This window comes from Amblyraja radiata, chromosome 7 (assembly GCF_010909765.2).
Source record: "Amblyraja radiata isolate CabotCenter1 chromosome 7, sAmbRad1.1.pri, whole genome shotgun sequence".
NCBI classification, from domain to species: Eukaryota; Metazoa; Chordata; class Chondrichthyes; order Rajiformes; family Rajidae; genus Amblyraja; species Amblyraja radiata.
This window is the reverse complement of record NC_045962.1, coordinates 43,782,353-43,926,531: the sequence shown is the minus strand read 5'-3', so window position 1 is coordinate 43,926,531 and position 144,179 is coordinate 43,782,353. Positions and strand designations below refer to the sequence as shown.

The following is a 144,179-nucleotide window of genomic DNA, read 5'->3' as shown; positions in this document are numbered from 1 at the left end:
TGTCATTTCAGATTGATGCCTGATCTGCTGAGTATTTCTGGCTTTCCCTGTTTTTATTTATTTTTTAAATCTATTCATCACAGTTGTAACAGACTCCCTGTTTTTGTTCATTTTAGTTTTAGTTTAGAGATACAGCGTGGAAACAGGCTCTTCAGCCCACCAAATCCACACTGACTAACGATCCCCACACATTAACATTATCCTACACGCACTAGAGACAATTTGCACATACACCAAGCCAATTGACCTACAAACCTGTACGTCTTTGGAGTGTGGGAGGAAACCGAAGATCTCGGAGAAAACCCACGCGGTTACGGGGAGAATGTACAAACTCCGTACAGACAGCACCCGTAGTTAGGATCGAACCCGGGTCTCTGGCACCGCAAGTGCTGTATGGCAACAACTCTCCTGCTGCAATGCCATGCCGCCCCCGCTGCGCCACCGTGCCGCCTCGATGCCGTTGTGAAAGAAAATTGATATTTTCTGGCTTGAGAGTTTTCTGGGGTGAACAATATTTTTCCTCTTCCTGTGTGAAGCTATGACTTTGCTTTTAACGTTTCTGTTCATCTATTGCTTTAACTCTTTAAATTATCTCAAATACCTTCATTACCAATCATCACTGCTCAAGGGACTATAGATCTAGTCCCTAGAGTTTGACCTCATAACTTCCCCTTTAGCTCTGATGAGTCTAAACTGTACACCCTCAAGACTAAGGCCACAAGTCCCAGCATCCAGAGCTGAAGGCAAGACTATCCATCTGGCCACTGTTCAGTGCACTGCTCAGCTCGAACACAACTCCCTCTCCTTTTCAGTCCAGTCCTCCGAGTTGAAGCACTCTGGTCAGGGGAAGCAGCACTTCATATGGTTGGGAGAGAGGTGAAATTATCCTTGATCCAAATCGTGCGGGAGCACTGACCATAGATTGTCCGCATCTCATGGACGTTGGCTTCATTGACATCAGTGGAAGTGAGCGAACAGCAGCTGAAACTATGTTTAGTGCTAGATAAATTCCTCCTTTGTATTGTTGTAAAATATATTAACGCAGCAGTCTGTAAGTGCATTTAATAACTGCCCAGGTTTCCTTCCTCTCACTATCTCCTGGAGTTATTTTCATATCCTTTGTAACTATCACTCAGCTGTGAGTTCCCCCCAGTGTGGCCTCCATGTTAATTACTGCGTCTGTCCTCAACACCAGAGACCAACTCATTGCATGAATAGTTATGATTCACATCTCACTCATCCAAGCAGAGAGTGTCTCCCACATATAAGCTGCCCTTGCCTCTATGAACATGATATTTTCCCTCCTTCTACAAGAGACTAACTTTAGCTGAGATCCAGTTTCACCACTTCTCTTGTTGGCTTTCAGCTGAGCCACAACTTGATTAACGATCCCATGTCAAAGGGCCTGGAGGAGTTCTCCTGGTGTCTTGTTCAATATTTATCCAGAAATAGATTGCGGAAGTAGGCCCTTTGGCCCACTGAGTCTACATCTTTGGTCAATCACACATCTACACTGATCCTACACTAATCTCATTTATTATTCCCCCACATTCTCACCAACGACACCCAGATGCTACCCCTCACCTACACAGTGGAGACAATTTACAGCGGCCAAATAACCTACCTGCCTGTACATCTTTGGGATGTGGGAGGAAACCTTGGTGGTCATAGGTAGACCATGCAAACTCCTATGTGGCACAATGGTGCAGGGGGCGGCACAGTGGCAAGGCGGTAGAGTTGTTGAGAAAACTATCCAGGTTTGTACAATCTCTCCATATAGCCAATACCCTCTAATAGAAGCATAGAAACATAGAAAATAGGTACAGGAGGCCATTCGGCCCCAAGCCAGCACGGCCATACTGGGGAGATTTTCGGGTAAACCCCTTCTGCACCGTCTCCAAAGCCTCCACATCCCTCCTGTAATGGGGTGACCAGAACTGCACATAATACTCCAAATGCAGCCTAACCAAATACTCAGTCTCCTGACTGATGAAGGCAAGCATACCATACACCTGCTTTACCATTCTATCTACTCCCACTTTCTGGGAGTTATGGACTTGGACCCAGATCACACTGTACATCAATATTGTTGAGCTTCTTGCTATTAACTGTAGACTTATCCCTTATATTCAACCTACCAAAGTGCAAGACCTCACACTTGTTCGGATTAAACTTAATTGCTATATCTATGCCCATTTCTGTAGCTAATCTATATCCCGTTGTTTAAACTAATCTCCTCTGTTTGACCGTGTTCCTCACAGACCGTAACTCCAGCAGCTACTTTTTACAACCATCAGGTTCTTGAACCGACCTGCATGACCCTAATCGTACCTCTGCAACAGAACTCATCATGGGAGTTTGCATGGTCTACCTATGACCACCAAGGTTTCCTCCCACATTCCAAAGATGTACAGGCAGGTAGGTTATTTGGCCGCTGTAAATTGTCTCCAGTGTGTAGGTGAGGGGTAGCATCTGGGTGTCGTTGGATGTGGCGGCGCTGGTGAACGGCTGCGGCTCGCCTGCAGTCCGTTTGTTTTTACTTTTTTGTGTTGTTTTTTTTCGTCTTGTTAACTAAACAAGACGAAAAAAAGTTTTTGTTTTTTAGGTTTGTGTTATGTGTGGGGGGGGGGGGGGGGGGGGTGGGGGGTTGAAACAGGGCTTTCTGTCTCTCCCTTTGGGGGAATGCGACTTTCTTGTCGTATCCCCCTTCTCTGCCTCCGTCTGCACTGAGGCCTAATGGCGGAGCTGGCGACCTCGAGGCTCCGGAGGCAGAGCCTGTCAGGACTCGCCATGGGCTCGCTCCCGTGAGGGCGGCCCGGCTCGGGGCTGGAACGGTGCTCCCGGGAGGGGCTGAGACGCTCCCGTGAGGGCGACCCGGCTCGAGGGTAACGGCGCTCCCGTGAGGGCGGCCTGGCTCGAGGGTAACGGCGCTCCCGTGAGGGCGGCCCAGCTCGAGGGTAACGGCGTTCCCGTGAGGGGCTGAGACGCTCCCGTGAGGGCAGCCTGGCTCGAGGGTAACGGCGCTCCCGTGAGGGCGGCCCAGCTCGAGGGTAACGGCGTTCCCGTGTGGGCGGCCCAGCTCGAGGGTAACAGCACTCCCGTGAGGGCGGCCTGGTGCGGGGCTGAGACGCTCCCGTGAGGGCGGCCTGGCTCGAGGGTGGAACGGCGCTCACGTGAGGGTGACCCGGCTCGGGGCTGGAACGGTGCTCCGGTGGCTGAGACGGCGTTCTGGCGGTGGCGGCCTGAGTCCGGGGTTCGGCTGCGGGCCAGTGGACGACATCGTCAACAGCTGCGTCCGCTGGACTGGAGGGCGGCAGCTTCGACCACCCCCGGGCCGTGGAGTTTGAACCGGCCCATTCGTGGAGCTCGGTGAGCCGCGGGACTGACTTACCATCGCCCGGTGGGGTATCGCCTCAGCGCAGAGGGAGAGGAGGAGGGAAGAGACTGCAGCCCTAAGATATTTGCCTCCATCACAGTGATGAGGTGCTTGGTGGACTCACTGTGGTGGATGTTAATTTGTGTTTACTGTCTGTTCTGTTGTTTATTATTGTATGTATGGCTGCAGGTAACGACATTTCGTTCAGACCGTAAGGTCTGAATGACAAATAAAGGATCTAATTCTAATTCTAAAAAAGCCCACTGTGGATCACCGCTTACACTATCAAGGACTTGTTTTCTAATTCTGTTTTTGCACTTGTCTTGTTTTTTTCACACTCTTTTTCTTTTCACTGTCTTTGAAAATGTATGTGTAATTTATGTTTTTGCGTGTGGTCTGAGTCCGTTTGCCTGTGATGCTGCTGCAAGCAAGGTTTTCATTGTACCTGTGCCTCACTGTACTAGTGCATATGACAATAAACTAAACTTGACTTGGCTTGACTTGACCCAAGTGGGCCATAGACTCGTGCTGTGTGTCTGCTTTGCAACAATGTTGTATTGTCACAGACAATCGGTTTGTTGCAACTCAGAACATGTAATTAGTTTTCAAAGTGCTGTATTGTAAATTAATGTTTACCTATTTGTATATGGATTTGCTGTGTCCCTGCAAACATTACATGTCATATTTGAATACATCCCTGTGCATTTCGGGGCCTTGGTCAGTCTATCTGTCTCTGACGTGCCTGTGGTCTCTTACATACACTTTCTCAATCTCTTTCACTGCCCTTCTCACCACGACCTTCTCACTGTGTGTTCCTCATTATCTTTCTATGCCCACTATGTAAGAGAGTGGGGGGGTCGAGCAGGATGCCAGGGGATTGCTCGACAAGTAGGCTATAAAATGGGGCTTCCAGGAGTAGATAAGGCAATCGCAAGCATTTTGCATTCTGTGTTAATCTGTCGCAGGCAAAGCAAGTGTGCTTCAAATGCAAGTGTCTCGCACCTTTGTCAGTTTATGACATCACCCGTGTGGATTACACAGGGCAATCCCATTGTTCATTCAGCCATGCTCCCCTCTTACATCTCTGGTGGTAGCTAAACTCAGAGGCAGATTGCCTTTGTGTAGGGAGGAACTGCAGATCCTGGTTTTAAACCGAAGATGGACACAAAAAACTGGAGTGACTCATCGGGACAGGCAGCATCTGTGGAGAGAAGGAATGGGCGACGTTTCGGGTCGAGACCCTTCTTCAGCCTTTGGCTGGCTTGTGAGTTTCGATCTACTCCTGAGGCACTGGCTCCAAAACCGAGGCTGACCTTCCCGTGCAGGATTGAGGGAGCACAACTTGTTGGAGGTGCCATTTTCTGGAGGCACTGTTACATAGATTAAATATTAAATGTTGAAGTATTTTGAAGAAGAAGACTCTGACTCATGATTAACTTCCATTTAATCCTCAATCAACAAAACATTTTAACATATTTGTATGTTATTTGTATTTGACACATTTTTTAAAATTCATTTTCAGATCCAGATGATCATTTGAGAGTTTTTTTTAAATTCATTTTCAGATCTAGACCAGCATTCAATACCCCTACCCATTTGCCCTTGAGAAGGCGGTGGTGAGCTGCCTTCTTGAATTACCACAGATTTCCCGCAGTGCCATTGGGAAGGGAGTTTCAGCATTTAGATCCAGTGACAATGAAGGATTGGCATTAATATTTCCAAGTCAGCATGGTGTATGATTTGGAGGGGGCTGCAGATGGTTGCATTGGGAGATGCTTGCTGCCTTTGTCCTTCTTGCTGGTAGAGGTGGTTGACTGAGCCAGGGCAGCACGGTGGCGCAGCGGTGGAGTTGCTACCTTCCAGCGCCAGAGACACAGGTTCAATCCGGCCTCTGTCTGATGTGTTTTTTTTTTAAAATTCCGAGATACAGCGTGGAAACAGGGTCTTCAGCCTACCGAGTCCGTGCCGACCAGTGATTACCCATACACTAGTTCTATGCTACACACTAGGCACAATTTACAGAAGCCAATTAACCTGCAAACCTGCACGTCTTTTGAATGTGAGAGGAAACTGGAGCATCCAGAGAAAGCCCATGTGGCCACATGGAGAAAGTACATACTCTGTACTGACAGCACCCATAGTCAGGATCGAACCTGGGTCTCTGGTGCTGGAAGGCAGTAACTCTACCACTGCGCCACGGTGCTTCATAACTGTGTCTCAGCAAGTACAGGATAACTCGCCTCTGACCTGCTCTGTAGTTAGGTGTGGGGTGGGGGAGGGGGGGGGGGGGGGGGGGGGGGGGGAGAGGAATACTATGGCTTTGAATCTGAAGTTGTGCAGCCCCAGGAAGAGAAGCTAAGATTGGGATTGAGCCAAGAAAGCAGAATTACATGAATACTGAGACTTTGAACTGTTGTAGGGTTGGAGGGGGTTATGATATAGGGCAGGATGGTGTGATTGGAGGATGTTACAATAAGGGGGTAGAGTCTTGAGAAGATTGCACAGATAGGGAGGGCTGTAGAAGCTGAAGGATAGTTTCAGAGATAGGGGGAGGCATGTAGGAGCTGAAGGAGATTACAGAGATAGTGAGTGATGCAGGGGTTGGAGGAGGTTACAGATATACCAAGGGATGTGGAAGTTATAGGAGGTTACAGAAAAACAGAGTGTAGTGGCTTGACCAGGTAACAGGAATAGGGAGGGGTGTAGGGGATGGAGGGGCTTACAAAGATAAGGAGGGGTGTAGGGGATGAAGGGGGTTACAGACATAGAGAGGAGTGTAGGGGTTGGAAGGGTGACAAGGATCGGGAGGGATTAGAAGGGGTTACACAGGTAGGGAGGGATGTTTAGGCTTCAAGGGTAACAGATAGGGCAGATTTTCAAGGGAAATACATTAATCCTGTAAAACCGGGAAAGCGAGAGGTGGGAAACTGCAGAGGGATGGTTGAGCATTATCAGCAGGCAGCTGACAGCACAGAATGCTTCCGGCTTAGTTCACTTTGTGAAATTCATGCTTTAATATTAATTTATAACTGGGCAAATACAATGGAGAGGGAAAAATAGCATCTAAATTCAACAATCCATGGAGGCATGCTTCAAATCCGATTAGAACCTCTGTAAAAGCAAAGACAAAGAAATCCAATCTGAATTTGTCAATCATGTTAATATTTAAAGAGCTTTATTTTTGACTGCTGCTCTATTATGTCTAACAGGAAAGTCGACTCGTGCTGAACGCTCTCCCTCACACATTTACTTTGTGAATTATCCGTTCAGTCACAGGCTTGGGAGCAGGGTCTGTGTAATGGCTCACTGTCAGATAGACTAGTTTGCATGCAGCCTAGGATAAATATATGAAGAAGCAACTGTCTGTTCTGTAGATGCTCTGCTCATACATCTCAGTCACACCGATCTGATACCTACACAAACAAATAACCAATAAATAAACATTTCAAAGCCTTTTTAAACGTGTTAATCTTCCTCACACACTGCAGTTTATTGTTGCCCATCTCAAATTAGAACAATTTGTACAGGACAATAAATAATGCAATGGGCAGAATATAAAGCACCATTTAACATATGAAACAACAGGCAATATACGACATCAGAGTACATCTGAAGATGGTTAGAATGCCATGTAGCAAATAGAATCATGGATTGAGTTATGGCTAGAATTTAATCGCATGATGCAGCTAGCTTATGCCTGGAGTTATCAATACCTGGGAATGAATTAAGGAGTCTGGAATTTAATTGAGGAATACAAATAATTGTGCATAGAATAATGGACCTCTGGGAATGAATTTGAGTCTGGATTTTAAACCGGGTTGCAGATGGTTTGTACATAGAATAATGGAAACCAGGAGTGAGTTGGTGTATATAATTTAATTAACATATTCATATAGCTTATATATAGAATAATGGTTGATCAGGTATGAGTTACAAGGAGATTTTTCTCTGATTGTTGAATTGGGTGATTTGTATTAAGAATAATGGATATCTGGGAGTGAGTTCGAGTTTAGGCATGATGTTCATAGACTTCAGATGGTAGACTTCAGATGATGTTCAGATTGGGCGGCACGGTGGTGCAGCGGTAGAGCAGCTGCCTTACAGCACCAGAAACCCGGGTTCAATCCTGATTAGGGGTGCTGTCTGTACGGAGTTTGTACGTTCTCCCTGTGACCGTGTGGGTTTTCTTCGGGTGCTCCGGTTTCCTCCCAAACTCCAAAGACGTGCAGATTTGTAGGTTAATTGCTTCAGTAAAAATGTAAATTGTCCTTAGTGTGTAGGATAGTGTTAGTGTACAGGGTGATCCCTGGTTGACGGGGACTCGGTGGGCCAAAGGGCCTGTTTCTGCACTGTATCTCTTCATACAAACTAAAATCACCTAGGGTGAGTTATAAGGTGGAAACTAATTGTGGGGTTCAAGTAATTTAGGTTTAGAATGAATGATACCTGCGGGTGAGTTAGTGCCTCGACTTTTATCTAAGTATTCGGATGAATTATGAGAAATAGCCACTACCTGGGAAGAGAAAGTAGTTGTGGGATTCAAGTGATTTATATTCAGAATAAAGGATACCCATACGGGCTAGAATCTACTTGAAGGGTTCACAGGGTTTACATAAAGACCAATGGATGGCTGGGAGTGAGTTGCAGGTTGGAATTTAATGCGGAAGCTCAGATTTTCTCTGTGAGAGTGGCTTGGGGCACAGGATATAATTCATCAGAGTGAAGAAAGAGTTTAGTATTTCGAATGTCTCAGCAGTGTGTTTAACAGGAATTGACTGGATGGTCTTATCTATCTTCTTGGCCTCAGGTAAATGTCACTGTCATGTAAGCTGACTATGCCTGATGTTCTGTAATTATCACAAATAAGATGGCAACAGCAGGGCACTCTGGCACTTAAGCACACTTAAAATGCTCCTTGAGTGTAGACGTGCCAAAGTTAATTTGACTGAACGAGGTGTAAATGTCTGGTGTGCATGAGCTATCTCTCCTTCTCTTTGTCTTGTACCATTTTTCAAGAAGACCCCATGTGGCTTGTGAAATAGAACAGGCTGATCTTGTGTCGCTGGGGGAGAACATGGTGAGTTCAACAACAACTGGGAAAACGACTGACTTCCCGCAGACTGAGCTTCCCTGTTTGGAGATCAGAATCCTCCGATTGGCAAAGCTTGGAGATAGAACCGCCTCGATACATGGGGCAGCAGCCAATCCCCATTTTAGAACAGCCCCATAATGATCACCATAATGAATGCCCCGTCATATTCTTCATTGCAGTTAGTCAACCATCTTGGCTCAACAATATGGTGCTGAAATAGAATCAGTTTGGGCAGAAGCAAGAATTGGAGGAAGTTACAACTTCAGTGGGAGTGATTTATAGACCTCTAAATCATGACTGCGGTGGAGAGCACAGCATAGATACACATGAAATGGGGTAATACAGTAATCACGAGAGATGTTAATCTACATACAGTTAAAGCAGATCAAATTAGCACAAACAATATAGAGAATTCATTCCTGAAATGCATATGAGGCAGACTTCTAGATTGATTGCTCAAATGTGTAGAGTTTACATGTTCTTCTGTGACCGTGTGGGACATCTCCCCAGTTCTGGTTTCCTCCCACATTACTTGCCATTGGTAGGTTAATGAAAATTCTCCCTGTCTGTGGTGATAGGAGAGAGAACAAAGGCAGGACAATGGGACTGAAGGAATTGGAGGGCCATCATGGTCTCAATGGGTGAATGGTGTCCTATGTAGTGAGAAATATGTGAATATATGAAATAATTAGAGAATAGGACATTTTAGATCCAGCACGGTGTAATGAAAGAGTGTTAATTAAGAACACACTGGGAAAGAATATTTCTGCTGTAAGGGAATTTTACATTAAGTTCACAATCCTAAGTTCTCGACCCAAAACGTCACCCATTTCTTCTTTCCAGAGATGCTGCCTGTCCCGCTGAGTTACTCCAGCAGTTTGTGTTTACCTAACATGTAATATATATCTGATCAGGCCCGGGAGATTTATCTACCTTTAAAATGCTTCAATGAGTTTAAGATATTTTGTAACTTCTGGAGGTGCTAAATTAATGCAAATATTTCTCACGTTGGAATTTCCGCAGCAGCAGTGGCCGATCAGCTCACAGCAAGATCAGACCATCAGTAAAGTGATAATGACCAGATGATCTGGTCAAGTGATGTCGCTGGAGAGGTAATTATTATCCAGGAGACTCCACGTCAAAATAATGTTTTATATCCACTTTAAGAGGTCAGCCACGGTCTTGATGAAGAAACAAAAAACTGCAGATGCTGGTCAATGCACAAAATGACACAGAATGCTGGAGTAACTCAACAGGTCAGGCAGCATCTCTGGAGAACATGGGTAGGTGATGTTTTGAGTAGATCCCATTTGAAAGACATGCTGCCCCTCAATGCTTTAACAGCTCCTGAACCTATAACCTCACTCAATGACGAGTATAAACGCTGGCCGTCTCCCTCCTGCCACTAAACCAACCCTGAATCCCCTCCCCCCCCTCCCCCCCTTGCTGGCATCCTTTCACCTTTGTTAAATATTCTGAGGTGACACTCCTCATGTGAAGTGCAGCCAATGAATCCAATTTAATCCAAGGGTTGTACTTCAACTACCACAATCCGTGGTATAACTTATTAACGCTTATATCTCCACTGATTCCTTTATGTGAATAGTGAGAAACTGATTAGCAACTGGCAAGAGACCAAATGGAATCCAATGAAAGAAAGATAAGGCAGATGTATATTTTTTATAGCACCTTTTGGGATGGCCCAGTGTGCTTGACAACCAGTGAAATGCTTTGGAACTTTAGTCACTGCAGCAATGTTGGAACAAACACAATTGTTCCCATAAAGAACCTTAACCAGACGTAGACACAAAATGCTGGAGTAACTCAAAGAATGGGTCGAGCAGCAACTCTGGAGAAAAAAAGTGGATGACATTTTGGGTCGGGACCCTTCTTTGGATCCTGGACCCTGGGGAGAACTCCTCCAGTCATCATGGGATTAGTTACCAACATTAGGGTAGTGGATGTGGCTTGGGTTAAAATTCCCTCTCAAAGATAACACCTCCAACAGTACTAGACAGGATTGGAGCATCAACTTAGATTTCTGGGCTTAAGCCTCCAACGTAAGACTTGAAGTTATAACCTTCAGGCTCAGAAACCGCAGCTGACGTAAAATAAATTATGGTTGAACAGTTTAACAGTCACACGGCAATAGCAAGAATATTTACAGTCAGATAAAATGTTATTCCTGCCAAGTGGGAGGCACACTGGGGCGGCACGGTGGCTCAGCGGTAGAGTTGCTGCCTTCCAGCACCAGAGACCTGGGTGCAATCCTGACTATGGGTGCTATCTGTAGGGAGTTTGTATGTTCTTCCCTGTGACCGCGTGGGTTTTGTCCGGGTGCTCTGGTTTCCTCCCACATTCCAAAGACGTTTAATTGGCTTCTGTAAATTGTCTGGGTGATTGTTGGTTGGTGTGGTCTCGGTGGGCTATAGGGCCTGTTTCCATGCTGTAATCCTAATTCCATCTCTAAACTAAACTGTTTGTAAGGATATCGAGGAGCTACAGCTAGTACATTTTTCAGATACAGATAAGGCCCGATTTAATTTGCACAGCAGGGTCAAGAAGATAAATGATCAAGTTGTCCATTGGAAAGACAAGGGACTGATGCATTCTTTGCATTTGTAAGATTCCATAACTTCATTTGCTCACATGCGCCCATCTCCTTGAGAGCATCGCCTTCCTTATCAAACCATCTGGAATGAAGATTGTAAATCAATAGATCAATACAGAATTTCCATGCCTTTATCAGAGTGTTTTATCAATGCTTTGTCACTGAGGGCTCATGTTAGGTGATATCCTTGGATCAATAGTGTGCCTTTACAGGAAAATAAATCCCAATGAAACCAGGCCTTGTTTACTAATCAATATCTGATATGTGGGATCAAAACAACCAGTTAACTGATTTTATTCCCAATCCCCCTATTTATGTTCTTGTTCATCAATTCACTGTAAAACAATAGAATTGGAAGGGCTAGGGTTCAGTAAATCCATCCAGAATGTTGAAATAGGCAGATGTCTTGCTCCATTGCTCATAATGGGAATTGATATTAGGATTTGGTCCATTTATCTAAAGATTTACAGTAAAGTAGAATGTGTCTACTTGTTCAGCAATGAAACGAGCCAGAGTTTGTACGTTCTCCCCGTGACCTGCGTGGGTTTTCTCCGAGATCATCGGTTTCCTCCCACACTTCAAAGCTGTACAGGTTTGTGGGTTAATTGGCTTGGTTTAAAGGTAAAATTGTCCCTAGTGTGTGTTGGGTAGTGTTAATGTGTGGGGATCGCTGGTCAGTTCGGACTTGGTGGGCCGAAAGGCCTGTTTCCACATTGTATCTCTAGACTAAACTAAACTAAAATCAGAAATGTTGAATGTAAGTTAATCTTAGCATAAGGTCATGCGCTATATTATCCCTTTTACTAAAACCCCTGTAGGAGATTCTACACAGCCTAAAGGGGGCCTAATTTTAATTTTACCCATTGAAAATTGATGAGATACGTTCAGATCTATTTTTGAGGCATTAAATATTTGGGTGGACCTGACCTACTTTTGATCTACCTGAACCACAATAAGAAATGGAATATTAATGCACCAAGTTTCTGTAAGAGACCAGCAATTTCTAAACACTTTTTTCGCTTTTTTATTATGGGGTATTGTGTGTAGATTGATGATAAATACAAATGAATTAAATCCATTTTAGAATAAGGCTGTAACGTAACAAAATGTGGAAAAAGTGAAGGGGTCTGAATACTTTCTGAATGCAGTGTATATCTATTGGCAGTGTGACAGATATGGACGGGGCTGTACAAGCTGACTCTCTGTAACATCTTGTGTTCCATCACCTAAACTAAAAGAACCACCAATCATGCCACGAATTAATTTGGATCTACCAATACTGAGCATTGCCACAAGATTGTCAGTTCAAAAATTACTATCACATGGAGTTGAGGCTAAAACAATGACTGGTAATGCTGTTGGGAAAATATCTTCATCCTGATACCAATTATTCCATCTGATTTATCTTTTCAATACAAGCAACTTCAGTTCCCGTTCAACCTAGTTTTTCTAGGACAATCATTAAAAGTCTGAAGAAGGGTCCTAGCTCAAAATGTCATCTGTCCATTTCCTTGCACTGACGCTGCCTGACCCACTGAGTTCCTCCCACAGTTTGTTCTTTGCTCAAGATTCCAGCATCTGCAGTTTCTTGTGCCTCCGATCATGAAAAGTTCGCCTTGTTCTCATAACTCAATGTTTTTCCCACGGTGAGCGACAAATTGGTTGCTCCAGTGTTGGAGATAAAAATAATTTAAATATTGTTCTACCAGATTCAAAAGAAAGAAATATAATCTATATGAAATACTTCAACATTGAAAACAAGGAAATGTACAGATTGTGCAGTAGAACATATCTACTTAAAGAAAACCACATTTAATGTTACTTTTTTGAAACATGTTTATTTTCACTGTGTTTTTATTGGTAACTTCATTTAAACGACATAATTTTACAATACTTCTAATTAGTCTATCTGTTAGATTTTATTTTGTTTACAAATTTTATCAACCCTGATTGCATGGGAATAAACGCAAATGTCAATGCTGCCAGTAGAATAACATGAGCATCAGCAGACTCAGTGGCTAGTATTCCAGGTTTTTTAAATGGATGGACAATTTTAGTTCATTTACGCTCTCACAGTGGGAAAGGATGGATGGAATATAGATTACTAACTACTTCTGCCTCAGTCCTATTTTATTGTGTTTTAAAATATGTCCAATCATCTAACTTATTAAAGTGTACAAAGAACTGCTGCCTCAAAAAGGCTGGCAGTATCATCAAAGACCCACACCATCCTGGCCACACACTCATCTCCCTGCTACCTTCAGGTAGAAGGTACAGGAGCCTGAAGACTGCAACAACCAGGTTCAGGAATAGCTACTTCCCCACAGCCATCAGGCTATTAAACCTGGCTCGGACAAAACTCTGATTATTAATAACCACTTTCTGTTATTTGCACTTTACCAGTTTATTTATTCATGTGTGTATATATTTATATCATGGTATATGGACACATTTATCTGTTTTGTAGTAAATGCCTACTATTTTTCTGTGTGCTTAGGCAAAGCAAGAATTTAATTGTCCTATACAGGGACACATGACAATAAACTCACTTGAACTTGAACTTGAACAGAAATGCCATTTGCAGGTTGGGTGATCAGAATATAATTAAAAGGAATCAAATATTTTGCCTGAAGAAGGCTGTATTATCTAATAGAACATAGAACAGTACAGTACAGGAGTAGGCCCTTAAGCCTACCATATCCATGCTCACCATGAAGCCAATCAAACGTATTCAGCACATTGTCCACATCCCTCCATTACTATTCTGTTCACTTTAATGGCTAAATGCCTCTTAAACATCGCTACCCATTCTGCTTTTACCACCTTCCTTGACCACACATTCCAGGCACCTCCTACTCTCTATGTGGAAGAGAGATGAAGCAGACTGGATCCATTTTCAAGATCGCCAGAATGAGGGGTACTTCATGAAATGTACAACATTTTTGCAGATCTTAGTAGAAACATAGTTTTTTCCTCAGCTGAGACGTGTGGAACAAATGGTTGTAATCTCAAGACGAGAGAGCTGGCTGAGTAACAAATATGTTTTTTCAGGGCAGCACAGTGACACACTGGCAGAGCTGGTGCCTCGCAGCAGCAGAGACCCGGGTTCAATCCCAACCTCGATTACTGCCTGCGTGGAGTTTTCACATTCTCCCCGTGACCATGTGGGATTCCTCGAGTGCTCCAGTTTCCTCCCCTATACTAAAGATGTGCAGGTTTGTAATTTAATTGGCTGTAGTAAATTTCCGCTAATGTGTAGGGAGTGGATGCGAAAGTGGGATAACATAGAACTAGGCTAAAGGGCCTATTTCCGTGCTGTATTAATCAATTCAATCTATTACATTTCTTTACCCAGTGGATAGTGAATCTTTGCGATAGTCTACCATTAACCTAACTTTGAATTTTTCGTATTAATCTTTCTCAAACAAAGAATCTTTAGCTACCTAGACATTAGAGACTCTGTCCTGTCACAACCTATCTGTGCCCTTGACTCCTTCAAAATACTGCAAATATCCCCGTCAGTAGTGAGTGCTTAATTTGTAAATGGATGGAGTTGCTGAGGGTGACAGTTTGGATTGCTGGAAGTAGTCTGACATTTACAATTAGAAGTACTGCCTGCCAACACCATCACAGCTTCCCAGCAGTGGGCTGATTATAAGCTCAGACCAATTACAGAAACTGGTGGATTCAGAAGCAGTTTTCCCAGACACTGTTCTGCATGCATTCATCATTTAAAAAAAAAGACTTTGATCACCAGTGAAAGCTGAATGAGAGGACGAACAATTTCAAGGGAGCAACACGTCTTTGGCCAGACCAGACCGAGGATATTCAACCCTAACGCACTGTTAGGGTCTGGCAGCAAAATTGAAAGGAAGAAGTTTCTGAATCTCTCATTCCCCTTATTCCTAACCAGTCTGAAGAAAGGTCTCAACCCAAAACATCACACACTCCTTCTCTCCAGAGATGCTGCCTGTCCCGCTGAGTTACTCCAGCTTTTTGTGTCTACATTCGGAAGAAGTTTCAATTGATTAGCTCCTCAAAGGCTCTGTAACCATCAATGTACTAATGTAAAGGACGGCTTACAGCAGCCAATTTGCAGATAACAAGGTCTCACACATAGCAATGATCTGATCATTTGACTTTTACTGAGATGGCACTAGGGTTAAATTCAGGGCAAGATACCAGAATGTCTCTGCTTTTCTTTGCAACAGGGTCAAAGGATCTTTTACTGCTATCTGAGAGATTTGAGTAACCGCTTACCTGAGAGCAGGCACAGCCTGTGTCATCCTGAGGTTAACATATGTGTGTTGATTGTACAAACATTCAGCTGGATGTGGTTCTAGAAGTTTCATTGCTGGACTTCCTTTAATCCACGACTGCCCCACACTCACCAGGGGGTGTAGCGAGTTGCTTCCCAGAACCATTGAGCTCTGTATTCTGTAATTAGATGGTTCTTGACTCTCTGGCCTATTTTTCCCTCTCCCTCAGTTCCATAACTGAGAGCCAAAACAAGCCTGCAGATGCTGGAAGTCTGAAATAAAATCGCCAAATGCTGGAAAAAGGTCAGCAGGTCAGGCTGCATTTGAGGAGAGGGAAACAACTAATGTTTTAGGCTGAAGACCTTTCTTTAGAACTAGGAAAGTGAGAAAGTAAGACAGTTTTAGATTGAGGTGACAGTGGGGGGAAAATGTATAGAAAACCATCAGAAACCTGAGTTAGACCCTGACCTTGGGTCCGGTCCATGTGGAGTTTGCACGTTCTCCCTGTGTTTAGTTTAATTTAGAGATACAGTGTGGAAACAGGCCTTTCGGCCCAGCAGGTCCAGCAATCACCCTTACACTACTATTGTACTGATGGGAAGATTTGCATGCAGAGGATGGTCAATTCTCTACCATGAGCAGGTCCGATCATTGATGACATTTGAACTATAGGTGCATAGATTTTAGTAAAATCAAAGGATATGAGGATAAGGCAAGAAAAGGAAACTGAAGAGTAATAATGATCTTGGTGAAGGCTGGAGCAGGCTTGATTGGCAGAATGACCTGTTGCTGTTTCTTTTATGTTCTTTTGTCAGTTTAGACTTTTTACTTTTAGACTTTTAGAGATACAGCATTGAAACAGGCCCTTCAGCCCACTGAGTCCGTGCCGACCAGCGATCACCCATACACTAGTTCTATCCTACACACTAGACACAAAATGTTGGAATAACTCAGCGGGAAAGGCAGCATCTCTGGAGAGACGGAATGGATGACATTTCGGGTCGAGACCCTTCTTCAGTCACGGGAAAGGGAAACAAGAGATATAGAAGATGATGTAGAGCGATAAAGATGAATGAAAGATATGCAAAAAAGTAACAAAGATAGATGGAACAGGCCATTGTTGTTTGTTAGCTGTTTGTTGGGTGAAAATGAGAAGCTAGTGCAACTTGTACGGAGGAGGGATAGAAAGAGAGGGAATGTCGGGGTTACTTGAAGTTAGAGAAATCAATATTCATATCACTGGGCTGTAAGCTGCCCAAGCGAAATATGAGATGCTGTTCCTCTAATTTGCGTTTAGCCTCACTCTGATAATGGAGGAGACCCAGGACAGAAAATTCAGTTTGGAAGTGGGAAGGAGAATTAATGTATTTAGCCACCTATAAACCTGAACATCTTTGGACTGTGGGTTAATACTGGGGCACCCAGAGCAAATCCACAGGGAGAATGTACAAACTCTGTACACACAGCATCCGTAGTCAGGATTTAACCTGGGTTTGTATCATGATATCACCAGCCATTACTGTATTTCCCTGTTGTTTCCTTCCCCTGAGGGTCCTGGTGACTCCAGTTGGATACCCAGATGGGCATTGGGAGTCTTCCATGATATCATCTAAGTTGCTACTAAATGCCTGGGGGATTAACCCCTCCCTGAACATGTATCTGCACAAATCCTACAACATTTGTTGGATCTCTCTGTTCCTCTAATCAGTGTGGTGGGTCTACATTTTCCTGTTGCACATTGTCAGATATATACTCTTTCCAGAGGCTGCACCTGAATGCTTGTTTGGCAGTGATACAAGGAAGAATTACTGCCAGAAATCTGAGTTCAATCCTGACCTCGGGTGTTGTCTTCGTGGAAACATAGAAACATAGAAAATAGGTGCAGGACTAGGCCGTTTGGCCCTTTGAGCCAGCACCACCATTCAATGTGATCATGGCTGATCATCCACAATCAGTACCCTGTCCCTGCCTTCTCCCCATATCCATTGATTCCTCTAGCCCAAAGAGCTCTATCTAACTCTCTTTTGAATGCATCCAGTGAATCGGCCTCCACTGCCTTCTGAGGCAGAGAATTCCACAAATTCACAACTATCTGGAAGAAAAAGTTTTTCCTCATCTCAGTTTTAAGTGGCCTACTTCTTATTTTTAAACTGTGGCCCCTGGTTCTGGACTCCCCCAACATCGGGAACATGTTTCTTTCATCCAACTTGTCCATTCCCTTAATAATTTTATATGTGGGGTTTGCACATTCTCCCTGTGACCAGGTTTCCACTGGGTGCTCCGAGTTAAACGTTAGCCTTTAGACTTTAAACTTTAGAGATACAGAGTGGAAATCAGGACCTTCGGCCCACCGAGCTCGCTTCGACCAGCAATCACCTCGTACACCAGCACTATCCTACACACTAGGGACAATTTGCCATTGTTTTTACAGAAGTCAATTAACTTACAAACCTCTTCGCCTTTGGAGTGTGGGAGGAAACCGGAGCACTCAGAGAAAACCCACGCGGTCACAGGGAGAACATGCAAACTCCATACAGATAGCACCCATAGTCAGGATCAAACCCAGGTCTCTGGCGCTGTAAGGCAGCAACTCTACCACTGTGCCACTGTGCCACCCTAGATTTCTTTCCACATCCCGAAGACTTGCGGGATGGTAGACCTATTGGGTCATTGTATATTGGCCCAGTGTGTTGGTAAGTGGTCGGATATTGAGGGAGTTGATGGGGAATGTGGGAAAAATAAAATGGGGTTAATGCTGGATTAATATTAATGGGTTCTTTATGGTCAGCATGGGCTCTGTGGGCCAAAGGGCCTCTTTCCATGCTGTGTGATGCTGAAATAATTCTGAACTCATGTGCATAATGCAGTTCCACACCATCACTGGTGGTCTAGCCTTCTGCTGTCTCCAATCTAAGCAGTGAGAATCCTTGCCAAAACCTCTCTGTGTCTTTACTGCTTGATGTCAGATCCTCTGGTGCAATTCTCCACTGAGGCAACATTTGTGGAGAGAGAAATGGAGGTAATATATCAGGTTGAAGTCTCTTTGCCCTTTGATGCCTACACAACATTGCCATAGTGGCTTTGCCAGAACTACACACCGAACTGTTACTAATGAAACTACAACATGAATTGGTGGGACTTGTTTTCATTACTGGCTGGGCCTCTGTCAGAGATTGAGGTTGGCAATAGTTGGATGGCCTGTGCTGCTTGATCTGTCCTCCAACAAGGTGGGCAGGGTGTTAGGGAAGAGGAACACAGTATCTCTTTTTTTGGGTGAAAATGCAGAAATTGTGCAAATATAGCAAGATCAAACACTTTATAGACAGATTTATTCAGTCATAGGGTCATAGAGTAATTCAGCATGGAAACAGGCCCTTTATCCATGCTGACCAAGATGTCCCATCTAAGCTGCCCCCATTTGCCCTTGTTTGGTTCACATCCCTTCAAACCTTTCTTATCTGTGTACCTGTCCAAGTGTCTTTTAAATGCTGTTATATATCTGCTTCACCTACCTCCTCTGGCAGCTCGTTCCATATACCCACAACCTTTACTTCAAGCCACTGCTACTTTAGACCATGGAGATGGGCAATTAGGTCAAAAGATTGTATCCTAATTAAACCAACATCAAAGGCAAACCCTCGCCCTAATCACCCTTCCAGAGCAGAGATGACCCTGAGTTCGGCCCCCTCCCTGGAGAGGTGGAGGAGGACCGAGACTGTTGGAGGACCTAGGTTGGTGCCGGGACGGTGTTGATTGAGGAGCGGGTTGAACGCCGCTCACGGAGTTTGGCTGTCGATTGAGTGCAGCTGCAGGGAGGGACCGCGCCGGTCCGGAGGTTGGGAGAGAGCGAGAGGAGACACTGAGTAGTAATAGTAGGGAGATATTGTATTGGGGCATCTGCCGACGGCCTGTATAGGTCCGGTAAACGGTGCTCTGGCAATATTCCCTGCTGTTACAAAATGACAGGAGAGAGTGGGTCTAGTGGTATGGAGGCCAGTGGAGGAGAGGATAATGAAGGAAATGTTGAGAAGGAGTGGGAAACCGTGGGAACACGGGGTAGCCCCAGGAAGAGCAGCCGTAAAAGAAGGAAAAGCAATATTGGTGGATCGGAGAGTGAAGACAAGGAACCAGAAAAGGAACCAGAAAAGGAAATTTCGTTAAATGTAGTGGTGAGGTTTGAAGGAGAAGGAGGAGTAAAGAAGATAGAGCCAATGAAGCTGACAAAAATAATCAGAGCCCAGGTTGGGGAAGTAAAGTATGCAAGAGTGCTGGAAGATGGAAACATGCTAATAGGGTGCAACAGTGAGGCTCAAGTTGAAAAGGCAATGAAAATGAACAAGATTGACAAAATCAAAATAATCAAAGTAGTGAGAGTGGGAGAACGGAGGAGGGCAGGGTGTAAAGGGGTTATCTATGGAATCCCTCTCAATGTCAATATGAGTGAACTGGTTCAGGAACTCAGAAAGAAATGTGAATTAATTATGAATGCCAAAAGAATGACCAAAGGAGCAAAGAAAGAGGAAACTGAGTCAGTCCTGCTTGAATTCAAGACAGAATCCCTTCCAAAAGTGGTCCATTTTGGATTCATGCGATATAGTGTAAGAGAGTACATACCCAAACCAATGAGGTGCTTCAAATGTCAGAAATTTGGGCATATAGCTAAAATGTGCAAGGGGGCGAGGAAATGCGCAAGGTGTAGTGGGGACCATGAATATGGTCAGTGTGCAGAGGGGGTCAGACCAAAGTGCTGTAATTGTGGAGGAGAGCATAGTGTGGCTTACTGGGGCTGTGAGGTGATGAAACGTGAAGCTGAAGTACAAAACATAAGAGTGAAGGAAAAGGTCTCCTATGCAGAGGCAGCAAAAAAGGCTGACCCTACAAAACAGATGAATGAAAGAAGGATCAGGAGGGAGCAAGATATGGGCATAATGGAAACAATAAAAGAAAAAGAAAAGAGTATATGGAAAGAAAAGAAAAACCTGGTTATATTTATAGCAGGAGTAATAAATGCGACAGCAGAAGTAAAATCCAAAACAGAAAGGATCCAAATCATTGTAAAGGCTGCAGTCCACCACTTGGGCATGGCAGGATTGAAGTGGGAGGAAATACATGATGGTCTCAGTATCCAGGCGAGCCAAGAGTCAACATGTGTGGGTTAATAATATTAATGTTAATCCTACAATGGAATGCAAGAAGCTTGTTAGCCAATGGGCAAGACTTTAAGCAATTCATAGACAGTAGGAAGGAAAAACCAGATGTCGTATGTATCCAGGAAACCTGGTTGAAACCAAGTTTAGATTTTGTTCTATATGATTATGTTGCAGTGAGATGTGATAGGGGAAATGGGGGAGGAGGGGGTTGTGCCACTTTCATTAAAAAAGGGATACCATACAAGGTATTAGGAATTGGGCAGGAACAGGAATATGTGGTAATAGAAGTGTGGTCTGAGAGGAGGAAAATAGTGGTAATAAATTACTATAATCCATGTAAGCGATTAGAGGTCAATAAGTTACAGGAAGTAGAAGGCCAGAGCAAATCTAATGTTATTTGGTGTGGGGACTTTAACGCACATAATACATTATGGGGCAGTGGAAAGTCAGATAATAATGAGGTAATTGAGGAATTATTAAATGATGGTAATCTAGTATGTCTAAATTATGGAAAGAAGACCAGGGTAGATGTTAGGACAGGGAAGGAGTCTGTGTTGGACCTTACACTTGTTTCTAATAGGATTGCTGCTAAATGTAACTGGGAAGTATATGAAAAGGGTACCATAGGAAGTGATCATCATCCTGTGCTATGCAAAATAAATATTACTTTAACTATGAGTAAAGAAAACAGAAGTGGACGATGGGTGTTTGGAAAGGCTAATTGGGAGAAATTTAAGGAGGAAAGTGATAGATATGTAAAACCGATACAAGAAGAGACAGATATAGAAAACTTTGAGAATAAATTGTCAGAAGGTATCAAAAGAGCAGCATTAGTTTCCATACCTAAAAGTAAAGGAAGATCAAAAAGGAAAGCTGTGCCATGGTGGGACAATAAATGTAAAGAGGCAGTGGTGAATAGAAACAGAGCATTCAGATTATTAAAAAGAACTCATAACTACCAACACATGATTAATTACAAACAGGCTCAGGCAATTGTAAGGAGGACTATAAGACAAACAAAAAGAGCATATTGGAGGAAGTATTGTGATTCAATTGGAAACACAACACAGGTAGGGGAGATATGGGGGATGATTAAAAAAATGGAAGGTGATAAAAGGGAGTGGAGTTATCCTATCCTAACAAATGGAGATCAAACTGTAGTCTCAAATAAAGACAAAGCAGAACTAATGGTTAACACTTTTAGTAGGGTTCACAGCTCCCACAACTTATCAGATGAAGGAAGAAGAGGTAGGGAAAGAACAAGAGAGGAAAATGTTGAGGCCTTACAAAGGAAAGGTATCACAGAGGACAAGTACAATATTCCATTTAATTTGGGGGAGCTAAAGAGAGCTCTGGCCAAGTGTAAGAACTCAGCCCCAGGGAAGGATGATATTTGCTACATAATGATAAAGCATCTAAGTGAGGAGGGACTCCAAAAGATACTTGCACTATATAACAAGGTGTGGGAAGAAGGGCGAATACCGGAGAGGTGGAAGGAAGCAATCATTGTGCCTATTAGGAAACCAGGGAAAGATGCAAGTAATCCAGTAAATTATAGACCTATAGCTTTAACAGCACACATGTGTAAACTGATGGAAAGAATGGTAAATGAAAGATTAATGCATCTAATGGAAGAAAACGGTATAGTGGCTAATTATCAGAGTGGCTTTAGAAAAGGGAGAGGTACTAATGATCCAGTTCTGTGCTTGGAAGATGATATAAGGAAAGCACAAGTTAAAAAAGAATCTGTAGTTACTGTATTTTTTGATGTAGAGAAGGCTTATGATATGTTGTGGAGAGAAGGTCTTCTAATAAAGCTGCATTTAATGGGAGTAGGAGGAAATATTTTTAACTGGATAATGGATTTTCTTAACGGTAGAAGTATCCAAGTTAAAATAGGGTCAGACATCTCTAGTAAATGTGTAGTCGAGAATGGAACTCCCCAAGGAAGTGCGATAAGCCCGATCCTATTCTCAATCATGATCAATGATATATTTGCAAACATTCAACCAGAGATGGGGCGATCGCTCTTTGCAGATGATGGCAGCCTATGGAGAAAGGGGAAGAATATAGATTTTATCGTGGGAAAAATGCAGCAAGGGATAGCCCAGGTGGAAGAGTGGGGAGTGAAATGGGGTTTTAAATTCTCTATAGAGAAGACAAAGACAATGGTTTTCACAAGGAAGGAAATTAAAGAGGATGTCCAGTTAAAACTATACGGCAACAATTTGGAAAGAGTAAAAGATTTCCGTTTCCTGGGAGTCCATTTTGACTCCAGATTAACATGGAGGGTCCACATTACAAAAATAATTGGAAAATGCAAAAAAGCCATCAATGTAATGAGATGCTTAGCAGGTTTAGAGTGGGGAGCAGATATATTATCTCTTAAACATATCTATGTATCACTGATCAGATCCAGACTAGAGTATGGCAGTATAGCTTATGGATCAGCATCTAAGTCAGTGTTGTCCGAGTTGGACAAAGTCCAAGCGGAAGCTCTAAGAATCTGTATAGGAGGTGTGCGGACGTCACCTGTATGTGCACTACAGGTGGAAACTGGGGAGATGCCGTTGAGACTGCGCCGCAGACAACTAATGGCTAATTACTGGCTAAGCCTTAAGGGTCATGGAGAGAACCACCCAACAAAACAGGTAGTACAGGAGTGCTGGGAGAGAGGGGTGGCTCAGTCTGGAAGCTTCGGCTGGGTTGGAGGAGGTGTGGCAAGGGACATGGAAGTAGAGGACAAAGAGTTCTGCCCTGCAGTATTGTGGCCATCTGTCCCAATATGGTTACTGAACATCCCAAAAGTTGATCTGGAGATATGGGAGGCAAAAAGGAGGGAAAAAAATTCGGACCTAAAAACAGAATACCATAACCATATATATAATAGATACAGGGAACACCTCTTAATCTTCACAGATGGATCAAATGACCCAGTAGCTGAAACAACAGGGGCAGCTGTGGTAGTGCAAGGGATGAATGTTGAGATTTGCAAAAGAACAAATAACTATTTGGCAGTGTATACAGTGGAACTGTACGCTATTTTGATGGCAGTTCGGTGGATAGAACAGGTGCAACCATGCAAAGTATTAATATGTAGCGACTCATTGTCTGCAATCCAGAGTATTGGGTCTGGTGCATCCCATAGGCGGCCTGACCTAGTGTATGAAATTCTACTACTATTAAGCCAAGTAACAAGGAAGGGCAGTGACGTGACTTTGTTGTGGGTCCCAGCACACATTGGTGTGCTAGGAAATGAAAAAGTGGATAAATTAGCAAAAGAGGCCGTTAAAAAAGAGAACATAGAGGTAAACTTACAATTATCCAAATCTGAAGGAAAACACATTGTGTGGAAGAAAATAAATCAGGAATGGCAACAATACTGGGAACAGGAGACAAAGGGGGGACACCTCTATTCGCTACAAAATAGAGTGGGCATTACAGCAAGAAGAGGGGGGAACAGGAGAGAACAGGTAGTATTAGCAAGATTGAGGATAGGACACACTCACCTGAACAGCACATTAAAAATGTTGGGAAAACACCCTACTGGGCTGTGTGAGGAATGCCATCAGCTGGAAACAGTTCAGCATGCTCTAGTTGCATGTAGAAGATATGAAACAGAAAGAAGAGTTTTGATCAATGAATTGAAGAAAATTGGAATGACAGACATATCAGAAAAGAACATTCTAGAGTATGGAGGGGAAGGAAAAGGAGTAAAGGTGTTGTTTAATTTCTTGAGGGCCTCTGGCCTTATAAAAAGGATATAATGTAAAGACATGAGGACTGTGGAGTGAAGCCAGAAGGTGGCAGCAATGCAACATTGTGGATGCCGGCTGCCGTAAAACTCCAAACAAGAAGAAGAAGAAGAAGAATAATCACCCTTCCAAATTCCTCCACTAACTGGTGGTGCAGGTGTTAATATGAAAGGGAAAATTGATAGAAATGTGTTCCTACAGAAGAGAGTCTGATAGGCCTAGACTATGGGAGCACACAAGGATTATAAGGAACAGGCCATCCATCCCTCATCCCTGTTCCATCATTCAGGAAGATCATGACGGCTCTTTTAGCAGCCCACCTCAAATCCCTGAGTAAGAGGGTTTAGACAGGCTGAAGTGGGAGTAGGGCGGAGGTTACTGTTGCAAGGATCACCCTTCAGGACTGGACGGAGATGGCACTACACTTTGGCTCATCATTTCCTCCTTCAAGTCTAGAATCATGGCACGATCTGCCACGTATCATTGCAGGTGTCCTCATAGAGTCATAAAATCTTACAGCGTGGAAACAGGCCATTCAGCCTAATTTGCCCACACCAGCCAACATGTCCCATCTACACTAATCCCACCTACCGGTGTTTGACCCATATCCCTCTAAACCTGTCCTATCCATGTAGGTCAATGATTCTTCTCCAAAACACCTTTATTATCATCCAGACTGCGGTGTGTTTTATAAGAAGCATCAAGCCCTGACACGCAGCTTGGATAACTGCCCTCCCCACAGCTGAGGAACCCAAGCATTCTTCCCATACGTCCAATACATCAGTAGATTAACCTTCTGTTGTCACCCAGAACAGCTGGACCAATCACATCATTTACTCTTACAGCTGGTCGAAAGGAATGAAAACAGAAGTAAACTGGAGGCTAAAAATCTGGCATTTCTCTCATTCCCATCTCGACACCTACAGTGAGAAGATTAATCTTTTATTCATCGAATGTCAGGCTTAATTAACCTCGGGAAACAGAATTAATTATCCCAAATTAATGGTTTCCTGCCCAGCTTGAAACATGAAAAGGGATTTCTTTATTGCCAATAGAATCATACAATGAGGCTATTTGGCTGATGGAGTTTGTGCTGCCTCTTTTGGAGACTATCCCAAGTCGTCTGCCATTTGTTTTTCATTTGAGGGATGTGGGCTTCGCAGTCAGGGATTGTGTTTAATTGCCTATTGTAAGTTGCCTGAGAAGGTGATGGTGAGTTGACTTCTTGAACTGCTTCAGTCCTTTAGGCACAGACACATCCACAATGCTGTTAGGGCGTTCCAGGATTTTGACACAGTGACGGTGAAGGAACGACGATATATTTCCAAGTCAGGATAGCTTGTGGCTTGAATGCAGCTTCCAGGTGGTGTGGTTCCAGTGTCTTTGCTGCATTATTCCATTGAGCTGGTGAACAGCATGAAGCTGGGAGGTGATTGCAAAGGTCTTGGTGAGACTGCCTCATTCTTTCCTAATGTGTAGGAAAGAAATGCAGATGCTGGTTTACACCAAAGATCGACACAAAATGCTGGAGTAACTCAGCGTGACAGGCAGCATCTCTGGAGAGAAGGAATGGGTGACATTTCGAGTCGAGTGCCTTCTTCAGACTGTCAGGGGAGAGGGAAACTAGAGGTAAGAAAAGGTTCAGAACAAATCACAACCAGCACCGATAACTCAAGAAAGCCCAGAATGGTCCATTGTTGGCCGTGGAAGTAGTGTTATCACCTCTTCCACAGCCCACAATGGACCATTGTGGGCTCCACCTTTATGAGTCATCAGTGCTGGTTGTGATGTGTTCTGCACAATTTCTCTCTAATTCATATGGATTATTAAAATTACAAGGGCCTTTAATATCCAGGAAGTAGAAATTGTTGGTACATTACTGATGCAGCTGATGTTAAATCCAGTTCAGAAAACTAGTCAAATGCAATTGTCTGGTGTTGCCTTGATACACCTCCCTAGTTCCAGAAACAGGCAGGAACCTGGTCTGTTGCAGGTCCATGTGTGGTTGTAGTCAGCAGTTGCTATGATGGTCACTCTGGGGGGTTTGGAGCAATGATCTTTGCCTTTGACACAGTGGGATTGTAGCCATGACCTTTGGCCTTGCAATCAAGTTCAAGTTCAAGTTTGCGGTTATTGTCACTTAACCAACTAAAGTACAGTGAAATTTGAGTTACCATACACCCATACTAAGTGAAAAGCAACAATACACAGAGCCACATCAAATAAAATTTAACATAAACATCCACCACAGTGGAATCAACATTCCTCACTGTGATGGAAGGCAATAAAGTTCAGTCATCTTCCTCCTTTGTTCAACCATGGTCGGGGCCTTTGTACGGGGCCGTTGCCCATGATCCGCTGTTCAAGCCCTCTTGTTGGGATGATCGAAACTCCAGCGTCGGGATGGATCGTAACACTCCGTGGCATGGAGTTCCCGAGTCGGCTTCTTCTTACCGGAGACTGTGGCTTCACGCTGTTAAAGTCCACAGGCCCCGCCGTCGGAGCTCCACTAGCGACCCTTGGCAAAGGATCGCAGCTCCCGATGTTAACGTTCGTGCCACGCCTGCGCTTGAAGCAGCGGGCCGGTCTCCAGGAAAGGCCGCACCACTCCACGTTGTAGGCCGCAGGGGGGGACGGAGATGCGACAAAATTGCATCTCCGTCGAAGTAAGTGACAAAAAGGTTTCCCTCGATTCCCTCCCACCACCCCCCACATAAAACAAACCAAGAAACACTAAATGTTTAAGAAGGAACTGCAGATGCTGGAAAAATCGAAGGTAGATACAAATGCTGGAGAAACTCAGCGGGTGAGGCAGCATCTATGGAGCGAAGGAATAGGTGACGTTTCGGGTCGAGACCCTTCTTCAGACTAAATCATACCTTTAAAACATGCATAAAATAATAAAAACAGAGGGGACTGACAGACTGTTGGCGAGGCAGCCACCGCGGTGGTGCCACCCAATGGACCTTTGCCCTTGACACAGTGGGATTGCAATCATGACCTGTGCCCCAGCCACAAATATCACTGTAGAGAAAATAGGGCTCTCAGCATAATGATATTTGCAGAGGGGGACAATAGTTATGACAGGAGCTAGGTTAAGAGGCAACCCGTGGAAATGCCTCACAATCAGAATTCAGTGGGAACTATAATCCCTATGAACTGGAGAGAAGTTGTTCAAGAAAGGTGGAGCCAACAATGGTCCATTGTTGATAAGAGGTGATAAGATCTCCTCCACAGCCAACAATGGGCCATTGTGGGCCCCACCTTTCTTGAGTCATCGGTGCCGGCTGTGATTTGGTCTGAACCTTTTCATACCTCTAGTTTCCCTCTCTCCTGACAGTCTGAAGAAAGGTCTCCACCCGAAACATCACCTATTCCTTTTCTCCAGAGACACTGCCTGACCCGCTGAGTTACTCCAGCATTTTGTGTCTATCTTAAGTGGTTCCTTCCTACACTCCTCTGTCTTCCTCAGCTTCTCTAGTCCATCTGCATAACAAGAATAGCTCAACTCTGCAACTGTACCAGAACAACGTATAATGATAATGTTACTGGACTAACAGCCAGATCAGGAAACTTTGACCTGCAAGCCTGACTCTAATCCCTGAAGTGATGAGATCATGAGACCTCCAGATTGTTGGTAGAATGCATCAGGTTCACCACCTTAGCTTGTGGGAGAGGGAAGGAGATCTGCCCTCCTTATCCAGCCTGGACAATGTCTGACTCTATGTCCACCAGGGTAGGTGAGTCTTGCCTGCCTCCCTTGCTCAAGGGCAATTATGGATGGATGATCAATGTCAGAAAACTCCACTCCCCAGAAATGAATGGAAGATCCCAATTGTGGATCATGTAAGTTGTTTGCATCCTTACTAATAGAACGGGTGCAAAAAAGATTTACAAGCATGTTGTAAGCAAAAAAGATTTACAAGCACGTTACTGGGACTGGAGGGGTTGACTTACAAGGAAAACCTGGAAATGCTAGGATCTTCCTCACTGGAACGTGGGAGACTGTGGGGTCATCATATCGAGATACTTAAAACCATATTTCAGATCTCAGATTAAGTTATTGTCATGTACACCAAGGTGCAAGGAAGTTCCATGTTTGCATGAAGCTCACAGGGTAGACAGTTTACATGGTAATGCTCGATACAACAATAAATAAACCAGGGCACCAGAATAGTGCAAAGATTGTAGTGCAATCTGAAGTAGTGCAAGAACAAATGGTAAAATTTCACAATGAGATAAAGTTAAGAGTAAGAGTACGGTACATGGCAGGAGTGAACAAAATAATTGGTTATTTATTATTAAATAATAATATGTTGTAATATTATAACATTTTAATATTAATTAATAATAATAATAATAATAATAATAATAATATATAGCAGTGAGGAAGAAGTTGTTCTTAAGTCTGGATGTCCAAACTTTAAAGTATCTTTTTATCCCAAAAGGTAGAAAAGAGAAAAGGGAATGGCCAAAGTAGCAGACATTCTGATATTGACCATGAGGGGTGAAGATAAGGTTAATAGCCACAATCTTCTCTTCAAGGGAATAGGTTTAAGGTAGAAACATAGAACATTGAAAAATAGGTGCAGGAGTGGGTCATTCGGCCCTTTGAGCCAACACCACCATTCAATATGATCATGGCTGATCATCTAAAATCAGTACACCGTTCCTACTTTTCCCCCATATCCCTTAATTCCTTTAGCCCGAAGAGCTAAATCTAACTCTCTCTTGAAAACATCCAGTGAATTGTTCCTCCACTGTCTTCTGTGGCAGAAAATTCCACAGATTCACAACTCTGGGTGAAGAGGTTTTTCCTCATCTCAATCCTAAATGGCCTTCCGCTTATTCCTAAACATGAGGGGGAACTTCTTTACTCAGAGAGTGGTAGCTGTGTGGAATGAGCTTCCAGTGAAGGTGGTGGAGGCAGGTTCATTTTTATCATTTAAAAATAAATTGGATAGTTATATGGATGGGAAAGGAATGGAGGGTTATGGTCTGAGCGCAGGTATATGGGACTAGGGGAGATTATGTGTTCGGCACGGACTAGAAGGGTCGAGATGGCCTGTTTCCGTGCTGTAATTGTTATATGGTTATATGGTTAAACTGTGACCCCTGGTTCTGGACTCCCCCAACATCGGGAACATTTTTCCTACATCTAGCCTGTATGGGAAGAGGGGAAAGATTTAAATGGGATTTCAGTGGCAACTTCTTCACACAGACGGTGGTGCATATGTGGAACAAGCTGCCAGAGGAAATGCTAGAAATGGGTCCAATTATGACATTTAAAAGGCACTTGGACAGATACATGGATTGGAAAGGTTTGGAGGGATATCAGCCAACCACAGGCATGTGGGACTAGCTTTGTTAGGCAACTTAATCAACATGGATGATTTGGGCCGAGTACCCTGTGTTCATGCTGTTTATGAATCTAAATTGTTGTCACCTGAATGGACACAGTACTCAAACTGAGTCCAAATTAATCTTCAATATAAACTCGACATAATATCCTGCCTGGCACTCTGTACTTGGTGTTTACAAAGCTGAAGGTCCAATATAGAAATAAAGAATCATTTAGTATAGAAACAGGTCCTTTGGCCTTTTGAGCATCATGAAGTGGTGCCACTGTGAATTGCCCCTGGTGTGTGGATGAGGGCTAGAATGTGGGGGAAGATGATGGAAATATGGGAAAAATGAAAAATGAGATTAGTGTAGGATTAGCATTGATGGTCAATGGTGGCCTGAAGGGCTGTTTGGGTGCTATATTTCTCTATGACTCAATTTACATTGAGTACATTTCTTATTATCCCCACATTCTTCACAAATCTCCCCACAGATTCTCTCCCTCTCTCCCACACCGTGACATCACTTTAGAGAAGGTGCAGCTGGTGGTGTTGCTATGCACAACTCCAGAGACCCAGGTTCAATCCTGTCCTCGGGCGCTGTCTGTGTGGCGTTTGCACAATTTTCTTGTGACTGTGTGGGTTTCCTCCGGGTGCTTCAGTTTCTAAATCCACCGTGGCAAGGGCAAAGGCCATGAATGCAAACCTACTGTGTCAAGGACTAGGTTCACAACTCCAAACCTACCAGAATGACCAGCACAGCAACTGCTGGATATGTCCATGAAAGGACACACAACAGACCAGGTTCTAGCATGTTCCCGGAACTAGCGGGGTGTCTCAAGGTAACACCAAACAACTGATTTTGACCCGTTTTCTGGACGGTGGATTTAATATCAACTAATATCAATCCAACAATTTCACTCCCTGGAGTCTTTAAAGGCCCTTGTAATTTTCCTGGGACTTTAGCGAATGGCAACATGCAGACAATGAAGTGGTTTTGATGTGCTGTTGAAGTGCAGGAAACACAGCTATTACATGTGCACAGAGTAACAAGTAGCAATGCAGTAGTGAGCAGCGGTGTTGTTGGCTAATGTGCACAGCTCCCCTTGTCTTCTCCAGTCACATTCTGGGAACTTTGCAATCCACCTGATAGGGCAGCGAGGGCTTTGGTTTCTCCCCCTTTGGATTGCCAGCACTTCCGACAGCGCAGCACACCCACCGTACTGCATATTCAACGTAGCTCTTAATAATAGTGATCCAATCATTTGGCAAACAGGGTGGGGTGGAGGGGGGTTTGAAGTACATCAAAGAAGGATGGAGAGATAATAAGAAGGGAGTAAACCAGAGGTGTGGTTACTACTGGTGGGAAGGAATTGAGGATGTTGAGGGGCTGTTAGCCAATATAGGTGTAGGAAGGAGGCAAGGCGGATGGTACCCAATACAATCCCAACCTCCATCTGCCCGTGTGGAGTTTACATGTTTTCACTGTGACCACGTGGGTTTCCCATGGGATGCTCCCGTTTCCTCCCACATTCCTAATACATGTGGATTCATAAATTAATTGGCTGCTGTAAATTGAACCTCGTGTATGTTGCTGGGGGGAGTTGATGGGAATGCAAAGGGAATAAAATAGAATTAATGTAGGATTAGCGTAAATGATGGTTGATAGTTGGTGCGGACTTGATTGGCTGAAGGGCCTGTTTCCATGCTGTATCTCTCTATGACTCTGCGTACCATCAATTGTTAATTTTCACTAATCCCGTTTTATACTCCGTACATTTCCATCATCTACCCACCAGATTCTACCACTCTGCTACATACTAGAGGCAGTTTCCAGCAACCAAGAAACTTATCAACCTACAGGTCTTTGGGACATGGATGGAAATCGGAGCATCAGGGGCAAATCCATGTGGCCACAGGGAGACAGTGCAAACTCCACCCAGAGGGCACCAGAGGTCAGGATCAAAGCAGATCAGTGGTGCTGTGAGGCAGCTGGTCTACTATCTGCACCATGATGACAAACCTTACGCAAATAAACCCACCAAACCATGCTTTGAAATTTTGGCTTTAGGTCAGAGTGGGTCACCTATGTAGGGTGTCCCAGGAAGACAACATTGGGATCGCTGTGCACTCCTCTCGGATGAAGGGCATCGCAGTGAGTAGCAGAAGGGAGAGGATGGGTGGAGAATCCTGTGAAGGGTGTCGAGCAAGCTGTGCTTACAGTGGTGTTACAGTTTGCCAGCTGGGTGCCTTTGCTAGTGACAGATCTCAGTGGGGAGCTGACTGTAGTTAAGCAAGCCTGCCTGACAGCATTCCAGACAGACACGTCAGCATGCCGATCGTGGCGGCTGGTGGCGGAGCGGTGAGCTGTGGCAGCGCTTCCATCCCAAGCCGCTCCAAACAGATGGTGCCTGGCATCACAACAAGCTCCCTGGCAGAGCCGCCAGGTCTGGGAGATGCCTGTCCCCACGAGAGAAGGATAGAGCGGGTCGTACAACAATTAAGTTGTTTGTCTATGCAAGTCACTTAAATGGAGGAGAGGGGGGTACATGGGGGGGGGGTATGTGGGAGGGTATGTGGGGGGAGGGGGTTATGTGGGGGGGGGGTTATATGGGGGGTATGTGGAGGGGGTTATGTGATGGGGTTATGTGGAGGGGGTTATGTGGGGTGGGGTTTTGTGGGGGGGGCATGTGGAGGGGGTATGTGGGGGGGGGGTTATGTGGGGTGGGGTTATGTGGGAAGTTATGTGGGGGGGGGTTATGTGGGGGGGGGGTTATGTGGGGTGGGGTTATGTGGGGGGGTATGTGGGGTGGGGTTATGTGGGGTGGGGTTATGTGGGGTGGGATATGTGGGGTGGGGTTATGTGGGGTGGGGTTATGTGGAGGGGGTTATGTGAGAGTGACGGTTATGTGGGGTGGTGTCTCATTGTTCATGTCTGAGTGTGAATTTTTAAAAGAAGGCTAAGGTACTGTTCACAAGTGTGAAGCACTAGTTCGAGGACTTGCGACTGCTTTAATGCCAGGAATGCATCAAGGCAATGTACATAGCATGATCCCGTTAAAGGTTAAAGTGTAATTGAGGCAAAGAGCGACACAACATTCCAGTGGTCCATCAAGTCGGCATGAACCATCAATCACCCGTTTACACTAATATTATATGAATCCTAATTTATTCCACACACACATTCTCACCAACTCCCCCAGATTCCACTGCTCACCTACACTTTATGGGCAATTTTCAGCGGCCAATTAACCTGCTAGCCTTTGCATCTTTAGGATGTGGGAGGTAATCGGAGCACCCAGGGGAAATCCTTGTGGTCAGAGGGAGAACATGCAAACTCCACATAGACGTCGCCCAAGATTCAAAGTTGCTGACAGGGGCTTTGCTGTGGGAGGGAAAGTTTTAAACAGGCACTCCGCCATCTTTAATATATTTCATATGATCTGAAGTAAACCAGTGTCCTTGTTGGACTGTTTGGACCATCCAGGATCAAGAGAGGCCTTCAAATTCAATGGGTCTCTGGGGCACCACAAGGTCAAATAGATTGTCCCGGGTGTCAGCTCTTGCCTTGACCATCGGCATCAGCCAGTCTCACAATATACCAGAGCAGCTCAGGGCAGCATGTGTACATGTTGAGGAGTGCACGAGGAAATTCGGCATGTCTCCAATGTCTACAGATGCACCGTGGAAGGTGTCCTATCCAGATATATCACGCTTGCTATGGCAATTGCTCTACCCAAGACCATAAGAAATTGCTGTGGACTTCGCCCAATCCATCATTCCCCCCCCCCATCCCCCTATCAATTCCATCCATACTAAAGGCTGCCTCGGGAAAGCAGACAACATAATCTAGGACCTCAAGGACAAAGCTTTCACCGTAACTCGGTACACGTGACAATAAACTAAACTAACTATCCTACCCTGGGCATTCTCCCTACTCCAATCTCCTATCCGGCATACTTCATCTGTATATGACAATAATAATAACTTTATTTATAAATAATAACTTTATTTATAAAGCACTTTAAATAACCGCAGTTGCCACAAAGTGCTGTACATGAGAACTCATGTACAAAAAGTTATTACAAACCATTAAAAACCGTAAAACGAAGGACTAAAAAACAGTAAAAATTAAAAGACATTAAAAGCACTAAGAACAGGAGCAATGTCTCAGCCAGTGTCGAAAGCCAGAGAATAAAAATGAGTTTTTAGGGAGGATTTGAAGATGGACAGTGAGGGGGCCTGTCTGATGTGCAACGGCAAGGTGTTCCAGAGTGCCGGAGCAGCAACAGAAAAGGCTCTATCCCCTCTGAGCTTCCGCTTAGACCTTGGTACCTCAAGGAGCAGCTGATCAGCTGACCTGAGGCACCGGGCAGGAGCATATAGGTGGAGCAGCTCAGAGAGGTAAGGCGGGGCGAGCCCATTCAACGATTTGAAAACAAATAACAGAATTTTAAAATGAACTCGAAAGTGCACTGGGAGCCAGTGAAGGGAGGCCAAAATTGGCGTAATGTGCTCCCTCTTTCGAGTTCCGGTTAAAAGGCGAGCGGCAGCATTTTGAACCAGCTGGAGACGAACCAATGAAGCTCGTGCGACTCCAGAGTAGAGTGCGTTACAGTAATCCAGCCTAGATGTAATAAAGGCATGGATTACTGTTTCAAAATGCTGCCGCTCGAGAATGGGCTTCACCTTTGCCAGCTTCCTTAGGTGAAAGAAGCTGGACTTAACCACTGCACCTATTTGTTTATCTAGTTTAAAATCACCGTCCATCCTAAAACCCAGGTTTAAAACTGTTGGCTTTACGGACAATGCCAGTGGACCCAAGTCAACAAAGGGAGGTTCACGGCAGCCATTGGGGCCAAACAAAATCACCTCTGTCTTTTTTTCATTAAGTCCCAGAAAGTTTAAGGCCATCCAGGACTTAATGTCCTCAAGACAAGACAGAAGTAATTTTAGAGAATAGTCGTCTTCTTTCCTGAGTGGCATATATAACTGGCTATCATCTGCGTAAAAGTGAAAGGAGATGCCATGCCTTCGTAAAATTGAGCCCAGAGGAAGTAGGTATAGAGAGAAGAGCAGGGGCCCTAAAATTGAGCCCTATGGAACCCCATATGCCAAGGGAGTGGAGGAGGATTCAAAGCCAGCAAGGCTTACATGCATGGTTCTGTCTGCCTGATAGGACCTGAACCATCCCAGGGCACTGCCACAAATGCCCACTTGGCGCTGTAATCGGGAAATTAAAATTCCATGGTCCACTGTATCGAAGGCGGCAGATAGGTCCAGCAAGACAAGAACCACATAATTACCGGATTCGTTTGCCAGGAGGATGTCGTTAAAAACCCTTAGCAGAGCCGACTCTGTGCTATGCATAGCTTTGAATCCAGACTGGAAAACCTCCCGAATATTGTGCTCATCCAGGAAGAGTTTCAGCTGAGCATAAACTACTTTCTCCATGATTTTAGAGATAAATGGCAACTTGGAGATCGGCCTAAAATTGGCCAGAACAGTTTGGTCTAGGCCGGGTTTCTTAAGTAGTGGTTGCACTACAGCATGTTTAAAATTTACGAGGACAGCCCCAGAACACAAGCTACTGTTTATGATGGCGAGAACCGACTGCCCTATACTCGGGAAAACCTCTTTAAAAAGAAGAGGAGGGACAGCATCACAAGGGGAACCCGACGGCTTAATATGGCTAACCACATCCTCTAGACCCGACAATGTCAGAGGCACAAACTTATCGAATGCCACCAGGCATGGAGCCGGATCAGAGGGGTCAGAGGCAGGAGCTGAGATGAGAGCCCTTATAGAAACAACCTTATTGATAAAGAAGTGCAGGAAGTCATTACACAATTCGGACGATGCTTCCAGGCAGACAGGCTGTGGGGCATTTAAAACAGAATCAATGGTTTTGAATAACACACGTGTGTCGTGACGCTTAGACACTATTATATTAGACAGGTAATATCTTTTGGCCTCTTTAACAGTATTTTGGTAATTTCGCCAGCTGTCCTTTAGAATTTGCGATGAAACCTGCAGCCTGACCTTCTTCCACTTTCGTTCAGCTCTGCGACACTCCCGTCGAGCTGTACGAGTTGCATCACTGAACCAGGGCTCGGGTTTAGCTCTGGGCTGCAAAGTTTTTAACGGAGCCACAGAGTCCAGTATAGTTCTGCAGGAGGAGTGGAACCAAGAACTAATTTCCTCCGTACCAAGGAAAGTGGACGCAGAGGGGGCACAGAGCTGATCGAAAGCAGCAGAGAATTGGCCAGCAGCAGAAGGGTTAAAGGTTGACTTGAATTGACATCCATAACAACTCCAGTAGATTACTCATACACATTTTCTCTTAAGAAATCCATGTTGACTCTTAATACCACTATCCTTTTCATGGTGTTCTGTGAAAACATCTCAGTGACTCCCTGCACTTACGTAAGATGAACATGTCAGTTTTCCCTCTCTCCCTTTTTGAAATAAGGGCTCACACTAGTTCACCTATAAGCTGCAGGAATCGTTCCTGAATCTGGGCAGTGCTGCCTTCAGAGTTAGGAGGTGAGTTTGAGCCAAACCCGAGAGACTGGAGCATTTAATCCAACCCGCCATCTTGCAGTCGTGCTGTGGGGAGCTGGCGTTGTTAGAGGTGCCATCTCGCGAATGGGTCGTTCAACTGACACCCTGTCTGCACCTTCATGGTGATGAAGAATGGGAGAAGTTCTGACCAATGTTAGACCAACTCATAAATGCATAAATTCGTAATTTATAGGAGCAGAATTAGGCAATTTGGCCCATCAGGTCTACTCCGCCATTCAATCACAGCTGATCTATCTTTTTCTCTCAACCCCATTCTCCTGCCTTCTCCCCAAAACCCCTGACACATTTACTAATCTAGAATGTGTCAATTTCCACCTTAAAAATATCCATTGACTTGGCCTCCACAACCTTCTGCGGCAATCAAGTGACCTTGGGGTTGGTCCCCATTTCCCTGCACAGATGTTGCCGCCTCATTGACTTCCCCCAGCATTTTGTTTTTTTGTTCAAGATTCCAACATCTGAAATCTCTTGTGTCTCTGTGAATCATATTGTTTGGTCGGAGTATCAACATATAGTTTGTGGGGCAGGAGTGAGTGGAACCCGGGTTTGATCTTAATATCCAGGGCTCGCCATGTTCTCCCTGTGACCATGTCTGGTTCCCCTGAATGCTTCGGATTCCTTCCACATCTCAACCAATCCCAGCTGATCAAATACTCTTGAAGTGTGGTTGTTGTTGTACAGGGTAATAGGAAACCCGGCACCCAATGTGTGTTCAGTAAGGTGACACGCACAGCAATAAGATAATGAGGTGTTGTTAATTGAACTATAAAGATTATCGTGGACAACTGAGAGAACCACGCTGCCAGCATTCAGCGTGACACCATGAGACCACCTCCAGAGACAACAGACGGCTTATTGGAAGGATGCAATATTGGTTGTGGCAACGTTCCAATAGACAAGACAATAGACAATAGGTTCAGGAGTAGGCCATTCGGCCCTTCGAGCCAGCACCACCATTCAATATGATCATGGCTGATCATCCCCAATCAGTAACCCGTTCCTGTCTTCTCCCCATATCCCCTGACTCTGCTATCTTTAAGAGCCCAATCTAGCTCTCTCTTGAAAGTATCCAGAGAACCGGCCTCCACTGCCCTCTGAGGCAGAGAATTCCACAGACTCACAACTCTGAATGAAAAAGTGATTCCTCATCTCCGTTCTAAATGGCTTACCCCTTATTCTTAAACTGTGGCCTCTGGTTCTGGACTCCCCCAACATCGGGAACATGTTTCCTGCCTCTAGCATGTCCAAACCTTTAATAATCTTATATGTTTCAATAAGAACCCATCTCATCCTTCGAAATTCCAGAGCATACAAGCACAGCCGCTCCATTCTCTCAGCATATGACAGTCCCGCCATCCCGGGAATTAACCTTGTAAACCTATGCTGCACTCCCTCAATAGCAAGAATGTCCTTCCTCAAATTAGGGGACCAAAACTGCACACAGTACTCCAGGTGTGGTCTCACGAGGGCTCTGTACAACTGCAGAAGGACCTCTTTGCTCCTATTCTCAACTCCTCTTGTTATGAAGGCCAACATGCCAATCGCTTTCTTCACTGCCTGCTGCACGTGCATGCTTACTTTCATTGACTGATGTACAAGGACCCCCAGATCCAGTTGTACTTCCCCTTTTCCCAACTTTACACCATTTAGATAATAATCTACCCTCCTGTTTTTGTTACCAAAGTGGATAACCTCACATTTATCCACATTTAACTGCATCTGCCATGCATCTGCCCACTCACCCAACCTGTCCAAGTCACCCTACATTCTCATAGCATCCTCCTCACAGTTCACACTGTCACTAAGCTTTGTGTCATCTGCAAATTTGCTAATGTTACTTTGAATCCCTTCATCTAAATCATTGATGTATATTGTAAATAGCTGCCATTCCCAGCACCGAGCCTTGCGGTACCCCACTAGTCACTGCCTGCCATCCCGAAAGGGATCCGTTGATCCCTACTCTTTGTTTCCTGTCTGCCAACTAATTTTCTATCCATGTCAGCTTTCTACCCCCAATACCATGTGCCCTAATTTTGACCACTAATCTCCTATGTGGGACCTTATCTAATGCTTTCTGAAAGTCCAGATACACTACATCCACTGGCTCTCCCTTGTCCATCAGCACGGCATTGGGAATGGCTGCAGTCTTGGCATCTCCATCTGTAGCTTCACCCCAAAGAGATTGTCATGGGGAAGTTTGGGATGTCCTGTGGTTGCCAAGGGCATCACATGTTACTGCATTTCTCTCTTATATTGAACCTGTAATATAAAGGAGCCTCAACAGCAGCTCAGCGCCAATCCGAAGCATGCGCCCTTGGCATCACCCTGCTGCAGACTTCTGCTGCCTCAAATGCAAGAAGAAGAACAACAGCAGATATGGGTTGCAATGGTACATCTCCCAAAGCAGCCTGAGCTCACTCATAATCAGACAATGGTGGAAATCCAGACGGCCATTAAACCCATTCCACTCTCCTCTCGTTGGATCGAATTCAACGTAGGCTGCAGTTCCCAAGGGAATTGCCACTGGGAACTGCAGGATGTCACTCCATCATTAAGCATGACTTCCACTATTGTGTCTGTGCACAGCGATCAAGTGTCATCCCTGGACCATCAGCTTAATGCCAACCACTGCTGACTCACAACTCTGAATGGGCCACTGACCTTCAATAAAGGGTAAGATTTTTGTTTTCTTTTCTTTTCTTGCATACATTTACATTTTCAATGATAGCAGTGCGGTTTTAACTTTTAATCCAAGTTAATGGTTTCTAAAAGCCTCACAATGTCATAAACATTTTAAAATCCCTTTGGTGGCAGCAAGCTGTGAAGGGTCGTGCAGGCGAGGGGGAGAGGGGTGAGGTCTTCATGTTCCAGCACCTGAGATCTAGTCCCACCTGGGGCAGTTCGTTCTGTGAAAGGTCGTGGGGCATAGTTCCTAGCACAGCCCATCCTATGGGTGAAACAGCCCTGGGATTATTGCAGTGAAGTGGTGGCATAGTGGCACAGCTGGTAGAGCCACTGCCTCACAGTGTAGATATCCAGGTTTGATCCTGAACTCGGTTAATGTCTGTGTGGAGTTTGCCCGTTCTCCCTGTGACTGCTTGGGTTTCCTTCGGGTGATCTGGTTTCCTCCTACATCCCAAAGTTGTGCGGGTTTGTAGGTTAACTGGTCTCTGTAAATTGCCCCTAGTCTGTGGGGAGTGCATACGAAAGTGGGAAAACATAAAATAGGTGTGAATGGGTGATCGATGATCGGTGTAGGCTCCAAGGGCCTTAGGAATTGTCTCCATGCTGTATCTCTAAACTAAACAAAATACTGCAGGCAGGCAGAAGGATTAGATCGAACCCGGCTCACTCTCCAGTTCTCTCACCTTGGGATATCCTGGGCTACATCCCCATCAAACTGTGATGGATATCTCTGCCTCCACAGGTGGTCCAGGCGGTGAGGCCTAGACCCATCGCGCTTTCATCATCATCGGCGGTCACACGAAACGAGTATGACTATCCTCTCCACTCGGTAGGGTCGTCTACTTGTGGGTCTGCTGATGTCTGTGGAGGCCGATCCGCGATCTTCACACTTTGGTGCAACGTGGGCAGTGGAGACTGGCGGTGGTTGGTAGTCGTCGGGCCCTCTTCTCTCTCTCTTTCCTACGGTGCTGTCGCTTTGTCTCTGTGACACGGCGTAGCTCTGTTTCATGATGCGCAGCTCCTTCCTGCACAGATTTCCTCCGGGAACACCTGTTCAGAGCAACGTGCTCCCAGTTGCTCGATGTGATGTGGAATTTCTTCAGACTGTTCTTGATGTTGTCCTTGAAGCGTTTCTTTGTCCCATCAGGGGCTCGCCGACCTTCCTTCAGTTGAGAGTGCAGGATCTGTTTAGGGAGACGTGTGTTGGACATGCAGATGACATGGCCAGTCCATCGAAGGTGGTGCTGCATTATTGTGGTGGTGATGCTGGTCATGTTGGCTTCCTCCAAAACGCTGATGTTGATGCGTTTGTCCTCCCAGCTGATCCTCAGAATCTTTCGTAAGGATCTTTGATGGTATTGTTCCAGGGCTCTCAGGTGCCTGCTGTAGGTGGTCCATGAATCGGCTCCATACAACAGGGTGGAGAGGACAACGGCTCTGTAGACCAGCGGTTTTGTTTGAGCCTTTAGGTTTCAGTTTTCAAAGACTCTTTTCCTGAGTCTGGCATAGACTCCACTGGCACAACTCAGGCGATGGTCGACCTCAGAGTCGATGTCAGCTTTTGAGGAAAGAATGTTGCCAAGGTAGGGGAAGTGGTCAATGTTTTCAAAAGTGGTGTCGTCCACTTTTATAGTGGGCTGGGTAGATGGCTGGTTGGGTGGAGGTTGATGTAGGACCTGGGTCTTCTTGATGTTTAAGGCTAGGCCCATGGCTCTGTATGCCTTGGCAAAGACATTCAGGATGCCCTGGAGGGTCTACTGCAGAGTGTGCTGCAATGGCGCAGTCGTCCGCATACTGAAGCTCCATGATGGTGGTGTTACTGACTTTGCTCTTGGCCTTCAACCTATTAAGGTTGAAGAGCCCACCGTCAGTTCTGTAGAGGGTTGGGATCCCCTGTGGCAGCTCTTCACCAATGAGGTGAAGTATGGCAGCAATGAAGCCGACAAACAGGGTGGGTGCGATGATGCGTCTCTGTTTGATCCCCGTTTCCACAGTGAAGGACTCGGACTCAGAACCACATTTGCTGAGCACTGTGACCGACATGCCATCATGGTAGAAGCCTCAATATTATGATGTACTTGCCGTGGCAACCGTACCTTGATAGTGTGCTCCAAAGAACCCGGCAGTCTACCGAGTTAAAAGCCTTTGTCAGGTCTGTGTAGGCCATGTACAAAGGCTGCCTTTGTTCACGGCATTTTTCCTGGAGTTGGCATGCTGCGAATATCTTGTCCGCTGTACCTCTGGATGGGCAGAAGCCACACTGTGATTCTGGGAGTACCTCCTCAGACAGTGGTAGAAGTCGGTTTGCGAGGACACGAGCAAGGATTTTGCCTGTTGTTGACAAGATATCCTGGGCTGCATCCACATCAAACTGTGATGGATATCTCTGCCTCCACTGGTGGTCCAGGCGGTGAGGCCCAGACCCATCATGCTTCACAGAGGGCAGGGTAATCTCCTCTAATCATTCTATAAATGTTCCCTAGTTTTTTACCTTTCTCCCAAGGAAAATAGTCCCTTCTTTTTGCTCCTGAAACGACAAGTTATAACTTTAAATTTGGTCATGGACACAAGCACTTCAGCGCAGAGTCAATGCCTGCCTCACTATTCATACACACTAATCTCCCATTAATTCCATTTATCATTCTCCCCAGCTCCCCGCAGTTTCTATCACTCACCTGCACACCAGGGGCAATTTACAGTGGCCAATTCACCTGTCAATCTGAACATCTTTGGGATGTGGAAGGAAACCAGAGCACCCAGAGGAAACCCACACTCTCACAGAGAGAACATGAGCATCACCAGAGGTTGGAATTGATCCTGGGTTCCTGGTGTTGTGTGGAGATCGCAACTAATTCGTCCCCCACCCTCCTTTGCTCCAAACAACAACAGGCTCGACAATCTCTCACCATCTGGGCAGCACGGTGGTGCGGCGGGTGGTGCCGCTGACTCATACATCCTGGTTAACAGCTTTGCTCCTGACCTTGGCTGTTGTTTGAGAGGATTTTGCACAATCTTCCGCTTTTGATTCCTCCAGGTGCTACTGATTCCTCCCACATCCCAAAGACATGCTGGTTGGTGGGTATAATTATTCCGAGTACAGGTCGATGTCATTAGAATCAGGCTGAAGTTGATGGGCTCGTGAAAGAGAATACATAAACTTTTCACTGTACCTTGGTACACGTGATAATACAAAACTAAGCTAAACTAAACTAAACAAAACATGGGAATGGGAATGATCTGAGAGCTAGCATACTCAATGGGCCAAATGGCCTCTTTCTACATCATTAGGAATTGTGAAAAATAACAAATATTGACAACATCCTGACAAATCCCCTCAGCCCCATTTCTAGTGTTACCACATCCTTTCTATGAATCATGGATAGACTGTTCATGCTTGTGGTCTAGCTATCACTTCATACAGTTCTGGCATTGACTCTGCTCTTATGCTCTATGAAGTGGCCATAAGAGAAGTCTGTGCGCCTCACTTAACTTCTCTGCCTGCCCTGCTACTTTGAGGGAGGCTTACATCCCTACACCTCTTAACACTCTCGCACTTACCATGCATTCGCTTGCCTTATTTGCTCTTCCAGAATGCATCACTTCACATTTTTCCAAAATGAATTCCATTTGTCATTTGTTTGGAGCAGACCTTTAATGTCTTCCTGCATTAAATCCATGGCCTATTCCCTTCTCTCGCTTGTCAGCGCCATGTCTGAGATGTTCTGTCAAGAGAGGCAGGGGACCTTGCAACATGGCTCAAAATGGAGCTCCAGATAGGGTTGTAGCTATATACGTAGCTCTGGACAAGGGCAGCCTTGGTAGACTGGTTGGCCTTTGCTGTCAAATCACTCTCCCTCAACCCGCCATCTGAAGGATGACACCACTGTTTACTGGAGTTATGGCAACTAGGTTGAAAAGAATAAGTTGATGAGAAAGTCGCTGAAGAGACCATGTTTCTGAAATGCAAAGCTAATGGCAAACTGACTGCAGGCTATTCTCGCATAACATACAGATTCCATTTTTACGTATGTCCATGTTGATCTTATCCATGTTGGAAATTATACAAAGAAGTCACTCTATATGATAACCATATCTCCACTCCATGGAATTGTAATGAATGGCATCAAAAGCACATAATGTTGATAAGGAAGAATAATTACTCAAGGTGGAGAGAGAGCGGAAAGCAGTGATGCCATCCGTAGGAACAAATTTAGTAGGACTTTTGAATTAAATAATGTTATGGCAGCTCATTCTTATGTAGGATGTAATGTTATGTAACTTGGAGATAGACTGCATTATCAGCTTTCTATGCACAAAGAAAATAGGAGCAGGTGTAAGCCACTTGGCCTCTCAAGCCCACCCCCCCATTCAATATGATCATGGCTGATCTGTCCCAGCCTCAACATCTCCCCTGTGCCAATTGCCCCCAGACCTCAATTTCCCAATCCTCTGAAAAGCTACCTCTAAAACTATCCAGGCTATATTGCAGAGATTCACCATTCTCAGCACTAACATGTCAGTTTTAAATGGCTGTACTCCTATTTTCATTAGTTTAGTTTAGTTTAGTTTAGTTGATACAGTGCAGAAACGGGCACTTTGGCCTTCCGAGTCCTTGCCGACCAGCAATACCCATACACTAGCCCTATCCTCCACAATGGGGACAATTTATAATTTTTTTAAACCGAAGCAAATTAACCTACAAACTAGTACGTACATCTTTGGAGTGTGGGGGCAAACTGGAGCACTCGGGGAAAACCCATGTGGTCACGGGGAGAATGTACAAACTCTTTACAGACAGGACCCATGGTCAGGATCGAACCCAGGTCTCTTGCGCTGTAAGGCTGCAACTCTACCGTGGCGCCACCATGCCGCCCCTTGTGTGCAATATCTCCCCCCCCCCCCCCCCGCCCAACCTCCACCCCTCCAATAGCTCTGTACCAGGAATGCTACTTAATGAGAGTTTCCCTGCTCATTGTAGATTCTCCTCGTGCATTGTTGAACTGTTGCAACATGGTGTTCAGGTAGTTTCAGAATGACAAGGGCTCTGCTCAGACAGGTGATTTGGAGACAGGCTGGTCCCACATTCTGCTCCCTCTCATCTTCAAGTTGCATTTCATTCACCACCGATGTCATAGAAACCACACCAGTTACTCGGCAACATCTGGCACTAAAACTGCTGTTTCCCCCGGGACAATGTTCCCGACAACAAACCTTCCTGCAGCTTCCAAAAACTGCAACCTATTTGTGATGCACTTGTCATCTTTGTCAACGCATCCTTGCCACATCTTGGTTTGGCAATAGCTCTGCTGAAAGGTAGCAATAAATTGCAGAGATTTGTGAACACAGCCACACCAACAACCCCTCCTCCCCTCCCCTCCCCACCCCGTTGACTCCATCTACACTTCACACTGCCTTGGGAAAGTAGTCCACATGATCAAAAAACACTCGCACCACACGCCATTCTCTCTTCTCCCTTATCTCATCAGAGACAAAAAAGAACGTTTGAAAGAACACACCGCCAGATTTAAGAACGGCTTCTTCCCCGTTGTTAACAAATGGTAGGACGGACCTCTCTCAGGTTAAAGATAAATACCCAATCTTCCAATCTATCTCATTGTGGTCCTTGCACTTCTTTTATATCTGCACTTTCTCAGCAGCTGTGACACCATATTCTGCAGTCTGTTTCCTTTCTCTTTTGAACCACCTGATGTACTCATGTGTGACATGATCTGCCTGGAAAGCATGCAAAATAAAGTTTTTCACTGTATCAGGGTGACACGGTGATGCAGCAGTAGAGTTGTTGTCTTACAGCACCAGAGTTCGATCCTAACTATGGGTGCTGTCTGTACTGAGTTTGTACGTTCTCACGGTGACCGTATGGGTTTTCACCAGGTGCTCCAGTTTGCTCCCACACTCCAACGCGTACAGATTTGTAGGTTAATTGGTTTCGGTAAAATTGTAAATTGCCCCTAGTGTGTAGGATAGCGCTGACTCGGTGGGTTGAAGATCTTGTTTCTGCATTGTATCTCTAAACTAAACTAAACTAAATCTCAGTACATGTAACAATAATAAACCAATACCAATGCCAGTACCAAAAGAGATTCAGTTTTATCATGCCATTCTAGCCCTTGTGATGCCACTTTGTTTATTGCAATGCAGCAGCAAATAAGTACAGTGCAAAATGTGACGGGTACCATAAAAGAAACATCAAAAGGATGGAATTGTAATGCTATTGAAGGAGGGCGAGGATCCCATTGAGTCCATGCAGGTTCCTAGTGGAGCAAACACTTTTCCCATGCTCCTGCTCTCTTGCGGTGCTCCTTTAGATTACTTTCCCTCCGATCAGTTCCCATTGAATATTCATACATCCTCTACAGGCACTGAGTTCCAGGGCTGTCTCCACCCTCTGCATCGAGAGCTTTTCCCTGTGTCCTCCACATCGTTTCCCTTCCTTTTAAAACCGCCTCTCCTTGCCCGTGAAGTGGCTGCTGGGTATGGTGAACTGCCTTCAGTGGCATGGCTGAGAACCAGCCGTTGGACCAGACACAGAGGACAACTGCTGGCCTTAAAGCCAAGAGGCCCCAGAGGAACTGTTGAGGACAGCTGAGGCTTCTGTTTCTCATCTCACACCAAGGCAAACAGGGTCGCACTCGTCCAAAATGTCACTGGTGTGTCAGAACAGGTTAGACGTGCTCTACTCTCTCAGATGGGACATGCACTCCTGACCTTCACAGTGTGAAGTAAAGTGATTCCTCACAGAGCCACAGCTTAACCTCACCCTGAGCGCAAATCATCATTTCATTCTCACTAATTGCAACTTAAAAAGGAGGTTGAAACAGTGGCCTTTTTATATATAACGCACACAATGGTGATAATTTTAACCAACCCTGCAGCAGGAAACACTAGGGATTAGTTGAAAAGCACACTTTATATTTCACCCCTTATTACTCATCATTTCCTTCAGCTAAGGGATGATTACTTGGCAACGATGAGATAATCAGTGAGTGGAAGGGAATTAATCAGGTGATGGAAGGATAATTGAGAATTATGCAGAATATAATAGTTCAGCAAAGGAATGAGATATTCAGAGTTGATATCTAGAAAAGAGGGCATCGCTTATGTAGAATGTAGTCGGAGTGAGGGTATTGATTATACCCTCAGGGGTATCTGTACACGTTGGAGTGTGGGAGCAGGGGACGGGTATGATATAGAATACAGCAGGAGAAACGGCATCAGTTATATAGAACACAGCAGGAGTAATGGCATTGTATGGAATATAGTAGAAGAGAGGGTAATGATATATACGTAGCAATGGAGAAGGTATTGATTAAGTAGAATGTAGCAGGATAGAAGATATTGATTATACGGAGCACAGCAGGAGAGGGTGTTATATAGAGTATAGCAGAAAAGAGTGTATTGATTATGTAGAATGTAACCAGGGCGAGGTTACATGTAATATAACAGGAGAGATACATATTTTATGTTACAATGTCTTAATTCTGAATTACATTCCTGGTGGTCAAACACAATTTAAATTGCTACAATTGAATTACAATTGATAAAGTTTCAAAGGCGAAGTCAGTATCAATGGAAATACAAATTCGCAACAATGTGCATTTAAGGTGAGGAAACAATGAAAATTACCAAACTCATGTGCTCTGCTTCTATACACAGCTTAAATACAATATTTTTGTAATCATTGAAGTACTCTTGCTGAGGGATTTTATTCCCCGGTAGGGATACAGACTATGTAGGTAGACGGGATTAGTCTAGATTGGCATCATGGTCAATGCAGACATGTTGGTCCGAAGGTCCTGTTCCTGTGCTGTGCTGTCCTGCATTCTATGTTCCACACCTACCGCAAAGGTAGCTTTATGAGCTGGAGGGTGGCTAGTTGGAGATCTGCAGGATGTCCAAGGCCCGTCCAGTCATAACAACCTTCAGCTTGCAAAGCAACAGGTTATGTTGGGCAGCCAATATCTCAGCATCCATTACACCAGGAGCCTTATACCTGCCCAGTACTCTCTACCCTATCTACCCACTTCATCATTTTGTCTGCCGTTATCAATCACCGCTCGGCCACCTTGGCTCGAGGTGTAGAAAACTCTGTAGATCTCTTCATTACATTGGACGATGAAAAGCTGCTATGAAATGAACCAAACTGAATTAACTCATTCAACTGTGTTGAATTGGATTCCCATATCCCTTAATGTTCCAAACTGGAATGATTAAAAATCCATCAGGGACAGGAAAAGGCAAGAACTGTAGTTGCAACCACCTAAACCAACAATCAAAAGTGGATTGGAATTCCAGGCTGGCTTCTCATATTGTGACTCAGAAGCACATCATGATCTAGTTAATATTTGTGATAATAACATTAGGTCATCCTTCCTTCCAAGAATTGTATATATTTCTCCAGCTAGTTACCCAGCAATGTTGAAGCCACTTTTGTCAGTGTAGGGAAGAACTGCAGATGCTTGTTTACACTGAAGATAGGCACAAAATGCTGGAGTAACTCAGCAGGTCAGGCACCATCTCTAGAGAAAAGGAATGTTGACCTTTCAGATCGAGACCCTTCTTCAGACTCTGAAGAAGGGTCTCGACTTAAACCACGGAGATGCTGGCTGACTCGTTGAGTTACTCTAGCATGTTGTGTCTATCTCCACTTTTATCAGTCACAGTGACCATGCCGCCAACCTTCCAGTGTCTCGGAAAATGTGCAAGGCACACCTTTAAAAGAGACGGAATTTGTTTTTGAACTGGATATGCTGCAAGATCTGTGGAATAGGAAGGTACAGCTAATAGAGCTACCACCTTACAGGTCTGTGACCCTGGGTCCAGTCCTGATCTTGGGTGCTGACTTTGTGGAGTTTGTGCATTCCTCCTGTGCACACTTGGGTGTCATTCAGGTGTTCCAGTTTCCTCCCATGGTCCAAAGATATGCAGTTGGTAGGTTAACTGACCATTGTAAATTGTTCCCAATGTAGTTGTGCTGTAATGTGGGAAATATGGGGAAATTTACTGGGGGAAAGGATTGTTCAGTGAACCAGCAGAGACTTAATGGACTGAAGTGACCTCTTCCTGTGTTTATTTTTGTTTTAATTTTAGAGATACAGCATGGCAACAGATTCTTTGGCACACCGTCTACACCGACCATCGATCGGTAAATTTTGTGGTGAATTGGTTTTCAAATGGATGAAGGTCTGCGCTGATTAGGTGAAACCTATAGGATACTCACACTGGCGTTGAAGGTCATGGATCCAGCTTTATAAACCAATTTTCTGAAAGATTGGTCAGACCTCAGCTGGAGTACTGAATGCAGTTCTTGTCGCCACATTATAGGAAGGATATGATGTTACTGGAGAGGGTACAAAAGTAATTAACCATGATATTGCCTGGGATGGAGGGCTTCTGTTGAGGCTAGACCTACTCTCCCTGGAGTAGGTATGTTGCAAAGCCTACCTGAAGCGTCATTGAAAATCTGCCGTTGTGGGTGTGCGCGATTTTGGCGCCGTTTAGAGGGGGCGGGTTTAAAACGCGATTTTCTCTAAGCTGTTCCAATCGAAAATGTTCAGCCTAGTTAATTATTAACGAAAAATCGCTGGAAGACCCCGTCGCAAAAGCTATTATTAGTTTTAAAGGCCTTGAATAATAGTTATAGTAGTTTAAAAATCAATCTTTAAACCCGCGACAGCCAGCAACCGCAGGGTCCCATAAAGCAAACCACAGAAGTTAGGTTGTATATTTTTACATTAAAAAGGGCTTTTAAAGAACCCTTTATACAAAGTTTAATATTGCGAGTAGCTCAATTTGGCCCCATTATATCGCGCAGTATTTTTCTCGGCATTTGGGGCACAAATCTACCGCAATGTGAACGTTCTAAACCAGCGCGTTCCACAGGGACCCACTGGAAAGCTGATTTAAAATGGACTTTAATTTGCAGCAATTGAACACTTTAAATTCCTTCCATTTGGCCTATAAATTAATGTAAATGAGATTTAAAAATCATGTTTTATTGTGAATTATTTGTGAATATTATTTGGACATTTAGGCTATTTAAAAATGTTAATCATTTATTAAGAAATGGATAGATGTTTAGATCTAGTAATTGAAGTCTGAAATTAGCTACAATTAGGTAACTAACTAATTATATGCTTTAATTTCAGGTCATCCAAGTAAGATTATTTTATATTTGTTTCAGAATGCTTCAATCTATGATAACTGAAAATTTCATTCAGTTCTCTTAATTTTTAAGAAAGTTATGGGCTTTTGACTGTTCACGATCACAGCTTTTTTGTTATGTCCATAGAAAATCAATAGGGAACAAGATGCTCATTTCCCAGTATGAAAATGGCCATAACTTTTTAAATACTTGAGATATGAAAGTGAATTAGGTGTCAAATTAAACTTATTTTTATGCTTTATCTGATGGGATAAATTACAGACTTGATTTTTAAAATCTCAAAATTTTGTAACATTGCTACCTGGAGCGGGAAGAGGATAAGAGGGACATAATTGAGGGGATAATTTAATGCGATGAACTCAGTTTGAGAAATCTGTTTCCCATATCAGAGATAGATTAAACTAGGGGACATAGAATTAGGGTAAGGTGGAAGAGATTTTGAAAGGATTTTGAGGGGAACCTTTTCACCCAGAGAATGGTGAGTACCTGGAATACACTGCCTGAGAGAGTGGGGGAAACACCCTCGCTAACAGCATTGAAGAAACGGTTAAACAAATACTTGAATCATACAGGCAGAAAATGGTGCGGGGCAAGTGCTGGACGGTGAGATGGGTGTTCACTGTTCAGTATGGACATTTTAGTTTAGTTTAGTTCAGAGATACAGCGCGGAATAAGGCCCTTTATCCCACGCCGACCAGCGATCCAGGCACACTAACACTATCCTACAGACACTAGGGACAATTTTATTTTTACATTTACCAAGCCAATTAACCTACATACCTGTACAACTTTGGAGTGTGGAATGAAACCGAAGATCTCGGAGAAAACGCACGCGGTCACGGGGAGAACGTACAAACTCCGTACAGGCAGCACCTATGGTCAAGATCAAACCTGGGCAACTATACCGCTGCACCACAGTGCTGCCCATGACATGGTGGGCCAAATGGCCTGATTCCTCACTCGACAGTCAAAGGTGTTATAAAATTTCCATTGAATCTCCCTTTAATGCAGTTCCCTTCAAGATAAGAGTTCACCAGGGGATCTCTTGCATCTGCCACAATGTGTTACAAGTGCAAGCTCCACTCTGGACTTGGGGGGCCCAAAGTCTAAGCCCCTGGTGTTGATGTCCCAGAAGCCCTCCCTTTTGGATTAAATGTTAACCCAACCAGGTGAGTGGATTGGTAGAGGGGTGATGAAAACGTAGTTGATGATAGGTGAGGTGTGATGCCCTGGAGCCCCGGACAAGATTTATCCTTCACCTAGCATATGTGGGGTAACCTACTGACCCATTACCACAGTGTTATTTCTGGGATATTGTTGCGCACAAATTAGCTGTCCTATTTCCATTACAGCACCAACTACACCACAAAGGTAATTCGTTGACTGAAAGGATTTGAGCAATTCCAAGGTCACAAAAGAGTGCTTTAGAAAGACAACTTCTTCTCGTGGGAGAATTTGCCCAAGCAAATTATTTAAAGATTGAAAGCAGGAGGTTAAGAAGGAATCAGGAAACAGCGAAGTTGATAGAGGGGAAAATTTGTATTAAATACAGTATCAATTGTGTTTATTATCTACACTCACCAAGGTGGGGGATGTCACTGCGGAAGAACATCCATATCAGGCAACCATTCCTAGCACCAGGCTCAGCCCGATGCAATGTAATGCTTCTTCTTTTTTAGCCCAACTACCAAAGCTCAGAAGACCACCAATGAATTAGTTTAGTTTAGTTTAGAGATACAGCATGGAAACAGGCCTTTCACCCCATCGAGTCCATGCCGACCAGCGATCCCCGCACACTCATGCTATCCTACACACACTAGTGACAATTTACAATTTTACCAAGCCAATTAACCTACACACCTGTACTTTCTTGGAAGGTGGCAGAAAACCGGAGAAAACCCATCCAGGTCACGGGGAGAACATACAAACTCTGTATAGACAAGCACCCATAGTCAGGAACGAACCCAGGTCGCTGATGCTGAAAGGCAGCAACTCTACCACTGTGGTCTGTGCCATGAATTGTCCATCAAAGAGGAAGGCCATTTGACGCATCATGTTTATCCCTGAAAGAATAATATAACCGGCTCCACTCCTTTGCACCTTTCCATAGGTGTGTGACCCCCTTGGGTATTGACTCATGGATGAGCGAATCAACTTCTTGGCATTTACTCTGTGAAAATGCCATACAGTCTTGAACACCTCCCACAACCTTCCTCGCTGTGGGTGAACAGCCCTGGCTCCTCAAGCTGCTCTCCTGGAGGAAGTCCATGATTCTCATCACCATTCCAGTCCTGATTCAGGGTCTTGATCCGAAACATCGACAATTCCACAGATGCTGCTCGATCCAATGAGTTCCTCCAGCTGATTGTTTGTTGTCAACATTACAGCCAATTTGCCTCAATAGTTTGCAATACACAGGCACATGCAATACACATGGTTTACAATCGGCCAACTTACAGATATCTAGAAATATGAACATGCTTGTAAAATTATATTAGATTGTGAAATCTGACAGATACTTGTTCCTATAAACAGCAGAACCAATATCCCTTCTCTCCACTCCTAGTAACTGTCTGTCTAATGTGGGTTTGACACTAGTCATTACTGTGAACATATGGTTACCATAGTGGGAAATTTTTGTGTTTTTTCAGACTTATGGGCAAGACATCTATAAAAATGGAACAGATTTATTACCCAAGGACGGCCTGCATATAAACAACTTGGATGAAAGCACAAAGGTAAGGTTGCTAAATTTGGTGATGACACGAAAATGGGTAACAAAAATGGAAATCTGATGAAGAATCTTGTCACCCAGAGGATAGTTGGAATGTGGAAGGTACTGTCTGAGAAGGTGTTGGGGGCAGATACGCTCACACCTGGATAGGCACTTGACCCGCCGAAGCTAGGTAGATTAATGAATTAGAAAAATGGGATTATGACAGATGGGTACTTGATGGTTAGCATAGACATGGTGGGCTGAAGGACCTCTTTCTGCGCTATATGACTCGATGACCAGCTGTGTCTTTCCCTACTCAATCGTCAGTGAGATATTTGGGTTCAGTTTATTCCACCGGCGGGCAGCAGCACGGTGGCGTGGTGGTAGAGGTGCAGCCTTACAGCGCTTACAATGCCAGACCCGGGTTTGATCCTGACTACGGGTGCTGTCTATACGGAGTTTGTACGATCTCCCCATGACCATGAGGGTTTTCTCTGAGATCTTTGTTCTTCCCATACTCCAAAGACGTACAGGTTTGCAGGTTAATTAGCTTGGCATAAATGTAAATTGTCCTTAGTGTGTGTAGAATAGCGTTAGTGTGCAGTGATCAATGGTTGGTGCGGACACGGTGGGCCAAAGGGCCTGTTTCCGCACTGTATCACTAAACTAAACTAAACTACCCTTTGTCACATTTGAATGACATTGATGTTCAGTGCCAAATCAAGGGCTGTTTTGCACAATAGACCTGAGCTTGATGGGTGCTGGGCTGTGGCAGCCAGTATTCCTTCTATTAGCTTTCTGAGAAAACTCATCCCCTCAGTCGGTTCTGGGAGTTACTCGTCTTTTTACAAAAGCGACAAATAATCAGAAAGCTCTCAGTCAATAATTTCCCATATAATAGGAGCAGGAAGGAAGATTCAATTCATTGAGGACTGAAGATTCAATTCATTGAACACTGGGAAGCTGCTCACACCCATTGCAATTCCCAACAGCGGGACTGAATACACAATACTTTGATCAATTGTGATCCTGGATAATGACAAACAATCTTCAAACAATGAAAGGGGCAATTTACAGAAAGTGTGAGTCAGAGGCCATGCCTTCAAGGTGGAGACTGCACATTGTCATTGAGAAAGAAGAAGCTTTGAATTTCCAACCCATTCATCAGCTGTAAATGGTTATTTGTGTACGAAAGTGGTAATCAGCAGTGAGGAAGAAAAAAATGAGGCTGCTCTCTATAGTGGAAAACCTACAGATCAGATAGAAATCTAGAATGGTGATGGTCACAGTAATCCTCCAACAACCCACTATCCAACTATGCTGAGATTCCAATGGTTCAACAACTGACTGGGACCCAGGTTCCAATGCTCTCTTCCACTCACTGGGCCCAATTTCCCACGATCTCTTCTGACTCAATCCTGCCCCATGCATTTATAACAACCAAAGGAAGAAAAATCTATGCCAACAGGAATCGGGCACTGGCTCAGATTTACATTAAACTTCACGTTCTATGTCTTGCACCATTCCCACATCTACTTTTATTCTTTACCACGTCCCTGATCGATCAGAACATATTTCACACAAATGTGATCGCACAGTATACCACTCAAGCTATTTGAAAGCCCAATGCAAAACAAAATAAACAAAAATATAAATACTGTATGGCTGACATTTATGGCAAATGCAGAATTGATAAAAAGGAGAGTTTTCCACGTAAACGTTGGGGAAATTTTTCAGTTTTAAGCGTTGTCTGTTGTCTAAAAGTTCAGACATCTCAATGTTTCAGCATAGACACAAAAGGCTGGAGTAACTCAGCGGGAAAGGCAGCATCTCTGGAAAGAAGGAATGGATGCCTTTTCGGGTTGAGACCCTTCTTCAGACTAGTCACAGGAAAGGGAAACAAGAGATATAGATGATGATGTAGAGCGATAAAGAACAATGAATGAAAGATATGCAAAAAAGTAACAATGATAAAGGAAACTTGCCATTGTTAGCTGTTTGTTGGGTGAAAATGAGAAGCTGGTGCGACTTGGGTGGGGAGGGATGGAGAGAGAGGGATTGCCGAAGTTAGGGAAATCAATATTCATACCACTGGGCTGTAAGCTGCCCAAGCAAGATATGAGATGCTGTTGCTCTAATTTGTGTTTAGCCTCACTCTGATGATGGAGGAGCCCTAGGACAGAATGGTCAGTGTGGGAGTGGGAAGGAGAATTAAAGTGTTTAGCTACCGAGAGATCAGGTAGGTTCAGGTGGACTGAACGAAGGTGTTCAACGAAATGATCGCCCAGTTTCAATGTTTCAGCATCTGGGCAACTGGAGAGTTTCTGGGGATCTCACACTGGACCTGACAAGTTGCAGTTTCTTAAAGAACTTCTGCACGAGTTGTGGGTGTTGCTGGCAAGAACAGCATTTATTGCTAAGGGCCCTTACTGCTCTGGTAGATGTGATGGGTGCCCCATGTTGGAAATAACTCCCCCAGCCCCCTCCACATGGAGCAGAACTTCGCCTTAATGACAATGGAATAAGGGTTGTCAATCCCAGGATAGGATGATTTAGAGCTGATAGTTTCCTCATGCGCCTGTTGCCCCTAGGTTAGGGAACAAACCCACACAAGTAAGTAAGTAAGTAAGTTTATTGGCCAAGTATTCACATACAAGGAATTTGCCTTGGTGCTCCGCCCACAAGTAACAACATGACATAGTGACAGTTACGAAAGACTCAGAAAACACTAAACATTAATAGTAATAAAACATTAATGGACAACACAATGCTAACCCTCCCTCAAAATAGACCATCACGGGCAACCTCTTGCACCAATATGGACTTATTTTTTTTAGTCCAATTGAGTTTTGCAATAATGTCTTCTGGTTTTTTTCTGCAATGTCTTTTCTTTAATTTTTACTGTCTTGCAGAACTCATCTGTAATTTAAGTATAATCTATGTTTGTGTGTGTGTGCCTACAATGCTGTATCTGTACCTGTATCTCGCTGTACATGACAATAAACTTGCATTGACTTGACCTTTTGTGAAATTAAAGCATCTTTTCTCCGGCCACCACTAGCTCATAGTGTGTTTTGAGGGGCACAAACCATATATCACTTTGTGGGTCTTTTGCGAAATGGTTGCAAAAACAGTGCCCCATCCTGAGCAACATTGGCAAGAGAAATAACAGGCAGTTCAAAGTTCAAAAATCCCAAACCATTTTCCATCTCAGGATTCAGAGATAACCTGGTGGAGAGAAGACTAAACCAACTAAACTAAAGTCTGTTTCAATATTGGTGTTCCGGTGCCATGTTGAAATTGCTTGCATGCACATCACATGCATGTCATGCTGATACCTACCGTAGGCAGTTGGACTGGCTCAGAACATAGAACATAGACCAGCCCAGCACAGGAACAGGTCCCTCGGCCCACAATCTTCATGCCGATCATGATGACAAGTTAAAATGATCTCCACTGCTTGCACTTGGAAAGGTACATGGATAGGAAAGGTTTTGGGGGATATTGGCCAAATGTGGACAAATAGGGCTAGCTTGGTGGGGGCATCATGGTGGATATGAACGTATTGGATCAAAGGGCCTGTTTCTGTGCTGTATGACTCCATGAAATGGTCCACATCCCTACATTCCTGGTTTATCCATGTGGTAATCAAAAGCCTCTTAAATACTCCTGCCCGTATCGTATCTACCCCCAGCACCAACCCTAGTAGTGCATTCCAAATACCCACCATCCTCTATGCAAAAGATTCGCCTGGCAGATTTCTCCTTTTAACTTCCCCCTCTGACCTTAAAGCTATGCCCTCTAGACTTTGACATTTCCATCCTGGGAAAAAAGGTTCTGCGTTTCATAATTCTATATGCTCCTCTCAGGTCTTCCCTCAGTCCCCGACACTCCAGAGGAAACAATCAAAGTTTGTCCAACCTCTCATTATAGCTAATTTCCTCTAATCCAGGAAACATTCCGGTAAACCTTGTCTGCACCCTCTCCAAAGCCTCCACATCCTTCCTGCAATGAGGCAACCAGAACTGCACGCAACACTACAAATGCGGCATAACTAATGTACTATAAAGCTGAAACTTGATTTACTGACTCTTCTATTCAATGCCGTGACAGATGAAGGCAAGCATACCAAACGCTTTATTTGCCACTCTATTTACAAGCGTTCCCATTTTCAGGGAGCTATGGACTTGGACCACAAGATTCTTCTGTACATTAACGTTGTTAAGGGTCTCGCCGTTAACTATATTTTCCCCTTACATTCGACCTCCCAAGGAGCAATTCTCTAATTTGCTCAGATCAAATGCTTGTTTAAGCCATCCAATGCTATCACCAGGATGATTAAGAACATCATGAATGTGGAAGCATTATCGCTTCTGTGTGGTATTGTAAAGGAACATTACAAAATAAATGAGGGCCATAGAGAGATAGCAGGCCCTTCAGCCCATTGAGCCTGCATCAACCGTTTACACAAACTTGTTTATTTTTTCATTCTCCCCACACACTCATCACCACTCACCTATGTTTAAAGGGAAATTTACAGTGGTCAATTAACTCGCTAACAGGCACATCTTTGGGAAGTGGGAGGAAACCAGAGAATACCCATGTGGTTACAGGGAGAACACGCACGAGCCTGGAGGTCAGGACTGAATGAACCCAGGGCTCTGGTGCTGTGAGGCAGTGCCTTAACCCACATGATGTGGGGAGATATGGAAGGAGCAGAATGTGAGGGAAGTGGGAATGGCAGACAAGCATGATGCATTGGATGCTAGAACAACATGAGAGGGTTGAATAGCCCCCTTTTCCTTTCTCAGTATTCCCGGTTCCTGTGGCACACCGAATGGGAATATACTTGGCCCTTGGAATGCACCAACATTCCACAGGCCTAAAGAAAGGGAATCAATTCAACAAAAACCTATACTTATGCAGGAGCCTCATCATAAGAGTAAGTCATGAGGATATTCACAAAGCTGCAATCAAACCAGTGGAAGCAGATGGAAGGTACACTGGCACAGGTAGTAGAGTTGTTGCCTCAGTTCCAGCAGGCCAAGTTCAATCCTGAAATAATTAAAATCATGTTTTAAGTTATTCTAAATATATTACACAATCAAATAAAATAAGTTTACATAAAAATACACAGTCATAAACACAGCGGGGCAGCTGGCAGAGATGCTGCCTCGCAGCTCCAGTGACCTGGGTTCAATCCTGGTTTCAGATGCTGTCTGTGTGGAGTTTGCGCATTGTCCTTGTAACTGCGTAGGTTTCCACCAGATGCTTCAGTTTACTAAACCGCCCCAAGTAAGTTGCCCCCCTGGTATCGGTGAGAGTTAGAACAAGGAGTGGAATTAAAGGGAATGTGGGGAGAATACAAAAAGATGTGATTGCTGTTGGATTAGTACAAGTGAGTGGTTGATGGGCGACATGGATTTGGTGAGCTGAAGGGTCTGTTTCTGTGCTGTTATCCTTCTGTGACTATGACTTACATTGATGAAAAGCATTAATATTACGTAAACCTAAACAGAAACAGAACCAAGCATTAATTTGCAACCATTTTTAGAAAGAATGAGCATTGCACGGTGTAAAACAAACCTCAAGGTCCAGGAGCTCAGTGCTTCCAGTTCCTAGGCTCAGCTATGCTTTGTCCCAGACTCCATTTGAGTCCAGCATCCGAGCAGGATATCAGTCCCACCAGTGTCCAATCTCCAGCTCATTCTGCTGTTCAATGCTGCGTCCTGAAACTGTATAGTCAGGAACATGTTGATGGTTCTCTACAGGGTCACCAACTACAATCCATATCGATCGGGGTATTTGCATGTGGCTGCAGCAATCATGGGTAGGTAACATCCTGACCAGGAGAACCGCAAGATATCCCTCCCCCACCAACACAACCTCACCCCCTGCCCCCATCTTCCCATCAGGTCAAGCTCAAGGTTTCTGCATCGATCTCTGCTGCCCTGCCATTTTCCAGTCATGTGAACAGAATTGCCATCAATTCGACGATCTTTAATCTTCTGTAAAACCTTTAGAATTGGAACTTTGTCAAATCAAAGTAAATTATATCTATTGGATTGCCTTTCTTCACTAATGCAATTACTCACTCTATAAATTACAGCAGATTAGTGAGGGGTGGCTGACTTTGAAATCCACAATGCGTCACTTTGGCTGGCTCGTTTGCTAGCATATTTGTGAAGGGGAAATCACCCTGTGGCCAGACTATCCAATTAGAGGATGATGGGTTAATTTAGGCATGTGCTCGCTCGTTTAGAAAGGGAAAGAGGAAATGCAACAGAAATGACAACAGGAACAGAGTTTTGCAAACTGAAACTACTTGGAATTGGACTTAAAATAAATGTAAGAAAAATACTTTACCAGGTATTGTAGAATGAATTTATTCCAAACAGGCAGCATATAGTGAAGGGTCCTGACATGAACCAAACCTGAGTCTCTGGTGCTGTGAAGCAGCAGCCCTACTAACTCCTCCACTGTGCCAACCTGATATATCCTTTCTAATAAAATGGGATCCATTGGTGTGCAGTTATAATGTGCTTGGTGGTTTTAGATCAGAAATTACTACGTAATTCAGACACCAGTATGTACTTGTAGCATAAAATACTGAAAATTCTCTTCCACATTCTTACGAGAACCCAGCTGAACATTATTTAATAAATTAAGCAACAGTTTGAAGGGGCTATAAATCCTTCGTTCAAATTCTCTATATCATTCACAGCTTGAAATTCAGTGTAATTACCCTTACTAAAGAAATTAGACATGCAAGTATAGAAGGTACAGAGACCTGGAGAGAGAGAAGGGTCTGCATGATGGAACACTTGGTGCTTTGGCAGGTCTGCTGGAACTTCCGTGGAAAGTCAAGGGGCATAGAAACTCCAACTGCGACCTGCAGGGAGTTAGAACATAACTTATCGTCCTTTCCATGTGGAAATGGGGACAAATCCAACTGCACATGTATTGGTATTGGTTTATTAATGTCAAGTGTACTGACAGTATTTTGCATGCTATACAGTCTGATCTTACCATACATAAGTCAATCAAACCACATATAAGAAGGGTCCTGACTAAAAATGTCACCTATTTCTTGTCTCCAGACATGCTGCCTGATCCATTGAGCTATTCCAGCTTTTCGTGTCTATCTTCGGTGTAAACCAGCATATGCACTTCCTTCCTGCACATGCATGAGTACAACAGGTAGCAAAAAGGGAAATGATGCAGAGTGTAGATTAAGGTGTTGCAACTCCAGGGAATGTCCAAATAAAAAAAGTACAAGGGCACCAATGAAGTTGATCAGGAATTAATCCTTATCGTGTTGATGCAACCATCGTATACTATCTGGTGGCAAACTTATCACCTTCAATTGCCATACCAGAAGAAGTTAGCCAAAGTATAAATACTGCAGTGAAAGCTGAGAGCCACTCTGTTTCCAAGGTCCACCCAGAGGTCAACCAGTTATTGAGACAACATTGCATGGCAGCATTACTGTTGGTAAATGTGCATGAAAGACAAGCACTATGGGAACACATGAGGGTGAACGTTTAGTGCTTGATTGCAATTCAGTATCTTATGGTTTGGTTTAAAATGTTTATTTTATGCTTGTTTTTAGCTTGGTATAATGGTCGTGGTCTGCTTTGTCTTAGATGATGGTGAAACCTTTGAGCATTGCACTTGCATTCATCGAGACAATTGGAGAGTACTTTATCCCACTCCTGACCAGTGTGTTATTAGAGTGAAAAGTGGAATCACATGCTAAAGAGATGCCCAGCTTCTAATTATTATTTAAATTGAATTAATGTCAGGATCTCCGGTAGAAGAGGAGGGAGATGAAATAGGTGGTGATAATGCCATTGACTGCCAAAACAGTATGGACAAGTAGTTCAACTACTTGCAGTTGTACAGGGCCCTGGTAAGACCACACCTGGAGTATTGTGTGCAATTTTAGTCTCCTAATTTGAGGAAGGACATTATTGCTCTTGAGGGAGTTCAGCGTAGGTTCACCAGGTTAATTTCCAGGATGGCGGGACTGACATATGATGAAGGAATAGGTCGACTGGGCTTGTATTCACTGGAATTTATAAGGATGAGAGGGTATCTTGAATTGAATTGAATTGAATTGAATTGAATACCTTTATTGTCATTCAGACCTTACGGTCTGAACGAAATTTCGTGCCTGCAGTCATACATACAATCATACAATAATAAACAACAATAAACACAAATTAACACCACCACAGTGTATCCTCCAAGCACCTCCTCACTGTGGTGGAGGCAAAAATCTTAGGGTTGCTGTCTCTTCCCTCCTCTTAGTAATGCCTACTATTTTCTGTGTGCTTAAGCAAAGCAAGAATTTCATTGTCCTATACAGGGACACATGACAATAAACTCACTTGAACTTGAACTTCTCCCTCTGCGCTGAGGCGATTCCCCACCGGGCGATGGCACAACAGTCCCGCGGCTCACCGAACCCCACAAACGGGCCGGTTCAAACACCGCGGCCCGGGGGTGGTCGAAGCTGCCGCACTCCAGTCCAGCATACGCAGCCGCTGGCCCGCGGCTGAACCCAGGACTCAGGTCACCGCCTCCAGAATGCCGTCCCAGCCACCGGAGCACCGTTCCAGCCCCGAGCCGGATCGCCCTCACGTGAGTGCCGTTCTCCCTCGGGCTGGGCCACTCCGACGGGAGTGCCGTTCCACCCTCGGGCTGGGCCACTCCGACGTGAGTGCCGTTCTCCCTCGGACTGGGCCACTCCGACGGGAGTGCCGTTCCACCCTCGGGCTGGGCCACTCCGACGGGAGTGCCGTTCTCCCTCGGGCTGGGCCACTCCGACGGGAGTGCCGTTCTCCCTCGGGCTGGGCCACTCCGACGGGAGTGCCGTTCTCCCTCGGGCTGGGCCACTCCGACGGGAGTGCCGTTCCACCCTCGGGCTGGGCCACTCCGACGGGAGTGCCGTTCTTCCTCGGGCTGGGCCACTCCGACGGGCCACAGCCCCTCACGGGAGAGTCTCTCAGCCCCTCGCCAGGCCGCTCTGTAGAGAAACATTTAAAATTTTTAAAGGATTGGACAGGCTAGAAACTGGAAAAACAGGGGCACACTGGTGGAACGGGGCGCCTGCCACGCAATCCACCAGTAGCGAAAAGGCCGGGAGGAAATCAGCGCCCAGCAACAGTTGGGCCACGTCCACGATGGTAAAAGTCCAGGAATACGGGCGGGAGTCAAAGATGAGGGAAAGAGTCCGCGTGCCGTACGTGCGGATGATGCTACTGTTGATGGTGGTCAGGACGGGGCCTCGCTTACCGGCTCGGGTGTCCAGTCCAGTCGGAGGAAGGATGCTCACGAAGGCCCCGGAGTCCACGAGGAAACAAAGTCCGGAACGGCGGTCCCAAACATAGAGGCGGTGATTCTGGTCGATCGCGATAGCCTCTACTGGCGATTGGCCAAGGCATTTCCTGCAAATGAGCAGGGGGTACGGCATCATCGGGCCTCGGTACCCAGCGTTGGTGGTAGTAGCACCACTGGCGCTTACCTCGGTCTCCGGCGGGCGGCTGCGGAGCGGCGATGGCATCGGAGGGTTGGACATCTCTGCGAGGCTGCTGGTGCACGGGTGCGGACACCTGATTGATGGACCCACTGTCCTGCTGCTCGGCGAGCCATAGTTCGTCCCCCGTTCGGTGAGCAGCGAGGTAGGCGAAGTCCGACCCAGCGAGGAGCAGGCGGATGTCATCGGACATATGTTCCAGGAAGGCCTGCTCGAACAGCAGGCAGGATCGGTGGCCGTCCATCAGAGCGAACATCTCGCTCATGAGCGCGGATGGTTTCCGATCGCCGAGGCCGTCCATATGGAGCAGGCTGGCGGCGCGATGGCAGCAGCTGAGCCCAAAAGTGCGGAGCAGCAGGGGCTTGAGGCTCTCATACTTGCCGATTGCTGGAGGATTCTGCAGGTAGGGCAGCAATCGAGTGGCCATCTCTTGGCTAAGCGCGCCAACCACGTAGAAATATCGGGTGGCATACGCGACGATATTTCTGAGGTGGAATTGGGCCTCAATGTGGGTGACCCACACTTGCGACTGCTCCGCCCAGAAAACGGGCAAGTTTTCAGACCCACGTTTCAGGCCCACGGCGTTTTGCTGGGGAAGCTGGGCGTCGAAGTAACCGGCAGCTTGCATGATCAAAGTCAGACTGACGGGGTCACCACTTTGGCGAGTTGAGCGATTGAGTAAAGTGAAATTCTTTATTTTGAACGACAATAAAGTGATTTAGTTAAAACGCGTTTCGAACAGCCAAAAATACGAAGCTCCTTCTAACAGGGTAGAGCTTGAATGAATGCTATACAAAAACCCGCGAAAACACTCCCGCGATCACGTGACCGCTCCAGCCAATAGCGAGGGTTTGTGATTCCCCAGGCCAGCACTAAGTGCCGCTACAACATATTCACTAATGAGTTGACTTTGACTTGGGCTAGCTATTCCATTCGAGAGCCAATGAGTGGATAATAAATCCCACCCAGTCGTCCATTAATATTCACCCCAATCAAGGAATAATTTGAAAATTTACTTCACCTAAAGGGAGAACATGTTGCAAATATATTAGGTCAAGCATCAAACAGAGATAACATTACACCTCGATAGCCTTTCTTCAGAACCTTCCTTCTTCAATTTTCAGGATCTCAGCAATTTTCAGGATCTCAGCCTTTACTGAAATCTCTTCAGTAAAGGCTGTGCTGTTGGGAATTGAGATCCGGGATATAGAATCAGCAATGTTGAAGGATCTACATCAGGATGAGGTACAACTTGGAGGGGAGCCTGCAATGGTAGTGTTACCATGTGTCTGCTACCAGGGTTAAGTTTCTGTTTATTGAACCTGCAGTAGGACTCGTTCAGGTCATTGGTCAGCTGACGATTGCCCAAAGAGCAGGGGGTTTTCCTCTTGTAGCTTGTGATTTCTTGCAAGCCTTTCCACACTGAAGACGAATCATTTGCTGAGAACTTGCTCCTCAACTTCTCTGAGTACCTTTCTTTGGCAGCTCTGATTCCTCTTCTCAGCTTGTACTTGGCCTGCCTGTAGAGGTCTGCATCCCCACTCCTGTAGAATCTACTCCATGCAAGCTTCAAAATGCCTAAAGTCAAGTCAACGCCTTGTAGAAAATGGAACGATTTGGTGAGAGTGTACGGGAGTGATATATTCTCTACAGCCAACTGTGTGCAGTTTTGCAAAGCATGTGAGAAAGCAGTGAATCATGAGAAGAAATATTTTGTCTCCCAGCATGTAGACAGCTAAACACAAGTCGGCGGCAGAGAAACTGAAGGTAGGAAATATGCAAGCTTGTCTCCTCACGACATTTACTGCTGGCTCCAGTCGCAAATCTGAGTTTTCTAGTGATCTGTGCAAAGCATTCATTGATGCTGGAATTCCATTGTGGAAATTGGAAAACAAATTTCTCAGAGGTTTTTTAGGGAAATACACAAAGGAACCTATACCGAGCGAGTCATCATTACAGAAAAATTATGTTGACAGCAACTTCAACATTGTTGTGCAGAAAATTAGAGATGAAGTTGCATGCATCAAAATATGGATCTCAATAGACGAGACAACCAATGCTGTGGGGAGATATGTTGCCAATGTGATCATCGGTAAACTGGAGGCAGGTCAACCATCAAAGGAGTATTTCTTGACATTGGAAGTATTGGAGAAGTCAAAAAGCACAACTATTGCTCAGTTGTTTACATCTTCACTAGTTGTACTTTGTACTTAAAGTTCCTGGCGATGTAGGTAAAGACATACAAGGAAAATGTGAGAGGGTTTTTTAGCTAGCAAAGATCTTGAAGAAGTACAAAACATAGCTACATTTCTCAAATGTAGTTGTAATGCACAAGATATCAACATAAATGTAGTGTTTGTAGCTTGTTTCAGGAATGCACCAGTGACCTCAGCTGGGGTAGAAAGAAGTTTTTCACAATTGAAGCATATTCTGTCTGACAGACGGCATAGTTTAACAGCAGATAATTTGAAAAAAATGCTAGTAGTTATGTGCAACCAGGCATTAATGTAGTATACCTTTATAATTATCATTTTAAACCTTATTTTGGTAGTGGAAATACATGCCCTTTTATGCCTTTTTTGTCACTAAATGCCTTTTTCGTGCCTTTTTTGTAATTTTTGCCTTTTTGCCTGCATATTTCAGAGATTTTTTGTGCCTAAACATCCTGGCTCTAGTCAGCATAAATAGCAAGATTAAACGAGAACTTACCAGTTCGAAGTTTGATCATTATTTAATGAGGTGTACGTTGAGAGAACACATGAAGAACCCCGCTAGGACGCATGCGTGTCATTCTTCAAAGCAGCGGTGTGAAATCACAGATAACTGTAATGACTAAACATAGTAAGATTAGAGAAGAAATACCAGTTGTGTATATGATCATGGGTGGGAGCGGAGGGCACGTATTCCCTCAACGTACTCCTCATAAAACAATGATCAAACTTCGAACTGGTAAGTTCTCGTTTAATCTTACTATTTTACTTCGGAGTCACGTGAGTGACTACGTGAAGATTTCAAAGCTCTGTGATTTCATGCCGTGGAAACGAGTCCATGCATCACATCTGCCTTAGTGACTGTAGGAGGAATTGTGTCAACATAATTTAGACATGAATCTGACATTGAAATTCATGAAATTGATTAACACAAAATTATAGCCCCTATTTATGGGGTAAATTAAATTACAGAACTTAAAATTGTTTCTGCAAACGTTCCAGGTTTAATGACTGGTTTATGAAAAAACAAAAATAGTTGGAATGTTTTTTCCCCTGACCATCCTGCTGTCTTGAGGATTTGGTCCATTGGTACATCCAACTGCATAGCTGCCGATGTAGCTGCAGCCCTGGTGGAATGAGATTTAAAAATATTAGTATCCACCCCAGCCTGTATTAGCACCTGGTTCAGCCATCTTGAGATGGTCTGGACCGTTACGTTTTGTGTGGTTGCTTATGGCTGACTAAAAGTGCCTTCTCATAGGCTCTGATGATTTTTGTGTTCTCCATGTATAACAACAAATGTCTTACTATACAGAGACGATCATCTGTTGGGTAAGACCTAAATTCTATATTGAGGCCTGCTGATCCCTGTCTGTTCTGCTTGACCGATTCATAATTATGAAACGTAATATTTCCAGATGAAGAAGTCATGTTGTCCAGTCTTAATTTATGTAATGACTGTACCCTTTGTGCCGTGACCAATGCCATTAGCATGACTGTATTAATGTCAGTCTATGTAGGGACAGAGCTGTTGCTGGAGACCAATTCCTGAGCATCTTCAGGACAATACTCACATCCCATATTTGGGAGTACCTGGTTCTTGGGGGATTGGTATTAAAAATTCCCCTCATAAGTTTTGTTACCAGTGGGTGAGTCCCAACAGAGTGACGCTCTGTTCATTGTCATTGATAAGTTGATAGGGCACTTCTGGCGCAGTTGATGGCACTATAACTGAGCCCCTCATCTTAATGGAGGCCTGCCAGGTATTCCAGAACAGACGGGATGTTCATATCTCTGTAGGTGATGCTGTTTTTGTGACAATACATCTCCCACTTCCTGATATAGACCAGATACTGTTTCTTGGTGGACTGTCTGTGGCCCGCCGAAATCATGTTCACTATTCGGTCCGTCAGTCCCAGCTGTAGTAGTGGTATTTTTAAACTCTACAAATTAATAAATTCAAATAGTTATAGCATGTGTGGCTATCCCTTGTTACGGGATGAACCAATAAGTCTGGTCTATTCGGGATGGTGATACATGGTTCTAATACCATGTTCAGTATCACTGGGAACCATGGTTGAGTAGGCCAATCAGGTACTACCAAAATACCAGACGCAGAGTCTTGCTGTATTTTCCTTAATACCCGACTGATGAGGCAGAAAGGAGGGAATGCATGAATAAACAATTCCCCCCCCCCCCCCCGCCCCCAATGCAGCGAAATGCATCTGTCGCCGCTGCCCCAGGGTCTGGTTCCCACGAAACATAGTTTGATAACTGGTGATTAAGCCTGGATGCGAATAGATCGATATCTGGTGTTCCATACCGTGCTGTAATATCAGCAAATACTATTTTATTCAACATCCATTCAGTGTTTTCATTAATTTTACGTGACCTAGTGTCTGCCACTAAATTTAGTTTACCTGGTAGGTAAGTAGCTGATATCCAAATATCTTTCTGGATACACCACTGCCAAATTGTATTAGCCAGATTGTCACATGATGTCGATTTGTTTCCACCCATGTGGTTGATATATGCTACCACGGTGGTATTGTCAATCTGTAGTCTAACATGCTGGTGATATGACCCAGTACAATATGACTTTAGGCCATAGAATGCACCCAACATTTCCAGTTAGTTTATGCCCAGTGTTAGTAATAATGATGCCTCCTGAGCAGTCCATCTGCCTCCACAGCTGGAGATGGAATTGGTGGCACCCCAACCAAGTGCACAGGCATCAGTTTGTAGCACCATAGAAGGGTTGCTGATAATGATTGGATTGAAACAAAGCCAAATGTTATCTATCCACCATTTTAGTTCCATTATAGCTTTGATTGGTAGCTTCATTGGTCTGTCAAAATGACCAGCATTGATTTTGAGTGCTTGTATTTTTGCTCTCTGTAAATTTTTTTTGGTAATGTAAAGGTCCAAATTGTGTGGCTGGAAAAGCAGCCACCATGCCAATTACTTTTGCGACCAATCTGATGGACGGTTACTGATGTCAATGAGGTTATTGCAAGCCTCTATTAAGTCTATAGCCTTTCCCTTTGGCAAAGTCACCGACATGTGAACTGAGTCAATGGTGAACCCCAAATAGTCCATAGTAGTGGAAGGCGTTAATTTAGACTTAACTGGATGGATAATAAACCCCAGTTTATTAAAATAACTGTTTTGTGGCTGTTGCAGTTTGTTTGGCCAATTCCAAAGTTTACCCACAATAAGTATGTGTTTTCGTTTCCGTAGAAACGCTAGGGCTGGTTTCAAAATTTTGGTGAACAGCCTGGGGCTGATGTCAACCCATTTGGCAGCGCTCTATACTGCCAGAGCTGTCCCATCCAGTTGAATTTTAAGTAACATCTGTGGTCACCTCGTATAGGCACTGAACAGTAAGCATTTTTTAATCGATGCTAGCCATGAAGTAACCTTTGGAAATCAATTGTTTAGCAGTAACAAAGGTTTCCATTTTAAAATGAATATATTGTACAAATGTATTCAATTTAGTCAGATCTATGATGATGCGACAACCACCATCTTTTTTGTTTTTGGTAAAGATATTGGACACGAATTCTAGCGGTTCGTGTTGGGATTTTCCAATTGCCCCTTTTGCGTAACGCCGCTCCAGTTCAGCATGCGCTTTCTTTACCGGAAAGTACGAACATTCGGTTCGGTATATGTTGAACTGGAGGGCTGTACTTGTGTATAAATTCTATTGTATATCCCTGGATACTGCTTAAAATATAAGTATCGGTAGTTAACATACTCCATGCATCCAGAAAGGAGTGTAATCTCCCCCCAACCTCCATGCTCCCTGCAATTTGTAGGGAACCAGACCCACCTACCTCCATAGTTACCAGTGGCAGGTTTACTTCTTTTTGTAAATCCTTCGTTGATATGAGGCGTCGGTGTCTGGGTTTGTGGTTTGGTTGATGTTGGAGGTTCGCGTATCTTCCAAGAAGGCCGGCCTGGGCCATGGCCTAAAAGACTCATGTTTGGTGTACCGGACCTTCGAGCTTTCACCAGTCGGTCTTGTTCTACTGGTGGGTGCGTAAGGGTGCTGTCTATGGCCGTGTGTTGCAAAGCAGTGCCAGTGCATCCTGTTGGTCCTGCGACATGTCCTTCTCATCCACTGTGCGGGTAAATGCTGTTATCCCCGCTGTTAGGAGTTTTGATACCTTTTGGAGTTTGATATCCATGCGTCTAACTCCTACTCCAATATGTTTCCATATACAATTATTTACTACAGGAACATTCAGGGATATACAGTTACCCGCTGTCAGGTGTCCTCCAGGCTTTGGCCAGTCTGGTCTGGCTGTATGAAGTTGGACACCATGTCCAGTAGATTTTCACGTTCCTGCACCCCCTGCACACTTGATTTCTGTTCTGCAAACCCCTCTTCAGGATCAGCCCAGAACTGACCCCCAGTACTCCCCTCTGACGAGGAAGAAGCACTGTGCAGCCCTACAAGAGGTGCTGCTGTGGGTTTTACATAGAGCCCACAGTGACTCGACTCCATCTCCCAGAGCCTGTCATGTTGGAGCAAATGCTCCGCACACCGCTCCATCCGGCTCCAGACCTCACGGTCGCTGGCCGCCCACTGCTGCTTAAAGTCGGACTCCTCCGAGTCGACGGCCCCATTCTGATAGTCTCCCGCCCGGCCGTGGTATTCTGGCCGGCGCGGGACCAAAAGTCGGCACAGCTGATCCCACTTACGGGGCTAGTGCCTTCAGCTGCTGCTGGCTCCCGCAACTTCGCGGTCCTCCCCAGCCAGCTTTACTCGCAGCACTTGTGGACACTATTGTCCAGCTTCCCCCCTTTGAAAAACAGCGCGGGGAACAAAACTACCGCAGTGTAAATTTCTTACCTGCAGGTCGCGGTTTCAAACTTACCGCTGTGGGGGAACGCTCCACCCCACCTGTCGTTTCGCAAGCGTGAAAGCGATATGACACGCATGCGTCCTAGCGGGGTTCTTCACGTAGTCACTCACGTGACTCCGAAGTAAAATGCTGGGATACTTAGGCACAGTGAAGGCATTGAATGTGAAGGGCTAGTGATCACACTGCCACTTGTTAGCACTGGTCATTGCTGGGAACCATTCTGGCCTAGATACAACTTACCAACCCATGCTTGAATACAGTCCCCAAAGTTGCTGCTGGCAGGCATTGCCAGGGAGTTGCAAATGGAATTGAACATTATGCAAATACACACCAATGTTCCTCCTCTGATGTAATAAAACAAAGACTAGTGATGGAGGATGCTGAAGATGGTTGAGTTTTGAACAGTGCCTTCAGGAACTTCCTGCAGTGATGTCCTGAGACTGGGGCATGGAACCTCCATACAACTACAACCACCTTAAGCAATAAAACAGTTACTGCAGGAAATCAGTGGTCTGGTAGCATCTGTGGAGGGAAATGAACAATCAACATTTTGGGTCGGTACCATTTGTCAGACTGACAAAGGGTCCTGACCCAAACACCATCTATCCGTTGGCATTTGGATAGGCATATGGATATGCAGAGAATGGAGGGAGATGGATTATCCCATCTCCAGGTAGATAAGCGATAGTCTTCACATCATGTTCGGCACAGACATCATGAGCTGAAAGGCCTGTTCTTGTGATGTAATGTTCTAGCTCTATTTCCATCCACAGATGCTGCCTGGCCTACTGAGTGTTTATCCAGCACTTTGTTTTTTTGCTCAAGATTCCAGCAACTGCAGTCTTGTGGGTCACCACAATACCCTTCCTTTGCATGAGGGATGACTTCAACCATTGGAGCATTGTTGCACATTAACCTATTTTATCAGTGTGCCTTAATATCACAGTCAAATGATATCTGGATGTCAAGGCAATCACATTCACTAAATCTCAGGAATTCAACTCTTTAGGGTCTGAAGCCAAGTGGTCCTGTGAAAGCCAAACAGGACCCCACACATCTGGTGAAACAAGGAACTGTAAATGCTGGAACATTGAGTAAAACACAAAGTGCTGAAGCAACTCAATGGGTCAGGCAGCACCTCTGAAAGGAAAGCTCAAGCACCGTTTTGAGTCAGGACCCTTCTCCAGACTCAGAAGGGGAGAGAAAGCTGGAAAACAGATGGGGGCGGGACAAAGTTTGGAATGTGATAGGGGGTTTGGATTTGCAGATGGGCAGACAATTTCTAGAGATAAAAAGATAATAAATGGGGTCAAATAAGGAGAGAAGATCAGTCATTGGTGAGAAAACGGTGGCTAGTCACATAAATGTTGTTGGTTTAAGAAGCTAAAAAGGTTTCAGTCAAAACTAAAACTTGCAAATAATGCCATTTAAAGCCAAGGTTCCCAATGAAGTAAGCATTCTATTTTCATAAACCATGATCAGATTGGTACAGGGGATGAGAAATTCCATGCTGTTTTAATTATCAAGCGGCATTCTCAATGACTAACCCTACAAACATTCCACAGCATCGGTCTCGCAATGCAGATGGGGCAACGGTGGTCTGAACATTTAAATGTCTCACTCCCAGCTCTCAGTTCAGGATCCCCTCCAAAGAAACTGTAGCAGTGTCTTCATTCACTGTTCTGTTTTTAGATAAGCCTATTTACAAGCAGCTTCTTATTTTAGCAAGCATGTCTGTGGGTCTAGATTGCAGAAGTTGCCTACTTGCATGGATCCACACACCACGCTAACCATCTCTCTCTAGCTCGTCCAAACCCTGTTGCAGCCTTTATAAAGGCGTCTAAAAATAACTTCCCTCTCAATACCAAATAAGGGAGCAGGGAGCCCCGCCGACAGCCAATGGGCGGGCGCGTTTCACCCGCCGAGGGAGGAGCCAACGAGTCGCTCCATCTCCGGCTCTCCCATTGGCTGGCGGTGACATCAGCGTGCGTTGCCCTTTTACGGAGCGGGCGGCCGCTGTGATTGACAGGAGCTGCCCACTGCTCTCCCCTCAGCTGGCTGCGTTCACTGTGTTTCTCCCCCTGCCAGTCTACCCCTTTGCTTTGCAGCCCAGTGGTGCCTTCTGCTAAAGAGGCAGAGGGAGAGAGAGGGAGAGAGAGAAAAAAAATTAAAGCAAGGATTGCAAAGGAGAAGCATCGCCAATGCGGAAATACATGGACATCACATGTCCCCGAGTCCATTCTTGTCCAAAGATCTGCTAGCGTTGGAGTCTGCAGAAGGATTGCAATCAAAGATATTGACTTTCCAATTTATTATTGTTTTTGGAGAGGTTTGCTTTGCATTGCCTGGATGACCAAAGACTGGCTGCTTTTTGGGTGCTAATTGCAGCGGGATCCGATCTGCTCCTCATTGTCATCAATAATCACCCCCTTCTCCCTTTCCCCTCCCTCCCCCCCCCCCCTTCTCGCCCTTTCCCTTCTCCCCCCCCCCCCTCCCCCCCCCCCCCCTTCCTCGCCCACCCCCCCCTTTCCCATTTCTCCATCATCATCATCATCATGGATGTTTTGGCGAATTACAGTATATTCCAGGAGCTGCAACTTGTCCACGACACTGGTTATTTCTCTTCGCAGCCTTCTTTAGAGGAAAACTGGCAGCAGGTGAATGTTTAAAAATATTATGCACTGGCTCCGGGGGGGGGGGCATCTGGCAGGGATCAGGTTGTTTAAGATGTGTGTACGTTGTGGAGTGCAACAGGAAATATTGCTAACACGCCAACCGAACGGATAAATGCAATTGTCATTTATACTGACCATTTCGCTTGTGACAGAGTTTTAAAGCAATATTTATTCCGATTTTGAAACACGAATTGTGCTTAGAAATCAGTTGAATGTGCTGCTTGTGCAACTTTGGCAGTCCAATGCATTTTATTACAGCTAAGTCATTGGTTTAGCCACATTAATTCAAAATGGTATCATTTGCTTTTTGACGAGCTTCTATCCCTGCTTCAGACAACAGGGTAATAAACTAACAAACAATATCGATGTCCCTCAGTTTCTCTGGGACATAGTTTCAAATCTGCGAAGTATATTTTCCAACCGTTTATAAGTGACTTGTTTAGATTTCCTACCAGCCGATGTACCGTTTAATCATTCTGACTATTTGGTCCAAAATTATTTCCTTTAATATTAATGGTTATTTAAAACATCCCATTCCATTGCACTGATCCAGGGACATTATTTTTCGGTCTCTTTCTCCCGCTATGACTAGGAGGTGGTGCAAGTGGCCAGTCTCCACGTCATTCAAAAGGGAATAATTCAGTGGCAGCCTCATTTGACCTTAGTGAAAAATAACAATACCTGATTAAGTGGCAGATTTGTAGCGTGTTTTGCTTCATGTGTCAATGATCGAAGCAACGCAATATAGTGTTGATTAATGTGCGAGTTACCGGTGGTTAATGTAATAAGATTCGATCTAATAAAGCGTGCTGTGGGCTTAATTATGAGGTAGACATCACTAAAAAGGGGTCCTTGCTTTTAAATATCTACAGTCATTTGTGTCCTCGGCATTGTACAATGGGGTTTCTCATACTGCTGAGATGCCCATTGACAGTGACTTTTTTTACCTGTGCAGTTCTGGTAGCTGTATTACACAGCATATCTCTTGTGTTGTAACCAATTTCTGGTATCTGTTTTTGCAACATTTTAGATCAGCGTTCTACGGCGTGGCCCATCTACAGTCACAGGGACGTTTATTTCAGCATGTTGCTATTAATTTGTTTGCGGGGTGGTGTAATTCATTTTGCAGAGATAAAAAAATGACACTGACTTTTTTAAAGAGACTCGTGGCATCCACGTTATTGGCAAATCAGCGAATCGTTTAGAAAATTAGCTGAGGTTTTAAATCCGTCAATTTTATCTGCTTAGATTTGGGAAAAAAAAGAAACCGTGTTAATGTTCCATATTGGATTGGACCTAAAGAGGGTTAGATTATCAGGACGTGTTTCTCAGACTAATCGGGATGATCTGATGGAGGTCTATAAAGTGATAAATAAGACAAGGATAGAGCGAATGAGAGGGAGATTATTACCTATGGCGGGGGAGCCCAAAGGATTAGAAAAGAACATTTTTGGAATTAAACTAGGATGCACATAAATGTATTGGAAAGCAGCAACTCGGAGCTTCCTTCAAATAGGTTAATTTTCGTACGGTTTGATCACATGAAGTGGATGAATTGCATTAAAATGACAGATTTGATTGTAGGATTAAATGGCCTTCCTTGTTCCAATCTTCTGCTCATCCAGTGATGAGTCACTAATGTCCAATCTCGGTTTGAAACAAAGCTTAATGAAACATGATGCTTCCTCCTGCTTTCTCTGCCTCTTCACTTGCCCTCTATTATTTTACTTCACCATCTTGCATTCATTCTTTTTCTACCTCATCACATGCAACGGGCAAAGACATGTAGAGCAAATTTCTCATCCAATAAACCTACTGTCTCCCTAGTTTGTGAATATTACAAAGTAGTCCTTGAGAATGAGGAAGGCTGTCTAAAGGATATTGTACATTCAGGGAAGGCAAATTTCCAACAATCCAACACGTGTCAATCTCAAGAAGGATTTAGCTTCCAGTCCCCCAACTGGCAGCTCTTTCCACTTGTCAGTAATAGAGCATGAAAACAGGCCCTTTGGCCCATTGTGTCCACACCAACCATTAGGCTCCTGTTTTAGGCTAATCGCATTATTATTCATCCCATGGTCCCATCAACTCCCCCCCCCCCCCCCCCCCCCCCCCAGATTATCCCACTACACATGCTGGGCAGGTTACAGTGGTCAACTAACCGACCAAGCCACATGACTGGGTGTGAGAGTAAACCGGAGCGCCCGGAGAAAACCCATGAGGCCACTGAGAGAACATGCAAACTGCACACTGAGAGCACCTGAGGTCATGAGATCATGTGATAGGAGCAGAATTAGGTCATTCAGCCATCAATCATGGCTGATCTATTTCTCCCTCCTAACCCCATTACCTCTGACACCTGTATTAATCAACTATCTATCTGCCTTCAATATATCCACTGACGGCGTTGACAGCCTTATGTGGCCTAGAATTCCACAGATTCACCACCCTCTGACTAAAGAAATTCTTCCTCATCTCCTTCCTAAAAGAAACTCCTTTAATTCGGAGGCTATGACCTCTAGTCCTAGATTCTTCCACTAGTAGAAACATCCTCTCCACATCCACTATCCTCTCCACATCCACTCTATCCAAGGTCAGGATTGAAGCTGGATTGTTGGAGCAGCAATTCTCTGAGTGTTGCTTTTCCTCTCACACTCCAGAAAGTAAATTCTAAGTGTGAAAGCCAATCTGTATTATTTGTGTAGCAGCAATTTGAATCTACAACCCCTGGTCCAAATTTGATGACCTCACAAAATGCTTTAAGGTCAATAAGTACTTTTTGAAGCATGGTCAGTGTGATAATTCAGAGACTGCAGCAGCAGCACCACCACTTTTTGTACAGCAAACTCCCATAAGCAACAACCACGTGACATTGACCAGTTTTCTGTCTCTCTTCGGATTAAACCAGCATCTGCTGTTACTTCCTACATATTCTCTACCAGTGATATTGGTTGAAGGATAAATATTGGCCAGGACATAAAGGAGAACTTTCTTTGCTGTTCCTCATAATATTCTGTGCTTACTGAGAGGCAGATGGGTGAGTGTGTTAGCTGAGAGGTGTGAGCAGAGGCCACCAGCCCAGATTCTGTGCTCGAGCAATTGTGTATGTATTCCAAGTTTAAATGTGTCGGGAAATGGGGAGGGAGAGAAGGGGCTCCCTAAAGGCTCTTTAATTGCAGTCACTTAGAGCATCCCTGGGACAAGAGGGGGACCACTATCAAGCTGCTGTGTTGCTCTCAAGAAAAGATCAATGGGCAACCGGTGGAATCCACTAGATTGTCGCAGGATGACGATGACTCCTTTGTTGTTGGCCTTGTGTTTGCAACAAGCTTTGCACGGTAACAGGACGACCTCTCACAGCAACAACATTAATTAGCTATCGTGATCGTAATATACATACAGGCCAGCCGCCTAATTGAAGGACTAAATACATTTTTGGCAGTTGTGGTTACACTCAGCTGGACCCGTGCCACTTGGCAGTGTGCTTTTACTGTACTGTCTCATGCTTGATTGGAAGATGGAGAATCAGTCGGTCAAATAGAAATTTTGAGACTTATTTTTCATTATTTTCTGATGAACGGTCATTATTTGAACAAAAGATGTGAGAGGAATCTCAACCCAAAATTTCACCCACTCTTTCTCTCCAAAGATGCTGCCTGTCCTGCCGAGTTACTCCAGCATTTTGTGTCTATCTTCAGTTTAAACTAGCATCTGCAGTTCCTTCCTACACAAGAGATTGCTGAGGCTGGACTCTTGGAATGGAAAGCAAATCGCTCGAGGAAATGAGTGGGTCAGGCAGCATATGGTGTGGGGAAATGGACAGGTGACGTTTCAGGTAAGGACCCTTCTGATTGATGGAGGGTCCGGACCCGAAACGTTGATTGCCCATTTTCCTCCACATTTCCCTTCACTGCCTGACCTGCTACGTTCCTCCAGCCATTTGGGTTTTTTTTAACTTTCAGCTGTTGGGAATTGGATCCACACTCAGGGAAACAGAAATCTAGGTAGAACTGTGGGTGGAGTGTGAGAGAGTAGAGAGCTTCTTCAAAGAGCATAGGATGGCTCAAGGGCTGCCTTCTGTCCTTGACCATTCAGTTATCCTCTGGCACAGCTCTCTCTGAACTGCTATGTGATTTTGTTCCTGGTCCAGTGTAGCTGGGTGACATACTTGGGAGACATTGAGAGCAGCCAGGCAGGTAGTAGCGGGGTGAGATGACGGCCAGGCCTGGGAGTGCAGGGTTCAGGAAGCCGAGCATCTTCTCCCCCTCTGCATGTGCCACCACACTCTCCCCGGTTCTCGCGCTGGGAGCTCGTGGTTTAATGTTAGATGGCAGCCAATATAACCAGTTGGACAAACGTGTGATGTTGACCAGAAAATCTGTGGTAGTGATGTTGGTTGAAGGTTAAATATTGGCCAATGTAAATAAATACGTACTTACATTGCTCTTTTCACCACCTTGGATGCATCCCAGTTATTGAAGAATGTTAAACTGCAGTCAATGGTAACTGTAGCAGCCATTTCAATCATTGAATTATCTTATTTTAGGTACCTAACCACCAACCCCACTCTCTCCCCCCCCCCCCCCCCCACCCCTCCCAAGTTCCACCCCCTTTTTCCTCTCTCTCGCTTATGTTCCACTTGGATGCGCACCCACATCTCCCACTATCTGTTCCCCCTATCCCTTTCCACTATATCTGTCCCTCTGGCTTCATAATTCTTGCCACTTCTCACAGCCTTTTGTTGTCTTTTCACTGGTGGCTTTTGTCCACCCAATTGCTAATCAACCCCCCCTCTCTCCCACCCCCCTCCCCTCCCCCTCAGCTGTATCCACCTATCACTTGCCAGGCTTTGTTCTGCCCCACATCTCTTCTAACTTTCTCCCTCCTACTATGGTCATCCTGAAGAAGATCCCCAACCTGAAATGTCACCTATCCACGTCCTCCAATGATGTTGCCTGACCCGTTGAGTTACTCCAGCACTTTGTGTCTTACTTTGTAAACCAGTATTTGCAGTTCCTTGTGTCAGCCATTTTACAAACAGCACGTTACCTTAAACAGCAGCAAGAAAATGATTAGTCTGCTTTAATAATTTTATTTGGAAAACAAATATGAACCAAGATATGGGGAAAACATGTTGCAATTCTTCTTTGAAATAAATGCAGCAGAGTGTCCATTCGACATTTCAGTCTTTGATTTAGCTTTTTCACAGGAAGGATGAAACATCTTGATTTACAAAAAAAAGTAGAAACATTGCAGAAGATGAAGTTCTGAAATAAAAGCCAATACATGGTGGAGACGCGCTGCAGATCAGCAGCATCTGTGGAGAGAGAGAACCAGAATTCCACAACAGGGTCGTGTTGATGTCCCTTTATTGGATCTTGGAAAAGTGAGAAAGTAAGCATGTATTAAGTTGCATAGAGAGGAAGGGGTGGAGAGCATAATGTGTGTGATAGGGTAGATACCAAGGTTGTCCAGTAACTTCGACTCAGTTGCTGATGTCTAAGAAAGATGATAAATAGCTTTTATTAAAGCTGGCCTGTCTGAAGCTGGTTTAGGTCTGAAGAGGTTGAATGGGAGAAATACAATAACCAGGCTGGAAATGCGAGATGCATAACACAGTAGTTGCTGGGAATCTGAAATAAAGGAGGATGATGGAAATTTTCACTGGTGGCAGGTTCTGACACAAACTGGTTATCTGTTGAGGTCAGTATTGAGTATCAAGGGTTGTAAAGTAGCTCAACGGACCTCGACCCTCAGTAACTGCACTGCAGTGTGCCAGCCTGATTTTGTGTGCTCCAAGCTGAAGCGGGAATTGATCCCATGACCTGCTGAGTTGGGTGAGAGTGAAAGTAGAGCTATCTTCACAGAGCCACCGCTGTAATGGGTGATCGTCTGTCGGGATGGGTGCCAAGTCCCGGCGTGAGACTTGTTTTTCTTTGTGTGTGATTGATTATGTGGAGTGCTGTTTAAAAATGGATGCCTTTAATGCTTTAATCTCTGTGGACCCTGAACTGGATGTGAGTGCAGCGCAACAAGGTATTGAGTGCTGAGCTGTCAGTTAGATTCCAGCCACTGTGGAATGGTGGCTGGATGATTTTTTAAAAATTCTGCATTCACATCATGACAGAACGATTATGCTCGGTGTAGGCAGACTTTCTGCCCGAGGATGTCTGGCCAGGAAGCAGCATATCTCGCACAGTCGGGTACAGCAGTGACATTTACAGCTCTGACTCTGGCCTGCACTGAGAATAATAGCAAATAAACCATTCAACCATTCCAGCCTGTTCTGCTCTGAGTTCACATGTTGCAGATTTGGGAGAAAACTAGAATTATGCAATATGAAAGTCGACCAATTACTGGTCTGAAAAGTTCAATTGACCAGTTTTTGGGGAAGGCTTGTGGATTTAAAAAAATGTCTGGTGGGGCAAGCACTTGCCATCATTGCCCATGGTAGACCTAGCTCTGTGTGAAATCCTGTCTCCCCAATATGGGCCACCCCATCAGAGAGAATACAACCTGTCTTCCTGCCTTATTATGTATCATCTGTGATCATTTTAAACCCCTACACCATTACATTGCACCCTGTATCCAAGGGAATATTAAACAATTCTCAGCAACTCTTTCTAATTTAACTCCTTTTAATGCCAGTTTCATTCATCTGTGCCAATATATCCTTCCCGTTGTGCGGTCAATGCCACGCTCTTGCTGTTTTCCCTCCTCTCCAGTTCAGATATAGGGTTTAGCTCAGTTTAGTTTAGTTTATTATTATTGTCATGTGTACTAAAGTGCAGTGCAAAACTTTTTTGAGTTTGTGCTATCCAGCAAGTCATCCGCAGTGTACACGTTAAAGGGAGATTAAGAAAAGCATAGTTAGAGTAAGAAAACCTGCTGTTGGAGTGGAGGTTTAAAAGAGTGGAGCGATTGTAATGAATGGTTGCAGAACCACTTCTGTGACCAGCATGCAGAGTCTCCTGGCTCCGGCGTCATCTTGGATTAGGATGGTGTTTCTCTCTCTACAGATGCTGCCCTGACCTGCAGGTCTTTCCAGCATTTTCTGTTTCGGGTTTTCAGAATCTGCACTTTAGTATCATGTTCCAACCAGGGGTCTAGCCAGAATTATACATGGCCATGACACAATGTCCACCTCTTTGCATTGCAGCCCCACTGAGATAGTAAGCTGCCATCCATTAGTGAACTGTCTCACCCAGGCTAGAGCCAGCTGTTTATTGGCACAGTTTTGCCCACTCACTTAATCTGCCAGTGCCTGTTTGAAACTTTCTGCTTCCACCTACATTTTTTATCCCCTAACATGTCCCCTAACACTCCATAGTGAGCGAACATAGATGCATGGCACTCCATCACTCAAGTCACTCACAGATATGTGTGGAAAGAAAAGAGTGATGTTTCAGGCCCATCTCCGGGGATTCACATGTCACACTCCACCAATTTGAACATAAAATCATTAGCTCTCCTTCCTCTTGCCTCCAATGTAATTCTATATCCAATCCCGAAATTCCCTTCCCTTAATTTTTGCCATAGAGTCGTGTAGCATGGAAACAGTCCCTTTGACCCACCAAGTCCATGCCCGCCATCAAAAACCCATTCACACTCATGCTATTTAATTCTCCTCACATTCCCATCACCACCATCCTTGCTCTACCTACACCAGGACAATGTCGAATCTACCAACCTGCACATCTTTGGGATGCGGCTGGAAACCCACACTGTCATGGGGAGAACATGCACACTCCGCATGCACAGTACCGGAGGTCGGGATCAAACCCTGTTTGTTGGCGCTTTGAGGCAGAGGCTGTACTCTCTATGCCCCTTTGCCCCCATTTTGTAAACGCCATCTTTTTGCGTAAGAAAGATAGATGCAAATTGCTGGATCAACTCAGCGGGTCAGGCTGAATTTGTGTCATTATTTTGTGTAATTTTGTCAAACAACTTCTGAAAACCCACATGATTAACAATTGTTCTTAAACCAAATCTATCAGATTTATACTGCCTATTTAAAGAAAAAAAAATTGCATCCGCTTGTTCTTATTTAATACTCTACTTTGAATAGTGATTCAATCAACTTCATTGCAACTGATTTTGGACTAATAGCTCTATAATTTCCTAGTTTCTCTCTACTGGCTTTGAATATTCAAGTAATGTTGGAAATACTGCAAACTAGGGGGATGATTCCTGAATTGAGAATGATTGGCAGATCATGAATAAACCATCAACAATTTCTCACTATTTGGAAAAAACCCTGGGGGTGAAGCAGTCATGTCCAGGAAGATTTACTATATTTAATGTGGTTAGCTTCTCAATTATCTTTTCTAATCTTTTGAATCCAATTAATTCCTCCCCTTGATTTATTTTTTCCTTTGAAACCTTGGTGCTTTATTGCTGTCCTTTAATGTACGGAACAGGAGCTCTGTAGTAAATGTGACATTTCAAGGTTGCAATTACAACATCACCTGTATCTGTTACTTCCATGCCCACATGAGGGAGGCCATTTGGCCCATCAAGTCTCTGCTGGTTCTTGCAGAATTCCCATCACTCCCACTCCTCCGCATTTCGCTGTTACTTATTTCCTCTCACATTCCCATCAACTTCCCCCCTCGATTCCACCACTTGCCTGCACAATGGGAGAATTTTTCAGTGACCATTTAAACTTCCACATATTTTGGTAAGTGGGAGGAAACCAGAGCACCCAGTAGAAACCCTTGTAGTCATAGAGATACTCCACACAGTATTGGAGCTGAGGACTGAACACTCATGCACACACTCATACACTGAACCCCCACTCTTTTAGGGAATACAGGGCTTGATAACTGTTGGATATCTCTCTGGATATGTACCTTATTTGTAATCTTATCAAATCTCCAATGATGAATTCCTGTCTTATTTCACCCATCCCTCAACCTGTTAACAAAATTTAAAACCTTGGTTTGAGATTGTTTCTATTTCTTAAAGATTAATAATGAATTTATAATCATGATCTAGGGCAACTAAGCATTTTGTTATCATGAGGTTATTTCTCAGTAGTTATCACTGTATATATTATATGAGAAACATAAAACGCACAAAAAGCTGGGATTACTCAGCAGGTCAGACAGCAACTGGCAAGAGAGAAACAGAGTGAATATTTCAGGTCAGTGACCTTTCATCAGAACAGGTGAAATTTAGAAATGGGACAAGCTTTACTTTGTAAAGAGAGTCAAGGGCTGGGGAGAATTAAAGGGAGTGCCTATGCTGTGGTAAAGATCAGAAGATCAGAGTAACACAAGGATTGGCAGTGTCAACCAAAGATCTTATAGCAGAGTGTCAACTGAAAAAGCAGCATTGCTATTTCTGGGTTTAAGTAGGAGAAGACAAATTAAATCTGAAACACCAGTGAGAAAGGAACTGAATTCTGGAAATGTGGGAAATGTGAGAAAAAGTGAGGAAGGTTGTCAAAGACTACAACAAAATATATATCAGCTGGTGAATTATAGATAGAATTTAATCCTGACAAATGTGGGGTTTATTCATTTTGTGGTGTCAAATGTGGAGGACATTATACAGTAAATGATAGGAGCCAAAGGAGTGTTGATGAACAGAGAGACCTTGGCAGACAACTCTGAAGTGGCGACATGGGCAAAGAATGTACATGCTATACTTGCCCTCATAGATTGGGCATAAAACATAAGAGTGAGTTTGTGTCTATCGTCGGCATAAACCATCATCTGTGGTCCTTCTGACATGCAGGAATGAGTGGTTAACTGAAATTATTGAAGTCAGTGTTGAGTCTTGAAGGCTGTGTTGTCTTCAGTGGGAGGATGAGGAGCTTTTCCTTGGGCATAACAATGAAGGGGGCAGGCAGGTCAGTATGGGTTAAAGTGACAGGCAAATGAAAGTCTGCAAATCCCCTGTGGACTGGATTGAAGCTTTTGGTTCTCCTGGTGTAGAGGAGGCCACATCGTGAGCACCAGATGCAGTTCACTAGTTTGGAGGAAAGGCTTGGGTCCCAGCATTTTGGAAGTAAAAGGCCAGGTGTTCTCTGCACAACACTAGAACATAGGAGCAGGAATAAGCCATCCAGCCCTCAAGCCTGACCCGCCAGTCAATTTGATCACCGCTGATCTGCCCCAGGCCTCATCTCCCTCTCTCTGCCAGTTCTGTGACAGTCCCTCACTTCCCTGACCTTTCAAAAAAATGCACATACTTTATCTTAAACTCCCCCCTATTATCTGACAGTCACAACCCTCTAGGGTAGAGGATTCCATAGATTGACCTCTTCTGCAAGAAGCCGTTGCTAAATACCTCAGTTTAAATGATTGTCTCCAATCATATAATCAGCCATGGGATACCTAAACTCCAAATCTCCCCTTTCAACATTTCACTGACCATTCCCTTTTGCATATCGCTGTTCCATTCCTCCAGTTATCCCTTCCCTTCTCATGACAGTATAGAGGGTGCCCTTTGACCTGCCCTTTGACTTCCAGCAACCCAACCACTCCTTTCAGATGAAGCAGTTAGTCCACTTACACTTCCAATGGAATGTCCTGCACCCATCCCCATCAGCATGATCTCCTCTGGATGAAGAAACAAACAGAGATTGGGTGACGCTGCACTATGCCTCCGTCAGTCTGCAAGGATACACACTCGCGACTGCGGACAACATCTACTCTAACTCCATTTACAGGTTAGCGGACAATATGACTGAAGCGGACGGATATTGCACGATGTTGAGATGTTGGACAAGAAGCAGATAGAGAGCTTAGTAATACAGTGGCAAGACAACTACCTCTCCCTCAGCGTTAGCAAAGGAGCTTGTCGCTTACTTCAGGACATGAGGTGGTGTACATGCCCCCCTCTAGCATCAGTGAAATGGAGATGGTTGAGCGATTCATGTTCCTAGGCATAAATATCACTAATAATGTGTCCTGGATTAACTGCATTGACACTAGAGCCAAAAAAAGCATTGCAGCATCTCTGCTTCCACAGAAAACTAAGAGCATGTGGCACGCCTCCAATGACTCTTAACAATTTCTATAGAAGCACCGTAGAAAGCTTCATGTTGGAATGCATCACAACTTGCTTTGGCAACTGCTCCCCCAGACCACAAGAAATTGCAGGGAGTTGTGGATGCGGTGTAGTTCATCGCACAAAACCAGCTTCCACCCCCTCTCCCACTTCAACTCCACCTGCACCCGGCTGCCACAGAAAACCAGCCAATGCAATCAAGGACCACTTACACCTTGGTCATTCCCTCTTCTCCATTCTACCATCGGGCAGAAGATAGAAAAGGTTGAAAGTGCGAACCGCAGTTCAGGAACAGTTCTTTCCTGCTGTTATCAGACTACTGAATGGCGCTCTTATAAGCTAAAGGTGTATTCCGGATCTCCCAACCAACCTTATTACGGCCCTTGCATATTTGTTATCTGCACTTTCTCTGTAACTGTAACATTGTACGTGGTAAAACCATATTCTGTACTCTGGTCTTTCTCTCTTTGCATAACCTGTTGTATCTGTGTATGGGTTGTACGATATGATTTGCATGGATAGCACCCAAAACAGGTTTTTGCACAGCGTCTTGGTACGTGGCACTGCCAATATCAGGGTGATCTTGATTCCCACAGCATGGCACCAGGCCCTTTGACCCAACGCCCATGCTGACCAGCTTCCAGTCTTCTGTCATTTTAGTTCTCCATTCCACTCCCATTTTGCTTCAATAAAGCTCTGCGTAAGCTTGAGGAACATCATCTCACCTTCCAACATGGCACATCACAACCATCGGGATCCAATAATTTAGATAACCAGCCATTTCAGTCTTGTGATCTGCATTTCTGGCATTTTGTATTCTACTCTCATCTCCCCTGGTATTTCAGATTTCATGTCTCCTTTATGGCATCACTCTCAGGCACACCCTTTACACTCCCTCTCGGCCGACACCACCATGACTCCTTCATGTCTACTAGTTACCAGTCTGTCACTAATCTTCCTTTTGTGACTTTATGACTCAACAAGACGTATGATGCAGAAACAAGCCTTTCAACCATCGAGGCTGCACTGACCATCAATCACCCATCTTTAGACTTTACTTTAGACTTTAGACATACAGCTCAGAAACAGGCCGTTCGTCCCAGTGATCACCCTGCACACTAGCACTATCCTACACACTATCCATTTTACAATTTTTACCAAAGCCAATTAACCTCCAAACCTGTATATTTTTTGAACGTGGAAACCAGAGCATTCGATGAAAACCCGCGTGGTTAAAGGAAGGATGTATAAACTCCGTACAGATGGCACCCATAGTCAGGATCGAACCTGGGTCTCTGGCGCTGTAATGAAGCAACTCTACTGATGTGCCACTGTGCCGCCCCATCTGTGTGAATCCTACATTAACCTCATCTTTTTGTATTCTCCATACTTTCTCCTCCCAGAATCTGCCACTCACCTACACAATAAGGGCAATAATTTGTAGCTAACTTGCTGGTTTCCTCCAACATCTTTGCAAGACCCAGAGAGTCATAGGGAGTTTGGAGTTCATAGGGAGAGCGTACACACTCCACATAGAGAGCAGCAGAGGTCAGTATTGGAGTGTGGTGCCAACACTGCAAAACGGTGCAGTATTGTAGAGTGAGGGACTGTCACTGTATAACGGTTGCAGTATTGGAAAGATAGGGTTTGTCACTGTGTAATGAGTGTGGTATTGGAGAAGTGGAGTGCGGTATTTCAAAAAGATGCTGTATTGGATATCTTCTGGATCTGTCATTGACAAATGGGGGAAGTGTTGGAGAGGTTGGCTTTGTCACTGTAAAATGATTGCAATATTGGTGAATACAGACCTATCACTGTATAGCAGGTGTAATATTCGAGAGGTCAGACCCCACAGGTACAGGATTAGGAACACTGGGTGTGTCAGTGCAGAGCGTGGGATTGTCAGAATATTTAACGATGTGTCATTGCTCCGTGGGTGCAGTATTGGGAAATACATGTCTATTACTGACAAATGGGTGAAGTATGGATGAGTTCAGGTCCTTGACTATGTAATGGGCGCTGTACTGGAGATTGTGGGTCTGTCCATGTCTAATGGTTTAAATATGAAGGTACTGCCTAGTGGGTGCAGAATTGGAGAGAGTGAATCTGTCACTGCACAATAGATACAGTATTGGGAAGTACATGGCTGTTTTAGAGACACAACATGGAAACATGCCCGTCAGCCCCACCAAGTCCACTCCGGACATCAATCGCCTGTTCATATGAATTCTACGTTGGCCCACTTTCTCATCAACTCCCTACACATTAGGGACAATTTTCCAGAGGCCAATTAACCTACAAACCCACACGTCGTTGGGATCCATTGACACTTCACGCTGCCACAGAATAGCAACCAACATAATCAAAGACGTCCCACCCTGATCATTCCTTCTTCTCCCTGCTCCCATCCAGCATGAGGTACAGAAGCTTGAAAGTGTGCACCACCAGACTGAGCAACAGATTCTACCCCTCTTATATCAGGCTTCTGAACGGTCCTTCTATGTTAAGATACTGTCCGATTCATCTCTACTCCATTGAGGACAGTGGATTTTTTTCTTTGGAATTGATGCACTACAATGTTGAGAATGATACTCTGCACTCAGTATCTTCCCCATAGCTCTATTGAATGCGATTGCGTTTGAACTGATTGTATCTATGTATGATCTGTTTGGATAGCATGTGAAACAAAGCTTTCAACTGTACGTGGCTGCTATTCACATACATTGTTTATGCAAGCAAAGAATCTCACTGTGCCTAGTCACATGTGACAATATAATAAACCTAACCAAATATGTGAGAAAACTGGAGGAAACCCAGAGGAAACTCGTGCAGTTGCAGGGCAAACGTACTAGCTTCACACAGATAGCACCTGAGGTCAGGATTGAGCCCGGGTCTCTGGCGCTGTGAGGTGCTCAATTGGGATGCATGTGAATGTCAGTGATAGAACGTGTGAAGTATTGGACAGTGCAGAACAGATGCAATATCACATGTCACTGTGTAATGGGTGCAATTTCAGAGAGTGCGGGTACATTGTGGAATAATGATTGAAGTTGAGTTTGTTACTGAATGATGGTGCAGAGTTGGAGAATGCAGTTTGTTACTGACTGAAGGGTGCATTATTGGACAGAGCAGGTGTGTTACTGTGTAGCAGTGCAGTACAGGAGAGTGCAGGACTGTCACTGCATAAAGTTGGTGTAATATTGCACAGTGTGGGACTGTCAGTGCGCATAACGGGTGCAGTATAGAAGAGTGTGGATCTGTTGCAGAATAATATTGCAGCGCTGTTGAATGTAGGACTGCCATCGTGTACAAAGGGTGCACTATTGCAGAGTGCAGGACTGTCACTGAAACGTGGGTGCAGTATAGGAGTCAGCAGGTGTCTGACGGGTCTGTCGCTGAATGATGTGTGCAGAATTGGCAAATGCAGTTCTGTCACTATATAATGGCTGCAGTATAGGAGCGTGTGTGTCTGTCACTCTATCTAGGGTTGCGGTGGTGGAGAGAGCGGGTCTTCACTGTACAATAGTATTTCAGAGCATAGGTCAGTTACTGTACAGCGGGTGCAGTATTGCAGAGTGTGGTTGGTTACCGTACTGCACAGAGCGGGAATGTTACTGCACGGGTGCAGTATTGGAGAGCACAGGTCAGACACTGTACAACAGGCACAGAATTGCAGAGCGTGGGTTTGGTAAGTATTGGAGAGCATGTCACTATAAACAAAGGGTGCAGTGTTTCAGAGAACGGGTCTTTCTCTGTATCATGGATGAGGTATTAGAGTGAGTGGGTCCGTCAATCTATAACTGGTACAGTATTGGAGGGTGTAAGCCTGTCATTTTATAACAGGGCAGTGCTGGGCCTGAGTGTATATAATGGGTGCAGTGGTGCACGGTGCGGGTCTGTCACTGTATAACAGGTGTCTTTGCAGAATAAGGGTCTGTCACTATATGAATGCAGTATTGGGGAGTGCAGATCTGTCACTGACAAAATGGGTGCTGTATTGGAGAGGTCGGATCTGGCAGTGAATAATGGGCACAGAGAATGAGCAGGTCTATCGATATATAATGGGGGCTGTATTGGAGAGTGTACGTGAGCAGTATTGTAGAATGTGGGTGTGCCACTAAATCAAAGGTATGGGAGAGTAAAGAATACTGAATTATAAGAGCAGAATTGTGAAGTACATGCCTGTTGCTGACAAAATGCATGACATATTACAGAGTGGGTTTGGTACTAAGTGATGGGTGCAGTTTTCAAAACTGCATGTCTACTATCGGTGCAATACTGGAAAGCCTGTGTCTATTACTGTATGACGTATGCAGTTTTGGAAAGGGTGGGTTCATCACTGCATAACAAGTATACTAGATTTAGAGTTTAGATGTAAACCTACACATCTTTGGAATGTGGGAGGAAACCGGGGCACCCAGAGAAAACCCATGTAGTCGCATGGAGAAGGTGCAAACATCACACAGACAGCACCTAAGGACAGGATTGAACCCAGGTCTCTGACACTGCGAGGCAATGGCTGTACAAGCTGTTCCCCGTGCCGCTAATACTTGAGGATGCGTATCTGTGACTGCAAAACAGGTTCAGTAGTGAGGAATACATGTTTGTCATGGAATAATGGTTGTAAAGTTGGAACATGTGGGTTTGTTGGTGCATAAGGAATTAGACAGTGTAGATTTGTAACTGGAAAATGACTGCAGAATTGAAAATATCAGGTTCGTCATTGTGTCTGAAGAAGGGCCCTGACCCGCAGTATCGTCTATTCTTGTCCTTCATGTTCTCCAGAGATGTTGCCTGACCAGCTGAGTTCCTCCAGCACTTTATGTTTTATTTTGTAAACCAGCATCTGCAATTCTTTGGATCTCCATCATTGTGCAATGGATTGAATATTCGAAAGTGTGTGACTGTCACTATATGCAAAGAGTGCACTATTGCGTGTGGGATTGTCACTGTATATAACTGATCTAGTGTTGGAGATGTGTCTCCTCGCCATATACAAAGTGTGCAGTACTGGAGAATGTGGATCTGTCATTGTATAACAAATGTGTTGTTGCATAGTGCAAGTCTGTCACTGTATAAAGAGTGCAGTATTGCAGAGTGTACATCATTGAATCATGGGTGACTTATTGGAGTGAACAGGCCTGTCAATGTATAATAGGTTCAGTGTGGAGAGTACAGATCTGGCATTGTATAATGGTTGCAGAAATAGAGAGCATAGGTATATCACATAACAGGTAAAGTATTGGGAAGTACATGTCTTCCACTGACAAAATGGAGAGGTTGGATCGGTTACTGTATAATGGATGCAACATTGGACAGATCAGGTATAACCTGTGCAGTATGTGGATCTCACTGTGTAAGAGGTGGAATATTGGAGAATTTGGGTCCATCACTGAATAACGGGTTTATTGGAGATGGCGTGTCTCTAACTCACAATGGGTGCAGTATTGAAGAATGTAGATCTGTTATGAGATCATAGGTCATGAGGAATAAGAGTAGAATTAGGTCATTCGGCCCATCAAGTCTATGCCATTCAATCATGGCTGATCTGTCTCTCTCTCCTACCCCCATTCTCCTGCTTTCTCCCCATAACCTCTGATACCTGTACTAATCAAGAATCTATCTACATTAAAAAATATCCACTGACTTGGCCTCCACAGCCTTCTGTGGCAAAGAATTCCACAGATTCACCGCCCTCTGACTAAAGACATTTCTACTCATCTCTTTCCTAAAGGAACGTCCTATAATTCTGAGACTATGACCTCTAGTCCTAGACTTTCCCACTAGTGGAAATATAGGTGCAGAATTGAAGAGAATGGGTCTGTCACTAAACAATGGGTGCAGAATTGGACAGGGTCTATGTATAAAGGCTGCAATATTGGACAGAATGAGTTTCTCAATGTATAATTGAGTGCAGAATTGGAGAATTTGGGTCCATCACTGTAGAATTGTATTGGAGAGGGCATGCGTATCAGGTACAGTAAAAGTGATTGCAGCATATATTAATGATCTGGATGAGGGAATTGAAGGCAATATCTCCAAGTTTGCGGATGACACTAAGCTGGGGGGCAGTGTTAGCTGTGAGGAGGATGCTAGGAGACTGCAAGGTGACTTGGATAGGCTGGGTGAGTGGGCAAATGTTTGGCAGATGCAGTATAATGTGGATAAATGTGAGGTTATCCATTTTGGTGGCAAAAACAGGAAAGCAGACTATTATCTAAATGGTGGCCGACTAGGAAAAGGGGAGATGCAGCGAGACCTGGGTGTCATGGTACACCAGTCATTGAAAGTGGGCATGCAGGTGCAGCAGGCAGTGAAGAAAGCGAATGGTATGTTAGCTTTCATAGCAAAAGGATTTGAGTATAGGAGCAGGGAGGTTCTACTGCAGTTGTACAGGGTCTTGGTGAGACCACACCTGGAGTATTGCGTACAGTTTTGGTCTCCAAATCTGAGGAAGGACATTATTGCCATAGAGGGAGTGCAGAGAAGGTTCACCAGACTGATTCCTGGGATGTCAGGACTGTCTTATGAAGAAAGACTGGATAGACTTGGTTTATACTCTCTAGAATTTAGGAGATTGAGAGGGGATCTTATAGAAACTTACAAAATTCTTAAGGGGTTGGACAGGCTAGATGCAGGAAGATTGCTCCCAATGTTGGGGAAGTCCAGGACAAGGGGTCACAGCTTAAGGATAAGGGGGAAATCCTTTAAAACCGAGATGAGAAGAACTTTTTTCACACAGAGAGTGGTGAATCTCTGGAACTCCCTGCCACAGAGGGTAGTCGAGGCCAGTTCATTGGCTATATTTAAGAGGGAGTTAGATGTGGCCCTTGTGGCTAAGGGGATCAGAGGGTATGGAGAGAAGGCAGGTACGGGATACTGAGTTGGATGATCAGCCATGATCATATTGAATGGCGGTGCAGGCTCGAAGGGCCGAATGGCCTACTCCTGCACCTAATTTCTATGTTTCTATGTTTCTATAGTATTATGGCTACTTATTACCGAGCACAAGTCTGACACTGTATAATAGATGCAGTAATGGTGTGTGCAGGTTTGTCACAGTATAATGGCTACAGAACTGAAGAGTGCATGTCACAATATAACTGGTGCGGTGTTGAAGGATTGTCACTGAATCGTAATGCAGTATTGGAGTGAGCGATTTTGTAAATAACCAGTATAATAGGTTCAGTATGGGAGAGTACGGGCCCTGCCACAGGAAACAGTTGTTGTACTGGAGAATGCGGGGCTGTAACTTTATAACAGCATAATTGAGAGAGCGGGTTTGTCACTGTAAAATCAGGTACAGCATTGACGAGGTCGTGTCTGCTACTGATTAACAGGTGCAGTATGACAAGTGCTTTCTGTTGCCGTATGACGGGTACAGTATTTACATGTGTTTGCTGCTGTATAACGGCTGCTATATTGGAGAGGTACAGGTTTAGGCTGTATAGCAGGTGCTGTATTGCAGAGTACAGGTTTGGGCTGTGTAACAGGTAGCAGTATTGGAGAGTACAGGTTCAGGCTGTATATGAGGTACAGTATCGGAGAGTGCAGGTTCAGTCGAATAGAATAGAATAGAATAGAATGCCTTTTATTGTCATTCAAACAGCTTGGTTTGAACAAAATTACATTTCTACAGTCTTAACATTATTTAAAAAAAAACAAGACCCACACTTAACACAATTTACACAAACATCCAACACAGTGAATCTCCAACATCTCCTCACTGTGATGGAAGGCAAAAGTCTTATCTCTTTCCTTTGTTCTTCTCCCACGGTCCAGCAGTCCAACTGCAGCATCGAGGCGACTGGGGCTCCCGATGTTAAACCCCCCGACGGGCGATGGCAAGTCCCGCGGCCGTTTAAGCCGCGCCAGGCGTTGTTAGGCCCCGCTCCAAGTCCTTTAAACCCCGCAATTCCGCCGGGAGAAGTTGCCGTTGCGGGAGCTCCGAAAAGCGGTCTCCCACCAGGGACCTGTGAGCTCCCGATGTTCCTGTCCACCGGGACTGCGGCCGGAGCCTCCGAAGCTCCGAAGTCGGGTCACAGCCGCGCGCCACCACAGCTCTCCCCGTTCCGGAGTCGGCCAGCTCCGCAATGGCGAGTCCGCAGGCTCCGCGACTGGAGCCCTCAGGTTAGTTCTGGCCGGAGGCCGCCGCCGTCTCCACGATGTTAGGCCCAACGACATCGGAGAACCGACAGCAAAAATGTCGGGTCCCCGTACAGGGAAGAGATTAAACGGTTTCTATGAATGTATAACTGGTGCTTTATTGGAGAGGACATGTTATAACGCAGAGAGAGGGTGCGTCACTGTTACAACATGTGCAATATGGGTGCGTGTGAACCTTCCACCACATCATTGGTGTAGTTGTGGAGAGTCCTTATCTGTCCATGTATAAGGAGCCTTGAACCAGAAAGAGTGGATGTCATTGAATCATGGGTGAAGAATTAGAGTAGGCAGGCCTGTCGACATATAATGTGTTCAATTTGGGAGAGTATGGGTCTGCACAAGAAATGGGTGCAAAATTGGAGAACGCATATCTGTTGTTGTATAAGAGTGAAGTATTGTAGACTACAGATCTCTCTCTTTAATAGGGCAGTATTGGAGAACAGGGCTCGAAATTAACGGTTGCCTGGGTGCCATTGACCACTCAAAGCGCCGCTGGGCAACTAAACACCGAGTCATTTTGCCCATCTTGGCAACCAGATACTGGTTTGTACCGAAGATAGACACAAAAAACTGGAGTAACTCCGCGGGTCAGGCAGCATCTCTGGAGAAAATGAACGCAACGTTTTGTGTTGGCGGTGACGGCTGTATTGCGTGGGAAAGATGCTAGGTGCGGGGTGACGAAGGGTCGCAGCGAATGACGGGTGCCAAACAGCGGCTCCATCACCTCCTCCTCCTCCCGCCCACCGCCCGCCCTGATAAGGGCCGCTGCTTGCAAATCCGCTAACGGCGCTTTAAAAAAAAAACCCTCCCGCACGCCGAGGCCGGGAGGAGGGAGGGAGGAGGAGGCCAAGGCGTGCGGGAGGGTTTTTTTAAAAGCGGTTATCGCCGTTAGCAGGTTTGCAAGCAGCGGCCACTATCAGGGAGGAGGAGGAGATGGAGCCGCTGTCGCAGCCGCTGTGCGGGACTCGTCTTTCACTCCGACACTTCTGAAGCAGCTGCACCAAAGATACTATAGCTGTAGGATCTTTGAGCTGCACCACTCGGCCCCGCACCTTGCTGTTGGCTGGCGGAGGAGGGAGGGGGTGGCGAGGAATTCCCAACCGCCTAGGCAGCGGGACGATATTGTCCGGGGAGCGCTGACCTTCCTTCCTCCCCACCTCGCCCCCCTTCTCTCTCTCTCTCGTACGCCCCCTCCACCCCCCCCCCTTATCCTGGGACCCCTCCTCTACATCCCGCACTGATCCCCATTTCCGCCTCTATTCAGTCCTCACTGACATCCCCTGTGCTCCCCTCCCCATCTCCCCCCCCATCCAATCTATTCATCCTGCGCTGATCACCCTATCCACCTCGCATAAATTCTCTTGCCGCCATCCATCCTACACTGGCTCCCCAATTCACCCTGTACTTACCCCTTTCCCATCCATCCTGCACTTCTCCTCCATCCATACTGTACTAATCCCCATCCATCCTGTACTAATCCACGCATTCATCCCGTACTGACCCACCCTCCATTACCCTGCACCTTCCCCCATTCATCCTGTAGTGATATCCCATTCATCCTGCACAGACCCTCCGATCCACACTATACTGACCCCCCCCCCCATTCATCCTGCGCTGATCTTCCACCCCCCCCATCCATCCTGTACTGATTCTCCCATTCAAGAAGAATGGGGGGAACAGTTTGAAGAAGGGTCTCGACCCGAAACGTTGCCTATTTCCTTCGCTCCATAGATGCTGCCTCACCCGCTGAGTTTCTCCAACACTTTTGTCTACCCCCATCCATCCCGTACTGAACCCCCCCATTCAACACCACTGACATCCCCCGTGCTCTCCCCTCACAATTCTACCTGCTCCAACCAACACGTACTAATTCACCTGCCTCAATCCATCCATTCTGCACCGACTGCCTTCTAACCACCCCCCCGCTATCTATCCACCCCGCACTGATTCACACACACACCCCCTTCCCTGACCCTATTGTCCTGGAAATGTCCTCAGAGCTAATCTTAACTATGTTTGATAATGGAAGCCATCTTAAATGACCACCTAAACTGTCATTTGGCAATCTAAAAAGCTGCCAAGGTTGCCCGGCTGGCAACAGGGAAAAAAAGTTAAGCGAGAGCCCTGGAGAGTGGGTCTGTGAATAACAGATTCAGTATGGGAGAGTATGGGACTACTACTTAGGGCGGCACAGTGGCGCAGCAGTAGGGTTGCTGCCTTCCAGTGTCAGAGACCCGGGTTCGATCCTGACTACAGTTGCTGTCTGTACATAATTAGTACGTTCTCTCTGTGGCCACGTGGGTTTTCTCCAGGTGCTCGAGTTTCCACCCACACTCCAAAGACATAAAGGTTTGTAGGTTAAATGGCTTCTGTAAATTCTAAATTGTCCCCAGTGTGCAGGCAAGTGCAAGTGTACGGGGTGATCGCTGGTCGGAGTGGACTAGGTGGGCTGAAGAGCCTATTTCTACACTCTATCTCTAAAGTCTACCATACAACAGGTATTGAATTTGAGAAGGTACACAAAATTGCTGGGGAAACTCAGCGGGTGCAGCAGCATCTATGGAGCGAAGGAAATAGGCGACGTTTCGTGCCGAAACCCTTCTTCAGACATTGAATTTTCAAATATTGAATTTGAGATGTGGGTCTGTTACTGTATAATGGGTGATGTGATAGAAATTGCAGGTTTCTTAATGTATAATATGTTCAGAGTTTGTGTCTGTCACTGCACAATGTGCACAGTATCAGGAAGTACATGTCTAATGCTGTTAATGGGTGTAGCATTGGTGAGTGTGTATTTGTAGCTGTATTACAGTTTCAGCCATGGGCGGAAATGCCGGGGGGGAGGGGGGGTGGGGATGTGTCCCCTCCATGTTTTTAGAGGTGGGGGAAAATCCCCCCCTCCCCCCCCCCATGTTTTGTAATCCAGATTTTTAAATTTGGAGGAAAAAAATATTGAAGCCCCGCTGGGGGGAAGATCCCGCAGTTGGTTTTAAGCCGCGCCGGTTGATGAAAGGCCCCGCGGACGGGACGATTGAAGCCCCACGTTTCGGGGCGGACGAAGCTGCTGTTGTTGGAGTTCGGAGTCGGTCACCAACCAGGTCAGCTCGCGATGTTACCGTCCACAGGGCCCACGGCCGAAGCCTCCGAAGTCTCGCGTGTGTGTGTGTGTGTGCGCGCGCACGGCCGCCAAGCGTTTGTGTCCCCCCCCCATGTTTTGATAGCGATTTCCGCCCTTGGTTGCAGCTCAGGAGAGTGCAAGTCTGTCATTGTTTAACAAATGCCATATTGCAAAGTGTGTATCTGTAAACTTACACAGGATACAGTATTGGAGAGTGTGTTTCTCACTGTATAACAGTTGCAATATTTGAGAGCATGGCCCAATCACAGTATAATGGTGCATCATTGGAGGGTGCAGGTCTCACTGTATAATGGGCACACTATTGGAAAATGCAACAGGCAGTGTATAACCAGTGCAATATTGGAGAGTGCAGGTATGTTACTGTATTACAGGTATTGCAAAATGCAGTCGATCCCCATAAAGGGTGCAGAATTGGTAAGTGTGAATGTCTGATTGTGTTATGAGTACAGTATTGGAGGATGCTTTGTATCACCGGTGCGTGGAGAATGTGATTTTCTGTGTTATGGGTGTAACATTAGAGAGTGTGAGTTTGTCACAGTGCAATGGCTACAACACTGAAGAACGTTTTATTAGTCATTATATAATGAGAGAATACAGTACAGTATTTGAATGTGTGAGTCTGGCGCTTTATACCGGGTATGGCTTTGGAGATTCTCCGTGTATAAGTACAGATGGTAAGTGTGCTTCTGTCACTTAATAATGGCTGCTGTGGTGGAAAGTGTGGGTCTTTCACCAAATCATATCTGCAATATTAGAGAGTGGAGGTTTATCTGTCATTATATAATGGGTGTAGTATTGGAAAGTGTAGGTCTTTCTCTGTATTATGATTGTAGTATTAGAGAATGCAGGTTTATAACTATCTCGCAGTATAATGAGTGTAGTATTGAAAGGTATGGGTCTTCGCTGGATTATGAGTGCAGTATTAGAGAGTGCAGATTTGACACTATATTGCAAATGCAGTATTGGACAGAGGCAGATTCGTCACTGTAAAATGGGTGTACATAGAACATAGAACAATACAGCACAGGAACAGGCCCTTCTGCCCAAAATATCTGTGCTGAACAAGATGCCGTTTAATCTCATTTGTACTTGGGTGTCCAGAACTGCACACAATACTCCTACTGAGGCCTAACCAAAGTCATGACTTCATCCAAACATGATTTCCTGACTCTTATTCGCAATGCCCCAACCAATGAAGGTAAACAGATTTGTCACTGTGGGTCTGTCACTGAATGGGGTACAGTTTGTCCCCCGTTTATGAAACCCTGACATATGGACAGCCCTGGATAAAAACAAGTTCCCATAAAATTATTAAAATCCGACATACATACACTTCTTCCCACGATCATCAGAGCTGATTTCTTCCCTGCCGCAACTTTTAGTCATTGTTCATTCTTATAAGCCTTATGTGGTTTTGATGCCATTCATTACAATACCGTGAAGGTGGCGTTGCCATAGTGAATAATTTTTGTGGACTTTATGAATATCTGGAAAAATGAGACCCATTTAATATTTGGGAACAGTCTGTACAGTTTTCAAATGTGTGCATTTGCTACTGTATAATGGGACTTGCATTTCTAAGAGCGGGTCTGTCATGGTATAATAAGTGCAGTATTGCAGAATATGGATCTGTCACTGCATAATATATGTATTATAGCAGAGTGTGCGTCTGACAATGTATAATGAGTGCAGTATTGGAAAGTCTGGCTTTGTCATTGTATAATGGATGCAGTTTAGGAGAGTAGAATGGATGCACTGTTGGAGAATGCACGCTTTTCACTGTATAACAGGTGCTGCATGGAAGAGCACAGGACTGTAATGGTATAACGGTTGTAGTATTGAAGTGTGGGTGCAGTATTCGAGTTCATTGGTCAGTCACTATATAACAAATGCAGTATTGGGGAATGTGGCTCTATCACTGCATATCTGGTGCTGCATTGAAGAGGTTGCATTTGCAATGCATAACAGGTGCAGTATTGGACCATGCAAATATCTCAGTGCATTGGACACAGTAATGGAGAGTGCGTATCTGTCACAATATGGGTGCAGTATTGGAGAGTACGTGACTGTCACTGTATAATGGGTGCAGTCGAAGAGAGCCTGGTTGTCAATGTATAATGGATGCATAATTGCTGTTTAACGAGGCGGTATTGGAGAGTGCATGTCTGTTACTTTAGTACAGTTGCGGTATTGGAGTCCTGTGCTCTCCAATATAGCATCTGTTACACAGTGAAAGACCTATAATCTCTGACACTGCCTGTCACTTTATAATAGGCGTATTACTGGAGCAAGTGTGTCTGTGACTGTACGATGGGTGCAGTGTGGGCATGTAACTGTTTAATGTGTGCAGTTTTTTAGAGTACGGGTATGTCACAGTATCACTGTAGAGAGCAGGTCTTGTATAGTGATGAGATATTGCACTGTATAATAGAGTGTCTCTGAATAGCTGTTGCAGAATTAGATAGAGCGGGGGGCTTGTCTGTGTAAAATGGATGCACCATGGATAGAATGGGCCTGTCATTGTAGAATGGTTGCAATGGTGGAGAATCCATGTCTGTCACTCTAATGAATGTAGTGGTGAGGAGTGTGGATCTCTCGCTGTATAACAGGTGTGGTATAGAAGTGTGTGTATCTGGCACTGTATAACAGGTGCAATATTGGAGGCTGTTTAGTGGGACAGTATAAAAATGTGCGTTTTGTGGTGCAGCTTAAGAGAGTGGGATATTGTCACCGTATAACGGGCTCTACATTGGAGATTACGGGTTTGTTACTACACAATGGGCACAGATTTGGACTTGGCCAGACTCTGTATTATGGCAGCAGGAATTGAGTGTCATCGAGTCACAAAGCATGGAAACAGGCCACTTAGCCCACCATGTCAATGCTGACCAGTGGCACCCATCTGTTTTAATGCCATCTCCCAATACTTGGTCCTTTACCTTGGTGATGTGAGCATCTGGACACTTTTTAAATACTGTCAGTGACTCTGCTTCCTCCACTCTCTCCAGCCGTGTATTCCAGGTACTCACCACCTCTGGGTGAAAAAGATTTCCTCATATCCGCCTCACAATCTTTTCCCCCTTAAAATCGATATCCCCTGGTTTTATTCACCTCTGATGAAGAAAAAGGTCTGACGTATATATATGCAATATGGGGTAGTCTGGGCCTACAGAATGTAACTGCTGCAGTGTTGGAGAGTGTATTTCTGTCATGCACAATAGGTACTGTATTGGGGAGTGTATAAGAACAGTTGGACAGGGTAGTGAATGGTGGATGGTGACACTGGGAGCTCGCGGGTCCCCGGTGGGAGACCGCTTTGCGGGGCACCGGCAACGGCGACTTCTCCCGCTCGAATTGCGGGGTTGAAAGTGACCTGGAGTGGGGCCTTACATCGCCCAGCGCGGCTTTAAATGGCCGCGGACTTGCTAGCGCCCGCCGGGGGCTCCAACATCGGGACCCGGAGCAGGGCCTTACATCGCCCGGCGCGGCTTTAAGTCGCCGTGGGACTTGCTAGCGCCCGCCGGGGGCTTTGACCTTGACTTCGGGAGAGGAATGGAGAGCAGGGGAGAGACAAGACTTTGCCTTCCATCACAGTGAGGAGGAGATTCACTGTGATGGATGTTTGTGTAAATTGTGTTGGTGTGTGTCTTGGTTCTTTTCTTGTATGACTGCAGAAACCAAATTTCGTTTGAACTTCATGTGAGGTTCAAATGACAAATAAACGGTATTGTGAAGAATGAGTATGGCTTGGTTGCCTTCATTGGACGGGGCATTGAGTACAAGAGTTGCAACGTCACGTTACAGACATTGGTGAGACCAAACTTGGAGCATTGTGTGCAATTCTGCTTGCCATACTATTAGAAAGGATGTGATTGTTAAATGGAGTGCAGAAAATATTCTCCATGATGTTGCTGGGTCTGGAGGGTTCAAGTTATAGATAATGGTATTTAAGAGGCTTTTAGATAGGCACATGGAAGTACAGGGAATAGAGGTATATGGATCATGTGCACGCAGATGAAATTGGTTTAACGGCATCATGTTCAGCACAGATAGGGCTGAAGGGCCCGCTCCTGTGCTGTGCTGTTCTATGTTCTCTATGTTTTATGAGAGACAGGATAGGCTGCAAGTTTTCCCTGGACCAAAAGAGAATGATAGATGACCTGATAGAGGTTTAGAAAACTATGAGAGAAATGGATAAGGTGAAATGTCACAGTATTTTTTCCAGGGTGAGGCAGTCTAACACGAGAGCTAAAGTTCAGGTGAAAAGGATAAGATTTAAGGGACTGTGAAGGGCACGTTGCCAAATGCAAACCAATGGGACTAGCTCAGGAAGGCACCTTGGTCAGCGTGGATGAGTTGAGCCGATTGGTTCTTTGATTGTTACTCTATAAAGGGTACTGTATTGGAGAGAGTGTGTCTGTTACTGTATAATGGGGGGCAGTTTGGAGAGTGTGGCTCTGTCATTCCAGAATGTGTGCTGTGACGGGTACAGTATTTGAGAGAATAACAGGGTCTGTCACAGAATAGCAGGTGCAGTAATGGAGAGAGAGAGAGGTTATTCATTCTAAGGTAGTATAGTTTTGGAAAGAGTGGGTCTGTCACTGATAATTGGTGCACAGGTCTCTCCCGGTACAATGTGTGCAGTAATGGAGAGTGCAGGATTCTCACTGTATAACGGGTGCCGACTTGATGGGGACGTGTCTGTGGAACAGGTGCAAGATTGGACTGTGCAGGTCTGTCACTGTTTAGCGGGTGTTGTATTGAAGAGCATGTGTCGATCACAGTGTAACAGTTCCACTATTATGGACCTGTCCCACGTAGGCGATTTTTTAGGCAATCACAGGTGACTAGTTTGTCGCCACATGTTTGCCGGTGGCCACCGGGAGTCGTCTCCTCAGTCGCGGAAAAAGTTGTTGCGTCTTTCTGGTCGCCGCTAAATTTTCAACATGTTGAAACATTTTTGCCGACAGTAGGTTTGACGCCAATGAGCGTAGCTTGACTTCTCCTGACGTAGGTACTGTCGTAGGTTGTCGCCAGTTTTCGGCAACCTGCTACGACTATGACAGTTGCCGGCACTTGGCGAAGTGGGACAGGCCCATTAGGGAGTGTGTTTGTCATAGTGTAGCGGGTACTAAGTTGGATTGTCAATCCCTTTTAAGATGACTACAGAATTAGAGAGTGCCTGTCCGTTACTGTATAATGGGGTCAGGTACTGGAGAGAGCAGGCTTGTTGCTATACAGTTCCTCCTCATGTTATGAATGTCCAGTTTAACAACAGCCAGAACATACAATAAGCGTTTGGGAAACCGACGGGATGGATTTGCCGGCATCCGAGGGGCTCGCGGCCGCATTTCTGACTTGCAAACGGTGTGGGTTGTGAAGTGTCATGTTAAAACTGGTACTAATGGAGAGTGCATGTCTGTTACAGGTATAGATTCTGGAAGAGTGGGATGTTACTTTATGCAAAGCGCTGGAGGAACTCAGCAGGTCAGGCAGTATTTAGGGAGGGAATGGACGGGCAATGTTTCTGGTTGGGACCCTTCTTCAGACCACACTGTAATGACATTGTAGAGTGCGAACGTTTGACTGTATAACAGAAACAGTATTTAAGAGTGCTGGTCTCTGTTTGTGTCTACATTACTGGAGTGTGTTGTATTGAAAAGTGTGCGTCTGTCACTGTATCACTGGTGCAGTGTTGGGCGTTGTAGGTCTATGATTTTATAAGGGGTGTAATACCGCAGGTAATGCATTTGTCACTGTATAACGGTTGCAGTATTGAAGAGCGTGGATCTGATAATATTTAAGAGATACTGTACTGGAGATTCCAGGTCACATTTTGGATTCCAGGGCAGTATTCAAGAGTGATGGTCTTTCAACCTATCACAAATGTAGTATAGGAAGTATGGGGCTGGGACTCTATACTTGGTGCAGCATTGGAGAGTGGGCGCCTATCTCTGTTCAACAGGTTCTTGCATGTCTTTCATCGTACAAGTATATTGTGACAGAAACACTCTCTCAGCAACACTACATCTGCTAAACATTGATAGACCTGCACTCTCCAATACCAATCTTTTCTGCAGACAGGTACTCACCAAGACTGCACTTGTTACAATGAGAGTCCCACACCCTCCATTGTGCATCCATTGTACATCCACTGTGCTTACCTACTGTCTCCACCAATTATTTAGTTTATTTTAGGTACAGTGTGGAAACAGGCCCAACAGTCGGCACCAACAAGCGATTCCCACACATTAACATCATCCTATACGAGGGACAATATTTACCAAGCCATTTAATCTACGAACCTGTACATCTTTGGAGTGTGGGCGGAAACCGAAGCTCTCGGAGAAAACCCATGCAGGTCACAGGGAGAATGTACAAACTCCGTGCAGGCAAGCACCCGTAGCCAGGATCGAACCCGAGTCTCTGGCGCTATAAGCGCTGTAAGGCAGCAGCTGTACGACAGCAGCTGTACCGCTGTGCCACCATGCTGCCCTGGAGAATTGGAGAATGTGCATCTGTCATTGAATAATGGGTGCAATATTTGTGGAGTGTGATTGTCACTGTATAACAAGTACAGTATTGGAAAGAGTGGGCTTGTCACTGTTTAACGGAGAAGTGTAGAAACAAGGAACTGCAAATGCTGGTTTATACCAAAGATAGACACAACGTGCTGGAGTAATTTAGCGGGTCATGCAGCAGCTTTGGAGAAAAAGGGTGGGTGAGGTTTCCGGTCAGGACCTTTCTTGAGACTGATCTGAAGAAGGGTCCAGACTTGAAACGTCACCTACCTTTTTTCTCCAAAGATGCTGCCTGACCCGCTGAGTTACTCCAGCACTTTGTAATTATCTACTGTATAACAGATGCAGTGTTGGAAAGTGCATGTCTTTAATTGTTGAATGGGTGCAGTATGGAGAGTGCATGCCTGTCACTGTATAACAATGCAATATTGAAGAGAACTGTGACGGTATGACACGTTCAGTACAGCAGAGTGTGGCTCTGTCAATGTATTACAGGTGTTGTATTGGAAAGTGCATGTTGTTTACTTTATAGTGAGTGCAGTATTGGCACATGTCCCTTTCTATATAATTGATACAGTGTAGGGTGATAGGTGAGTGTACTGACCCATGGTTGGACAATCAAGACCAGAGGACATAGGTTTAAGGTGAGAAGAGCAAGATTTCATCGAAATCCGAGGGGCAACTTTTTTTACTCAGAGGGTGATGGCTATATGGTGAGCTGCCAGTGAAGGTGTTTGAGGCAGGTACTACAGTATAACAGCATTTAAAAGACACTTTGACAGCACATGTTTAGAAAAGATGTGGAGGGATATGGGCCAAACGGGGTTAGCTCAGATCGGACATCTCGGTCGACATGGATGAGTTAGGGAGGGAGATTTCATAATTCCATCGCTCTTTTGGTGATGACGTGCAGTTGGGTGAAGGATCTCCAGGAAACGGAAGAGTTAAGCTCAGCCAGCATGCAGTGCTGTATTGAAGGAGTGCGGCATTGTCTTAGGTGCTCTCCACCAAAGGAACCATTAAACTCGTCACCCCTTGGGACTTTGGCACTATGAAGATCAGTTTCCACTCTCTTTGCCAACCTCCCAATCTGACTAACATACTGGGAACAGGTATCTGTCGCCATTACCATGGCATGTCATTAAGGGAGCTGTCCTCGCATCTGTTATAAGGTGTCAGATCTCAAAGCTTGCCAGGGGTGCTGTCTGTGTGGAGTTCGAATGTTCTTCCTGTGAATATGTGGGTAACCCCACGGTTCTCTGGTTTCCTCCCACATTCCAAAGACATTCTGGTTGGTTGGTGAACGGTTGATAGGAGTTTGCATTCACAGTTTTGGCCTCTGCACCGTACATTACAAATGCAGCCAATGCTTGGACGTGGGTGCCCGACATGGTCTCCATGTTATGGAATGCAAAAATCACGCACGTTTCCAGTTAATAACTATATAATGTTAACCTTCACTTAACTGATATGATCAAAACAGCTGCCTGCGCTGCCTTGTGTTTCCAGTCAGCTGAGATGTTTATGTAGTGCACGTGATTGTCACAACACTATCACGCATGTGTTTGTGACAGACATGCATGCGCTTCCCTGTATGCATGAGTGATGACTGTGGGAATCGGTCCAGACCGCATTGAGCACATGCTACTTTGGAAGAAAACTCCACCAGGGACTCCAAACTTCCAAACAACAAGGCCTTGTCTCTGTCAGAGAGGTGGCAAAGGTTTCTGCTTAGATTAGTTGAGTTTAGTTTACTGTCACGTGTACCTAGGTGCAGTGAAAAGCGTTTGTTGTGTGCCAGCCAGCCAGCCAGCCAGTCAGCTTCAAGTGAAGGGTGCTGAAGTGAGAGATTTCAAGGTGTCATCGTGAATGGTGAATGCAAATCTGCTTACATTATGGGATCTGTCCTCACATCTGTTTACAGGTGTCAGATCTCAAAGCTTGCCAGGGGCACTGTCTTTGTGGAGTTCTCATGCTCTTCTTGAGAATATGTGGGTAACTCCAAGGTTCTCTGGTTTCCTCCCACATCCCAAATACATTCCAGTTGGTAGGTGAATTTGCTGCAGCATGTTTCCCCCAGAGTGTGGATGATGGGTAGAATATGTGTGGAGCAGATTGGGCATGAGAGCAAGGTTACAGGGAAATGTTATATAGTCATGTAGTGCAGAAATGGGACATTCAGCCACCCAAGTACATGCCAACCATAAAGCAACCACTTACACTGATCCCATTTTATTCTCCCTTCATTCCCCATTCCCCATTTTATAAGTTTAACTGAGGGGGGAAAGATTGGCAGGAACGGTGTACTGATTGGGGATGATCAGCCATGATCACATTGAATGGCGGTGCTGGCTCAAAGAGCCGGATGGCCTACTCTTGCACCTATTGCCTATTGTCTATTTAATAGAAATCTAAGGGGTAACCTATTCGCACAAAGGCTGGTGGGTGTATGGAACAAGCTGCCAGAGGAGGTAGTTGAGGTGAGGCAGGTACTTTCGCAACATTTAACAAACATTTAGACAGGTACATGGATAAGACAGGTTTAAAGGGATATGAGCCAAACACAGGCTGGTAGGACTAGTGTAGATAAGACATGTTGGTCGGTGTGGGCAAGTTGGGCCGAAGGGCCCGTTTCCACACTGTATGACTCTATGACTTTAACTCCCCTGATTCTACCTCACATGTACACACCAGGGGCAATTTAAAATGAAAATAAGTTGTGGAATGGCGTTGCTTTAGAAGCTGACAGAGAATTGATGGGCCGAATGTCCTCATAGGTTGACAACTGAGAAACACAGTTCCTCCATCTGCTTGTGGTGAATCTCCTCCTTTCCCTATCCAGGCGGGACGCTGAGATTAATTTAGCAACTACATTCAAATCTGAGACCTTAGCTGATCAGGGAGTGGGGTCAAGAAGTTAATGAGGGCAGGTGGTGCAGGTAAAAGATCAGCCATGATGTTGAGCCTGCCAGCCACTCAACAGTGGCATCATCCTGCTTGTGTTTCTGCCGATGGGCCGGGCAGTACAGAGGGAGAGCTGCACCATGGGTGAGGCATTACACCAAGGCTCATGCTGGCTGTTGGAGAGGATGAGAAAGATCCCACTTCACCTCTTACTGGAGCTGATGCCACAGAGTTGAGTTTAGTTTATTGTCACGTGTACAGTGTAAAGCCTTTGTTGCGTGCTAATCAGTCAGCAGAAAGACAATACATGATTACAATGGAGGCATCTGGGTCGTCATGGCACTCTGTGTCTGCAGGGGTGGGAGATGGTGAGGCAGAGGCTGCTCACTATCTCCATTCGGACAGAGGTGCCTGTGACGACAGCCCCTGTCTCCCCCTGTAGCTGCCAGGTTGGCAGAGGGGTGGGGTGGTGGGAGAGACAGTCGCAGGTTCCATGGGCAAGAGGTCAATTCCATCACTTCACCAGTGTGTCCTAAGAGGGCCGACTGTGGGCATCTTGCAGCTGAGAGAACATTCGGTTGGGAGGTGGGGGGCGATGGGGGTGGGGGTCAGAGGTGGCCGCTGGAGTCTTGGCTCTCCGCTGGTTTATCTTTGCTGAGGTGTGCAATGCAGTTTTAATGTTGGGTGAAGCTGATAGACCAGTGCACCAGCAGCGATCGTGCCCCACGGGTTTGTTAAACTTCACCGTGTGTGGGTGTTGGCAGCTTGTCTTCCACCATCTGCCAGCCCTGCCCGATACACTGGGCAGCCACTGGCACTCGTTGCCACAGCTCGCTAAATGCTCCCTCTTTACAGTGGGAGGAGGAGACTGACTGAAGCAGATCCATCCCCACCAGTACTGACCACAGTGGTATACACTGGCAGACCTGTCCCCAGCAGTAATGTATCCCAGTGTTATGGTGACTGACCCATGCCCACCAGAACTGTTGTAATAATTAAAGGCCTGAATAGAGTGGATGTGCAGAGGATTTTTCCACTAGTGGGAGAGATAAGACCAGAACGCATAGGCTCAGAATAAAAGGGTATACCTTTAGAATGAAGATGAGAAGGAATTTCTTTAGCCAGAGGATGATGAATCTGTGGAATTCATTGCTACAGGGCTGTGGAGGCCAAGTCTTTGGGTATTTTTAAGTGGAGATTGACAGGTTCTTGATTAGTAAGGATGTCAAAGGTTATGGACAGGAGAAAGGGGTTGAGAGGGGAAAACAGATCAACCATGATTGAATGGTGGAGTAGACTCAATGGGATGAATGGCCTAATTCTGCTCCTATGACATGCACTTATGAGCAAGGAACTGTAATGTTGGAATATTAAACAAAACACAAAGTGCTGGTGTACAGGTCTGGTCAGGCAGCATCTGTTGAACTGTTTGGGTTGGGATCCTTCTACAGACTGATGGAGCAGGGAAGAGATAGCTGGAAAGGAGGTGGGGGCGGACAAAGCCTGGCAAGTGATGGGTGGATAGAGGCGAGGGGAGTGGGGGGGGGGGGGGTTCTGAGTGGGAGGGGTGGAGTAAGTGAGGTAAAAAGGAGACAGAACGGTGTGAGATAAGGAGAGAAGAAGAGGAGGGAAATGTAAAACTGGAGGAAGGGATATGGGTGGAAGGGGATGTGGGTGGAGGAGAAGAGGGGGGGGGGGGATAAAGGGGGAGTGGGTGACTTGGAGATAAGAAAAAAGCACATGAAGGATCGGAAACGATCAGAGTAGCTGGGGAGGGAGTGGGTGGGAGATGGTGGGAGAAATGTGTTTGCACAGATGGGAGGGTGGGGAATGAAAGAGGGAGGGTGTGGCGCACATTGTTTAAAGTTGGTGAATTCAACCTGTTAACCTGAATCGCCTTGGGATCTGAACTATTGACCACCAATGAGAATCGATCAACCTAGCTAGTCTCATAAATTATAGTCTGGTTAGCGTGTATTACAGATCATTTGTTGTACTATCGATTATTTATTTGTTGTGCAGTTGCGTTAATGCCCGTGTAAAGCTGCAGCAAGTAAGAATTTCAATGTTCCATTCCTGGTGTATGTGACAGTCGTGACTCCAGTTACAGCGAGAGAGGGTGATGGGAAAACCCAGCCAGTCAGGCAGCATCTGTGGAGAGAACAAGCGGAAATATTTCTATTTCTCTCTCCATAGATCCTGTCTGACCTGATGAGTGTTTCTGCCGTTTAATTGTTTTGGGCTTCCAGCATCTGCGGTATTATTCCACCCACCATTCCGTTTAGTTTTCAATGAATCGGGACACGGTGGGGAGGGGGGTTCAGGGAGTGCAGGGCTCTATGGGCGAGCAGGACTTCAGATCTGTAGAGGTACGTATACACTAGCAGGGGTAGTGTCTCCGTCAGTCCCATCACCTCCATGTAGTAGGTGGAGGTGTCTCCTCAGACCGCCTGTGTTCAGTGTGGGGAGGGACGGAATGGGGTGAGGCTGCAGCTCTGCACACAGCTGGGAGAGGGGATTGCACGGCTGCAGAGTACGAGCCTGTATGGAGTGGGTGGGGTGCAGGGCAGGGTGTCCCCAGCCCTTGACCTTCCCCAGCCGCCCAGCCTGTGAGGATGACCTTTGTCACTGGTGGAATCCAAGTGGCAAACTGGTAGCCGGGTTGGTTTTGAACTGCCTGCACCCTGCAGAGCTGTGGTTACTGCCAGCCACTGTTGCTTGTCCAATATTAGATGTGACAGGAACAATGGGCTCACTTTATCTCACTGCCCTCCAGCATTCACTTCACCGCTGTGCACCAACGATCTTATTGATTTTGTGTTTGCTCACCCCTTCTCTCTCTGCTACTCTATCCCTCACCCACCCCCACCCCCCCCCCCCCTCTATCCCTCCCTCCACACTCCATCTTTCTCCCCTCCTCTCCCTCCCCCCGTGCTCTCAATCCCTCCCCCTACACTCCTTGAAAGGATAAAAAAAAGGTAAAGGGTAATAGCCTGTCCCATTTAGGCTATTTTTTACGCAACTCAGGCGACTAGGTTGTCGCCACGTGGTCGCCGGGGTGTCGCCTGTGCGGTCATGAGTAGTCTCCTCAGTCGCCCAAAGAGTCGTAACGTCTTTCTGGTTGCCGCTGAATTTTCAACATGTTGAAAAATTTTCTGAGACAGTTGGCAACAGGGGATTTGACGCCAATGAGCGTAACTTGACTTCTCCTGACATAGGTGCTGTCGTATTTGTCGCCAGGTTAACGTAGGTTGTCGCCAGGTTAACGTAGATTGTCGCCAGGTTAACGTAGAGTGTCGCCAGGTTAACGTAAGTTGTCGCCAGGTTAATGTAGGTTGTTGCCAGGTTAACGTAGGTTGTTGCCAGGTTAACGTAAGTTGTCGCCAGGTTAACGTAGATTGTCGCCAGGTTAACGTAAGTTGTAGCCAGGTTAATGTAGGTTGTTGCCAGGTTAACGTAGCTTGTCACCGGTGCAGACTTCATTTTTTTTTAGTTGTTAAAGTAATGATTCTATTTCAAATTTTTTGTCGAAGAGGTTCCAGTTGCCGGTTTTTCGGCGACCTGCTATGACTATGACAGTCGCCTAAAAATAGCCTAAGTGGGACAGGGCCTTAACAAATGTTTGAAGTAAAATTTAGTAAACTGCAAAAAATAGACATATCTTTCGATACAAATTCACTGGAATTTAGAAGGATGAGAGGGTATATTATAAAAACATATAAAATTCTTAAATGATTGGACAGGCTAGATGCAGAACAATTTTCCCGATGTTGGTGGAGACCAGAAGCAGGGGTCACAGTTTAAGAATAAGGGGTAGGCCATTTAGGACTGAGATGTGAAAAAGAAATTCACACAGAGAGTTGTGAATCTGTGGAATTCTCTGCCACAGAAGGCAGTAGAGCCCAATTCACTGGATGTTTTCAAGAGAGAATTAGATTTAGCTCTTAGGGCTAAAGGAAAAGCCATAAGAGGAAATAACAGGAACGGGGTACTGATTTTAGATGATCAGACATGATCATTTTGAATGGCGGTGCTGGCTCGAAGGGCCGAATGGCCTACTCCTGCACCTATTTTTCTATGTTGCTATGTTACATTAAGGTGGGCTAACCTGTTGAGAATGAGAATTTAAAGCTGAATGGAATAGGTTTGCAATGTTGTGATTGAGGTTTTGATTCTTTGATTTACTGAAAAAGTGGAACATTATTGAATTTAAACAGAAGACACAAGCAAGTTGGGGAAATTGAGGACAGGAAGGTTGCATCTGCCATATCTTGTTGAATTGTAGGGCAGGGGCGAGGGGACAAATGGCCTCCTCCTTTCCTCTCTCTTGTGGTCCTATACAGGTTGAAATTATGTCCATGTTTCTGTGGAAGGGAAGAGGTTAGTGAGAGTCAACCTGTGTCCACATGGACACCAGCGGAGAGATGTGTAACATAAGGGAACGGAGGTGAGGTCAAACGTAGCGAGCTGAAGTTATATTTCATGCTGCTTGGTGCGCTGAACGTGAACTGCTCATGGAGCATTGACGCTAATCACGGTCACCAGGTAACTGATGGAGAGCTGGAGTATCACTGCTTTCAGATGGGATCTCTTGTCTTCAGCTGAGCAGTGACGTGCTTATCCCTGATAGAAGGTGAGATGCCTGTTGATGGACCACGTGCAGATAAGAAGGAATGGGAGTGGGCAGGGTGTCATAGAGTCATACAGCAGTGAAACAGGCCGTTCGGCCCAACTCATCCATGCCAACCAAGGTGCATCCCTGAGCTAGTACCATTTGCCTGCATTTGGCCCATATGCCTCTTCACCTTTCCTATGGAATTGTGAAAGTTGGGAGGCATGAAAACAATACTCCAGTTTCCCAGAATATGGAGCAGGTATTGCAGGTGGTCGGTCCCAAGCCACATTCATTCCCTCCACCACTGGCACTCAGTCGCTGTAGTGCGGCATGGATTGTATTGAGTCCATGGACTGTGTTGAGGGCACACGCTCAGACTACCCCACCGGCCTGTGCCACACCACCCACCTCCCAGCTTCAACAAGATCCAGGGAAGCAGTGCATCTGAACACCACTTCCTGCAGGTTCCCCTCCCAGTCACACACGTCGCCAGTCCATCATGGTCAATGGTGCTCAATCCTGGAACTCTTGCCCCTCCCAGCACTGTGGGGAACACTTTCACTGCAGCTGTCCAAGAGGGCAGTGAATGTAGGCAATAAATGTTGGCCTTGCCAACTGTGCCCTGTCCTTGAAAACAAATAAAATTCAAATTCAAATGAACCAAGAGAGCCAAGGATCGAGGCTTCCCATGTCGCTGGCCCACCTTAAGTCACAGCAGATTCCTGACTTCTCTGGATGATTTGGTCCTTGTTTGCTTAAGGAGTTAAACAAGGATGTTCTGTCGGTAAGCTGTCAGTGAGCGCTGTGCACCTCGATGTTGTCGCCACACAACACGGCACGGTGGCTCAGCGGTAGAGTTGCTGCCTTACAGCGAATGGAGCGCCGGAGACCCGGGTTCGATCCTGACTATGGTTGCTGTCTGTACGGAGTTTGTACGTTCTCCCCGTGACCTGCGTGGGTTTTTTTCCGAGATCTTCGGTTTCCTCTCATACTCCAAAGACGTACAGGTTTGTAGGTTAATTGGCTTAGTAACTGTAAAAAAAAATTGTCCCTAGTGGGTATAGGATAGTGTTGTATCTCTAAACTAAACTAAACATGTGAAATGTGGTGGGAGAGGGCAGCAAGGCCAGGGTGAACCATAGGTACACAAAAATGCTGGAGTAACTCAGAGGGTGCAGCAGCATCTATGGAGCGAATGAAATAGGCAACGTTTTGGGTCAAAACCCTTCTTCAGACCTTCTTCAGGACCGAAACGTTGCCTATTTCCTTCGCTCCATAGATGCAGCTGCACACGCTGAGTTTCTCCAGCATTTTTGTGTACCTTCGATTTTCCAGCATCTGCAGTTCCTTCTTAAACAGGGTGAACCATGGCAGGGCCAAACCGTCAGCTTCCTAACAGCCGGGACGTTTGTCGAAAGTCGGCACAAACACCTCAAAACCGCAATACTCACTTTGTAAACTAAATCTAAACGTAATGAAAATGATAAAAACTGAGATCAGGAGTGAGCGAGTTTGCTCCTTGAGCTTGCTCCACTGATCGGCCCTTGATTATTTTGGTTGTTTTCCTGAGGCAGCGTGGTGTAGATGTTGATTGAAGGGAGCTGGTTTGCCTGACACAGTATATATATATTGTAAGAGATAAAATTAGTATATTCTTAAATATGAAGAACCAAATTGCATATGGTTTGTGGTTGAAGTCTCGCCAGTGTCCCGTTGCACATGGTTCCCTAATCCGACTTTAGGTGTTCATCCTGAGCAAAACACAAAGTGCTGGAAGAACTTAGTTGGTCAGGCAGCATCTGTGGAGGGAATGGACAGACAATATTTTGGGTTGGATCCTTTCTTCAGATTAATGGGTGAAACCTGCATCAGTTGTTCATATGTAGGATTTTAAGAAGTGAGTATAGATGGTAACTACATTGGCTTGTGACCAGTCGGTTTTCTGTAAATTTTTCAATGATCCAGTGGATTAGGAATAACCAAATGTAACCACACAATGTGAGGGTGGGGTGGGGTGAGAGTCAATGGGGGACTATGTAGCAACAGGGTACATAGAAACATAGAAAATAGATGCAGGAGTAGGCCATTCGGCCCTTCGAGCCTGCACCGCCATTCAATATGATCATGGCTGATCATCCAACTCAGTATCCTGTACCTGCCTTCTCTCCATACCCCCTGATCCCTTTAGCCACAAGGGCCACATCTAACTCTCTCTTAAATATAGCCAATGAACTGGCCTCAACTACCTTCTGTGACAGAGAATTCCAGAGATTCACCACTCTCTGTGTGAAAAATGTTTTCCTCATCTCGGTCCTAAAAGATTTCCCCCTTATCCTTAAACTGTGACCCCTTGTTCTGGACTTCCCCAACATCGGGAACAATCTTCCTGCATCTAGCCTGTCCAACCCCTTAAGAATTTTGTAAGTTTCTATAAGATCCCCCCTCAATCTTCTAAATTCTAGCGAGTACAAGCTGAGTCTATCCAGTCTTTCTTCATATGAAAGTCCTGACATCCCAGGAATCAGTCTGGTGAACCTTCTCTGTACTCCCTTATGGTTATATTATGATGAGGGAGAATGGGATGCTTTTACTGGGGGGGTAGCATGTTTCAGAAAAATCATTTGATTGAAAGCTGTAATAATGTCGCTTCTTAAAATTAAGAGGAAATGTATTATTAGCTTTATTATGAAGAATGGTTAGCATATTAAAAGGACAGTAGGAATTAAGGAATGCAAGGAGCTCTCTGCTCATACTTTACCTCCCACCTGGTCTGGTTTGTCATCTGTTTCAAGGAACCATGTTTGGGCCCGAGTTGTGGAACCATGTTTGGGCCTGAGCTGTTGATAGCCAATCTCCGTTGATCTGGATGAGGAACTGAGTGTAATTGTCCAGGTTTGCTGCTGGTACAGTACAGACCAGGTGGGAGGAAAACTATGAGCTCCTTGCATGCAGAGGCTGCAGAGTGACAGGTTGGTTGAGCGATTGAGCAGGAATATTGTAGAGGGGAAAGTAAATTTGTAGAGTCGTATGTGTCAGAGGTTATGGGGAGAAGGCAGGAGAATGGGGTTAGGAGGGGAAGATAGATCAGCCATGATTGAATGGCGGAGTAGACTCGATGGGCTGAATGGCCTGATTCTACTCCTATCACACGAACAGCCCACGGCGACTAAGATATTCCACCATGCTAGTCCCATCTACCCACATTCAGTCCATATCCCTCTAAACCTTTCTTATCCATGTACCTGTCCAAATGTATTTTAGATTTTGTTATAGTACCTGCCGCAACTACCTCCTCTGGCAGCACTTTCCAAATACCCACCACTCTCTGGGTGAAAATGTTGTCCCTCAGGTACGAATTTAAACCTTTCCCACCTCGCCTTAAACCTATGTCCTCTGGTTCTTAGTTTAGTTTAGTTTATTGTCACATGCGCCGAGGTACAGTGAAAAGTTATTAGTACATCCTCGAATGTACTGTCCATGTGGATACGTGTTTCTGAAACACAGTCTCACCAAATGTAGTGGGATTGGCTGCAGCAACAGAATAGATCCCCTACCCTGTAATGTCACAACTAATTCTTTGCTTTTCGCTTTCATTTAGAGACACGGGTAGCAGACCGATACCTGAGCTTGCTTGATGGGAATTATCCATTCATTTACACTGTCACTGTTGTGTTGCCTGGAATAACACTGGAGCATCACAGTTGGCACATTAGTTAGCAAAGTTCCCAAAGTGAGCCAGGTTCAATCCCAACCTCCAGTGGTTGGCTGCCGTATGGGTTTCTTCAGTGTCTTCTGGGAGTACTCAGATCTCCTCCTACATCCCAAGTATGGGCTAGTAGGATAATTAGCTGCCTGTAGAAGTGTTGCTGGTGTGTGGGTAGATGGTAGACGAGTGAACTGGGAGCAAATGGTCATGCAAGGGAATGTCACAGGGAAGCTGGCATGGATCCGATGGGCTGAAAGGCCTCCAATGTTGTAGTAATTCCACCCAGCCTGGTTATATTGTGGCCAATGGGATTGATCATGGAGGTAGATCTGCAAAGGTCTCCTGAGGAAGGTTTAGTCACTCTTAAGTATATCACTCTTAAGCCAGAGCAAGGCAACGGCATTGTAAGAGCATCAATATTGCTGAAGTGGAGATAGTCAAGAGCTTCAACTTCCTGGGTGTAAATATCATCAACAATTTGTCCTGGACCATTTACATTGAAGCTATGGCCAAAAAAGCACACCAACACCTCGACTTCCTCAGAAGACCAAAGAAATTTGGCATGTCTCCAATAAATCTTACCAATTTCTACAGATGCACCATAGAAAGTATCCTGTTGGGATGCATCACAGCTTGAATTGCAGAGTTGGGGGTACAGCCCAGTCCATCACCCAAACCAGCCTCCCTTCCATCATCTCCGTCTGTACTTCACGCTATATAGGGAAAGGAGCCAACATAATTAAGGACCACTCTTCATTTAGTCTTCTCTTTCTCCCGCTGGGTAGAAGATTAAAAAGCTTGAAGGCATGTAACAAGAGATTCAGGAATACTTGCTTCCTTGCTACTATACAGTTCTCTCGTAAGCTAAGGGTGTGGTCCTTGCCTTCTAACCTATCTTTTTATAGCCTGCGCACTTTTTTTTAACCTGCACTTTCTCTGTAACTTTCACTATAATGTGCAGTTTAATCTTTATTTCTTTGCGCTACCTTTAGTTTTCTAGCTTTTACTTTTAGAGATACAGTGTGGAAACAAGCCCTTCGGGCCACCAAGTCCATGCTGACCAGGTGCAGAGTTCCAGTATCGCGGAATCTTGTTAACTGTGCGAGCGGGATATTAGGAAAGTGCAGCACATTATTGAATGGGAACGTTGCCAGATATAATTGTTCACTATGCGAGAAGGTCAGTGGAAGTTGATGTGACATAGAGGCACGCAGCAGCCATTTTGTCCTCTGAATTCGGGGATGGTTTGGGGGAGAAATACTGGATGTTGAGGAGAACTCTCCTTGACGGGGTGAAATTTCAGCAGACCAGTTTTTGGATGAGGCCCCCAGCAGTGCAGCGCTCCCTCAGCACTGCACTGGACTTGACCCCATAACCTGCTGAGTGAAGGGTGTAAGCCACAGCCCGTGAGTATCCATCACGCCACTCGATTCAGTCCAAGTCTCTTGATCATGGTGTGTTCCATAAGACAGGAAAACCAGTCTGCAGAAATTGGCAAACAAAACCTTCACTATATTTGGACATAATATATTTTGCTGCTGCTTGTTTTAAGCCAGTTAATTTTATTTGTTAAGCGACCAGACAGGGGAATGAAAGTATTGAATGTTGGGATGCTGGGCTTTAAGCAGGACCTGTTTGAGACCAATGCAAGGTTTTTATGTCAAGCGACATTATATCTGCAACACTGCCCGTTCTGCTTAGTGTTTTAACTACAATAGCTGTCTGAGAGGCATTTACTGCGTAACATTCACGTTGTGCACTGAGTGAGTGAGCTTGTACCAAGGCAGTCCCAGTTCTATAAAGAGCAGAATGCTCGGATGCACACAACAGGTCAGGCAACATCTGCAGACCAGTGGTGCTCCATATGTTAACCACATGTGGCTAATTGACAATCCAGATGGGACAAAAGCTGAGTTATAAACCTCGTTACTGTCTCCAAGATGTCAGTGCCTACATTTCCACGATTGTTGCAGTTGGATTTGAACGTGTGTGCTGGTGAACAAAGAGCACATTTTGATGAATAATTATAGGCCATGTTCCCACAGTGAGCACAGAGTTGGCAGGTGCAGCTGAAAGCTGTAACCTTGGGCTCCCTGCAGTAATTCTACTGGATGACTTGCTTCAGTGAGGAAACTTGTCGACAATGGTGCTGGACCTGGGATTGCCTGTTAGGACTGGTGTTCTTTTTATCCTGAGCTGGGTCTGTGTTTGTCATTGTCATCATCAGACATCTTTCTCCACGTTCTTCTCGAGTCTTGGTTCCTGATTTGCACCAGTAGTGGTGGGACGGACATTTAATGCCTCTCACCTCTCCTCCCACAATTCTGTTTACCAACAGGGCTCTTGCATTTTAAGGTGACCAATTCTTTGTTGCACCACGGGTGACTTTTGTGGCTCAGGTATTGTGGTTCCAGCTGGTGGAATAAAGACTTAGTGGCCTACTAAGTGGTCTCCAATCCTATGTGGCTGGAGGAGGCATGATCTGAAGAAGAGGCATGGGGATGTAGGTACTTAGGCAGCCAGGAACCCAGCCTGTGACCCACCTTCTTTGTCTGGTTACAGAATCGCTTGTGGGTTAGAGGGCAGCTCCATCACTGCCAAATTTTATGACTGGGAAAAGCACAGGAAGAGAATGAGAGGGTTTGTAACTTTTGCAAACAACTACAAGTGGCTTTGCAGGCATTCTGATGCTGTTGGCAGTCTAGAATTGCAGCAACCAGTTGTGCTGCCAAATAGCTGATTATCCAATTCAGAGAGGTCAATGGGAAGAAAATCTAACTAAATGGTCTTGATTGGAGCATTAAAGTTGAGGAAAGACTAGCACTGCTTTTTCTGCAAGATTCTAGATTCAATTTAATTGTCACATGTACCAATTAAGCCACAGTGAAATTTGAGTTACCAGCAGCAGAGGAGGCTCAATTCATAAGTTCCAGGAGCAGAATTAGGCCTTTCTGCCCATCAAATCTACTCTACCATTCAATCATGCATGATCTATCTTTCAGGGGAAACTTGATAGAGGTGAACAAAAATGTAATGTTGATAGGTTGATTATATAGTGAGAATCTTTTTCCCCTAGTTGAGATGTCCAGGACAAGAAGACATACTAGTGCAGCTAGTGGAGCTTCTGCCTCACTGCTCCAGGTTCCCAGATTTAATCCTGACCTCATGTGCTGTCTGTGCAAAGTTTACATTTTCTCCCTGTGACCGCATCGTTTCCTTTGGGTGCTCTGCTTTCCTTCCACATCCCAAAGACATGCGAGTTTGTGGGCTAATTGACATCTATAAATTGCCCATAATATGTCCGGGGCGGATGCGAAAGTGATAGAACATAGAACTAGGATGAACAGGTTGGCATGAATTAGGTAGGCCAAAGGGTCTGTTTCTATGTTCCATCTCTAAACTAGACTAAACTAAACCAAGACGAGAGGTAGGATGTTCAGAGGAGATCTAAGGGGGAATAGTTTTCACACGTTGGTTAGTTGGGGTTTGAAGTGTGCTTCCTCAGAGGGCAAAAGCAGATACTCTCACAGCATCTAAGAACCGTCTTGAAAGCAATTGAATCTAACATTGAATCATAGAAGTTTGCAGACCAAATAGGATTAGCATGGACAGGTTATATGGATGATGACATGGACATGGTGGGCCGAATGGCCTATTTCTCTGCAGTATGACTGTAAGTTGTGCGTGGGGTGGTAACATCCACTTAATTCTGGTGCTGTGCAGTTCATGACAATTCTTCAAAAATCATGGATGATGCTTCTTCCTTTGCTTCCCTCAACTGTAGTGGGGAATGCCATTTGGCAGGGCCGGCCTTAAGTCGATTGGACCGATTGGACCGATTGCGCCCAATTGGGCCCCGCGCCAGAGTAATCTACACTCGGCTCGGGTAGATCTACCCCGGGTGGAGGGGGGAGAGGGGCGGAGAGAGAGTAGAGGGGGAAGAAAGGGGTAAATGGGGAGGGGGGTATGAGGGGGAATGGAGAAGGGGGGGTTGGGGGTGGGTCGTTCGCTCACAGCAGCGCTCCCGCCCCTCCAGTCGCCATCCTTCACGCACGCAGCCTCGGCTCCACCCCTCTCCCCGGGGAGATGCGGTGAACAATAAACGGAGGGCCGGGCCGGGGGTTGGAGCAACATTTACAAACATCGGCCTCAGCTCACACCAGTCCGCCCAGACCCTGGCATCCACTCCTGCCGCCGGCCCTCTCCCTCCCTTCTCTCCTTCCCTTCTTCCCTCCCTTCTCTCCTTCCCTTCTTCCCTCCCTCCCTTCTCTCCTTCCCTCTCTCCTTCCTCTCTCTTTTCCCTTCTCTCATTCACTCCATCCCTTCTTTCTCTCCTTTCCTCCCTCCTTTCTCTACCCTCCCTCCCTTCTATCCTTCCTCCCTTCCCTCCCTCCCTTCTCTCCCTCCTCTCCCACCCTCCTCTCCTTCCCTCCCACACACACATCACGCACAGACAACTGACACGCACACATCATGCACGGACAACTAACACACACAACTAAGTTAGGATGGGGGTAGAAGCCCAAAGGGTAGGATGGGGCTGAAGCCCAAAATTTAATGCCTGGACTGGTTTTTCACCAATGGTTATTGGTTTTCCAGGATCTATTTAATTAAATTACTTTTTTTTTTCATTTCACAGTCATTAAAACAAGTGGTATTGTAACTATGTACTTTTCAGAGGTGATCTACACATTTTGTTTGTTACTTGTAGGCTTACATGTATGCAATTTTATATTAAAATGTAGCTTAGATCTGTTTGGTCCATTAAGTCGCAGGCACTTTTTAAGTGCACAATTTGATTATTTTCCATTCTACCATAGAGATACAAAGTCTATAATAGACTTTAATTATATTTCTATGAATCTACAGACCTTGGCTGGTAACCTGGGTCTCACCAAAATTGTTCTCAATTGGGCCCCGCAATTCCTAAGGCCGGCCCTGCCATTTGGTTTATCGTGTCAGTGCTGGCTCTTTGAAGGAGCTGGCCATCAATTAGCCACTTATCTGCTTTTTCCTGCACCACCCAAGATTTGCTTTCCCTTTGAGAAAATCCATCCAGTTCTCTACAAACCTTTTGTGTCTCCAAATTCCTGAAGCTCAACAAGATGGTTGGAAGAAAGGATTTCTGCACATTTGCCTGCAAGTGCCTCCTCGTGACCAGGGGCTGACTGACAGAGCAGCAAGGAATACGGCATCAGAAAATTGCCTGGAATAACCTGCAGACAAACTTATAACCAAAACATCTAAGCATCAGCATCCATCTACGTTAATTGGATTTGACCTGAACACCTGCATTTTAAAACGAATAAAAGTCCATCCAATCTTATTTGAGCCAAAGTAATCCTTATGGAAGAAGTTAATGGAATGAAATTGGGCTGCGATTCAAGGGAGATTGGGACTTACTGCCTTATTAGCTAATGTGTCGTTCCCTCTCAGTCTAATCCTATTAGCAGCCAAACTCTGGTGATGGATTGTGTCTGCTGAGCCGTACACTGCGCAAATCTGAATATGAATGTCCTCCAGCAAAATAATTCATACAATATTTTTTTAAACAATCAACAACTCTCCACAGCTCCCTTATCCATCTTTTGGGCTTCCAGCGGCTCCTTTTACACACAAAGCCTGCCATGAAAATGCTCACAATTTGAATCTTAGGCAAATTGTTTGAGTTTGGGTGTGATTTAGAAATAAAATGATCGCTGCTGTGCCCCTTGGCTTTAACATGTCTTATTATCTTCACATTGTTGCAGCTGACTGATGACGGGGAAATAAGGGCGATGAGTTTACAATGGCAGAAATGTGGGCAGGCCACTGGATATCTTCAACCTGTTCTGTCCGTCAGGTCCACCTTAGCGAGGGGGGGGGGGGGGGGGGGGGAATCTCATGAATTCTCTGACCCACAGGACTATGGAGGTTGGATCATTGGAGGTGTTTAATGAGGCAGTGGATGTATTTCTGAAAAATTGAGGAATTGAGGGCCATGGGGAACAGGCACAGGAGAGGAGCATGGCACAGTCGTACAGCGGTAGAATTACTGCCTCACAGCGCCAAAGGCCCAGGTTCGATCCTGACTACGAGTACTGTCAGTACGGAATTTGCATGCTCTTCATGTGTCCGCCTGGGTTTTCTCAGGGTGCTCCGGTTTCCTTCCACACTTCAAGGACGTACAAGTTTGTAGGTTAATTGGCTTCGGCAAAATTATAAATTGTCCCTAGTGTGTAGGATAGAGCTAGTATACGGGGTGATCGCTAGTTGGCTTGGACTTGGTGGGCTAAACGGCTTGTTTCCATGCATTATCTCTAATGTCTAAGGCATGGTGCACACATATATAGGATAGGAATGAGGGGCTGGGTGGCCTACAATTGCCCTTGTTTTCTTGAGATGGTCTGTTCATTGACTCCCCCTGCAGGTTCCCCATTTCCCTCCCATTGTCACCAATATCTCATCTCAATGTGAAGTTTTGTTTTTGTACACTGAACTTGTTAAGATTTGAGATTTTGCTGATACCTGCACAGGCAACACAGGGTGGCACGGTGGCACAGCTGGTAGGGCTGCTGCCTCACATCTCCAGCCGCTTGAAATCAATCCCCACTTCCGGTGCTGCCTCTGTGGAGTTTGCACGGTCTCCCTACAGGAACCAGAACTCCCCCCCAGGTGCTCTGGTTTCCTCCCACATCCCAAGGATGTACAGGTCAGGCATCATCTCTCATAGATATCTCACGTTGTAGTCTGACCCGCTGAGTTACTCCTGCATCTGCAGTTCCCCCTTACACCAAAGACTTATGGGTTGGTAGGTTAAATGGCCGCTGTATATTGACCCTGGTGCATTGGCGAGAATGTGAGAATCACTGCTGAAGTGGTCTTCCACAGAAGTGATTCCTGTGTGTCCTGAAGGGGTAGGAGACATTATTATTCATTCAAGGGATGTGGGCTTCACAGGCCAAGCTCACAGTTAATGGTTCATTGCCAGCTTCCATTGAGAAGATGGTGGTGAGCTGCCTCCTTTATCCACCGCAGATCTTGAGGTGTGGGTATACCCACTGTGCCGTCAGGGTGGGAATTCCAGGATTTTGGTCCAGCGATGGTGAAGAAATGGTGATATATTTTGAAATCAGGATGCTGTCTGCCTTGGAGGGCAAATTCTATTGGTGCTGCTTGTGTTCTTTAGTAGCTCTTGTCTTCTAACTGGTTTGGAAGGTGCTGTCTAAGGAGCCTTGGTGAATTGCTGTGGTGCTTCCATAGGAGGTAGAAAGCTGCTGCTACCTTGAGTGGAAGTTTGTGGATGGGGTGCCTAACATGTATGACATTGAGTTGCTTGAATACTGTTGCAAATGGAGAGTATTCCATGACACTCCTGACTTGATCCTTGTTTATGATGAACAAGAGATGAGTTGCCACAGAAATCCTAACCTCTGACCTGCTCTTGTAGCCCCAATGTGTATATGGTTAATCTAATTCAATTCCTGGTAAAATGTCACCCTCAGGATATTGATCGTGAGAGCAATGCCATTGAATTTCAGGGGGTGATAGCTGGATCTTCTCTGGTGTGGTGTGAATATTACCTCAGCCCCAGCCTGGATATTGTCCAGTTCCAGCTGTATTTAGATGTGGACTGCTTCATTATCTGAGGAGTCGTGGGCGCTAAATATTGTGCAATTGTCAGCAAACATCCCTACTTCTGACCTTACAATTGAAGGATGGTCATTGATGAAGCAGCTGATGATGGTTGGGCCCAGGACAGCATCCTGAGGAACTCATGCAGAGTTGTCCTGTGGCTGAGATGACTGACCTCCACCCACCACATCCATCTTCCTTTATGCTAAATATGATTCCAACTGCACTCTATCCCCACCCATGGTGTGTAGTGGAGAAAGATGTTGGGAAGCCTTCAGTTCCTTCTGGAGGAAATAGGAGATCATCTCATCACTGGAGTCATTTCCATTTATGTGTTCCAGTATTATCCCTCTCACCACACATGGGAAGGCTGGGTAGACGGGGTCACTGAGGGGGTGGTGATAGTGGGACGGGGAATCCCTGTGGCCTGAGGTGGTAAGCTGGTGATGACCAAAGGTCTTCATGAGCAGCTAGGTCATGTGGAGCTGCAGTTACTCCGTCAGCAGCAATACCATCCCTGAGCCAGGAGGTGGTGGGTTCAAGTCCCTCTCTGGAGCGAAAGGCACAGTGGTGCTGCATTGTATAGGTTGGTGCTGCATTATAGAAGTAGCTGCCTTTTCATAGGAGCCATTAAACTCTCTGCTCTCCCTTAATACAAGGGAGAGCAATCCCTGTCCTCGGCCAATATTGAACCCATAACTAACAACATGAACCTTGAAACCTTGAAAAAGAACCTTCATTTGTACTCTGTGGAATCCTTCTCTGCAGAAACTACATTCTCAAAAACATTCCATGTCAAAGTAAAGGTAAAAATCTATAGATCATCTTCCTAGAAGCCTTTAAATTCAGTCTTGGCGTATATCTTTTTCCAGAAAGAAGACCGGCTTCAATTTGAAAGGGACGGGTATATTACACTTTGCTGCATGCCCTTGGGGGTGATATTTCTGGTCTCCCAGGGAGCTTGGCCAACGGCTGATGCCAAGGCCCATGGTCCTTCCGAAGGTCTCTATTAACAGGGCTGATAAACTGTTGGCAGCTCAACACTGATAGTCATCTTCCAGCATTCGGGACTATGGAGGAGACCATGGCCAACATTTCACCTCCCCAAGGTCTACTCTGACCTTTCTTTGTGTCAAGGAAAGGTACAGCTGGAGGAGAGCTGTTGGCAGTGAGCTACCTCCTCATTAGCTCAAGGTAGTACAGGCTCCAAATGTTCAGTGGTCGGCAGGGATGAGTTGGGACGAGGGTTTATTTCCGTGCTGTATAACTCTGGGACATATGAACACCCCTACACAGACGAAGGAGCTCCTACACTAATAAATGTTAAAATCCGACATTCATGTGTTTCTATAAATCAGTTTCCTTTTTCTTTCCCTCCACTTCTAGTAATTGTTATTTTTTATCAGTCTGATGTGACTTTGATGTCATCCGTTTCAATGCTGTGGAGGTTTTGTTATAATTTTTGAGTGAATTATGTGTATTTTTCCAACATGGACTAAATTGAGTAATGGACGTCAGTAAAACAGCCTGTTTGTTTCCTGGGCATGGCCTGTGTTTCTCACCACCCCTCCTGGACACCTGCATTGCACCGATCCTCATTTGCCTTCTGCTTCATTCTGCTTTGCCAAGTATCATCAGTGCCAAGTACAATTGCCATGCCTCAGAACTGTCTGCCTTGGCCCTTTTCCTTAAGAGCGGGACATGAGGAGTGGATAGACACTAAAAGCTGGAGTAACTCAGCGTGCAAGCAGCATCTCTGGAGAGAAGGAATGGGTGGCGTTTCGGGTCGAGACCCTTCTTCACACTCGACCCGAAACGTCACCCATTCTTTCTTTCCAGAGATGCTGTCTGTCCCGCTGAGTTACTCCAACTTTTTGTGTCTATCTTCGGTTTAAACCAGCATCTGCAGTTCCTTCCTACACACGAGGAGTGGAGACAAGAGTAGACCTTTAGCCCCTTGAGCCTCTTCTCCTGTCCACGATCTGATGGCTGATCACTCACCCCATAACCATTTCCCCCCATTTATTTATATATTTGAAACCTGGGTGTGACCATCATTATTGCCCTGGACCAGATTTAGTTTAGGAAGGAACTGCAGATGCTTGTAAACACCGAAGATAGACACAAAATACTGGAGTGCCTCAGCCGTAAAGGCAGCATCTCTCGATAGAAGGAATGGGTGATGTTTTGGGTCACAGAGGGGGACACAGAGATAAGGAAGGATAAGCTGTGTCTCGTTTTCACACCTTACCCTTCCTTATCTGACTTGAAACGTCACCCAGTCCTTCTATCCAGAGGTGCTGCCTGTCCCGCTGAGTTACTCCAGCATTTTGTGTCTATCTCCAGATTTAGTTTAGTTTAATTTAGAGATGCAGTGTGGAAACAGACCTTCGGCCCACGGAGAGCGCACCAACCAGCGATTCCCACACGCTAGCACTATCCTACACATTCAAGACAACTTACAATATTACCATGCCAATTAGCCTACAAACTTGTACATCTTTGGAGTGTGGGGTGAAACCACACGCAGAGAAAACCCATGCAGGTCACAGGGAGAATTTACAAACTCCGTACAGGCAGCACCCATGGCCAGGTCTCTGGTGCTGTAAGGCAACAACTATACCTACCGCTGCACCACTGTGCTGCCCGAACGGTACTGTTGAGCTGCCTCATTGACCCTTTGCAATCCTTCTGAGGAAAGTGCTTCCACCATGGTTTTGGCATGAAGGTTCTTGGATTTAGACACGGTGACATGAAGCGGCTGCCTATATATTTTCAAGTCAGGGTGTTGTCAGACTTGGAGGTGGTGTCCCTTTCCACCTGCTGCCCTTGTCCTTGGGCGTAGAGATGGCAGGTTTGCCAAGAGCTGTACAAGTAACGTCGGTGAGAGATTTCTGAGTTACGTTAACTTCTCCCAGGCTCCCCTCTGACAGCCTCCCCAAGACAACCAGGATCAACCTCCCCCCCCCCACCCCTCCACCCCCAGCCTTGCTGTTGTTGGGTCTCTTGAATAAGCAAAAAAGCTCTAGAAACCTGCTCCCAGTATAGGCATTGATCTTTGTGATATTTGCCCGATCTCCCAATGACCACGTAGATCTTCCCTTGGGTCCTCTGGATTTCTCCCACATCCCCAAAAACATGCTGGTCAGTGGGCTAATTGCTCACTGTAAGTTGGCCCTGTTGTGTAGGTGAGTGGTGGAATCTGGGGGGGGGGAGGGGGATGGTGGTGGTTGGTGGAATTATGCAAAGAATAGAATACAGGGGGAATTAGTAGGAATGCAATTGTTTTATGAGGCAGCTGTTGTGTTGCGGCTGTCTAAATAACTGAAGCCTTACACCATGATAAAGGTCCAAAGACTTTATTAACGACGTAACACAGGTAACTTCATGCTAGCACATTTTTCTAATAATGAGGGAACCAGGCAGGGAGGGTAAAGCTAGTAGGCGTAACTACAAAAGCATGACTCATAACATGAGTGACACTGATCTACAGCAGCGTAGACTCAATGGGCAGAATGGCCTTTTTTGTAAGGAAATATACCTCTCAAATGCCCTGTTTTTGCTCCTCAATTCAACCTATATAGCCTCATTTGTTGAGCTTTTGATTATATCATCCATAGAACAAAGAACAGGTCCTTTGGCCCTGCATGCCTGTGCCGAACATGATGTCAAATTGAATAAATCTCTTCTGCCTGCACATGATCCATATCCATCTTCATGGCTTTAGCTTTTATCTCATACAACATTGTTACCTCTCATTCCAATTGCTCCCCATGGATTTCTTGCCGAAGACCCCAGTGCCCAGGAATGTTCAGCTGCCATTAACCTCTGCAAGATTGTCATCTACACTCACCTTCCCATAGGTCTGTCTCTGCACTTGGGTCCATCACCTCAATCCCTTGCATCAGTGTGTAATTGAACCCTGGTAAAACACTTTGTTTTTATTTTCGCTCTCCACATTTTTTATTGTCACTGCTGTCAAACCCACGAGCATTGCGAATATTATTAGAGTGAGTGGTAACCTCACTGACATATATAGGATCCTTTGTGAGAATGGTGGATGTTGAACAGTTCCCACTAGTGGTTGAGGCTTGAGCAAGGGGACATAGCTACAAAGCCTGGGATGAGGGTGGTCATTTAAACTGAATTTCCCTGAATGTCTTCTCACAAAGGGTGGTGAATTACAATTAACTGCAGACTGCGTTACAAGTTCAGTTTATCAACTAATTGTATGTTCTTATTATTATTTTAACCCAAAGCCACCCTCTTCTGCTTTCAAAAACAAAGATCAGAAAACTGGAAACACAGCATCCGCAGAGAGATTCTCTGCCACCAAAAACAAACCAGTTCTAATGAAGGGCCTTTGACCTGAAACATTGGCTCTGTTTTACTAAGGTCATAAGAAATTGTAGAATTAGGCTATTTGGCCCATCAAGTCTACTCCACCATTCAATCATGGTTGATTTATCTCTCCCACCAAACCCCATTCTCCTGCCTTCTCCCCATAACCTCTCCACAGGTGTTGCCTGACCTGCTGTGTGTGTCCAGCGATTTCTGTTTTTATTTCAGATTTTCGGAGTCTGCTGGTTTGTATATTTTCCATGCCCGCTGAGTTCCCATCCCTTGCACTCTGTTGTCTCCTGTAACTGCCCTCTGTGCACCTTGGACCATAGATGCAGAGGGTGGGCGTTCAGCAGCAGCAAAACTAAAATTGCTTTGTAGCTGAATAAGCTGTAAAGAATGAGATCTGAGAATTTCATTTTCCCCATGCACACCATGACAGTTCACTAGGTGAGCTGCCAGAGGAGGTGGTAGAGGCAATTGCAATGTTTAAAAAGGATTTGGACAGGAGAGGCATATTATTTCAATGGGGTTAGGTTAGGTAAGGGGGAGGTGCAGTGAGACCTGGGTGTCCTTGTACACCAGTCACTGAAAGTTAGTCGTGCAGGTTCAGCAGGCAGTGAAGAAAGCTAATGGAATGTTGGCCTTCATAACAAGAGGATTTCAGTATAGGAGTAAAGAGGTTCTTCTGCAGTTGCATAGGGCTTTGGTAAGACCACATCTGGAGTATTGTGTACAGTTTTGGTCTCCTAATTTGAGGAAGGACATCCTTGTGATTGAGGCAGTGCAGCGTAGGTTCACAAGATTGATCCCTGGTATGGCGGGACTGTCATATGAGGAAAGATTGAAAAGACTAGGCTTGTATTCACTGGTTTAAAAGGATGAGGGGAAATCTTATAGAAACATATAAAATTATAAAAGGACTGGACAAGCTAGATGTAGGAAAAATGTTCCCAATGTTGGGCGAGTCCAGAACCAGGCACCACAGTCTTAGAATAAAGGGGAGGCCATTTAAGACTGAGGTGAGAAAAAAAAGTTTTCACCCAGAGAGTTGTGAATTTGTGGAATTCCCAGCCACAGAGAGCAGTGGAGGCAAATTTAAGAGAGAGTTAGATAGAGCTCTAGGGGCTAGTGGAATCAAGGGATATGGGAAGAAGGCAGGCACGGGTTATTGATTGGGGCTGATCAGCCATGATCACAATGAATGGCGGTGCTGGCTCGAAGGGCCGAATGGCCTCCTCCCGCACCTATTTTCTATGTTCCTAGGAATACGGGCCCAATGCAGACACCTGGAATTAACACAGATAGGCATCATGGTTGGCATGGATGAGCTGGGCTGAGAGAGCCTGTTACTATGCTGCAGAGATCCACAGTTCCATAGATTGTGGATCCTGCTGATGTCTTTACAATTAGTAAAGAGATCAAAGTCTTAAAACCACTGGTGTGGAGGGCTGCTATTCTCTACAATATTGCCTAGATTTAAGGGGGGCATTTTTATTTCACTGCTCTATTGCAAGCACTTGCATTTTGGGTTCAGATATTGAGAATGGGGTGGATTATAGCAGATGGGGAATATAGCAGATTAAAGAGCATTGCAGTTGTGCTGCGGGTAGTGCAAATGCCTCGCAGCTCCCGCAACCTAGGCTCAATCCTGACCTTGGCTGCTGTCTGTGTGGGAGCTGCCTTTCTGCCCTGTTTCTTCTAGGTGATCTAATTTCCTCCCAGCTTGCAGTCAGGTGGGTTGAGGAGAAAATAATTCCCAGGTGTTGGTTACATGGTGGAAGAATTGGCAGTGATTTAAAGGGCAAGGGGGAGATAGATGGAGCAATGGGGTTGTTTGGACTTCACAAAACACATGCATCAACTCAATAGCCGACTGACCTACTTCTACATCATAAGGAACTATCTATATACTAGACTAAGTGGGACCAGTTGGGTCCCAGCATCACACGGGAGGGCTGGTCCCCCAACGAAATATTCCACCTCACCACCAATTCCAATATTGGTGGCCAGTGGGTGGGGGGGCGTTGAAGTGACTGGTTTCCAGAGGGCTAGTATGGACATTGTGGGCCGAATGGATTCTTGGGTTGGCGGCTCAGTCACTCAAGCCTGTTGTGCTGACAGCTCACTCACTCACGGCTAGTGGGTTGGCAGTTGACTCACGGCTATTCTTTGACATTTCACTTCAAGCAAGATGCAAGGCCACCAAATTCAAGTGCAGTTTCATACCATTTCAAGCAGGGTACAAGGCCACTAAAGACAGCGAGTCGTCTCCCTCCTCCATCTTGCAGAGACTGAACCACTTCCACACTACTGGGTTATGTAGTCCCTCCCCCCTCCCACCAGAAGGGGTGTGGCCTTCATTGGCATGATTGACAGGAGAGAGAATCTCAGTATTTTTAAAACACTAATAACTCTTTTATTTTTCATCCTCGGCACCTGATGAGCAGAGTGGGATTCTGAGTAAGATGGCCCAAAATTACAGCCATACGTGGTAGCCTTTTTTCTAAAATCAATATAAAGCGCAAACAGGAAATCGTCAAGATTAGACTTTTAATTATATAGATGGCAAGGCAACTTTAATTAGGCATGGCAACTATAATTAGGCAAGGCAACTTTAATTAGGCAAGGCAACTTTAATTAGGCAACACAGCTTTAGCATTTCCAAACCAAAGACAACACAGCTTTAGCATTTCCAAACCAAAAGCAACACAGCTTTAGCATTTCCAAACCAAAGGCAACACAGCTTTAGCACTTCCAAACCAAAGGCAACACATCTTTAGCATTTCCAAACCAAAGGCAACACAGCTTTAGCATTTCCAAACCAAAGGCAACACAGCTTTAGCATTTCCAAACTATATTTTCAAACCACATTAAGGGCACTGACAGGTCAGTAAACCCACTCACAGTTTAGTAGACATGTGTTCAGTGTTATTCACAGCTCAGAATGAGAGACGTGACCCTCTTGCTCCCCCATCTTGCAGAGACTGACTGTGGCACTCACCACTTCTGGGTTTTATAGTCCCACCAGAAGGGGAGTGGCCTTCATGAGAGAGAATCTCAACATTTTCTAAACACTAATAACTCTTTTATTTTTCATCGATGGGAAAAATCCTCTTGTCCTGCACAGCGGAGGGGGACTCTGAGTAAGATGGCCCAAAATCACAGCCGTAAGTGGCAGCGTTTTTTCTAAAATCAATATACAGAACAACAGGAAGTGGTCAAGATATAGATATTACTAAAACTCTCATCTTGTCTGTGTGTGTGCGTGCGTGCGATTCATGGCCTGAATTATGCCAAGATGGTACACGATAGCGCTACAATTCTTGGACCACCTTACTCACCGTTGTCCTGTGTGTTGTATCAAGTTTTGTTCAGATTGATGGTATATTTTACAAGTTATTCACATTTTAAACTTTACAAATGTGACTTTTCACTTAACTTCTCAGTGTCAAAAATCCAAATCCTTGCTGGCCCTGCCCGCAACAATGTTGCAATCACGGAACACCGAGTTCTGGCGGCAAGTTTTTTAAGTTTAAAAAGAGGACGGGGAGGGAGTGCTGGGGGAGGTAGGGGAAGTGCAATTGGATTCTTTTTAAAAGTCCTGGCAGCGTGGAATTGCACTTTTTTTAAAAAGTTTAAAAAGAGGGAGGCCGAAGAGGAGGGGGAGGGAGTGCTGGGGGATGAGGGGGATATGAGCCGCCCCAGCGCATTTGGGAGCTATGGGTGAGTGGTGGGATATTGCATTGGGGGAACGGGTTGCATTGGAGGACCAGACCTCCCGTGTGCCACTTGGTCTATTATAAAATAATTCTGATGACTAGATCTAGATCTAAAACATTGACCCTGTGTTACCCTCCACAAAGGCTGCCTGACCGGCTGAATGTTTCCAGAAATCTGTTTTCATCTCACATTTCCAGCATCGGCAGTTTTATGCTCGTCATGGGCATGATTGAACTATAAGTATCTGAGTAAAAATTCAGAGGAGGAACATATTTTATATGCAGTGTGTTTGGCATCTGGGCATAGGTAGGAATTGGATAAATAAATTTGCAAGCTGCCCAAGGAAGGGGCCAGTGATTGGAATGAGAAGGCTGTTACGGTGGCGGACTACAATGAGCCGATTGACCTTCTTCTGTGCTGTGTCCAATCTCTGATTCCTCAACCAAGTGCTTGGGCTCTTTCTATCTCTCTGAGCTCCCTGTAGGTGGGTGTAGAGTGCAGGGTCTGTGACGGGACAGGTGGTGTGACAGAGCTCTGGCTGGATGGCCCTTCAGCCCATCATACCATGCCCACCAAGTATATCAATCCCATTTACCATGTTTCTCTCTTTCACAGGTCTGACACAGCAACTGTTTCTTTCTCCGCAGACGCTGCCAGACCTGCAAGATTTTTTTTGGCATTTTCCATTTCTTGTTCAGTTTTTTATTTGTGCTGGTGTAAGTCTGGACAAGTACCACCCCTCACTATTAATGCTTTATAGGGGCTGAAAAATCAAGTTAAAAAATGTTGATGTTGGGAACTTAAAATAAAAAGCAGGGAACAGTCAATAGGTCAGGCAGCATTTATGAGAGGCGGAACTGTCATTGTTTCAGCTCAAAGAACTTTGGTCAGCTGATGCCAGGTCAATTCATCCTTTCGCAAGTATCCCCTTTGTTCTACACAGTCTCTTCTTCTGGACACCACTTGCAGCTCTCTCTTTCCCACTTCTGACGATGCATCGTAGATCTGAAACATGATTATTTCTCTTCCCATAGACGCTGCCTGACCTGCTGAGTTTATCTGGCATTTTGCACTATCTGGCATCACATTTTCTGCTGTTTTTGATTGATTCCTCTTTATGGGCCTATCCCACTTAGGTGATTTTTTAGGCGATTACAGGAGACTATGCGGTCGCCGCTGGTCACTGGGGTGTCGCCTGTATGGCCGTGAGTAGTCTCCTCAGTCGCCCAAAGAGTCGTAGCGTCTTTCTGGTCGCCGAAAATTTTTCAACATGTTGAACAGTTTTCGGCGACAGTGGCAACCTTGGGTTTGATGTTAAATGAGCGGTAGCTTGAAGTAGGTGCTGTCATAGGTTGTCACCAGGTTAATGTGGGGAGTCGCCAGGATGTCGTAGGGTGTCACCAGGATGTCGTCGGTTGTCGACAGGAGGCGTAGGTTGTCACCGGTGCTGACTTCGGTGAATTCCATTGTCGGATTTGCCGGCAGTCGCCTAAAAAAGTGGGACAGGCCCATTAATCCAGTCGCCGTTTTTTTGGCGACACGCTACGACTATGACAGTCGCCAAAAAAATTGCCTAAGTGGGACAAGCCCATTAGTGGTTCAAGTGCTGGTCGTGGTGCTATATAAGTGTGGTCAGCTCATACTTCTGTTTGTGCTTGATTGCCCACAGACATGCTTGGAGTTGGAGCGATACCTTCAGACGGAGCCCAGGAAGCTGTCGGACCCTCTGCTGGAGTGCGTGCTGAGCGCCTCCTCGGCGATCAGCGGGGAGGAGGATCTGTCGGACACTCTGCAGCCCCTCGAGCTGAGGAAGCACCCGGACAGAAGCCACCTGCCTTCGACCCCCACCTCGCCACACAAGCTCCCGCCAGAGGCACCCTTCACCCTGCAGACCACAGCGGAGCCACCCATCGATCCCCCCGCCCTGGTTAACCCGGCCCAGCTCAACGCCGTCACATCGCTCACCCCTCCTTCCTCGCCCGAGCTGGGCAGGCACCTGACCAAGCCGCCCCACCTCCCGGTGGCCGACGGCGGGCCGGTCAAGGCCGTCCAGAGGAAGGCAGGCCTCGGCCTGGTCAAGGGCCTGACCAAGGGCGGGCAGGGCGAGCTGGAGATCTCCCCTGACAACAAGAAGAGGGTCCACCGCTGCCAGTTTAATGACTGTCGGAAAGTTTACACCAAGAGCTCACACTTGAAGGCCCACCAGAGGACGCACACAGGTAGGTTGTCTGAATCAGGGGAGCGGGGGGAGGGGACATGGATGCCATATACTGTCCCAACACTGCCCTACAAGCCTCAGGCAGTGGCCTTTGCTGGTAACATCGCCATCCTCAGCTGCCCCGGGGCAATTCCCCTCCTTTGGGCAACTAGGCCTCTCAGAAGGCAGAGTCAACCACATTGGTGAGGGGCTGGAGTGCCCTGAAGGCTCAGTCGGGGCGAGGGCAATACAAATTCACCCCAGGAGGATGGTAGTAAAGTGATTCGAGCTTTTGTGACTGCTTTGTGGACTTTTCTTTAAAAGCCAGTAACTGCCTTAGATTTCCAGATTTTAGTTTTCTTTCTGGAGCAATGTATTGGTAATAGTTTATTATTGTCACATGCACCAAAACACAGTAAAATACTTTGTTTACATACTATCCAGTAAAATCATACCATGTGTGAGAGAAAATACGACTGGCAACGACTGTAGAGCGGTGACTAGAACTGCACACAATACTTCAGACGTGGGCAACCTAAATACAACGACACGGATAGGACAGGTTTGGAGTGATTTGGACCAAACGCAGGCAGCTGGGACTAGTATAACTGGGACATGTTGGCCAGTGTTGGCAAGTTGGGCCGACGTGCCTGTTTCCACACTATATCAATCTATGACTGCAACATGACTTCCCAACCTATACTCAGTACACTTACCTGTGAAGGCAAGTATGCCGTATGTCTTTATCACCTGCCACTTTCACAGAGCTATTTTTTTGTTTTGGAACATTGAGATTGTGTCAGGAAGGACATGTTGCAGCTTTATAAAACTTTGCATAGGCTGCATTTGGAATATTGCGTGCAGTTCTGGTTGCCCCGCACAGATAGGATATGGGGGCTTTGGAGAGGGTGTAGAAGAGCTTTACAGGATACTGTCTTTATTCGAGGGTATTAGTTATAAGGAGAGGTTGGACAAACTCGGATTGTTTTCTCTGGAGCATCAGTGGCTGAAGGGAGATCTGAAAAGAAGTTTATAAAATTATCAACGGTGAGGGTAGACAATCAGAACCTTTTTCCGAGATAGTAAGTATCAAATACTGGAGGGCACAGCTTTAAGGTCAGAGGGGGGACGATTACAGTGGATGTGCGGGGCAAATTATTTTTAAATAGGTTGGTCCTGGAACATGCTGCCAGGAGTGGAAGTCGAAGCAGGTATGATAGTGATGTTTGAAATGATTTTAGAAAGGCACATGGACATGCAGGGGGTGGAGGAATATGGATCACTGCAGGCAGAAGATGTTGGTTTAATTTGGCATAATGCTCAATACAGACATGTGGGCCAACTGTACAGTTCTGTGTTCTGTGGGCTTGCACCACAAGATCTCTCTGTAAATCAGTGCTCCTAATGGTCAATGCCATTTACAGTATATTTTCTTGCATTTGACCTCTCAAAATTCAGCACCTCCAACTTGTCCAGATTAAACTCTATCTGCCATTTCTCTGCCCAAATCTCAAGTTCCAGCTGGTCTAAGTCCTTACTATCTGCAATTCCACCATTTTCCATGTCATCTGCAAACTTAATAATTTGACCACATATATATTTCATTCAGATATAGCAGGTCCAGCATTTTGTGGATGCTGCCTGTGCCTCTGAGTTACTCCAGCATTTTGTGTCTATCTTCGATTTAAACTGGCATCTGCAGTTCCTTCCTAACACTGATCTTTGCGGAGCACCACTGGTCACAGGCCTCCAGTAAGAGAAACATCCCTCCATTACTACCCCCGTGTCTTCTCTGTCCAAGCCAGTTTTGTATCCAACACACCGAGGGTCCCATGTAAATTAATCTTCTGGGCCAGTCTACCATGAGGCCCTTGTCAAATGTTTTATTAAAGTCCCTGTAGATAACATCCATGGCCCTACCCTCATCAATTACTTTTGTCGTCTCCTCAAAAGAAATTTGTGAGACTGGACTTCCTATACTAGCTGTGCTACTGTGCTGCCAATTAGGTCTACCTGCTCCCATACCTGGCTTCCTCAGTGGGACTTGAATCTTGACACCACAGAGGACATACTGGAATTTAAATCTTGAAACCACAGAGGAAATAACTAGGGATTGGACTATTGATGTGGACTAGCGATTGCTCTAATCCATCGATTGAAATTGGAATGAGTCAGAGGTGTAAAGGTAAGAGTGGAATATTTAGCTAAGAGTGGAATATTTAGCTTAAGGTGCTGATGCAGCACTGACTGACTGAGGTGCACCCTTCAGATGAAGGATCCTAGTTTGGGTCGAAACAAAATATTCCCAGCACAATGAAAAGAGGAGCGACAAAGTTCTCTCTATTTTTGCTCTCGTACCTATTCCGTGATAGATATTCAATGGAGTGGTGCAATGGTGGTTATCACACTGAGAGTCTGGGATGTCCACACAAGCTGGAGGAGGGGGGTGGGGGGGCCGGAGGGTGTTCTCTCTCTCAGCAATGGATGGTCTTCCCCGGTGTGTCTCAGCCAAGGATCTTGCTGTCCAATCCTCTTCAGCTCAAAGATGACTTGATCTGTTCTGAGAAAGCATGACATCTGACACTCACACAGCTGATGGATTCATTTATTTTTCAAAGGTTGCAAAAGTCTCAGGAAAAATTTTGCTCGCTGTCTTTTTTCCCCAATTTCCGGCAGGTGCTTAAAGGCTGTGAACCAAATTACAGTGCCGCGTGGAGAACCCTTCTTGCCTCTCCACCCCAAGCCCCAGGGAATTAGCTGATGAGAGAAGCTTGCAGCAATGCAGAGAGAGCCAGGCCCTTAATTAGTCCGAGCAGCAGCCTGAGGATGGGGGAGGGGGGCAGACTCGGGTTGCCAGGCAACTGCATCAGCACCATGCACGGAGCAGTAATTGGCTGAGCTGCGAGTTGGGACCTGCTTCATCCTGACTCCTCCCGTGGGGGGATGAACCCTTCAATTAATTCAGCACGCAGTCTGGCACCTCTCCATCCCTGCTGATGGCAGTGGGCTCTGACACGGTTCATCCAGTGTCCCAGACAAGGCTGAAACCTCTCATCACTCCTCGCAGTGTGGATAGATGTGTCTGCGTCTCTCCTTCTGTCTCTGCCAGCTCGTTCCTCCTCCTCTCATCCCTCTCTCTTGATAACGCCTTCACATTGCCTACCTCCACCCTCTGCATGCTCTCTCGCTCTCTATCTCTTTTTCTCTTTCTCACACATGTGCATACACAAACAAAATCTGATCACATCAATCTTATGCCCCCTTTCTCTCCCTCTACCTCCCTTCCCTCCTCCCACTCCCTGCCCGACTCTCTTTTTCCCTCTCTCACTCTCCCCTCTTGCTCTCCCCTCTCACTCTCCCCTCTCTCTCGCTCTCCCTTCTCTTGTCTCCCCCTCTCTCTTTCTCCCCCTCTCTCTCTCTCTCTCTCTCGCTCCCCCCTCTCTCTCTTGTGTGACCACCCCCGCTCCTCTTACGCTCTTTCTCTCACGCACCCTCCTCTCTCTCTCTCTCATGCTACCTTCCCTCTCTCTCTCTTGCGTGCTCCCTCTCTCGTGCCCCCCCCCCCTCTAACGCATCCCTCTTTTTTCTCTCTCTTTCTCTCTCTCTTGTGCGCCCCCTCTCTCTCATGGCCCCCCTTCCCTCGTGGCCCGCCCCCTCTCTTTTGCGTGCACCCTCTCCCTCTCACCACCTCTCTCTCTCGCATGCCCCCCTCTCCCTCTCTCACCACCTCCTCCCACTCACTCGAACCCCTCTCTCCCTTGCCCCTCTCTCTTTTATACACAGCTTTCCCTCTCTTTCATGCACTCATCCATTCCTCTTCTCATCCTGTCCTGCCCTTCCAATCATCCTTTCTCCTTCTTAACATTTTCCTCTTGCACTCCACTTCCTCTGCTCCTGTCCTCCACCATCCATTTCCCCTGTCAACCCCATGCTCTTGGTAACAGCACTGATTGAAGCCATTGAGACCTTAAGAGACCTCCAGTCAGTCTCAATACACTGCCCTCTTGCCAACCCGTGCAAATTATTTCCTTTAAGGGATCTGCTTTTCTTTTAAATGTCCTTCTTGAACACAATGGTTGAGTCTGCCTCCTCTCCATCCCTTTTCCATGGATCAATAATACCCACTCCTCTCTAATAAGAGAAACTTATTCCTCCCATGATTTGTACTACTTTTGCATGCCTTGGATAGTGATTCTTGCCCAGGATGGAGCAGTTCTTATCTACTCCGTCCTTACTCCAAACGGTGTAGCAAATCTCCACCCTGACTGCTCATAGCCTCCCCTACACACAGGTGAATCATCCCAGCTTCTCAGTCTAACATTGGACAAACTGAAGAGTATTTTCTCTGGAATATCGGAGGCTGGGATGAAACCTGATAGAAAATTGTAAAATTATGAGAGGCATAGTTAGAATAGATGGTCAGAACCTTTTTGTCAGGGTGAAAATGTCAGACTAGAAGGCGTAACTTTAGGGTGAGAAGGACAACGTTTAAAGGTTTTTTTACACAGAAAGTAAGGTAGTGCTAGTGTACGGGGTGATCGCTGGTCGGCACGGGTGGGCCAAAGGACCTGTATCTCTAAAGTCTAATAGGAGAGGGTAATTGTTAGTTTGTGGTGCCAATGTTGCTTGTCACGCATCCTCTACCTGAATGCTGTCTTGTCCTAGCCACGTGCAGGCAAGGTCTGCGCCATTTGCTGAGTCGTTGTGAGTAGACTTGTACCATCATCGACCCCTGACCTTGTGACAGAGAAAAGGTCATAAGTGTAACAGCTGAAGATATTTGGGCCACGAATAATGCCCTTAGGAACTCCCAGAGTGATGTCCCAGGACTCCCACAACCATAACCTTCTCCCACAATAACCATCTTAATAATCAAGAGGCTGCTGGAATTCCTGACCTCTACACCAGGATCAGCTGTGACCACACGAGACAATAAATGCCGTGGTCTAAAGAATGATCCCCACCCGAAACGTCGCCCATCCTTTGTCTCCAGAGATGCTGCCTGACTCAATGAGGTACTCCAGCACTTTGTGTCTATCCCAGCCCAAAACGTATCTGTCCATTGCCCTCCACAGATGCTGCCTGGCCCACTGAGTTCCTCCATCAGTTTGCCTCAGGTGCTCTGGCAGTTGCCCAACTAGCCAGGTGCAGCTACTGGCAGCTGAGGCAGGCAGGCAAGCGGGCTCGCTGGTGACGGGAAACATGGAAACAGCACTCCTTTCATTCTCTCACAGGATAGATGGAGATCCTTTCCAGGATATACTGGTGCCAGAGTAGTATTTTCCACAGGAGGGACAGCATGGAAATGCTCAGAATCTGTTCACCTCCAGAAAATGCTGACATTTGGCAAATCAAGTGTGCTTCAGTCAGGACTGAATGCCAGCTCCATGTCCTTTAGGTCTGGAACTGTATTTTGGTGCACTGCTCCACAGGCTGGGTCTGTACTCCAGAACAATGTGTTGTAGGCTGGGTCTGTACTCCAGAACAACGTGTTGGAGGCTGGTGACTGTATTTAAATGCACTGTATTTTTTTTCCCTTAACATGAACCTTTTCTTACATATTCACAGTTTACAAAGTAGTGCATCGAACTGAATAGTAGATACCGCATAGAAACAGACCCTTCGGCCCATCATGTCCACGTCAAACATTGATCACTCATTCACTCGAGTTCTATGTTATCCCACTTACCCTACACACTGGGGGCAGTTAACCAAAGCCAATTAACTTACCAACATGCATGTTTTTGGAGATGTGGGAGGAAACCGGAACACCAGGAGGAAACCCATGCAATCACAGGGAGAATGTACAAACTACACACAGACAACACCTGAGGTTAGGATCGAACACGGGTCTCTGATGCTGTGAGGCAGCAGCTCTAGCAGCTGCGCCACTGTACGGCCCCTAGTGCGTTAATCAAAACTGCTCGTAGTGCAGCTTGCAAACAACAACCATCAAATGACAACGTCATCAGCCGTATTCACAATGCACTCGAGACCCCCTGGCACCCACCACTCCCTGAAGACCTCCAGATTTCCCGTGAACATTGCATACTTCCTCTGCGAAGACACATGGGCACGGACATAACCCGGAAGAGGCACTTGACTTGGGTAAAACCCTCGACTGCCCGCTCTGTCTATATGGTTTCTGGACCTTGGCCAGGTCCAGAAACAATATCGCCAGGGAGAACACCCCCCCCCCCCCCCCCCCCAAACAATATCGCCAGGGAGTACCCCCCCCCCACTGACCCCATCTCTCCATCAGGAGCGTGGGGCTGAAATGCAGCTAAAACCACAGGAGCAGCCCCTTTAGATGCTCAAACAGGGGCTGCAACCTCTCACATTCTATATACACTTGGTACATGGTCTATTCCAGACTGCAGGTGACAAGTGGCTGTGTGGCAAGTCTTGGAACTGACTTAAAAATCTATTACACAGCACTACACTCTCCACCCCAGGTCCCCGATATAAAGCAGAAGGACTCTGTATAGAGAAACCTCCCCTTGCTGTCAGATAGTATTATGCATCGCCTTTTTTATTTCCTTAACCAGGAGCTTTTATTATATATTCACAGTTTACAGGATACTGCATTAAACAAAACTGCTATTCATGCAGTTTGCAAACATCGACCATCAGATTACAACATTGCCTCCTGTATCCACAATGCACTCGAGCCCCCGCGGTGACCAGCATTCACAGAAGGCCTCAAGTACCTGTGAACAACGCGAGTTCCCTCTCTAGTGACACATGGGCATGAGTGTAAGCCCAGAAGAGGGCCAGGTGGTCAACTCGGGCAAAACCCGCTACTACCTGGACCCGTGAATGGCCATCCTGGCTAGGTCCAGGAGCAAACTGACAGGGAAACTCCCCCCTCCCCACCCAATGTACTGAGTGACCAAAGATCAGGAGCACGGGGCTGAAATGCAGCTAAACCTGAAGCGCTGCCTTTTCAGGTACTCAAACAGGGGTTGCAACAACCTCACACTCCATATGCACATGATACAAATATCCAGCTTAATGCTCTTCGTGACCCAATACCACTTAAGTCTTGATCTTAAATTGCCTACTCTGTATTCTGGTACAATGTACTGTAGACACTAGACTGTATTCTGGTACATGTCTTGAACTGTGATCTGGTACAGTGTACTGTAGACCTGGGACTGTGTTGTGGTACAATGTACTGTTGGGCAAGGATGTTATTCAGACTCGAGGACATAAGCCATACGGAGAGGTTGGTCAGGCTAGGACTTTATTTCTTGGAGCGCAGGAGGCTGAGGGGTGATCTTACAGAGGCATATAACATCATGAGGAAATAGATAAGATGAACGTGCAGTCTTTTTCCCATGGTAGAGGAAACCGGAACGAGAAGGCATAGGCAGGCTTAAGGTGGAAGGAGAAAGATTTAACAGGAACCTGAGGTGGAACTTTCACGAAGTTGCACCTCATATGGAATGAGCCGACAGAGGAGGTAGTTGAGGCAGATACAGTAACAACTTGTAAAAGACACTTGGAAAGGTATGTGGATAGGAGAGGTATGTGAGGGACATGGGCCAAACAAGGATAAATGGGGTTAGCAGCTGGAACATCTTGATCAGCGTGGACAAGATGGGCCGAAGGGTTTATTTTTGTCCTTTATGACCATGACCATATTCTGGTATTGTGTAGTGTAGATCCAGGACTGTATTCAGGCAGCTGACACTCTGCTACCAGTACTGTTTCTTATACTGTGAACTACAAGTATGGAACAAAGTTGTGTTGCTATGCAGCTTTGAACTGTATTTTGGCACCTTGTACTGTTGCCTGGTCTTTATTTAAGCTCTGTACACGGCAGAGTCTGTTGTGTATTCTGGTGCCATACACTGTTGACCTGTTGCTGTATTTTCGCCTCGGTTTTGTGCTGTGTTTTGGTGCAGTGCTCTGTTGGCCCAGGTACAGTATGTATTCTTGTATTGAGTTATGTAAAGTTAGTACTGTATTGTAGCGCAAAATGCTGCACTACAGGGGCTGTACTCTGATACTGTGAACCGTAGGCCTGAACGGGTCTGCAGCAGGGTGCCATATCCTGTCGGCTTGGGAATGCACTCTGGTGCAGTGTACTGCATGCCTTGGAATACATGCGTGTGTAATGTACCGCGTGCCCCGAACCATGTTCTGGTGCATTGTGCCGTATACCCGGGTATGTGTTCTGGTGCTGTGTATTGTAAGAGCACATCTTTGTTGAGGTGCATTGATGTATAAACCAGAGACTGTTATATGGTGCTGTGCACTGCAGACCCAAGACTACACTCTGGTGCTGTGCACTCCAGGCATGGGACTGCCTTTGGTGCAGTGCTCTCCGGATCCTGGGCTTAGCTGCATGGTGCAGGGGTAGTGTGCGCCCCCTCCCTGTGTCCTCCTGTTTAACCCCCAGCCCTGGCTTGTTGCCGTCCCCACAGGTGAGAAGCCCTACAAGTGTTCCTGGGAAGGCTGTGAGTGGCGATTTGCAAGGAGTGATGAGCTGACCCGACACTATCGGAAGCACACGGGAGCCAAGCCCTTCAAATGCAACCACTGCGACAGGTGAGGAGCCGGCTGCGACCGTGTCTGCGAGCGGAGGGAGTGCGGGGGGGGAGAGCACGGGCTGGTGGTCACGCTGCAAGCAGTCCCTTCTGCCGCTCCCCGGCACAATTCACTCCCAACCTCTCTTCCCATCTCTCTTCCCCCGTACTCCGACCTCACGATCACAGTACAGTGGAGTCATTAGGGTTTTAGCTATGAGTTTAGTTTATTGTCATGTGTACCGAGGTACAGTGAAAAGCATTGATGCATACTAACAAGTCAGCGGAAAGACTATACATGATTACAATCAAGCCATCCACAGTGTGCAGATACATGATTAAGGGAATAATGTGATAACTGTTTAGTGCAAGATAAAGCCCGATCAAAGATAGTCTGAGGGAGTCCAAGGGTCTCCAATGAGGTAGATAGTAGTTCAGGCCTGCTCTCTAATTGTTGGTCGGATGATTCAGGCAATTGGATACCCTCGGACTATCTTTGATCAGACTTTACTGGACTGTATCTGGCACTCAACGTATTTAATGCCCCAAAGGCCTTTTGCTTAATGCTGAATGTTTGTCTTTAATTGTTGGAAACTTCCAAAGAGTTCTCAATCCCACAGAGTTGGGCAAAACCGTACAGCCCTGTTAGGGGCCTGGGAGGGCCCTGGACAGCTCTCCCTAAAGGTTTACATGGCGAAGTTCTGAAGAGAGGGATAACACGTCTGCCTGGTACTGGGCCAGGGGAACGTTGACCCTGCTATGGATGAGGCTGGTCGGGGGAGGAGGGAAGGGGGTGAGCCAGCTGCAAAGTGTGTGTTTGATGCCACCGGCTTTCCTTCTGTTTCTCTCCTAGATGTTTCTCCCGGTCGGATCACCTGGCCCTTCACATGAAGAGACATGTCTGAGCCGAGGGTAGGACCCACAGGACAGGCATGACTGTTAACGGGAGACGGACTTCTTTGCGAAGAGCACAGACATACGGTTGCCTTATTGCCATGTTGCAGTGAGCATGTGTGCATACACACCCGTGCGCGCGCACTCTTAACTCCAGATGCAAACACAACACACTCTCTCTCTCTCTCTCTTGGCCTTGCCTTACCCAGTCGATTAGACACTGCCAAACAGTTGCTGATTTACAATGCATTTGGATTTCTGTTGCCATGGAAACCAAAGGGGATTACAAACCTGACACCACTTTGCCAAGCGTTTGCTGTGTGGACGCATCCATCACCCGGCCTCCTGACTGTGGATTCCAACATTCTCTGCTCCGCTCCACATACACACCGGCCAACGGCAGGCTTCAGAAGACTGACTGGCAGGAGTTGCAAATGGAAGCAATGGTGATGGCGACCAGGGTATGGCATCGGCTCTGCACAATGCCAACTTCTTGTGGACTTCTCCGTGACTGTTGTGACTGTTGCAGGACGGGACACCCGCTTGGGCATGCTCTGAAGGGAACATCTTAATGCTGAAGTCGAAGGTCGCTGACAGGCCATTCCCACAATCCCTCCACTACCCCTTTCCTCAACCTTCCTCACGCACATGAAACGCCCCGGAACAGTGGGCAGTCCCCGGTGACATCCCGACCCGGCCACACTTCCCCAAGTGCTGCTCCGAAAACTCTGGGCTGCGCTGGGCTGCGCTGGGATGGGATGGATGTGGATGGATGACTTAACAAATGTCTGGCTGATAAATGACCCAGGCTGTGTAGACAGCTTCTAATAGGTGGGAGGGGAGGAGGAGGGCTTGCTGAAAACGCTCATTCAAGGGGATTTCAACCTCTGCCTCTATTTGTAAAGGGCAATGCTTAATTGACCATTGTGGATTAGGGGCCTGTTGCCATTGTAACTTTAAAGGATACTGCCCTCCCCTCCCTTCTTCCCTTTAAGTAACACGTGTTCCCGTTGTGATGCTCCAACCTTTGGTTGATGTGCCAACACATCCAACCTCTCTCCTATCTCTGGCCTCCTCGCCTTCTCCCTTTCCGTTTCGATCGGAAGCACGGTGACTAAGTCAGTTTCTGATGGCAACGGCGTGCCAAGTCAAGCCCCCCCACCCCCCCCCCCTTCAGCTGCCTGCCTTGTGTCAACGGTGCACAGCTCAAGGCCACCCTGGCAAACCAAAGAATGGGATAAACAACCAGCATCGAGGAACACCGGTCCCTTCTCCCAACCACACCTCCACAGGCCTTCCCACACATCACTGGTTACACCATGGATATTCACTGCACTGTTGGAACCAGGGACTTGTTTGGTGCCCACTGACCCGCCCACTAGAGTTGAAGGGAACACAGTGACTCCCAGCCTACCCGGTCTTAACACCTGGCCCGAGTCTTCCACCATTCTTGTGGCCTTGCCTTGGTCAATAAACACCTGGTATCATGATAGCCATGCTGCTGTTGATGGGAAGAGTGTTCCCTGATGAACGTTTCTAATGGAAGGGATAGGGTAGATGGCTTTCAGGGAGGTGCCTAGCACTGGGTAATTCCTTGCAATGGGTAAGACATTGGGTCACAGTTTGACCAGATCCTTGGTCAACTGGGCTTGTGTCGGCTTTTCTGTTTGTCGAACCCAACTGCGCCAACCCCATCAATAGTAGATGGAGAGGAGAGAGCTATGGCCAAGAATCCTTCCTTCCAATTAATGAACCAGAGGTGAGCCATCGTCCTTGCTAACTGGGAAAGAGATGTGTGTAAAATGCTAAGGTACCTGTGCATCATAGCAGGAATTAAATGATAAAGCCTGTTCCACCCTCAGCTTTCATTAACCTCCCTGTATCCGGGCTACCAGACTACTTTCTTTTTGACCGCTGGGTTATGCCTTGCCCCAAAGTTAGACCCACTAGATCTGAACCATGGTGCGTGGGCAGTTTACTGTGGCTGGACTCTCCTCAACACAACTCACACTTGCTAGGTGTTACCAACGAGAGTCCGCAAGGGCCCTGCCTCACTGAGAATCGTGCCTTACCTAAGTGCAGGTCCCAGACTGCCGCCCCTCATCCACGGAGGCATCAACCTACAAGGCACCCAGCAGACCTCCAGTTGTTCCCCTTAACAGCTCTTCTGGAGGCTTCGACCATTCTCAGCTTGGCCAGCCACTCACGATAACCATCAAACAGTAAGGGACACACACGCACCTTGGATATCCCAGTAAGGTCTACCTTCACCAACCATGTTCCATTCTTACTGGCTTAGTTTGTTTCTGGGGTATGGGAGGGGAGGGGAGGGGGATTCTTTCAATGTAGATTATGAGGGGGGGGAAACACAACTGGCTGGCATTTTTTTTTTTTAAATTGACACTTTAATTTCCCTTTGGAGACCTGAACCATGCTGAATATATCCAAACGGGCAAGTTGTATTTGTTTTTGAAAGTATCACTTTGTTTCACTGAACAATGATTGGAACTCTTTCCTGGACATTTTCAGTAGCTCAGAAATCTGAACACCAGTGTTTATTATATTGTATAGATTGAATATTTATTGTGTTTCCTCTCTCTCTGCCTCATGTTATCTATGTCTTATTCTGTGTGGTTATTTTCCCTCTCTGATCCGCCAAAATATCACCCACAACGTCGCCGAGAAAGGCGAAAGTTTTGCCCAAACCTATCATCATTTTGCAAACTGCTGGAGGTGACTGAGAACCATTGCAAGTTTGGAAATGGAGGATTTGGTTCATTAATTGTCCACCTCTCATTGTTCTCACCCCATTCCATTGAGATACTTCCCTTTTTGTAACTGAATATATATTATTTTTCTTTTGGAAGTCAAATCCAGCCTGTGTTTGGACAGATCCTTCCGGATGGATTTGTGCATTCCATCAATCCAAGATTTTGATTGGATATTTACTCTATCAAGTAGTCACACTGATAGAGCCACAACACGAAAATGCCCAATCGGATCGATTAGATTTCAGTTGCCATGATAACCAGTTTAAATGGCGATTGGTGATTTTCACTCCTAGCTCATTGCACTTGCAAGAACCCTGAGCTCGTGGCTCAGTTGGGTCTGTGCATCAACACTGTCGATGGACAGTCCGCAGAGTGAGTGAAGCACTGGCCACCATTGTTGAGTGGTGCACTCCAAGCAGAATTGCTGGTGCACCTCCAGGGCATTAGCACTGGGAACTTGCGTCTCAATCATTTCCCCAGGTGGGAGGGAGGGGCAGTCGGGGCTGTCATGTACTGTTATATCTTCTCACTTTCCTGGTTCCAAATATGCCAATTGTGCCGAATGTTCCCTTCAAGCCGTTCAATGCCAATGGCCTGTTATTAATGGTGTTTACTCCTCTCCCTCAAACCCTGGCTTCCAAGTCCTGGTGTTTGGCTGGTTCCCGATGATTAACCTAGTATTGAAGCCAATGTAACCGTGTGGCATGGGGATGGGGGGGATAGTAGTTCACAACAATGTCTATCCAGCCCTTACCCACCTGTCCTCCTCAGTCCAAAGCCACACACTATTCCTCCCTTCTGAGAACACTTGTGCTGCTGTCTGCTCCCCTCCTGCAGCCTTACTACAGAAGCAGCAGTGGCGTTTTAGAGTTACGACAGGATTTGACCAGAAGGCCCCAATTACTTGAGCCTGCCCTCGGCTCAGCATCTTCCTGATGCCTTCCATCTCTGGATCATGCACGTTGGTTCATGAGCCTTCCCTTGTCAACACTCCAACATGCCCAATGGAAGCCCTGTGTTACTGCAGATGGGCCCGAGTTACAGAGAGCCCAGATAGCAAAATGCCCTCTGCCTCACCCTTATTGGCTCCTCCCCTCCCACCCCAACACTTGGCATCCTTGCAAACCCTCGGCTCCGTGAGGTAACAGGACAGTCGATGTTGTCCACTGAATCTGAGGTCTACCATTGCCTGCTGACTGCCTTCCACTAGAAAGTGGAGATCAAGCACAGTCACTCACGGTGACCTCTGACCTGCAGCACCGTGGTTGCCAATTCTGGTCCTTCATACTCCTTGACCTTTGCCACGTGATCGGCAAACATCCTGCCACTGGTCACTTGATTTGCCCATCCTCACTGTACACCAGTTGTGCTGGCCACTTGGAAACTGGACAATGGTTTCTGAAACTGTCCGGGCCACTTCTTGCCTTGGTCGAGCATCCTCTCCAATTCCCCTTAATTTACCAATACCAGGCAATGAAAAATTCCAAAGACAGTTAATGATTTACTCTACCCTTTGACATTTCCGCAGATATTTGCATGCAACAGTCTCCCAAAGATCTAGTTCCTGCAGTTGAGCTTCATGCCTGATTATCCTCACAGGGCAAGGCTCCAATTTCAATGGGAGAAGGTTGCCTCCTCCCTGTCGTTGGAGGGCAGGGGTGAGGTGGTGAATGGCAAGCAATGGTCTTGCCCTCCTTTTCTCCGGGTCCTGTAACCCTGCCTACCAGCAGTGTAGCCAGCCCAAAGATGGGAGAGTGATATACAGCAGGCACTGGTCGGGGCCAGGCCTAACCTCGATAAATATAATGTTCACAATAGCAAGCTTGTTAATTGAGAGCAACTATTATATTCATGTGTAAACACTGATCTACCCCTCGTGTCTCTGCCCTCTCCAATTTCCTGCCTTTGAACTATAACAACAAAGCCTAATATGTATCCAAGGCGACCTTCTTGGAATTGTCTTAGGCCAAACTCTAGTTGAAAATATGTCTCCTGTGTTCTGGTGCATAATTCTTTAATGCCAACGTAAGGCTTTACATTTATAATCGAGGGATCAAATATAACCACGTCTTTCAGCTGTTTAATTGTGTTTTTATTATTGGTATGGATTAGGGTCAGTTCTATACAGGGTACCTACTCCACTCTGACTCCTGTTTCTATATATTTTCTGTTTCCTTGTCCTGTTACTTTACTTTGGGTTAGTTCTTTTATTTTGTGTGTCTATGTGTTTGCATTGGAGGGTTGGGACATTTGTTTGGAACGCGAAGCAACTCTATCTGCAGGAGTCTGGCTGTGCGCGTGTGTATAAAATATGGTTCTTTTCCTGTGCTTATAGCGGCTCCTGAGGGAGGTCATTGTTCAGTTCCTGGAACATTCAGGGCAATCCCAGAGGGTCGGTAACCCTACCCTGTGATGATGGAGAAAAATTGAGATGTAGAGTTTATCGTAACTCTGAAATTTCTGCTGCACACCCCCCCCCCCCCCCCCCCCTCCCCCCTTACTATTTCCTGGCAATCCTCCCCTTCCCTTTGGTGCACCCCATGTATGGCAGCTGAAATAATTTGAGTTTGGAAGGAACACAAAATTGCTGGGGAAACTCAGCGGGTGCAGCAGCATCTATGGAGCGAAGGAAATAGGCGACGTTTCGGGCCGAAACCCATCTTCAGTTCCCTTTTGAACCCAGAGTTTGGAAGGAAGTTGGTTGTGGGGATGGTTTTGGTGGGTGTGGAGGGGATGGGCTTGCAATTGTAATGTTCACTGTCCAGGATTGTTCTAACGACAGATGACGCAGTGCTTTTCCAGGAGGCTTCTCCAGTGCCAGCGTGCAGTTACTAGTCCCACGCTCCTCAACTGCACTAATCCCATCCAACACAATGCTCCCCGTATTCTCTGTCTGTTGAATACATTCATTCTATAACTCCAAAGCAGGTGTGAAAATCTGACCCCATCCACTCGAAACACTTACCAGTACATTAGTGTATGGT

General features: G+C 45.7%; 1 protein-coding gene across 1 annotated transcript; it reads left to right on the top strand.

The window, feature by feature from the left end:
• The first annotated feature begins 70,390 nt into the window (after nucleotides 1-70,390).
• On the top strand, nucleotides 70,391-143,757 carry klf7 (Kruppel like factor 7). The gene is made up of 4 exons (XM_033024341.1): nucleotides 70,391-71,033; nucleotides 128,469-129,018; nucleotides 137,429-137,552; nucleotides 138,384-143,757. The coding sequence occupies exons 1-4, from the start codon at nucleotides 70,932-70,934 to the stop codon at nucleotides 138,433-138,435; spliced, it is 828 nt and encodes a 275-aa protein (XP_032880232.1). The 5' UTR covers nucleotides 70,391-70,931; the 3' UTR covers nucleotides 138,436-143,757.
• The last annotated feature ends 422 nt before the right edge of the window (nucleotides 143,758-144,179 follow it).

Coding starts and splice junctions, on each gene's coding strand:
- klf7 (XM_033024341.1), top strand. CDS start 70,932: ATGGATGTTTTGGCGAATTACAGTATATTCCAGGAGCTGCAACTTGTC. Junction 71,034..128,468: donor TAGAGGAAAACTGGCAGCAG/GTGAATGTTTAA, acceptor GATTGCCCACAG/ACATGCTTGGAGTTGGAGCG. Junction 129,019..137,428: donor CCACCAGAGGACGCACACAG/GTAGGTTGTCTG, acceptor CCGTCCCCACAG/GTGAGAAGCCCTACAAGTGT.